This window comes from Sorghum bicolor, chromosome 1, assembly GCF_000003195.3.
Source record: "Sorghum bicolor cultivar BTx623 chromosome 1, Sorghum_bicolor_NCBIv3, whole genome shotgun sequence".
Taxonomy (NCBI): Eukaryota; Viridiplantae; Streptophyta; class Magnoliopsida; order Poales; family Poaceae; genus Sorghum; species Sorghum bicolor.
Window position 1 is genome coordinate 12081917 of NC_012870.2, and position 122314 is coordinate 12204230.

Genomic DNA, 122314 nt, shown 5'->3' on the forward strand with positions numbered 1-122314 from the left:
AGTGGTGAAGATGAGACTGAAGAGGACAAAAGGGAAGATGGTGGCGCTGAAGAGGACAAACGTGAAGATGGTTGGGGACTTGGTTATGATAGTGTTGAAGAAGATGGAGGCGCTGAGGATGGTGGCGCTGAAGATGGTTCAGAGTATTCTGACAGTGTTGAAGAGGGGACAAACAATAGAACAGCTGTAGGTGTGCATCTTGGAGACTGTGGTTGCATAACTGCTGAAGGGGATGGCAGTGAGGAAGTTTTGTCAAAAGAAAGTGATTCGGAAGAAAGCGAATGTGAAGAAGAAATCACTATTGAAGTAGATTTGAGTCAGGAGATCTACACTCCCCCAACGCAAGATATAGGTCCATACAAGAAAAGGTATGATTAAAAACAGAAATCTAGAATACCATATTTTGTTTATTGTCATATTTTAATTTAGTTCATTGTGAAGGAAACGTGCACCTGAAGAACGACACAAGACCAAACTGCAGGAAACCAAGAGTGATGGGAGCTATAGAAAGGGCTATGAGGAAAGATACAACTGTGTAATTACTTGAAAAGTTTTTTGTTTGTGGGTAAACTAAACAAGGACTACGTAAAATGGAGGAGTAGGGGAGAGCGGGGAGAAAATTTGCTGCAGAAGTGGGGTTTCACTGGGCCATCTTTTGGCCCATGAGGAAGGGAGGAGGGGTCCTGGGGGCAATGGCCAAACCAGTGTATCTAAAAAAAGAAATATGAGCTCTTCCACTACCTGAGAGAAGCCAACCTGGCGACAGACGGCTTGGCGGCCGGAGTTTGGGAGCTGAAGGGGAGACAGTGGAGATGGCGGAGGGAGCTTCGACAGTGGAGATGGCGGAGGGAGCTTCCGTCAAAGATTACTAAGAGCATCAATCAAAAATGTGGCACTCGCCGGGGATGGAAGCAAGCAAGAATAAAGGTATGTGAAACTGGTCTGAAGTTCGATCTAGGGTTCTATAAGGTTAGATGCCCAGTGTACTAATGTCTAACATGCTTTGAAACAGCGAGGGGGGAGATGATAGGACAACAACAAGGAGAGGGTGATGGGTTCTTACGCAGTGGAGAATCGTCGATGACCCTATCGAGAAGGAGATTGAGAACTAGTACGGGAACAGCAGGGGGCGCCCATCATTTGCATCACAAATCAGCACAGCGAGGCGAGATTTAGATGTCAAGGTACATAGTGCCTTCTCAGTAGGGGCTGTACACAGAGTTTTCTCAACTTTCCGTGGAGAAAAAAAGTATTGTTGAGTCAATTGGTTTCGCTGGGCTCATGAAGATACACCCGCAGTCGAGGTTCTCCAGGTTGCTGGTGCTCAGGCTAGTTAGGAATATGGATCCAGTTACGGGGGCAATACGGTTGCAGAATGGGGAAGAGCTACCAGTGGATGAAGCAGATGTGGGGATGGTGCTTGGCATTCCAAGGGGATGCAAGAAAATAAGTTGCGGAATGCCAGTATCACAAAGTCACGTGGCTAAAGTAAAAGCTTCACTGATGATCAAGCAAGGGAAAGAGATAACATTGACATATCTTGAGAAAATACTGGTGAAAGACTACGGGCTGAAAATGTCTACCAGGGAGAGAGAGGCTTTCAAAGTAGCAGCTGTGTTATATGCTGATGCTTATTTCCTGGCACCAAAGGGGGCAAAAGCAAAAGTAAACCAAGACTTGTTAATATATGTGTCAGAGCCAGCATTTATAGAAGGATTTAATTGGTGTGGTTATGTGCTTCAAGTGCTAATAGATTCAACAAGAAGAGCACAAGAAGCCTTGCGTGTCGGTGAAACAAAAGTGACACTGGATGGCTACCTATTCTTCTGGCTGGTAGGGTGAATATCTTGTTAGCAATGTTTCTATTTTCAGTGTAGTACTTCGAAATATAAAAAGATAGTAAAGTATTTCAAACTGCAGGTTTACTACATAGACAATGTAGATTTCGAGGGAAAAAATTCTACACAAGAAGTACTTCCAAGAGTAATGGATTTTCCATATACAGTTGTCAAAGAACTAGTGGGAGATGACAAATGCAGAACTGGGCTTGAAGGAGTGGCGAGCTTTGGGCAAAACAAGGTAAGCAAAAAAATGAACACTGTTATGATACTCATAGATAAACATTTGACTAGTTAGATCCATGTATGTTCACAGTTAAGGCCAAGCAATGATGTGATATATAGTAGGAACAAGAAAATCAACTCCAGGGGCGATAAGATAAGGAACATGTTAAAGGTAAAAAAATGACATGAAAAATGATGTCCTGCAATTAAACTTAAAAGGCAATAGTTTGTGTTGTTTACTGACTAAAATTATCTTTCAATTTGGCAATTCAACCATAGCGCCAGAACAAACTGAAGCAGGAAAAGAGTGCAAAATCATAAACATTATAGACAACTGGGCTAAGGATGTGAACAATGCAACTGTTCTTGCACGTGAGGCGATGCTGACATATGTGACTACAGAACATGTGAACCAAAGAAACGTAAAATGTAGCAGAGGTAAGTGTGGAAACTTTATGTGCACGTTTGAAAATTGTGCATTTCAATTTAGGACATGTAAAAACTGTTTACAGATGCAGAAAAAGAATACTAAATATGCATCGTAACCAGGTGAACCAGGTGACAGGAGAGGAGATAGTTCTTTAGGAAGTGCATATGTGGCAGTATCTAGCTTGGGGGAGAGGAATTGTGAAGACTTATGCTCAGATGAAGATATAGAGATAATTGAAGTGAGTACTGGAGAGAGTACACCAAAAAGATTTGCAGGAGCCAGAGGTGTCGAAAGCCAATGTGACAAGGTCATACAAAATAACATACATCCACTGGGTGACAGTACTTGTACTACAATAACAGAACAGATTGAACAGAAAGTTGAAAGCTATCAAGAGGTTTTGATTAGAAGGTTATCTGGGCTAGGTAATTGTATTAATTAAAAAGAAATATAATTGAAATAAAAAATGAGTGGTAATGGGTAGTTCACAAATTTAATGTGCAGGTCTGATCGAGGAGAGTAATGGATCGAATAAAAAAGACATGTCTCCAGAAACTGAAGACAAGCGGGCAACTGCGATGGAACTGACAGCGGTGGGTAAGATACTACATTAGAATAAAGATTATTTTGATTTTCTTTTAAACTAAGGAATGAATATGATTGGGAACTTTAAATGCAGTCAACATGTCTCCAGAAACTGAAAACAAATGGGCAACTGCGATGGAACTGACAGCAGTGGGTAAGATACTACATTAGAATAAAGATTATTTTGATTTGCTTTTAAACTAAGGAATCGATATGATTGGGAACTTTAAATGCAGTCAACGCGGATGATGCTGCTGAGTATCACACACCTCTTTGTGTGGTGAGAAAGGCAGAAACAATAGCTGCAGCTGATGAAATGGAAATAGCTTTGAAAAATAAATTTTTTGTTGATGTTTCTTACATGGAGCCAAACTCGAAATTTGGAATATCACCGTTCACAATTAATTTGACACACAAGGATGCGCCGCTGGAATGTCAATTCAAACTGGAAAAGGAGCTTAAGGCGCAAAATGAAAGAGATAAGAAAAGGTATGAAAATTTAAAATGATAACCAAAGTTTGCCATTGTCGCGTAGTGCATTCAAACTAATTGCCATTGTCGCGTAGTGCATTCAAACTAATTGTAGCTTTTAACAAACAGGACATGGTATAGACACACAAAACAACCACAGGTAGAAATTACAGGTGAGTTGTTGCAACAAATGTTCACTGGCAAATACGACCTAACTCTGCAAGCAATGAACGGGGTTGTCAAGCTGTTTCGGGAAATGGATGATCAAATGTATGCACGCTGGAGAGAGAAAAGATGGAGGCATTTCATGCCTGTGGAGTTCGCAGTGATATCTGTATGACAAACTTCTAAACTTTCAGCCATTCTATGAAATATTATGGACTAGGATTAACAAGGCTTTATGTTTCTTTTCGACAGATTAACGGTTTGGAGATAAACAACCAGGAACAGTTCGCGGAGCTAGCTGAGATGTTTGAAGGATGCAAAGTTCACTACAATGTGGATGAATGCAGACTGGTAAGTGTAGGCTTTTATGCATGACATGTAGATGAAATCAGCAAAAAAAATCATTTCAGGGACAGAATATGACATGTTGTCCACAATTCTATGACAGATATTAGCGCCATTGATGGTTGGTTGGTATTGGTGTTTGTATGTGTGGGATTTCGAAAGGCAAATGATTGTTGTGTTGGATCCACTAAATATGAACCTTGAGAGAAATGTACTGGCTGAAAAGCACAGGAGGTCTCTAACATTGATGCATAGTGCAATGTGTGAGTGCAGCAAAATGTTCTTTGGATAAGGAATAGATTTAGAAGACAATTGGAAAACAGAATTTGTCAGCATGGTAGGAGCAAGCTGTGAGAGGTATATAAAAAGTTATATTAACTACTAAAATAGATGCAAAATAATTTTCCAACATAACAAGGTAGCCACCTTTTCTGTGTTGCAGTTACAACACTGGGATATATGCTATGTTCTATGCTAGGTATTTCGATGGGGAGTTCATCACAAGAGTTCTGACTAAGGCGAGTTTTTAAAACTAATAGCTGATTTGTGCTTTTTTGTAATCTGCATACTGGCAACATAATGTAAAAAACACATGTAATTTAACATTAATTTGTTCTCCAGGGTGCTAGTAGGCTGCAGAAGTTGAACATCATGTACCAAATGCTGACTATGAATGGAAATGAGGGTGATCCTCCTACATGGATTATGGAAAGCCATAGCAAAAGGAGGCCTGCTGTAGAAATGATTGAGGGAGAATACCTGCTCTCAGATGTCTAAGGATGAAGAATTGTATATTTTGAGCATGAGGAATTGTATCTTTTGAGCAGTATGGTATATTTTGCTAGGCAAAGCAACTTGTTATGGGATTTGTAACTTCTCGTAAACGAACAGATTTGTACCTTCTTATGATGACATAGCTAGTTGCTTTTTGTTTTTGAAGCGTATCTGCAAGTGTACATGGGACAACTAACTGTGTGTGTTTGACTGTAGCTAGCAGCTAAATGGATATGAACTGGGACCAAATAATATAGATGAAAAATGTAGGACTCTAATTGAAGGAAAATATAGGAAAAAATTATGTTATAATGAAAATAATTAAAAAAGTTAAAGGACATGTAAAACAAATAAAACATTCGGGAAAATAATTAAAATAGTTAAACGAAATATAAAAACAAAGAAAACATTCAGAAAATAACTGATTTTAAAAAAAACTGATAGTAAAATAAAAGAAGTGTAAAGAATTAACATATAAATAATTAACTTTGAAAAATAGATGTGATGAAAGTGAGATGAATGATAGTAAAAAAAATGAATGGTAGTAAATAGAAAAAAAAGGGATGAAAAGAAAAGGAAACGAACGAACAAGCCGCAGAAAAAAAACGCATCCCTGGATTTCGAACCTGCGTCGCGACACCAGGTGGGATTGAAGCAGACACCAGGGGAGAATGGGCACGCGTGGTGACAAGAATGGGAAAAGCTGGTAGTAAAAGAACAGTGCGAATCTTAAAGCACGGCCGGTAGAAGATAAGACATGCGTCCGCTAGCCGTAGCGGAGATGTTCATTCGGTACCAACACCTTCGTCTTCGCTGGGGACGAGGCCACGGTCACGCTGGAGGACATGGCCGCGCTCGCGGGCCTGCCCATCCTCGGCTTCGCCGTGCACCAGCCTCAGTCTGACGAACTCGAGATGGCAGACGAGCGCGCGCTCGCTGCTGTCCGTGCTGTCCTGCTGATGGATCAGCGCGCGAGGGCACCGGCGCCGGCTGGGCAGAGCACTTTCTTCGTCGGCACCGGCAGCAGCCAAAGGAGGCGCAGGCCGCCGTGGCGGGCGAGCAGGACGGCTCTTTCTGGGTCACGCGGCGTCGGCGCCGGATCACGGTGTTCTTCTCGCTGCTGGGAGCGGTCGTCATGCCTCTCTCCATGACCACCCGGGCATGACGGTGCTCGTAGGCTCAGCGCACCTCGAGGCCTACGACTGGGCCGGCCCCCCATGTCTTTTCTTTGGAGGGGCTTCGGCTCCCGCTCCCGTCGTCGGATGCTAGCAAAGAAGGTGCTGGATCACGACGTCACCATAGCGGTGTCCGGCACCTGGGTGCTGTTCCTGAACCACGGCGGGAACATGCACCGCTTCATGGCCAAGGAGGATACCCACTGCACACGTTCCTCGATGTCCTCACGCTCACGCCGCCCAAGGACCAAAGGCCATGCGCCTATTACCAGGACTTCGAATCCCCCTACGAGCACCGTCATCCTAGCTACAGTCCTCCACAGGAGTTTGTCGCTGTAAATATTCATTGCAACAGACTATCTGTCGCTGAAGATACTATTTGTCACTGAAGATTTTTAGCGACAGCACTTACAGCGTCTGTGAAAGTTGTCGCTGTAACTTTATAGCGTCAGATCGTCCGTCACTGTAGCGGGTTTTAGCGTCAGATTGTCCATCGCTAATCTTGGTGTTGTGGTGTAGTGTTAGGTCTTGTTTAGTTCCTGATTTTTTTTATTTTGACTACTGTAATATTTTCGTTCAACCATATATTAACTAGGTTTAGAGATTTGTCTTGCAAATTACAGATAAATTATACAATTAGTTATTTTTTAATTATATTTAATACTTTATGTATGTGCCGTAAGATTCAATGTGATGAAAAATGTTGAAAATTTTTGAGAACTAGTCTTGTTAGGAAAGAGCAAACGAGTCATCAGCTGGCAGTTGGAGGAGGTCCCCCAGCCTTAGGGAGTAGGGACCTCAGGATTGTTTGCTTATCGTACCGAGGCGCGACGATCTTCTAGGCTCGGCACGATCCGTCTGGCAGATTGCTTCGTGTAACACTCTCTAGCTAGGAGGATTTTGATACATCCAAATCATGTATGTTGACGATCTTCTAGGCTCAATGTTAGCGGCTCCCCATCTCCAGGCCCAGATGCGCGGAGCAGGCCGGTCCAAGGAGGAGTAACAGAAGCCGAAGACCCAACAGGAATTTCACTGGGGAAGATTGGGCGTGAGCGCCTGCGTGCGCGAGTCCAGGCTAAGGCTTGTAAGCGACTATATGAGGGGAAACCTGAGAGAGAGAGAGGCATCGAATAATTGATGTAAACTCAACTCATCTCCTAAGCACTCTTGGTTGCTCCATCCCCCTTGCTGTTCTTCCACTCTCGATCCTCAATTCTCTAATCCTTCCCCAAATTGTTGTATCCTGTTTCTGATGCTAACACTCAACTGCTCATCTGGCATATTACTTGTAACTATCTAGGAGGATTTGATAGACCAAATCATATCTGCCTTGTACTAGGATAGGATTCTATAGCATTAAAAATGATAATGACAACACACTACTACTAAAATAATGTTTGCCTTGTCGACGCTTGTCGTCAGGCTTGAATCCCCTCTATTCAAGTTCTGTCTCAGCCCCGATAACATATGAAATCATCAATGTTAAAACCAACCCTACGTAATGGAGATACAATTCCAGTGTTGCAAGTCTCTCGGAAAGCATCCTGAGTTATTCACAGCCAATCACACGGAAAAGCTAGAAACAAAAATTATAAATCAAAATCAAGCAAAACCAAATCTAGCAATTTAGTTAAAGTATGTACAGTGAGCAAGTTCAGAAAATTAGACGCAGCAAGAAAGTACTGTTGGCTGATTTGTTGTGAGAGAAAAACACTGTTAAATGACTAGCAGATTCGGCTGATAAGCTCAAGCGAACAACCCATCGAAACATTCATTATTAATTGATGACATTCACTATTTAACGAAGATGATAAGCTCGAACAAACCCATTATATTCTAGCCTGCAAACCAAATCACAATTCCCAACCTCAAAATCTCGAACCAAATTCCAAAACGCATTGCCAAATCTCGTTTGGTCAATGGTTTTTGCCGGTTTTCTTCTTAATGCAAAGAAACATAGGGCTTGTTTAGTTCCAAAATATTTTGCAAAATTGACACTGTAGCTCTTTCGTTTGTATTTGACGAATATTGTCCAATTATGGACTAACTAGACTCAAAAGATTCATCTCGTCAATTTCGACCAAACTGTACAATTAGTTTTTATTTTTGTCTATATTTAACACTTCATGTATGTGTCTAAAGATTCGATGTGACAGGGAATCTGAAAAATTTTGCAAATTTTTTTGGAACTAAACAAGGCCCCTGTTTTTTTTATAAAATAATTACATTCAGTCCATCTTATTTAGACCAATCAGAGTTGTAGAACTTATTGGTGTCGAGCTCATTAATGAGTAGGCACTCAGCAACCTAAGCGTAGCTTAGGGCCTGTTTACATCCTAAATTTTTACATCCCAATTTTTTTCTGTAAACTTTACATTTTAAATAGGTGTTTAAATGTTTTTCAAATTTTTTTGTCTGCAACACACAAGTTTTGGGGCTCCAAGATCCTAAATTCTAAATCTTTACAGCCCAAGTTTTACATACCCCTGTTTAGATCAATTCTTCCAAAAAGTGCTTATTTCTCTAAAAGTTTTGGTTGTTTGGCTGCATCTAAACAAGACCTTAGTTAGTTAAGTTCCATTTGTGAAACTTGTTTATTTGGGTTAAAGTTACCGACTCCTAAATTTATTTTATAATTTATCTGGTATAGGGTCTTGTTTAGTTCCAAATTTTTTTACAAAATGAGCACTGTAGCACTTTCGTTTGTATTTGACAAATATTATTTAATTATGGACTAACTAGGCTCAAAAGATTCATCTTGTAAATTACAGTTGAACTGTGAATTAGTTTTTATTTTTATCTATATTTAATATTTCATGTATGCGTCTAAAGATTCAATGTGATGGAGAATGTGAAAGATTTTGCAAAAATTCCTGGGAACTAAACAAGGCCTAGATAGAAGAGGTCAAATAGGTATGGTGCACAAGAAATGAGAAGGGAGATAGATGTACGGGACTCTCGATATTCACGCACGTTTGTATACCCTAGTACAAACTTGAGGGCTTGGACTTCAAGAACACGATCGATACCACCCAACTAGACAGAAATCCTCTCAACTCTCCACGTGGCGCATTTGGTGATCTATAGTAGCAAGGCCCAGTAGATACCAGAGTACGTATGATAGGTCTGCAACATCTGCAAATTTGCTAGCGGATGTTGTGGCATCATCGTGCGGGTTGCCTGCATGATCGCCCACTTGCAACCCAACCCGTAGCAGACGAGCCGGCAACGTGCGGGGAGCCTGTGCTGGCTGCGCGGGGAGGATGCGGGCAACACTCCGGGTGTGTTTGGTTACCATCCTCTTGGAGCCTGGCTAGTTAGATGAAGCCAGGTTACACGGCCGTGTAGCAAGTCAGGTGAGTTTATTTGGTTTATTGTGTATAGTTAGTCTGGTTGAGCTGTATTCTTATTTGGTTGGTTGTTTAAACTTCTGATTGTACTAGTGTAGCCAAATGTTGATGTATTTGGTTTGTTGGAGTAGGCTGGGTGCATTCACCCTTTCTTTGTTTTGGTGGTCTTACCACTGGTGTCCCTTCACCTTCATATTCCTTCTTAAATATGCAGCCACCCGCCCCTCGGTTGTTCACCCCCGTTCGCTCACCCCTGCCACTCGCGCCTCCTCACCTCTCAGTCCTCGACTCCGTCATCCTCCTTCGCTCCTCTCGCCGCCAAGGCCTCCCAACCGTCAATATGAGCGACCACCTCCCCGGCGCCGACTACGTTGAGGTGCGTCGCGCCGTTTCGCCTTGCCCCGGCGGCGAGGGGTGCACGTGCCTCTTGAACCCAGCGACGTGCGTCCACTCCCATGACCCCGGATCTCCGTCAAACACCCGCTCGATGAGCAGCAGTCGCGTCAACTCCGGTGACTCTTCGGAGGACCACGGTAGCGAGGACACGCCACATCCGAGGTAAATCGATTTCCATGCTCCGTCGTGTACACCGTAGGGTAGGGTTTCAGTAGGATTTGGGTAAATCGTGTAGATGTAATTGTAAATGGCTTGATTAACCGTGATTTTTGGTGGATTGCGTTCGGATGGGGGTGTATTTGTGTTAGAAGTTCGATTGAAACCCTAGTTTGTTGTCTGAGTTGTGTTTTGTATATTGCTGTTAGAGCGACTCCATTGTCCCTGATGGAGTCATCGAGACAGATTGGGCGGGGATGGGTACAGTGCGCCTTCACAAATGCAACCATGGCCGCCATGCCATCATCAAGAGGTGCTGGGGTGGGAAGCACAGCGGCAAACGCTTCTTGGACTGCCCACTGAAGGTATTGGTATTAAATTTCATTGGTTTTCACCACTGAAGGTATTGGTATTAAATTTCATTGGTTTTCAATTTGTTCATATGCTTTTCATCCAGATCTCTATCAATTTTGTTATTGATACTACATTTGGTTGAAGCAGGAAGAGGATGAGCAGTGCCAGTTTGTTGAGTGGCAGGATGAACCATGGCCTGAGAGGGTTCAGGATTGCCTGAAGGAGCTGCGAAAGGAGATAAAGACTACTAGGCGGTGTGAGGGTACAACTAATGAGGCACTGATCGATGCAATCTGCTGCAACGATGTGGCGAACAATGCAAGGGTTGAGCTTCAGGAGGAGGTGAACCGCACCAAGCGTGTTGCTCAGCGCATCTCTGAGTCTTATCATCGCAAGGCTGCCATCGCTGCCATCGACAAGTGCAAGCTGATGTACCTCGTCTACTGTCTGATTAGAGTGGTGGTGTTTCTGATCGTGGCCCTCATCGTCAAGAAATGATGGCGCAACATGTTTGTGGTGAAGTGACTAAGTCTTTTGCTCATAGGTTGTTAGAACTGAAGTGCAGTGCTTGCCATGGCTGCCACCTTTTGATTGTGCCCAATGATGTATTGGTGCACCCCTTGATTGTGCCCAATGTTGTATGGGTTGGCTAGATATGTGTGGTGCTAGATCTTTAGACTTGTCGTGAACTTGGTATTTGGTAACCTGTCAGGCTAAGTTCCTGAACTTTTGTAAAAAGTAGTTTAGCTGAACATTTTGGTGGTTGGAATCTGGGAAATGCACTGATGTGCTTTTGTGTTTCGGTTCACTCATTTGTGCTTGTGTTTCAGTTCATTGATTGTGTGTTTTGGTTCACTCCTATTTGTTATGGATTCTCAAGATTCATAATGGCTTACAACTTTGAAATGCAAATGGTCCTCATGAATAAGCTTAGTACAACATCAACAAAAGAAGCCTCACATGTTATACAAGAGGTATGACAAAGCCATAACAGTCACATGAGCAAGCTACATCGGGGCCGCATGGGGTCAACAAAGCATCCACTGTGAGGCTGTAGCGAGCGAGAGAGCGAATTCATTATTCATCAAGGCCTCAAGCCATCAAGCATCAAGCGCCTTTAAGTTCATCGAGAGCCTTCTAGTTCATAATTCTAGTTAGTTAGATTAGAGTAGAGGAGATCTAGTTCTTCATCGGGATCTGGAGCCCCTGGTGTCGATCTGAAGCGCGAGAGTTCAGTAATAAATCTAGTTCTTACTTTATAGTATTTAATTGTATATTAGAGAGACTTTATTCTTAATAGATTCATATGTTCTTAATTGCAATAGTCATTGTCTACTTTTTGATTATATGTCATGGATAGTTGGTTTGATCTTATTGAATTTATGTAACTGCTCGTATAGCGTTTACCTAATTGATCGTTGGGTAGATGGTAGACAATATGTAGACGTGGTGTCTAGATATCTTGTTTATCTGCGAGTGCACCCTGACGTGTCGGGACATGTGGTAGACCGCGTAGGTGACAGCTGTGTTGGATCCTCTGTAGTCCACCCTCCGTACGTAGGACTAGCATGGGCGCGGTCACGAAGGAGGTGACCCTTGTGTCTTAATACCCTCGTTACTTGATGCCTCTTTACATGTAATTATGATATAGGGTTGACTTAACGATAATTTCTAGATATAATTACACTAATTAGAGTTATTTATTGACGTAGTTATAGAATTACCTTAGATCCAACTCCCTAGTTTATCCATTGGCTAACTATGATTATGATTAGTAGATGCTCTGATGATTATCTTTAATTATGATACTTGATGATTATGCTATCACTATTATTTATCTATATTTATCTAGCGACCTCTGCCTGTTATGAGTAGATTACATGACTTGGGTAATATCATTTATTCATCCTATATAGTTTCTTATCAATATAATAGATTATAATTTAACACTTAGCCTTCCCAGTGATATAAATATAAATCGACAACCTGGATACTTACCTAAGTAAAATGCTACATTGGTATAATTATCTGTCCGCTTGTAGAACCTTTTATTCTGTGTCCAGTTGCAATAGAACATGTGAATCTATATTAAATTCCTAGCAATATAATTAGGGATGACAACCTACTTCATGCTTAGGAATGTTAGAGTGATTAGTTGCTATTTGACAAGTTAATGATATACCGTGTATTTTTGGTGTTGTTGCTATGGGTAGAGTTTATCTCTATTTTTAGTAATGACGGTAGTAAATGTTAATAAATATGATGAAATTTTAAGTCCTTTTACTGTCTTTTTAATTTTGTGTGGGTGCGGCTGTACTTATATTGAGCAACGTAGCTCCGTTTTGTAAGTTTATTAGTAATTTACGAGATAAATGAAACAGGACGGTCACTGCACGCCGTACCAGCATATTGTGTGGAGGTGAGACTTTGAGCTAGGAAAAACCCTGTAGCCAAACAACCAACTGACTTGCCATCACGCAACGCTAACCGAGAAAGGGATTTCTTCATCAGTCATCACGAAAGACGACAGGTGGTGTCCGGCGCACGCACGCAAGCGACGGCAAAACTCTAGCGTGCTCGATCTCTCCATGCCTTCACAATTTGAGAACTTCACAACTTGTTCACCGTGCAACTATTCTCTTCCCCTGTAGTTGCATGGCCTCTCTTTTGTTGGGTTCTTCGTAGAGAGCCAAACAAGAGTACAAGACAAGTAATGTATTGTCATGGGTACATTAATCTCATCTCAGTGACTAGTGGAATTAAATTATTTTAACTCTTTTTAAATTTATATATTTGAAAGTTTAATTATCAAAATGGTTAAAATTTAGCTAGATAAAATTTAGCAAGAAAAATCAAACGGGCCCTCAACCTTTGTATTTATTCTATAGTGTGAATTTTCGTTGTCCTTTCTTCATTCTTCGGCATCGGATGGTGTCAATTTTTCACATAAAACGGTAGAAAAATAAAATCACCGTGCAGCAAAAAAAAAACGCCGTGTTTCGGATGGAAGCCAGAACTCTGTCACTGCCCGGTGGGCCCTGGCTCGTTATCTATACAAACCAAAGCTCCAGAGCACACAGGCACACAGCTCGCCTGCGACCTGCGCGCATTCACAGCCGCCGGCGCCACACGTGCCCGCGCGCACGGGCGCCACCTCTCTCCCCCTTCCACCAGCCTTCCTCTCCCGGGCCGGGTGGCGCCCCTACCTCAATGGCTGCCACTGCCACCGTTGCCGTCCACCTCCCGCTGCGGGGCCCCGCGCGGGCTCCGTCCGGGCCATCCGTCGCCGCTGCAACCCGGTTCCGCGGCCGGCAGGAGCGGCGCGGCCTGGCGGCTACAGGCGGGAGGGGACTCGCCCGGTTTCGGGCGGAGGCTTTCTCCGGTGGTGGAGGCGGAGGGCGGAGGGACCCCATGGTACCGCCTTACAATGTCCTCATCACCGGCTCCACCAAAGGTGAGCGAGCAGCTTGGTGCTGGCGAACTTTCGTTTAGGCCCCCATTATTTATTGAGTTTGACATGAAAGTCGGGGAAGGTTCCACATCTCTGTTGCGTGCTTGTGTTGAGACTTGAGACGCAATGTGTGTAATTCGAAGCGAAATGGATAACTAATTAACTACTCATACTGAGATATGAATGCTTCTAGTATCGATCGACCTTTCACTCAGTCAATGGAAGCTTGAGCTTGGAACTTATCGGTTGAGCGCAGGCTCTCTTTGGCGGAACATAAACCTTAAGACACTTGTCCTAGAAACCAAAGAAAAGAGAAAATTACAGGCATATTAAATTTACTTCCTCTTCTAGACTGGCTTCAAACAAAGAAAACGGCACACATATGAGCAAACGATTTGCTGATTTGTATCTTCGACATGGATCCTACTCAACAGTTTTCTGTATTCTTCTGCAGGTATAGGATACGCGTTGGCAAGGAAATTTCTGGAGGCTGGTGATAATGTTATAATCTGCTCGAGATCAGGTATATAAGGAACTGTTCGTTGGTATTAGCATGTTAGGCACTGGAATGCACATTTAATGGTCTAGCATGCTTTTACAGTTTGCAAACTGCTCTGCATAGTAGCCCGCCTCCTCCCTCCCCTTTCCATTTTGATGACAGACTGGTTTATAATTACTTTATGTGGGAGTGGGATGTGATCCATCGATTGCAAAATTTGACATTTCCTGCACTTTTCTGGTTTTATCTCATGAAAGGTTCTCAGTGTTGGTGCTAGCTCTTTTAGATCAATGATCTGTCTGTCAAAGAAGCCATGGATAATTTTAAGTCATTATGACTAACTGAATGTCATTAAGCAACTTATAAAAAGAAAGAGGATGTAAAAGACAACATGCAAAAATTACAATTGATACCAGTTTAGTCTTTTCCTTGACATGCAGTCTATCCTCTACAGCTCAAAAGGTAGAATCTGTGGTCGGTGACTTGAAGAAGGAGTATGGAGTGCAACATGTGTGGGTACCTACCGCTGATCTGCTCGGTTCTTATTTTTTTCATTAATTCGTTTGTTTATGAATTGTGTTTTCTTCTTGGATGTGACATAGAGTTGCACCTTTTGCTTCTTACTGGTGAATTGTTGCTATTTTATTTGTCACAGGGAACTGTCTGTGATGTTAGAGATGGAAAGGATGTAAAGGCACTTGTGGAGTTTGCACGTGACAAACTTAAGCATATTGATTTATGGGTATGCATAGATTCCTTCCCTCACAAAATAACTGCATGTGCATTAATCTCCACAGTTGTTCTTTCTGGTATAGAAACATGGAACCACTTGCAATAAAATGATACTTATGTTTACTGCATAACTTCTGCCAGACTTGAAACTTTCTTAATCAGGTGTATGCGATATGAAACATGACTGTGGCTTGTTTGTGGCATACCTCTGTCCTGGGCACATCTTTCAGTTTCCCTCCTTGATTGTTCTAACTTCATGGCAAAGAATAAAATGAACCCGGCTCCTCTTGGATCAGTTTATGTTAAGTCTGAATGTCAGTAGAAATATGGTCCTTTTTTGATATTTTTGTTTTGTGGTGCAGATCAACAATGCTGGATCAAATGCATATACATACAAACCACTAGTGGAGACCTCTGACGAGGCTCTCATGTAAGTTTTGTCCTATTTGAGGAAGCTTGGCAAATATACTTCTTTTCATTGTGCTTTTAATATCAATGATTAATTGGCCCTCTTTTCTGATTTACTAGGGAAATCATCACCACTAACACCCTTGGATTGATGATATGTTGTCGTGAGGTATTAAACTATTAATCATGCCAAATATTAGCTTTCTTACTTCCATTATGATGACCATGAACAATTATTTACTAAACATCATATGTTTGCCATCTTAGGCAATAAATATGATGAGGAACCAACCTCGAGGTGGTCACATATTCAACCTTGATGGTGCTGGTTCTGATGGAAGGCCAACTCCAAGGTATGTGTTTCCAAATTCCAAATATCTAGTGTAATGTAATGTGGACGCATGCTGAGGAATTTGCTACTACATGATTCTATCTTCCTTTGAATTCACAAATGATACAATTGCTGTGGAGTTTTGTACAGTGCATAATATCCTCTTGATATTAAACGTTGGTAGGATCAAAACTCTTATCATCCCTCTCCATATGGGTGCATATTGTAATTGACACTATTTTGACAGACGTGTGAGCGGATCAGTAGTTTGGATAAGTGAAATTGGTTGTGAACAGAGACAGATAGCAAGCAAGGATGAACAAATTAGATTTTTATGGCTAATACTACTGTGAAATACTGCTATAGAACTCCAGGTTTTTGTTCTCAGATATATGATCTGAATCTTGACTGATAATAACCAGATTTGCTGCATATGGTGCAACAAAGCGAAGTGTTGTGCATCTTACGAAGTCACTTCAGGTAAAAGACAGCCCTTTGTGAGGACCAACCTCAAATTCTTGGTTTTCTTTAGAAATTCCCAGTGACATATTAGGTGATGATGAACATTTGATTTATTGCCTAATAGGACTTTTGATTTCCTTGAGACATGAAGACTATAAACTACACTGCAAATCCATAACAATTATTTTTCAGTGTCCAGAATTATCTGTGATTTATCGAAATCAGTCAGTATAGACTATAGACTAGTTGCTAGAACACCACAGAAGGTTTTCCTTTTTACCTTAAACAAGTAGAGTTGCGAAAGTAGGTGGCTTGAGTACCACTCCTCGGTTCCTGAGGTCGACTCCCCGTGGGAACGAATTTTCAGGCTGGCGTTAAAAAAAAAATCCTCTCGTCCGTCCCATGCCAAAGCATAGGTTTAAGGCCCGAACACCCACACTGGTCATGGTTGTTCTCACATGGGCTATGGTGCTGTTGTGTATGGGTGGGGCCGGGGTTCGGGGGTTTTCTCGACCCCCGTGAGAATTTCTTCTTAATGCAATATCCAGGCTATCTTAAATTCTTAATCCCCCCCTCCCACTGCAGGTCGAGTTTTTTAAACTAGTGTTTTTCTGAGTAGACCCCACCCACCCACCCTAGACATCAACCCCCATATTATTTTCTCATTGTTGACAACAACAGTTAGCTATAGCTAATAAGAAAAATAATTTGGTTTTAATTGCAGGCTGAATTGCAGATGAATGAAGTGAATAATGTGATGGTGCACAATCTATCGGTATGTAACCCCATCATTTCTTCTCATGCCTTGCGTTCAAAAAATTTCTTCTCTTACCATAAATATTCTAGACATCTAAAAATTAGTCTGAACGGCATTTAATAAGCGATATGGCATGGAGGATAGTAGATTTATTATGACTTCTGAGAGTGCAAGGTACATGCATATTAGGCAAGGATGTGGAGGGTTTGGTTTGTACAAGTAGCCATCACCGAATATCCTTGCCTATCACCAATCACCTATCAATCTACCTTGGCGCACATGGTTTAGATGGCCTTCGCAGCGTAGCACCTGTGGGCTAATAGGCCTAGCCACAATAAAGGCCAATCGCCTGTCTAAGAGGCGTTAACGCACTAAAGTAGTTTAACTAGCTATTTTCTATAGGCTTTGGGACATGCATAAATGCATGATTATCGGATGGCATTCTTCCTCAGTAATCTATAAATAATGTTGAGGAAGCAATCATGCAAATTATATGTATATCATGTGCAGCCTGGCATGGTCACAACAGATCTTCTTATGTCTGGTGCAACTACAAAACAAGTAAGGGTCAGCCCCGACTCATTTTCCTTTCGCCATAGTTAAAAGAATTCAGGGTTACTAATTTATGAATTTACTGATACCAGGCAAAATTTTTCATCAATATATTAGCTGAACCTCCTGATGTGGTAAGAGTTTTATCATTATCTTGTATTCTGGTGTATTGTGGTTGGCTCTTATTTTACAGCTTCCGTGCGGCCAAAGTAGCAATGACTCATTAATTGTTGTATGCCTGTATCTGTTTTGTTGTGCGCTTCTGTGGAATGTGCAACCGTCTTATTTGAAAATCGATTTCCTAAGGACTCCGAGACAGTTCATTATTAAATGGATCAACTAGACCATTATCTTTGCTTACATTACAAAAGTTCCAACATGCTAGTGCCTAGTGATAGTGAGTTTAGTCATGCATACATTTATATCTGTTGACCTCTTCCCTAAGGAAATAGTGGACATGTGTATAGCCATCCAGTAGTTCCGATGTGACGATTGAGGACTGGGGATGCAAAATTCTGACAATTATCATACACAATACTACTTACCTTTATCACATAAAAATTATGTTAACACATCACTCAATCCTATGTCATTATAATTATTGATTTTTTATAACATATACTAAGGAATATAATACTCAAAATGAGTTTCGGAGACTCTATTGACTATTGACTGTCTAATGAAGATCTAAATAAAACCAGAGAGAATAAGTTGTCAAAACCAGATTTCCACAGTTCAGTTGAAGTATGTCACAATGTTTCATGGACCATAACATGCATGGCTGGTTATGCAGTTTATGCTACATATGAACTGTAGGTTCATTTTTTTCGCTTGATTTCTCTTGCTATTCAATTTGGGTAAGACCTACAGTTTTTTAAGCTTCTGATTGGTGGAAGACTTCACTGACCTGAGATACTTATTCATGTCTCACACTCACTGCTATAATAGGTTGCAGACTACCTTGTTCCAAACGTCAGAGCAATCCCTACCAATCAATCCATGAAGCCAACCTACATTCGCTTCCTCACAGGCTTGAAAGCCTACTCAAGAATTTTTTCTGTAAGAACTCCCCTGATCATGGGTGCTGTCTTCAATTATTCTTTGACATCCTGACAACACCGATTCTCCTGCATCTGTAATTCACCCTCTATGGTTTCACCTGCAGAGACTTGCTTTTGGTGCTCGAAGAAACAAGTATGTTACTGAGGATTAGTTGTCCGTGCTGCCAGCTTCCAACTGAAGAGATTAGGAACAATTCTTTTCATTAAGCGTCACTTACTTTTCTCAGAAGATAGAATGTATTACAAATGTCATCTCAGAAGAGAATACAGTGATGTACTCTTCTGTACAGTAGTAGCAATTTGATTACCTTAACTAAATTACTGCTGATAATTTATCCTTGTGCACTGTATGACTGTACAAATTTCGAACCATACTTGGACAAGATTGGCTGAAGGTGTATTATGACTGTTCTAGAGCAGATCATGATATATCTATCCACCAGATTGAACATACTCTACCTGGTTACTTACCAGAATCTCTGCAGTCCTTTGCCTACTTACTACCCTTGCAACTGGATGTAATGTCAAAATTATGACCTAACTGTTTGATTGATGTACTATCTTTCTTCTCCAACTGTTTGATTGATGTACTAGCTTTCTTCTCCTTGTTTTTTTGATAAGCATGCAGATAGCAGGACAACAAGATAAGGCACAACTACCTTGATGCATTGTTGGCTTGCTATAACTTCACTCACATCTCTAGGATGCTGCTTGCCTGATAAGTCGACCTCGCATTAATCACAATACCTAAATTATCATTTGTAGTGTTATGTTTCTTCGTTATCTCATCCATTCATGATTTTGATAAATATGAAGCACTTCCACTAATGAATCCCATAAAGGCTGCATGTGCTATAGAAAGAGCACCTCATGACAAGTCTGTATTAACAATGGACAGCCACTCTTCTTGTTTTCTTATCATTTTGAGAAACCTGTACTTCCCTGCCTAACTTTCCTCCTATGGACAGTCACTGTGATGATGGATAAGACGCTACATAGTGAGTGTAGCGTCTATAGTCTCTTATAGGGAGATTTATATAGAGGGGGTGATACGTGATATGCTTCCTCACTCTTTAGTTCTCCCTGGAAGAAATACATCCTCCATACTTTTGCTTCCTAAGTTCTCACTGGAAGAACAGACGGGCTAAAATCCTTTCACTTATCACATAGGTGTAGGTATGATTACTAACGCTTTTTCTCTTCTGCAGCATTTGGCTTCTGTTTAATCTCAGTTTTCCCTTTTGGAAATCTTTCGGTGTCCACTTTTACTCATATATAAAAGTGAGGGCTCGGGTAAAAAAAACTTTTATTCATATACACAAATTGATGGGTTATCTTTTCATTACAAAAGGCAAACTGCTTGGTTTCCTTTATATTTACTGAACATTTGTGTGATTGATTTTCAGAATAATGTCGAACAATGAACCAGCACATAGCAATGATGTTCCTGACATGTCAAGCATGGCGGCTTCTCGCATTATCTGGGCAATGCAACCAACAAGGAGTTTCTTGCGGTGGTCTGATGATCTCCATATGATCTTTGTGAAAGCCGTGGCATATCAAGGCGGACCCCATGGTTTGTCTTCTTGGCATTTGATCATACCTTGATCTGATCGGGCTTTCTTTTTCGTCCCGTCAATCTTTTGCTGTTCTATAAAGCTGATGCTGTGTCATGCAATTGTTGCAACCTGTAGATGCTAAACCGGCTGCCGTGCAGAAGACAATGGAAGCTATGGGGGTCAGAGGCCTCACAATAAAAAAGATCAAGAGTCACCTCCAGGTGCCTCTCCCTGTTTCAGATCATTCATTGGATGCCTATATCATTGCCATTCAACCATGCATGATCTCAATAAATTTTTCTTCTTGCTGTTATTTTTTTTTCGGCAGAGGTACAGGGAGAAGTGTGTTTTAGGACCTGAAGCTCCTGATGATATACCATGCACCACATCATCTATCGCGGCAGCACCTAATCTGTGTGATTCTCCGTTCAAATCAGATTTTGGTATTTCCATGTCATGCTATGTCGTTGCACCTTATGTTTAAGACATGTTTCTGATGTGCAGGGCTTCTCAGATACTGATGGACACTGAGGCAGTTATGCCAGAAATAGAGGTGAAACTTTGTTTTTGTTCCAACTGAAAGTTATTAATTAGTCTCCATTAGACTTAAGATGCAAACGAAACAAATATATTGTCTTATGATTTCAATTGTGTAATGCAGGTAGTGAACAGTTTTCTTATGGATGACACAGAGGTATAGTTCCTTCACATTTCTTGTAAATGTGCTTCGTGTGTGTGGTGATGGTGACAACTTCATGGTGTCTGGTGATGGTGACAACTTCAGATGGTGGATAACAACTTTTCTGTGGACCAGGTACAGGTATAGTCATCTTTTCCTTCATAAAACAAACCTGATATTTGATATTGATTATTGCGGATGCTAATACGTCGATGCTGCTTGTGTACCAAAAATTTTGTGATATAGATGGTGGAGAAGGAGCTGATGAATGAAATACAGGTTGTTCAAAATTTCACGACAACAACGATTGAGCACTACTCGGAGTGTTCACAGACTGCGATTGATGAATACATGGATGATTTGGTCGACTATGCATTCGGCCATTTCGACTACCCAAATTTCAACCTGTGATTCCACTCTCATGGGTGCTCTTTGCCCTGTGCTTTCACGTTCCTATGACTATGAGAGACTTGATACGAGGCTGTTTTCTGACTGAAAGCAAAATGATTGTGATAGTTATTGCATAGATCGTCCCTAATTATAAAGTCGTGGCAGTGCTTGCTTCTTGGAGCATCTAGAATTGTTCTGGATTTGGAAGGGGAAAGATAGATTGTGGCAAGGCTTAGTCGGAGCATACTGGAGCATTTTAAGTAAAATGTCTAGCATACATTCTGCAATATTTTAGATGGTTTGAAGATGCGATTGTACATGTATTGCAGGTTGGTGTTCACTTGTTTGGACTTTGGATCTCGGATGCTTCTGTTCAAGTTTTAGCAATATTGAATTATGTAGTTGAAGTAGTTAGGCCAGTCAATGGATGCTTCTCAGGGTGCTGATATCAACACTTATTTATTCATTTGCGAAAAGAGAGTACTAGTACAGGTTTTGTTTAGATGAAAGTACCTGGGCGTAAGAAAGACTGTTCAAGCATCAAGAAATGTCCTCCGGCGCATGTGGCCTTAGAATGTTATTATCTCATTCGTCCGCGAATGTAAGCACTCATAAGATTTTTAGGTTAAATTAAGCCAAAAGGGCTAGTCCATATCGTGATCATAGTTATTTGAACCAAACTGTCCGACCGGTAAAAGACCGAACCAGGGCCTCGGCCGGTCCAATTCACCTTATAGGACCGGTAAGAAATTGAACCGGTATAAAACCGGTGCACTGGCGGTTTTTTTCATATAAACCGGTATAAAACCGGACAACAAACAGATGAAAACCGACTGGCCTAGAAGTTTGCGTGAGTTATGTTGTCGATTGGTGAGGGAGAGCAGAGAAAATAAGCAAACCTGTGTAAGATGATGAGCAAATGAGAATTGAGCCTAGTCTCCAGGGCTGGAAAGTGAGTTCTCCACTAATGGGCTATATCGCCCGTTGGGTTATACTAGTGTTCCTCATCCTATTTGAACCGGATTAAACCGGCGGTTCAATCGGTTGGACCAATAAAACTGTGAACCGAGGGCTTAAGCGGTTCGATGTCCGATCCGGTTCTAATAACTATAACGTGACTGGTTAGCGGGAGAGGTGAGATAATTTAATGACGGTTTCTTTAATCTATTACTCGCTCTGTCTCAGAATAGATGATGTTATGGGATATGTGTTGATCAAACTTAACTTTTACTAGACTAGTATAATACCCGTGCTAACGCTACGGCTTAATTTTGTGATGCTTCTAAAAACAAAAATTATAGTTTGGAAATTTTTTTTCATGTAACAAGGCATAATAGAGCTATTTGTCGTATTATGAGCATCTATGTTACATTTTGTCTAACTCTTTAATCATATATTGGACATCTTCAGGGATGTTGTCGAAACATTCGTTTGCTTTGCTCGCCAAAATGTCCGCCAAAAATTCCATCCTTAGCGAAGTTGATTGCTGTGCAGGGCAAATGAGGATTAGTTATTATTATTTCTGTAGTGTAAGGCATATATTGTTGTAGGCTATATATGCTTACACTGTTGATTTGTGGCAAATTTTCACCGTCCCACAACTTCATGAAGTTGTATACAAGAAAGCCTTCCAATTTTCTGGACAAGAGCGGTTGTTATTGATGTGCACAATGAATGAAATAACCATTTTAGTGACAAATATGAAATGTATTACAAGTGGTTATCACTGATTAGCTCATGGTAACATCACCAGCACAAGACGAGTTCAAGAAAAGAAAGAATGAATGAACAGCACTGGATTGTGATGATTAGTCAGTTTGCCTTTTCAGGGTTCCTGCGCCCTTCGTCGACGGGACGAACTACGGCTCCATGGTGCTTAATTGATGGGCCGGCGACACAGTCTCGTTCTCTCACCGGTCGTCCGGCACCCGGTACCGGTAGGTCTCGGCGGTGACCTTCGACAGCCACGAGCCGGGGAATAGCATCTGGGGACGCAAGATTTTATGAAATTACAAATGGGGTCCTAGGAACAGGGCAATGGAACGGACAGAGGAGGCCGGAGGGAGCGGGGACGGGACTCACATCGAGCTGCTTCTGCACGGGGCGAGGCCGCAGCCTAGGGCGGCGACGCGGCCGCGCGCCCGTCACGGCGTAGATGTCCTCCTCGATCTCCTCGCTCGTGAGCGTCAAGGAGAACCGCGCCCGGTCTAGGGCTCCGCACAGGCCCGCGACGGCCTCCGCTCGTGCGGTGGCGGCGGCGACATGTTCGCGGACGGCGTCGCCCCCTTGGGCTTGGGGCGCCGCCGGGTGCGTAGCTTCCACGGTGGCAAGGCGGGGGCGGCCTCCTCTGCCGCCGCCACGTTGTACGCGTCGGCGGCGTCCCTTCTCCCTGCTTCCACCTCGCGGAGATGGCTCAGCGCCGCCTTCTCCTCGACCACGGTGAGCTTCCCCGGGGAGCGCATGGCGGTGGCGTCGTAGCGCAGGGCCCAGTGGCTCCCCCACGTCTTGAGCGACGGGAATCAGGAGAACGCGGCGGCCTGGCGGGCGTTCGACGTGGCCGCTGCCGCCACAGCCTCCACCGCCGCGGCGTCGGCGTCGACGCGGTTGACGTGGGCGTAGCGCAGGGCCCGGTGGCTCCCCCACGTCTTGAGCGACAGGAACGAGGAGAACACGGCGGTCTGGTGGGCGTTCGACGTGACCGCTGCCGCCACAGCCTCCACCGCCGCGGCGTCAGCGGCAACGGGATCCGGGGGAGGCGGCGGGGGCGGCTCCGCCGAGATCACCATGGCCGTGGACGACGTGGCTGCGACGCGCTCGGATGCGGGAGCAACCCTTTTGGCGGCGACGTAGAGAGGAGCGTGTGGGACATGGTGGTGAGGGGAAGGGAGGAGGCGAGGAGACGAGACGAGAGGGCGGAGCCGCACGAGTAATTGACGCGAGGCTGAGGGTGTGTAAGATCGTGATCATACTTCTAATTTGGGCCGTTAAATGTGTAGGATATGTGTTGTGGGTCATTGATCTTGCAGGTGGGATTTGCCTGGAGAAGATTTCAATTATAGTAGAGATTTGACGATCTATCTAATGATACTAATTATGTATTATTTTTTATATGTAATTGGTCAAAGTTAAAAAAAAGCTAACTTCTCAGTAAATCTTCCACAAACAACAGCCCAAGAGTTGAGCTGCTTATAAATTCCCGGGGTTAAAAAAAGGGAGGCCTTGCTTGAATTTGAAGAACAGCCATCTGCTCGGAGCGCCGCCGCGCGAGATGGGCCCCATCGCCAGCGAAGCCTCCTCGTCGTCGGCGAACAGTGCCACCTCGTCCTCGGACGCCGACGCCCCGGGCTCCCCCTCGCCGTCGCCGTCCCGGCGGGCGGCGCCCACTCTGCTCCTCCTCGCCTTCCTCGCCGGGCTCCTCATCCTCTCCACCGGCGACGATGCCACGGCGCAGCAGCTCAATGGTACGGTAAACTTTCGTCTTGTTCTGCGATTGCGTTCGTGGGTGTGCGCGCGCGGCGATTGTGTCGGCTAGGGTTTAGGGCTTTGCGTTGGGTCAGGATTTAGGTTGTGGGATGCTGCGATTGTATGCCCTAACTGGTTGGATTTTAGATAATCCGGGCGGGTTAGAGTTTTCAATGATGGGAAGTTGCATCTTCTTTGCTGAAGGAATATTCAATCTTATGCTGCTTTGCTGGGAATCAAAGAATGTTGGATTGGTTCTGTTCGTAACTGTTGCTGTAGTTTAATAACCTGCCATTGGGAATCAAGCTTGGATCTTGTTGGGATTGTTTTCTATATTGTTAACAAAATATTAACATGTCCTAAGTCCTAACAGCTAGACACAATAGCCCTCTTTTATTTTGTTTCTTCTGTTATTGTAGTTTAATAACCTGCCATTGGGAATCAAGCTTGGATCCTGTTGGGATTGTTTTCTATATTATTAACAACATGTTAACATGTCCTAAGTCCTAACAGCTAGACACAATAGCCATCTTTTATTTTGTTTCTCTGTTATTGTAAGCACGGTGTGAGATGTTATACCTGTAGTCCTTTTATGTGCTTGTTGCAGCTTGACGATTGTCTATGCCTGGTGAATGTTGATTTCAAGAAATTCCTGTTGATAACTTAATATTAAAATGTATATTTATTCCTGTATTGTGTTTGGTAGTCATCTGTATGGTGCTGTTTATTAAATTAGTTATTATACTACTACAGGTGTTAGCTTGGAAAGTCCAGAGGTTTCATTTGTTCCCTCCCCTTTGGATGGACAATTTTGTGAGCGAATCCTCCTATCTGGAGTGCCAAGGTTACATCTTGATAGCTATGCAAGCCAAATTCGTGTCAAAATGAATGTCTCTCAATCGATTCCTGAGAAGTTCCATTGGAAAATAGAGGTTTGCTTTCATAGGTAAGTCATGTTTTGACTCTTCCCTACTGTAAATGTAGGCATTCTTAGTGTTTAGAAAACTGAAGCAGTTTACTTTTTGCAGGAATGCCTCCATGGATTTATGCCAGTGCGAGACGGGTGAATGGCAAGGTTTTCAAGATGGGATGTGGACTGCTCTAAATTCTCCATATGGAAACAAATATGTTGATGTGAAATTGGCTGATAAAAAACCTGCTAGGTTCACTCTTTCCATTCAGGAAGGTCAGGATTGTACACGAAATCAATTCCTTTTTTTCTTTTCAGTGATAAACTAAGAGCATCGATTGCTATTCTCTCGAAATCATTTTTTTGTTGTTGTTTCAAATACTTATGCAGAGTTTCAGAAATGGCGTTTGGCTTGCCTTGGTATTGGATTTGTATTGCTATTCCTCTCGCCAATTGTTAGCAAATGGGCTCCCTTTTACTATAGCAGCTCTATGGCTCTTGGGATCCTGCTTGTTGTTCTTATTGTACTTTTTCAGGTATATTTTTTCTCAAAAATATTTATATCTTTCAGTAGTAAGGATTTGTTTCCGTTGAAACTTGCAACTATGACCATTTCATTCTTCATTCTTAAAAAAAATGGAATGTAGTACTTTATTGCCAGAGAGAGATTGTCATAGCAGTGTGTTAGACTGTTAGCTGCTTGAACATGGCTTGTTGTCTTAATAGACTTAGTACCCGCTTGACACTGGATGGAAAGATAAAATAAACATGTTGTGTGTTATTGTTTATCTTTTTTAAAGGAATATTGTTTCTTTTGTGATCCTGATGATATTGACCTGAGCCCTTTGATGCTATCCAGTTTTTTTTCCCCTTGAACAAATACTGTCCAGTTTTTTTAGAAGTCCACTTTGTATGCCCATAATAATCTGAATACATGTGAATCAGATTCATTCTTTCGAATATCATCATTTGGAATAACAACAGTGACCAGACAGTTTCACTGTTTTTTGTTACTAATTGGTACTGAACTTGATATAACCTACATGTCTACAACTTCTTCTCAAGAAATTTGCTGACTGCTAGTTTATACTGATCTTTTAGTGTTAGTCTTTTTATTCATTTATATTTTTTCCCTTAGATAGATTTGGAACATGTAGTGTTCTGGTTGGCTAAACCAATAGTGCCGTATTATTTTCAAATTTTCTGACAAAGAACTGCTAATTTCAATGTACTTCTTTTATTTGTTGATGATGGTCCATGTTTTCTACAACAACAATATTGATGTCTGACCTTTGCCTTCATTTTAGGGGATGAAATTGCTACCAATGGGCAGGAAAAGTTTATTTTACCTTGCAATTTATGGATCTGTGGTAATTACCTTGTACCCACACAATTTTGCAGCTATTTGAATAGGCGCTTCTCACTAATTATTTGTACTCATTCACTTTCATTTTCTTTTTACGTACTTTTAGTTAGGTGTTGGTTCCTATGTTGTACACTACTTCTCAACATTGGTCTCTTCTATTCTCGAAAACTTCGGCTTGAGTGAAGAGTTGTACAACCCCGTAAGTAATTTCTCGCATGTTTTCTAATAATAATTCAACTAACTGTTTTACTCATTTCCCTTTTTTGCTTGCACAATATTATTCACTGTTTTCTTTTGTATTCTGGATTTCGGTTTTCTAATGTTTGTTACATCAAAAATGGAGCACACCAGTTTATTTATTTAGTAGTGCTAATATCTTTACCATTATGTGGCTTTGGAAAGAATAATAGAAACTAGAGCATGTGTATCAAGTTGGAAGGGAGTTTTTGTTGGTTCCGCATTTTATTTTTGGGCCTGATCTCAGTAACTGTTAGCCTGAACCCTGAATTTATTACTTATAGACAATTCAATACACCCAATTGTTCATTATAGCCTTTGGGAGCTAAATTAACTTATATCCTGCTAATGTTTTATGTTTACCAAGATGCACATTACACGTGCCTCAGTTTTTGTTGTTACGATTGGAAGGTAGTCTGCAATGATAACTTGTTTATTTCTGACTTCTGACTTACCAAAGTGAACATTAGACCTGCCTCAGTTTTTGTCATTATGATTGGAATGCAGTCTGCAAAGATAACTTGTGTATTTTTTTACTCCTGACTTTAACCAGTTATTATCTGGATTCTTTGATGTTGTTGTAATTTGTAAGAACTGATGTCAGATAAGTGTAAATAGTATGGAAGTTAATAGTGTATTAAATGCATTACTACATGGCGGTATGGTTACTTCAAAGATCAGAAGTTTTTTCCTTTTAATGAAGTTTGAAACTTTGACTTGTGTAGCTTACAAGAGAATAATCCCAGATCTACTGCCAGTTTATCTATTTGGTGCACTGTGGTAAAAAATAATGGTTGAGTTTTTATTTTTATTTGGTATTTGCCTTCCATATAAAACCTAACTGATGTGCAAAAACATAGTGTGCTGCATATAGAGTTCCATGCTTTTATACAAGACCATGCCTGGTGGGTTATAACTCATAATTGGCACATATTTATTGGACACTGTTATTCATAAAGATGACTTTATGTCTTTATCTGCAATAGCTACATCACCTTAAAGACTGGTTCACCATACATTTTATTTTTATCTTTTGCTTTTGCTTGGAACACTTGGCGTTTCTCTGCAATTCTCTGATATTACAATGGAACACACCATACACAGTTTGTTACACTTTTTGATCTGTGTGGTATAATGGACTATTCATTACTTGTTTAAGTACATCAGTCTGTTACATAGTTTCACCTACTTTTACCTGTTATACAATACACGTCTTTAAGTAACAAAAATTAATGATGAATTACAGGTTTCTATCTTCCTGCTGGTGGCAATTGTCTTCACTGGAGCTGGTTTTGGCTATTGGATGGTCAGGAGATTTATCCTTTCAAAAGATGGAAGTGTAGATGCTGGGATAGCGCAATTTGTGAAGTGGGCTATGCGTGTTATTGCTACATTATTCATTATGCAGGTTTGTTTCTATCTTGTTTTCCCTTACCATGCTAAGTATTCTTCTCAAGAACCTGTCTAGCTCAAGAACCTGTCTAGTTTAGTTTGTATCTTGTCCCATGCTTTGGATATAGGTTGCAGTTAAACTGCTTTGAATTTCGTATCTGACATGCTGTTTATCTTTCCAGAGCACACTTGATCCTCTTCTAGCACTGGTTGCTCTTGCTTTTAGCTGGTGGTTATGCTCTTTGTTGACTGCAAAGAAAGTTCAGAAGACAATGACCCAGTCAGTACCTCAAGTTAGTTGTAATTGATGTTGTCTTTGTACATGTTGAAGTACTGAGTATGCTAGTTCTTCTGCAGGAAACAAAAGCAGTCAAAGGTTCTTTCTCAGCAAATGCTTACTCAAGGATTGCCCAACAGTCCTAAAATCCAGTTCTTAAGTCCATCTAAGATAGGCTTTGGAAGAACCACATCTAGAAGTTCCGCCACACAGTACGGTCGGAGCAATTTGGCTAATGGAGGTAACATAACTAGTATTGTTTGCAACTTGAAAGTGTTCTGTTGGGCCTGTACAGTCAGCATTCTTTATATGATACTGTTATATAACTTCATGTGTTAGAAGTTATGTTTTCATTCATTAGAGCTAACGACAGGACCTTTCCATACAGCTTTTTGATTGAAACTATTTTATTTCAACACATTGTAGTGTTTGACTTGACTAGACACTGGGTTTTGCAGGTCTGATCTGCTCAGCACTTACAAAGCGCGTAGTACCCAACGAAGACGACGAAGATCACTACTCCACCTTCCACAACATCCAGCCACGGAAATATTCCAAGGAGGAATGGGAGGACTTCACCCAGAAATCAACTAGGAAGGCGCTTGCGGAGTGCACAGCAACCCCAGAGTTTGCGCAGTGGGTTGCTGACAATGCTCGTCGTCTGCAAGTAGGGAAAGAGGAAGACAACTTCTCAGAGGAAGAGACAATCGAGGGCTCCAACTCGGAAGAAACTGGGGACGAAGCCGATGGAGCTCCAGGTCTGATCAGGCTGTGGGGCTAAGCATGCTGATTGAACTAAGCATGTTCCTGCCCATTTCACGTGTAAAGAGTAGCAAGCGCCCATTTAAACTAGTTTAGGAGCAGGGTAGGGTGGTAGCAGTGGATTGTTTCCAGTTGTTGCCACGGTAGGTTCGTTCTGTCCGGTGGCAGTAGTTGGCTAGCCATCTCAGGTCAATTGATGCTAGGTTTAGCTAGCTGTTGGTTATCAGTGGATTCGTAGTTCTTTAGAACTGATGATAGGTGAAATGGTTTATAAACAATCTGATTTATGATTGGAATCAGCATTGGTTTGAACTTGGAAGTTGGGTCATTAGGCATTTTTTTTTGTGCTCCATAGACAGCATGTGTGTAGACTGTAGAGTGGATCCCTCGCTGTGCAGATGAGATAAGGTCGGCAAGATGGCATGAGATAGGAGTGTTGCTTGAAGGAACTTTAGAGTTGTCAGCAGATCGAAAGCGTGATGTGCGAAAACAAAATGCGGATTAGATGAGATAGGACTGTTGCTTGGAGGAACTTCTCTTTCGGTTGGATGGGTGGATTCTTTGCGTGTGCCCACATTCATTTGTTACTTGTCCTGTTTAATAGTGGTATAAAGGTATTTGTCGGGTGTGTTTGGTTCGTGTCCTCTATAAGCCTGGCTAGTAAAACCCACATTCATTTGTTACTTGTCCTGTTTAATAGTGGTATAAAGGTATTTGTCGGGTGTGTTTGGTTCGTGTCCTCTATAAGCCTGGCTAGTAAAACCAAGCCAGCCTTTAACAAACTAGGATGGACTTGTTTGGTTGCATGTATCAACTAAGCCTGACCAACAACTAGATGTGTTTGGTTGTCTGATTTGCACTGCATACAATTACCTCTTCTCTATTCTGGTGAGCTCACCCCCTCTTAGACATTTCATCAACATCTGGTCTCCTCTACTGCGACGGAGCTGAAGCTGAGCCTTGCTTGTCGGCGCGCACCTAGGCGAGGATGAGCCACCCCCGCGGCGCTCCGTACGCGACCAGCCTTCCCGCTCGCCATGGCAGACCACCACGCGACCCGCCCCGGAGCTTCGCGTGCTCCTCTGGACCACCACACGACCCACCACTGAGCCGGCGTGCTTACCCGCTCGGCGGCCCACTGCTCGACGATGGCCGGACCGGTGCCCGCGGAGACGGCCGCCGCGACCCCGACGTCCACCACGGGAACACCACCGCGGCCGTGCCCCGCGCCACGCGCACCGCTCGGGAGAGAACCTCGTGGAACCCCGCAAGCCGCCCCGTGACAGCGGGGTGTCGAGGCGGACGTGTGCCGCGACCGCGTCCCTCGTGGCGGCGGGGTCGCTGCCACTGTCACCACCATCGTTGTCCTCCAGACGGTGGAGCAGGCGGCGGAGCGTGAACTGGTGCGCCCGCAGTGGCAGCGGCCCTCGCATGCGCGCCCACCCGCCCGCTACTGAGCTTCGCGAGCGCCTGAGGAGGAGGGTAGCGGAAGCAGAGCACCGAGAGGAGGGCCCAGGCGGCGACGGTGAGGTGGAGGAGGATGCAGACGAGGACGTCGCGGGGAGGACCGGCTCCGCGCGCTCCTCTGGCGGCGGCCGAATCAGAGCTTCGCGTGCTCCTCTGGCGGGTCGCGTGGCTCCGGGGCGGGTTGCGTGGTCCTCTCCTCTGGCGGCGGCCGAATCGGCATCGCCGGAGGAGAGCCTTGCGCGCTTGGTGGCGCTCATCGGAGGAGACCCCCGCCGCCGCGGCGGAGGAGCAGGTGCGGGCTGTGGGCAGGTGTGGAGAACCACCGGGAGGTGAATCGAACAGGACGGAAGGCTGGCCAGAGCCTGGCTCAGTTGGGAAGCTCGATTTTTGGGCTTTCAAAGCTGGCCAGGCTATCCCAGTACGGCCAGCCAAGCCTGGCCATGCCCCAAGCCCTATTCAGCGAACCAAACACTCAATTTCTGGCCCAACTGAGCTATGGCTACATGTGGAATGCAACCAAACACACCCATTACTCCCTCCGGGCAGCTTTCTTAGGCGTACAACAAATCTCACATACCAAGGAGGAGATTAAATGCTCTTGGCTCAATACGGCTGCTATAGAGTCGGATACTCTTTCATTTAATTCATGCATGAAGCCATGCAGGGAAATACGAAGTGATAAGCACTGGTGCCGTAAATTTGTACTTAGGTCATCCTCAATGGCAGTTTCATAGCCCAGTTTCCAACACATCTGTATTTTGGAAACAGTGCATTAGAGTTTTATGGGGATGAAACTCTCTCTACTCCCATGAAACTCTTATCATCTCTCTCTTCATTACTATAGCGCCACATCAGCATATTTAATATGCATGAAACTCTCATGAAACTCCATTGAGACTGGCCTTACTCGAGCGGCAGATTAGAAGCGCGCATATTTTTTCGGCTGTAGAGTAGGCGCGATTTTTTTTCCGGCGGCAGCGGCAAGTTTGTTATGCGGTTTTTTTTTCCAGAACGTAGGCAAGGGAATCACTGAGCACAAAATCTGCTGCCTTTTCGTCGGCCTCCATGCGCACAGATACAACCTCGTCATCGCCTAGGTCCTCGTCGTCGCTTCCGTCGAAGGAGTCTGGCACATAGTCGACACCACGAACTAACACTCGGCCATCTCTTCCATGGCCTTCGGCTGGACCCGTCATGGTGACAGAGAATACACGACCCCAAGAAAGAAGCTAGCAGGAGTTCAAATAGCAGCGTTGTGCACGCACACGTCTCTTCTGCATGCAAACTCTTCGATTCTCGGCTAGCATGCACGCCCAAGGGCACCCACATTGAATGCAGTAGGATTTCCAAAGCATCGTTGCCTCGTTCCTGCTACCGGCGCCCAAGATAGCTGCCTAACCAAAAAATAACGAAACGTCTAAAAAAGCTGCCCGGAGGGAGTATTGGTTTTAGAAGCTGAAGAAGGCTCCGGTCTCGCGCGAAACATGAATGAAGGAACAAACGTGTTCGGTGTTCCTACCGGGTCCAGTCGGAGAGATTTCATCCTTGGCTACTAGGATCAGTTAGATCCCTTATTGCTTCCTTGCCTGGGCCTTGTTTAGTTCCCAAAAAGTTTTGCAAAATTTTTCAGATTTACCGTCACATCGAATCTTTAGACATATGCATGAAGTACTAAATATAGACAAAAATAAAAACTAATTGCACAGTTTGGTCGGAATTGACGACACAAATCTTTTGAGCCTAGTTAGTCCATGATTGGACAATATTTGTCAAATACAAACGAAAAAGCTACAGTGTCCATTTTACAAAATATTTTGGAACTAAACAAGGCCCTGGTTATGGTCACAGTGTTACCACATGAATGTCTGCAATCGTCTAAATATATATGTGGAAAATTCCAACCAAAATATAAATGAACAGATGATGCAATCATGTATATAAATGGAAAATTTGGTCTTGGGGATAAAACAGAGAAATTAACTCATGAGTAAACATCAACTTGAGATTCTTTGATTCTTTAAGATTTTTACAATGACTCATAATTTTATAGACGTTGATACATTTCTTTTTTTTTCTCCTTATAAAGTTTTTCTTGAAACTCAAATTTTAGAAAAACAAAAAAAATCATCCTTTATCAATGGAGTTATATCCATGCACCGTTTAGGGGCTAGGTGCTCAGTCCTGGATTTGCCGTTCTGGACAACAAATACTCCTATGCTTAGATTGGATAGATAATAGTTTAAAGTTTTTTTTATTCCTTTTTATACCAACTACTCTTAAATGAAACCACTACTACTATATGCTTGCAATCAGCTGACCTAGATAAGAGAGGAGCTTTTTGTGCTACACGCCTACACCTACTCCTTTACTTAAAAAAAGAAAGTTATTTCAGATTTAGATTAAGTCAGACTTTCTTAGATTTAATCATTTTTACTAAAAAAATATCAATATTTGTATCTTCAAATATGTTTTGTTATAAGAATATTTTCCATGATTTATTGAATAATAGTTATTACACATTATAAATGTTAATAATTTATATAAATTAAGTTTTTGTTAACTCCTAAATAAAAAATGATAAATGATATTATCTTTTAGACCGAAAGTACATCTGTCGACCGGGACCGGCTCAGCCAAGACCACCTTTGCACTTTGTGCCTGAATAGTATACTTGATGTTTATCTATGATTTTTTATTGTATTGTATTATTGGATAGATTGGTGACCCTAGTTGCCTGTATTTTCGCTTCGTTTTGGAATTCGGATAGCCAATTGCTACGCAGATGCTTGGGTAGAAAGGTGTCCAGTTCCAAGCCGCACAGATATATAGTACTTCATTATTCTCACGTCAAGACATGCCTAAAAGTACGTGTTGTGTCCACAAGGAAAATCGTCTGGTGCACGTAAACGCAATGATTGGTATCCGTTTTCCATTAAAATATAAAGCATGATTTGACTTCGATAGTCTTTACAAAACGAAAATTGTCTTGTACAATAATATTTGTGGCATTAAAATTGCAACCATAAGATAATGTTGTGTAACAAGAATATGAAAAATGTGACTTTATAAATCTTGTAAGATTGATCCTTGAGAACCGAGTGTAGCTAGCTTAATCAATACCGAGTGTCCTCGATTTGAATAAGGATTTGCATTTTAATTTCTAGATTTACTCGATTCATATCTTTCAAATGTGCTCATATAGAGTGTGTGTGCGCGTGTGTGTTTAGTGTCCATCTTCGTCTGAACAAAAAAAAAAGGAAAATTAATCTTTGGTTGAATACTGTTTTCATAGAGATAAATGTGCAGACGTCTTCGTATTTAAAAAAATAAATGGTTGGAAATTACTGCGTCTAAATATTCAAAATATATACGCCTATCTAAAAGGATACGTACGCATGAATTGAAGTATAGAATACGAAACAAATTCGTGCCTAGCTACCCGCTGTGGTCATCTCTCCCGAGTCCCACCAGATTTCATGGAGATTTTCCCTTTTGGGGCTATGACGTCAGAATTTGGCCGGTAGCAAAAACAATAAAGGAAAAAGTCGGCGAACTGTATCCACGAGTATGGCCGAAATAACAATTCCATTTGGAGACAAAAAAAAGAACAAAAAAGTAGGAGTATGATATTGCTGGGGACGCAAAGCATCTCCTTCGTTTACACACGTATTACAGAGCAGCATGGACATGGAGTCATCATGGAATGAAAGGGTAGGATCCCATGATCCATCCCATGACCGGCCAAGCGAATCCTCCAATCAACGGCTCTTCTTCAACAATTATTGGATGCCACGGCTTCCGATAGTTTGTTGCCTTGGCCTTGGGCTCCCTGGACTTCCGCCTTTTATTATCTTCGATTCGACTAACAACTCCTCCCTTCATCCTAAAAATAGAGTTGCTATGAGAATCGTGCTGGTCATTTTTTTTAACTTTATTTAAATTTGTAGAAAATACGTACAATACTTATGTCTCTAAAAAAATTTATTATGAAAGTATATTCAATGATCTATCTAATGGTACTAATTATATATTATAAATATTAATATTTTGCTAAGTATATTTAGTTAAATTTTAAAAGTACTGATTTTTTAGAAACGAGAATGACTCTTTTTTTTTGGACGGTGGGAGTAGCCTAATCATATATAAAAAAATTATAGCACAAAAGTGGTAGCACTAGAACCAAACTTTTATTGCTGTAAATTATATATTACTCCATATAAGAGAAATTAGCAGTCAAAACGTAAAAATCAAATTGTGCCTTCTTTTTTAAGACAAATGGAGTAACAGGACTTGTACATTAAGCTACCATCTGGAATTGGTCTTCCTCTACGATGGTTTCACTTGAAGTAGCATATATCACTCTAGTAATCGGCATTCTCGTGCACCTAAAAGATCTTGCACATCTGGTAATCAGTCGATCGATTGGGTTCATGAATCAATATAAAGACGTCAAAAACGTTTTTTTCTGACTTTTTTTTCGAAAGATCCGTTATCGGTTTTCATTAATCGGAGTGAAATTGAAGTACACCATGATTACATTAAGGGACTTACAGCGGCACAAGCTTCGCCCGCCCTAGCCTAATATTACAGGTAGATTACATACTAGGGGTGGGAGTAAGGATGACAATTTTTATCCGAAACCCGATGGGTAATTACCTCATTAGGGTAAGGGTATGGCTATTTTTTTTACCCATGGGTAAGATAATGGAAAAAAAGCTTTACCCAGCGGGTAAAGCGGGTAAGGGTATGGGACTGCATTGCCCATACCCGTCAACCCATGGGTAAATTAAACTCGATAAATTATACTAGAATCATGGAACTTGTAGATTTTATGACTTGTTATCTAGTAATGATGGATTTATCCATTAGATTATTTGATTGTGTGTTCATGTAGCTTGTATATTTGAAGAGTTTATTAATGATTTATGATATTTTGGCTAAATTTGGGAGCCTGGTACATTAAAACATGTATTTTTTCATAGCAAATATTCTTAAAATCATGGGTAAAGATAACCCATGGGTTACTCATTACCCGTATGGGTAAGGGTATGGGAAAAAAAATTCTTACCCGTACACAGGCATAGGTAAATTAGCGGGTAAAATATTTTCTCGTAGGTAAGGGTACGAGTAACACATACCCAGCAGATAATTACCAATTGTCATCCCTAGGTGGAAGCAACTACAGTACGTACAGCCTGCTGATCAGAACCATCGCTCTGCGTCGCCAGCAATAGTTGCAGGCCTTTGTTCTCGGCGTAAGCTCAATTCCCTGCTTCATCTTGTATGCTGCCGAGGATTTGCTGCACAGATTTTGAGATCGTCCTAAAAACTCTATTATTCCTTTCCCGCCATATCTCCCAAATGACCAGTATGAGCAGAGATTTAACACCTTCCCTGATGGTCGCAGGATGTCTGTCGGACATACTTAGGAGCCAGTCTTGCAAGTCCAATTGTTCGATGCTAGGTTTGGTACTTGGATCCAGTGAGCCAAGCGTCATGCAAATTAGAGACGAACAGCAAGATGTGAAGGATTATCAAAGACGAAGCACTACTGGTCTGCTGCCAATAATATCTCTCGGTAGAACTCGATAATACTCCTATATATTCACATATTATCTGCCACAGGCTACAGCCACACGCCCTATAGGCGTGGAACACGTGAGCAAGATCCGCTCGTCATCGCTGATTCATTCCGGGGCCTTATCATTTTGGTTTCTTATTTTTATATATAAAATGAGTGGCTAATTAGGCCATCTGATTATTGTATAATCCTGTCAAAGTGAACATTTTCCCTTACTTGGTTAGACGACGTGCTGGATGGGAATAGAAGTGTAATTCAAATTTATCAATGTAAGGATCTGTTTCACCAAATGTCTTACCTACCCCCACCTAACAATTAGCTATTAGCTAATTTCTCCTAACTAACCAAACTAATCGTTAGCTTAGTGAATCCAAACAGGGTCTTATATAAAAAATGTTTGTACTTTTTTTTATATAGCTTAAGTCAAAGTTCAAATTAGTTGACTCCTTAAGAAACGAGAATTATATTTCTTTTTATGGATGGAGGAGTACAAGTTTCGCACATATATCGACCCCCACACCCCCACTATTTTTCTGCATAAAAAAATTGTAAAAAAGGTAAATAAGATTCTCGGCGATCAGTTAAGTGCATATGTGATGTTTAGACACATGCATTGAGTATTAAATATAGACTAAAAAATAACTAATTGCACAGATTATGACTACTTTGTGAGACGAATCTTTTAAGACCAAATAATACATGATTTGATAATAAAGTACTACACTAATACATGTACTAATAACATATTAATTAGACTTAATAAATTTGTCTCACGATTTACTGATAGATTCTGTAATTTTTTTATCTAAATACTCCATATGATACTTGTGTGTGATATGTGTCGTGACATCCTAAAACTTTCGGTAATGATACACATCAAGCGACCGGACGAACGGACAGACCTGAATCGACCCGCTCCACCCCAATCCACCTCACCCGTGCTGCACGCTGTCTCCCATACTCCACTTTATCCTTCCTTCACCGCTCACTCTCGCAGCCCTCACGCCCCCACCGCACCGTCTCTGCCGTTGCAGTTGCACACCTCTCTTCCTACTCCATGGCAGCCACTCCCCCACTCTCCATGGTGGTTCGAGCAAGCCTCCTCTCCTCCATGGATCCAGTCACCGTGCCTTCCCTCAAGTCCAATGGCCTCCATGGCGTCCTTTCCGCCCACTGCATGGTGGTCGTGAGCCTTTCCCACCACAACATCCTCCTCCCTACCATGCGGCTCCTTCCCCCACACCGGCAGCTCCCAGCGCCCTCAGATCTAGCGGCCATGGCGTCCCGCATGAGTCTCTTTTCTCCCCCTCTTATGTTGCAATTGTATCTTTCAATTGTTTCAGATGCTGCAGAGGTATGTTGCAGTTGAATCATATGAATGTTGCAAAAGTAGATCGGGGATGTCCGCATATGTTGCAATAGTATGTTTTGATTTGTTTCAGATGTATGTTTCATTTGCGTTTCAGAACACATGTTGCAGTTGTGTTTATCTCGATGTTAGTTTTCAAGTGTGTTTCAGGGGTGCTTTCAAGTGTTTCAACTGCCTTAAGACGTATGTTGCAATCGTTGTATTTGAATGTTTCAAAAATAGATCGAGTGTTGTCTCCTCCTCCCACCTTCTGCTCCATCATCTCTCCCAGAGCCGGTAGGGCATCCATACGAACGAGTGATGGACAATAGGCAAAGGACGAGGGAGTTGTGTGCGTCGGGCACGAGCGAGGGAGCTCTTTACGAACGAACACTGCCTCCGGAGCAGGATGAACGCTAGGTCGAGGGCGTTGTGTAGTTGAGGTTGGAAGCATGGGACGTAGGTGCTTGGTGATATGGGGCACAATGGGCACAGTCTCATGTGTGTGGGGCGTAAATAACTCCATTCTATTTTGATTTGATTTTACAAAAGAAGTTGCCACGGGTTTATGAACGAGAGCCACGTCCATAAAACCTTTTACCTTAGGCCTAGCAACTAAAAACATTAGAGCAACTCCAAGAGTCTAGTTAAAATTAGTAGTCAAATTTTATTGTTTAGTCATTTTGTAAAATAGAAAACTTCTTAAAAAAGAAGAGATCCATAATAGTCTTGCTATTTTACAAAATCATAAAGCTTATGTCAGTGGTTGGCTATATATGACCATTGAAAATTAAGAAATAAATAACTTTCTATTTTACAAAATTAGATAACATATTTATTAGAGTCTACTTTTTTATTATATAAATTCTAAAATAGCTTTCATAACAAAAATAGCCAAGTTGCTCTTATATTTCTATCCCCAGTACCTTAAAGCTTTCAGCTCGAAGAACAGGGAGTTCGGTAGAAGTAAAAACCTCCACGTGTGCCACTATAAAGAAATCTCCCGGTCTGCGCCGTTCTCAGAGCGAGCAACAAGTTTCCAACAGAGACGATACCAGAAGAACGCACGCGAGAGGGAACCGCGAGCCAAGAAAGCCAGAGGGGTTAGCTGCGGCCGCCGTCCGAGCTCTTGCCGTCCCCATCCACCCCTCTCGTCCTCCTCTTCCTCCTCCTCTCTCTCTGTCTTTCGCTCCGTCCAGCCGCCGCGTAATCCGCGGAACCAACCAGATGCACTTATCCGCCCTCTGATCGAATCCGGCGAGAAGATTAAGGCCGGTTCTTTGTCCTGCCGAGCCGGCGATCTTGATGGCATTGGAGGCGGGGAGCAGTGGCGGCGGCGGGAGGGGATGGGGCGGCGGGTTCCGGAGCCTGATGCGGCGGAAGCAGGTGGACTCCGATCGGGTCCGCGCCAAGGGCCAGCCGCAGCTCGCCAAGGAGCTCAACGTGCCGGAGCTGGTCGCCATCGGTGCGGTTTCTTCTCCCTTGTGATTCTGTGCTGTGTTCCGCTTTCCTGCGAATTCGTGGTATTTCGTGTTCATGAAAGGTATGGGCTTTGGTGGTTTTCGAGTACTAATTGTTTTGCGGGGTTTTAGCGAATTCTGGTCAGAACGCCCTCTTTGCTGAGGAATTTGTTAGGCTCGTGGTAATTTCATTGATGTTCTGGGTCAATGGAGCAGCTAGAATTATATGCATTGATTACTAATACTTATTTAGTGCGGTTTACTGCATCACTGCACGAGTTGTCTCTACTTCAGCTTGCAAGTTTTCCTTCGTTCTTCCTTTCAAAACTGGCGTACTCTGCTCTGTGCTCTCTCCCTTCAAGTAAAAAAATGTTGATTTGTTACTCTCCTGTACTTTGGATGGCTGCATTGGTGTCTGACATAACGTTCAGACGCGCGTCACGCGGATGCGGATAGCAGACTTGCCTTCGTTGTGTATGTGTAGTATAACTGCTATTATTGGTAGTTGTTTACTTGGTTTCCTTCGACTTGTTCAGTTTTTTATAGGTTAGTCAATGTTGGCTGCCAGCTGTGGATGGTGGATTTCTCGATCGTCCACTCCAACTGTAGCTTTTTTCCGTTCGACTTTTGTTCACTCCTTGCAATGATAAATTACTCTAGTAAGTTTGTGCAAATCAAAAATTCTACCAAGGCACAGTGATATAGGTTACTTCCAAGCTTGGCTTGTTGTTCTTGAAAGTGAAAACTTTGATGGGCTGAATCAGATTCTTATAGTAATTAAGTTTGTCAGTCATTCTACTTCATGATGAATCTATACGTCAGTTGCTTGATGTTAACGAACTACTATATTTTCTATCAGGGGTTGGTTCCACAGTTGGAGCTGGAGTATACGTTCTCGTGGGAACAGTTGCTAGGGAGCACGCTGGTCCGGCATTGACAATTTCATTTCTGATAGCTGGAATAGCTGCCGCGCTTTCAGCTTTCTGTTATGCTGAGCTTGCTAGTCGTTGCCCCTCTGCTGGAAGTGCCTACCATTATTCATACATCTGTGTTGGAGAAGGGTAAGTTACTAACCCATGAGTAAATATACATTCTTTTATGATTTGAAATACTATCTCTTTCAGATAAGTATGATCTATGATGAACTGTATTGTTTTGTCAATATCAAAATGAAGAAATTTACAGCTTAAGCTTTCTAGCTATAAACAAATGCCTACAATGAACTCACATGGTCGTTCTATTTACCTAGTGTTGCCTGGTTGATTGGCTGGGCTCTTGTGCTGGAATATACTATTGGTGGATCTGCTGTTGCCCGTGGCATATCTCCAAATTTAGTAAGTGTGATGTGTCTTGTATCTAGCTCGTTTCAACTGTATTCAGTCAATGCTTTGAATTATAGGCCTGGTTTGATGAACTTTGTTTATTTTTCCAGGCATTGTTTTTTGGAGGACAAGATAGTCTGCCATGGATTTTAGCACGCCATCAGCTTCCATGGTTTGGTATCATTGTTGACCCCTGCGCAGCTGCTCTTGTTTTTGTTGTGACTGTTTTACTGTGCGTGGGAATTAAAGAGGTTGCCACTTTGATCGATTCGTATAAGTTCTTCCTTTTCTTCACAAATACACAACCACTTATGGCCATTCTATTTGAAATGCTGCAGAGTTCATTTGCACAAGGAGTGGTAACAGTTCTGAATGCTTGTGTAATGATATTTGTTATTGTGGCTGGTAGTTATATTGGCTTTCAAATAGGATGGGTCGGCTACAAGGTTTCTGACGGGTAATGCATAAAGGCTTGGTGCTTCCTTTCTATTGGGGGATTTCATTAGTGGTGTGCTAATAGGTATCTGAACTTTCCAGGTATTTCCCACATGGAGTAAATGGAATGCTTGCTGGATCAGCAACTGTTTTCTTTGCATACATAGGCTTTGATACAGTCGCTAGTACAGCTGAAGAGGTTAGGAAAGTCCCATCTGACAGAAATCTGCGCTTCTTTTACAAGAGTTATTCGTTTTTTACCCCCTTTTGACCCCTGCAGGTAAAGAATCCACAGAGAGATTTGCCATTGGGAATTGGAGCAGCGTTGGCTATTTGTTGTGTGTTGTATATGGCTGTTTCTGTCGTTATTGTTGGGCTGGTACCATATTTCGCCATGGACCCAGATACTCCTATTTCATCTGCCTTCACAGAACATGGAATGCAATGGGCCATGTAAGTCCTGTCTTTTTGTTTACCCCCTTGTGTATACCAGTCATCGGCTTACAGACTTTACCATCTAATTTTAGGTATGTTGTGACAAGTGGTGCTGTTCTTGCACTCTGCTCGACCTTGATGGGTTCACTTCTTCCACAGGTATACACTGCTAAAAGCATACTATGACTTACTCCTGATGACACCCAGTGGCTGAAAATGCAATGGAACTTGCTTCTCATTCTACTGACAGTCACTCTGCGATAAGTTGTGAACCTTGCCTTATAACTGGCCAAAACTGATTGCTCCAGACCCTTATATTGTAAAATATGTTTGTTCTTCAATTAGCACCTTGGATTCCATGTTTGACTCAACATTATCCATCAATAGCATTGACCCCCATTTGTTCATTTTCAGTTAAGTCCCATTCAACTAATGCTGCAATGAACTTTGATTTGCCATGCCACATCTGTGAGTGAAGATGTAGGCATGTAGTACTATGGCGTACCACATCAGCTCTAGATGATATTTTAATACTTTGTGTCATTATGATTTGAATTGTTATTCTCGCAGCCTAGAATACTTATGGCCATGGCACGAGATGGTCTGTTGCCATCCTTCTTCTCTGATGTTAACAAACAAACTCAAGTACCTGTTAAGAGCACAATTGTGACTGGCATTTTTGCAGCTGCTCTGGCTTTTGCAATGGATGTTTCACAGTTAGCAGGAATGGTAAGTAACCAGCTATCTGTGATTGTTTGTATAATCATAGCCTTCTTTACAATGGATTATGGAAGAGAAACTTCCCGCAGGACTGTACATGCATGCAAGCATTACAAATCATGTAAGGTGGAGTGAAATAAAAAATATGTTCTTTTGGTTGCAGGTCAGTGTAGGCACACTTCTTGCATTCACTATAGTTGCTGTCTCAATCTTGATACTCAGATATGTCCCTCCAGATGAGGTCCCTTTGCCACCCTCTATGCAAGAATCATTCCATTTGAACCAGGAATGCGATGAGGAAACGGACAGGGGCCTTCTTGGCGTTGGGAACTGTAACTTGTCTCAGACAAAGAATGTGATTGTGGTAGTAGAATCAGTGAAGGACCCTCTCATTGATAAAAGACTGCATAAAGGTAATACAAATTTGTGTTCGGGTTTTATTCAGTTTTGTTGTTCCACAACAGATACATTTTACTTCAGCTAGCTAACTAGAATGAATTTCCATGTTTATTCTGTAGGCAAGATGGATGAGACTAAACGCCGAAAGATTGCCTCTTTAAGCATAGCGTCTGTGTGTGTAGGGGTTCTGATCCTCACATCTTCAGCCTCTGCCACATGGTTGCCTTTGTGAGTACCATATGACTCTGTCTGAAAGGATAGTAGGCCGGCTCCTTCAATTGGTCACTTTATGATTCATCACATTAACAAACATAGAAAAAGTCCTAACAAAAGTATCTTGCCCTATATCAGTCTCCCGATATGTATTGGCTGCATCATTGGAGTTATGCTCCTTCTGGCTGGCCTCAGCTTGCTCTCCTGGATCGACCAAGATGCTGGCAGGCACTCCTTTGGTCATTCCGGAGGTACTGCTAACAAATTTACATAACCCTGCCTGCCAATATATTTGAACTAAACAATACATATGTGTGATTTGTTTTGCAGGATTCACATGCCCTTTTGTTCCAGTGCTACCAGTTTTGTGTATCCTGATAAATACGTATCTGTTGATAAACCTGGGGTTAGTGTCGAATCTATCATTCTCTTTCGATGGAAATACTAGTTGTAAATGACTGACTTGCCTTCTCTCTTTGTGATTAATCTGAATTGCTCATTCCCCATATGTTCTTCAGTGGTGACACATGGATGAGGGTTGGCATATGGCTGCTGATGGGTGTTCTTGTGTACGTTTTCTATGGACGAACCCACAGCTCCCTAACAGATGTCGTCTACGTTCCGGTAGCACAAGCTGATGAGATATACAGGAGTTCATCAGGATATGTATCATAGAAAAGAACAGCTGCAGTCATGTGACATGATAGATTTACAGAAAGACCGACCGGATGATATATTATTTACTTAAAAGGTGGTTGTTGGCCATCTGTTGTAGATAATTGGTTATCAGCCAGGAAAGACGGGAACTGACTGTTATTTCTTTAATGCTTGGCCAACAAGATCTCGTGGATGCAACTTTGAAAGATATGTTCACGAGGCAGGTCAATTTACACATTGTTGGAGTGTGTGTAGATGTGGTGTATATAAACCCAATTGGGTGGAATATGTGATACATAATTTGTGTAATCCATGTATAGCCCTTTGTACTGAAATGTGAGGGCATTCAGAGGACCTATTGAAACAGAACACGGATGGCAAAAGAAGCCAGCTTTTTTTTTTTATCATGTCATCAACAAACATTCTCTTCAAGATTTTGTTTAGTTGCAGATTTGACCTTGGCCAGTGGGTTAATAGGTGTACTTTTTTTCCCTCGAACAACTGTGTGACTTTTTTAGGGATAAAAAGGCCACTGCACAAGTCATAATTGTGATAGTTTAAATTCACTAACCAGAATTTGCCGTCTATATTTGTGGCCTTCACCTTATTCAGGCCTTGTTTAGTTCCCAAAAAATTTTGCAAAATTTTTCAGATTCCCCGTCATATCGAATCTTTAGACACATGCATGGAGTATTAAATATAGATAAAAATAAAAATTAATTGCACAGTTTGGTCGAAATTGACGAGACGAATCTTTTGAGCCTAGTTAGTCCATGATTGGACAATTTTTATCAAATACAAACGAAACTACTACAGTATCAATTTTGCAAAAAAATTTGAAACTAAACAAGGCCTCAGCTGATGTTCCAAAATATTTTGGGCCAAATGCAAAATTTTTTGCTATTTTGCATTTTGGAAGTAAACATGTCCAAAATATTTTAGTCCTAAACTTTTTGCAAAACATTGGTCTTGTTTAGTTCCAAATTTTTTTTGCAAAATGGACATGGTAGCACTTTCGTTTGTATTTGACAAATATTATCCAATAATGGAATAATTAGACTCAAAATATTCGTCTCGCAAATTTATATATAAACTATGAAATTGCAATTAGTTATTTTTTAATCTATATCTAATGCTCTATACATGTGCCGCAAGATTCGATGTGAAGGGAATCTGAAAAGTTTTGCAAATTTTTTTGGCAAGTGAACACCAAAACCAAAAGATTTTGGTGTTAGAATTTTGGTGGGAGTCTCAAGATTTTGGGTTTTTGACTTTTTTGCAAAATACTTCATGAACTAAACAAGACCCAAGTATATCTCAAAAATCTCGAAGTGTTCTACTTCTATGGCCTTGTTTAGTTCCCAAAAATTTTTGCAAAATTTTTCAGATTCCCCGTCACATCGAATCTTTAGACACATGCATGAAGTACTAAATATAGACAAAAATAAAAACTAATTGCACAGTTTGGTCGGAATTGACGAGACAAATCTTTTGAGCCTAGTTAGTCCATGATTGGACAATATTTGTCAAATACAAACGAAAAAGCTACAGTGTCCATTTTGTAAAAATTTTGGAACTAAACAAGGCCTATGCTAAAATGGATTGGCGCTACTTGTTGCCCTGGAACCCATAGAGCAGAGCAGTTAAGATAACAATCTTTTGTCCTAAAACCTTGTATGTAGGCACGGCCTGCCTGCCTACTACTAGTAGAAAAAAAAAGTATGTACGATAGTATGCGTTCCATCCCTGGATTGAATCTAACTTGGGACTCATTTGGGCGTGGCAGTGACTTCCACCATGAACATAATCTGGTAAACACCTGATATCATTTTTGAACCATGAAAATATCTCTAATCTTCTAAAAATTCTGAAAGAACTCTAGAAATAGTTTGGGACAGTCACAACCAAAAAAATATTTAGAGTTAGTGAGAATAATCTCTAGAAGTTTCTAAATTTTGGATAATCCCAAATCGTCCCAAAAAAATTTAGAGTTGGTGAGACTAAAAACGAAAATAACTAAAAAAATCTGGATAATCCCTAAAACAATCATACGACAAGCATGAATGCATTTGTTACATGCTAGTTGAATTTCATAATTTATTTTATAATTTTGTAGATGTGTTTTGACACTAATTATAATGTTTCAGAAAATACAGAGATTTTTCATATTCCTGGAGCTAAATCTAGCTATTAGAAACTTCTAGACATGTTAATCATGAAATCTAATATTTTATTTGGGTTTATCTTTACCGCTACATTTTCTAAGATTTTCTCATAATTAAAAAAATAGATATTATTGTGGTTTCAAAACATTATTAGGTGTTTGTTGAGGTTTTATTTAAAAAGGATGAAAACTGCCTTAAAAAACACTTATAACCAGCACAGAGAGAATAGTTGTGCAAGTTGAGGATGCAGTTCGTCCGGCTTTAGAATGTGAGAAAGAAACGCCTAGACTCCAGTGATAATTCAACAGGCAAAAACAATACATATATTTTTGTTTTATTTATCACCAAAGCGGATGTCTGGCCCAAGCCTGTTAGACATCCTAGTTGTTACAAACTTGGGCTTTTATGTCCAAGCCGTCTGAGACCTTGTTTAGTTCTGATTCTTTTTAGTTTTACGTGCTGTAAGCACTGCACTGCTCAAAAAAATTATTTGGCCTTGTTTAGTTCACCCAAAAACTCAAAAAGTTTTCAAGATTCCTCGTCATATCGAATCTTGTGGCACATGCATGAAATATAGATAAAAATAATAACTAATTACACAGTTTGTCTGTAATTTGTGAGACCAATCTTTTGAGCCTAGTTAGCCTATAATTGAATAATGTTTGCCACAAACAAACGAAAGTGCTACAATGTCCAAAAAGCTTTCATTTTGCCAACTGAACAAGGTCTATGTAATTAATTTTTATTTACGTCTATATTTAATGTTTCATGCATATGCCGTAAGATTTGTTGTAATAGAAAATTTTGAAAAGTTTTTGCTCGAACAAGACATGAAGATATCATCAGCCCACGGGCATAGCCCAGATCTCTCGAACCGAAAGCACGTCAGTCCAGTCCACTCAAAAAAAAAAAAAAAACGCCAGTCCAGTCCACGTTCCTTCTCGCCAACATCACCCGACGCAGGCACGACCGAGGAAAACCGAAACCCGTCCCAAATCGTCGTCTCCTTCCCCTCCCCAGTCTCCACCACTCTTCCCCCTTTGCTTGCCCCACCAAATCGTAAACCCTAGCCGCGCCTGAGCGTGAGGCCAACCCCGTCGCAGCCATGGGCGCCAGCCGGAAGCTGCAGGGCGAGATCGACCGCGTCCTCAAGAAGGTCCAGGAGGGCGTCGACGTCTTCGACAGCATCTGGAACAAGGTACGCCCCCCCCCAGCGCCCTCCTTGCATTCACCCTGCCCCTGCGGGAAAATTTTCTCGCTAACTTTGTTGATGGCTTTTGTTTGAGGGCAGGTCTACGACACTGAGAATGCCAACCAGAAGGAGAAGTTCGAGGCGGACCTCAAGAAGGAGATCAAGAAGCTGCAGCGGTACAGGGACCAGATCAAGACATGGATCCAGTCCAGCGAGATCAAGGACAAGAAGGTGAGGATTACCTCGAGTCCTGCCCCCTCCCCTGGCAAGCCTCTATGTCTGCACGTGGAGGGGCATGCTTGTTTGCGATGCAATGCTGCTTCTGCTGTTTGCTGACATTAGGCTGTGATCAATGTACCGTTATTTTGTCCTCTTTAATGGAGTGCTAGGTAGAAGGGTGTCTTGATCAAGTTATGCTTTGTGGTGCAACACGGGTGGTGATCAGTGAGGGTAGGGACTTCGAATGGAGAATGGTTCCATTGTTGTACTTGTATATCATCTACTATAGGTGATGATTCGGGTGATAAAGTGTAGGCATAACTGGTGATGTGATCAGTTTCATACGTGTCCTGTCAGGGTCAGAGGTGCAAGGCGTTTGATGTTACTATTAATACGGCTGCCCATTCTTGTGTGCTTGTTTTGGTGTTGCTAGCTGTTCTGTTATCTAGATTTTCCTGTAATAAAGATGCTAGACGGTTTGGTTAACATGCTGAGGATGTGGATTTTGGTGTTATCACTCTTTTCCATCACCATGATTGTCTGCGGTCCATGGGCTACATTGTTCCCACTAGATGCCTCTCGCAATGCAAAGTTGTTGGGATGCAATATGTAATATTTAGGCAGTTTAATTTGTGAAAGTAGATGATATTTAGCAATATAGCTTTGAGATTACTCTTTCAAGTCCACTCAGTCCATTTTTTCTCTGCGCTTGGTACATATTGATACCTGATGTTTAATGCACTATGTGTATGCCTTCTGCTTCTTGAATTTGCAAGAGTAGTCCATCCGGATAGTTCATAACAAAAAATCTGGATGTCATATGCTCCGTCAGGCTAGGCTAGCTGGTCTATTTAGAATTTGTTTAATGAGCTACACATTGACTTCGTTGCATTCTTATTGAAATATGGAAACATACCTGTGCTTGAACTGAGTTTGCAAATAGTGTCATTTATTTTTTAAAAAAAACGTAAGAGTAATAGTGAATAGTTAGTTTTTAGCGACATTTATGAAGTATGAAGTGCTGCTGATATTAAGAACTTTGTGATTAAAGATCTAGTAGATGGTCTTAATTGGGAGACCCCGTGCTTTAAAATCTTGGAGTCCTGACAAACGCAGAAACATAATTGAGCTTTGTTAGTATGGAGTAAGTATTGTTGTCTACAGATTATGATCCCAGGCTTCTTGTTTATCTCTCTCCTTGTGATTGTCAAAGGCTATGGCTAGATTGAGGTGTAGTCACTTGAGATGCCATTTGAAGTTTGATGAAGGCACCCCCTTCACTTGGGCCGCTGTTCTTTTTTTTGTACGTTTCACTCAGCCTTCACAAATCGTCAGTAGAGTTCTGGAGTTTGTAAGGTCCTTATTCCTTATGCTTCTCTGCTAACTTTCAAGATAACAAGCTTTTAGAGTTTTTTGCTTCATATTGTACTTGGTACTTGGTATTCTATTTTAATCATCCAAAATATCAAATATATATTACTAGTGACCCAAATAAAAATGTTACTATGTTGCTGAAGAATTGTGGTATGATTCCTAATTTTAGTATTGACAATAGTTGTTTGCATATCTCAGTGGCTTTTCTTGTTGAAGTAATGTTTTTCTTCATGTGATATGTTATTTGTTTGCCAAATGCAGATAACTTTTAAGTTACATGCCTTACTGTTCTGGTTTTAATTGATTGTGATATATGTTGACATAGGTTAGTGCCTCTTATGAGCAGGCTCTGATGGATGCCCGAAAGCAGATTGAACGAGAGATGGAACGATTTAAAGTTTGTGAGAAGGAAACAAAAACTAAGGCCTTCTCAAAAGAAGGGTTAGGTCAGCAACCAAAAACAGTAAGCACTTGGACTTCTTTTTTTGTGCTATCATACTTTCCTAGCTTCATGTACATGTTTCGAGTTGTTTATATAACATCCTCGTCCTAAGAATGAGGATGCTGTTTCAAAATTATTTTGTGCTATTTTTTTGTAGCCTTTAAGAGTATGTTTCTTAAATCTTGTATGATCTGGCACATTTCTTCCTGGAGTAGTTAAACTTGTAAATACATTGCCAATAACACAGGGCAGTCTTGTGTAGTACTATTTATCTTGAGTTGCTGTGGACCTCATTATCTTGCAGCTTCTGTTTCGTGACTAATAATTAGTTCTTATTTGGTGCAGGATCCCAAAGAAAAGGCCAAAGCTGAAACAAGAGACTGGCTTAATAATGTGGTATGTTGGAATCCTGAATTGCTACTCTTGTGCTCTTATGTTTTCATATCTGTTGTTCTGTATACTAACCGAACCACATAGGCACAACATATTATATATGTATGCTATTCTGTTTGAGAATACCTTGGGTCTTTAATTCATTTCTGAGGACATGGTTTTTGTCCCTTTGGCTTCATTTCAGTTCGATTTCCAGATATTATTTGTAGATCAAAATACAATAGAATCATCTTGTGATGATACAATTCAGAATGGTTGCGGTTGTAACTAGTTTCTTTGATCTTTGATCCAATTGCTTTGAAACTATCACGTGGATGTTTAGGGCATGCTTGTATGATAGATTCAGTTCTGTTTCTATCTAGAATTGACAGAACCCATGCCAAATCAACATAGCTGGAAATGTTTCCATGAGAATCAGAGAAATGTTTTGGTGTTTTGACCTACAAGAGGAAATGACATCTTAGGTGTTTCGCTTATTCGCCTGGTTCTGGTTCTGGCTCGATTCCAGCCAGCTAACCAACTGCTTCCACGAAATGATTTTTATTCACCAAAGAAATGTCTTGAGAGAGAATCTGGATCCGAATTGTTTCTATGAGAATCTGGGACAATACCGAATGTGATGTTGTTTGTGATTACTGAATAACGTACCTTGAGTTCTGTCCCTTCATCGATTCTCTTGTTGTGCTGGTAGTGGTAGACAATCCAGAATGGATGTAACTACTTTCTTTAATCTGATTGCTCTGAAAATATCTCTTTGATGTTTGTATGGTTCTTCTAATTTTACTAGTTATTACTGATGGCTCCTGCTATGATGATTATTTGCTTTATTGTTGTAAGTGCTCACAATATCTAATGTACCTCTTGGACCATGTTATTTTTTACAGGTTAGTGATTTGGAAAGCCAGATTGATAACTTTGAAGCAGAGGTTGAAGGGCTTTCAATTAAAAAGGGAAAGCAAAGACCGCCTCGACTGGTAAGAACAGCTGTATTTATTCTATACTAATCTTACTTTTACTATTTATTTATGGAACTTGTTTTTCTATAATTTGTAATGTATAAGATGTGATTTTGCATGATTAGGTACATTTAGAGAAGTCTATTACCAGACATAAAGCTCATATAAAGAAATTGGAGTCAATCTTGAGACTTTTGGATAATGATGAGTTGAGTCCTGAGCAAGTCAATGATGTTAAAGATTTCCTTGATGACTATGTTGAACGTAATCAGGTATGTCTGCCTTCATATTTGACTCATACTCTCTCCATTCCCATATTATAGGTCATCTAAAATGACCTCTAATTTGGGATGGAGTGATATCCTTTTTTGTATTGTTGAGTGCTAATTGTGAATTGTGATAATGTACAGGCAAATGATCGACCTTTTATTTGTTATTTTTTGTTTTCTTCGTTCATGTTTAGGAAGACTTCGATGAATTCAGTGATGTTGAGGACCTCTATAGCACATTGCCTATGGAGAAGGTTGAAGCACTTGAAGACATGGTTTCACTTGCTCCTTCTAGTCTTGTGAAGGTAAGCTATAAATGTTGGCTGATTTGTTTTTATTCTTATGACTGAATGGAAACAACTAGCAGAAAATCAACAGTTTTACAGTGGCCTGGTGTGGGAGTTGGAGTCTGACAGGGGTGCGGGTGTAAGATTTAGCAAGATCAGAAAATAAGTATCAGGGGATTGTTTGCATATATATTTTTTATTGTACTCCATCCATTCCAAATTATACTCCTGTCCCATAAAGAGTCATTCTCGCTTCCCAAAAAGTCAAACCAAATAGATTTGATGAAATATTAATATTTATGGTACATAATTAGTATCATTGGATAGATCTTTGAACATATTTTCATAATAAACTTATTTGGAGATACAAATGTTGCTAATATTTTCCACAAATCTAGTCAAACTTAAGAAAGTTTGACCAGCAGGAGTCCTATAGCGACTCTTTTTTAGGGACGGAGGGAGTAAGTCAGCCTGGCTTTTCTAGATTAGACAGCATAAATCTAGGTGCATGGCAAAAGCTGTGTCTAGAAAAGCCATTAAACATATAATTGGAATGAACAGAGTATATTAGTTATATTTATGATAGATAAATAATCCTTTTGTCATTCTTTTGCTTAGCTATTAGAGTCATACAATAGGTCTGGTCAGCTGAAAATTAACAGTTTTTATATGGCTGCTGCAAACATTGTTATCAATAGCAGAGGTCCTTTTTTATGTACATTTAGTCTTTTTCTTCTGTGTTTAGGCAGTTCCTCTGCCTTGTATTTACATTTTGTTTTGCTCCCGTCCCCCACCCCCACAATGTAGTTATATGTTTCAGCCTTGTTTCATAATTGGCAGGGTGCTGCTTCTGTTTCGACTACTGCAGTTTTGAGCACAAAGAGTTCAGTTGCATCTTCGCCTACTCAGGTTCATGCTGTTATTATTTATTTTGATGGTTTGTAGTACAGATGAAATGTAATATAATATTTTTATATTAATATGCATTTGATTTCTCATATTTGATAAATAAATGCCAGCTGTGCTTCTGTAATTTTGAAAGTGCTAGTGCTGAATCTGTTGATATATGTCCATTCCCATCAGTGTCACCACTTGAATTTCTATTGGTTTTGCTACAATATTTGTACAATAAGAACATAATCTAATAACAAATTAGAGAATTGTGTTTTCAGGAATGTAATATAATATTTTTATATTAATATGCATTTGATTTCTCATATTTGATAAATAAATGCCAGCTGTGCTTCTGTAATTTTGAAAGTGCTAGTGCTGAATCTGTTGATATATGTCCATTCCCATCAGTGTCACCACTTGAATTTCTATTGGTTTTGCTACAATATTGGTACAATAAGAACACAATCTAATAACAAATTAGAGAATTGTGTTTTCAGGTCAATCCTCATGTCATTTCAATTATTAACTGTCTGTTGTCTTACCAACTGTTTCATCTTTTTTTTTCAGCCTACCATATCAACAACTCCTTCACAAAGTACATCACAAGATCAAACAGAGGAGACAGCTTCACAAGAAAGCAATCCTGAATCTGCGCCACAAACACCACCTCCAAAAGGTGGAAATCCTGGACCTTCAGTACCAGCTGTGCCCATTGCTGTCAGTACTGGTAGTGCAGCTGTTTCTGTACCTCCAGAAACAATTAGTTCCCCTGTGCGACCAACTGTTCCCACCACAGCGGCTGCAATACTTTCTTCTGCTATTCCACGAAGTGTTCCTGAGAATACGCCTGCTATTACCTCAATTCCTGCAAACTTATCTACCACCTTGAAGGATGATGAAAGCATGAGTTTTCCTCCACGACGACCATCTCCTGCTATTACTGAAATTGGAATTGGCAGGGGCATAGCTCGAGGAATAACTAGTAGTCAGGGATTAGGTACAGCTCCCATAACTATTGGTCCAGTCCCAGGAAATGGATCGGTTAGTGCACTTCCTGCAATAAATGACTTGTCCAAAAGAAATATATTGAACACTGACGAGAAGATTAATAGTGGTGGTCTTTCTCAGCAGTTGGTTACGCCTCTTGGTAGTAAAGTTCAACCCCAGCAGGTTCCCAGGACTAATGATGCAATTAGCTCTGATTCTGCTAATCCAAATGAAAATCCTATTCTTGGTGGAAGAGTATTTTCTCCTCCAGTTGTTTCTGGGGTTCAATGGAGACCTCAAGCTGCTGCTACATTTCAAAATCAAAGTGAAACTGTATGTACCTCTTCTGTTAATTTTATTTTTATTATATAGTCAAATTGCCCTTGGTCACTTGACCAGATTTCTTAATAGCAACTGCTCCATCCAGCCAACTTTAAGTGATGTTCTGGAATATTTGGTTTAAATTATAGGGTGTATAAGGAGGGATGGGAACAATAACTAAAGGTGTGAAATCAAGTGAATGAGAGAATAAGAATTACCAAGCTACCCCTATTCAAGTACACTGGAGACATAAGAGAGAATAGTTAGTGAGTGCATGCACATTTTTGTGATAAATGGAAGCAATCATGCTAAAACATCAATAAATCTCTTGTGCACCTTAATATTTAGCCAATATAAAAAGAAAGGACAATATCGATTTAGTTTTCAAGTCAATTTTGTCCAAAATACCGGAGAGGGTTGTTCAAATTATGTATAAGTTATTCTGAGTTTGTTCTTGGTTTTGTTTGTGAAATGTTAATGTTTTTTCCTGTTCAACCTGTTTGTATGCATCCAAATAACTGATGCTTTTGTACTGAAAAGAACTTTTTTATTTTGAACTTTGATTTGATAATTCCTCATTAGGCTGACAAATGCTTGCCTATATGCCATTTTCTCTCTGTATTTCCAGAGTCAATTTCGTGGAAGGCCTGAGATTTCTGCTGATCACAGGGAGAAGTACATACAAAGACTGCAGCAAGTACAGCAGCAAGGTGGCAGCCTTCTGAATGTTTCTCATATAACTGGCATAAATCAGAAGCAATTTCCAACACAGCAACCAAATCCCCTTCTACAACAGGTTCTACTGCTGCTACTACAATATTAAAATTTGCAGCAAATACAACTTGGCTTAGCACATCCATATTCTACTTCTCTGTTTTGTTTCTTGATGTTTATTCTCTGTCACTGTTGTAAATCCTTCTATATCTTAGTCACCATTTGGAATGGAGGAAAAATGAAGGAATTTTGAAGGATTAAATTTCTAGAGGAATTTTTTCTATGAGAACCTTTGGAACAAAGGATTAAATCCTACAAATTCCTTTTGGAGAAAAATAAGCACGAGGTCCAACCTCTTGTTTTTGTTTTCCTTTGTGTCTTAGGATTCCTGTGTACCGTCCAAATGCTTCATTCTTAACTTTCCTGTATTCTAGTTTCCTATAGGATTTCCATTGCATGGCCATTTCAATCCTGTGTTTTTCCTATTCCTATATTTTGAGAATGCTGCATTTCAAGAAATCAGTTGCACTTAGATATACACAATGTCTAGATGCATAGTAAAAGGAATGTATCTAGAAAAGCCAAAATGTCTTATAATTTGGCCGTTTGTTTCATAAGACTACATTCCCATTGTCATTTCATGTCACAGAACTTCTCTCCTAGCAATTTGTATAACGAACTACAAAAAAAGTTTTATCATTCTATAATGCAAACTCCACTTTGAAAAGTTTAGGTTTGTGAAATGGGTAATATAAGTATAGTTTTGAATATAAATTCTGTAAAAGGTATGATTTTGATATAAAATGATAATGGAAGTAGTTTAGATAATTTGAAATATAATTGTGATACAGAAGGCCAAAAAGGTGTAGTTCTGTGAAATAAGTTTCCAAATTGTATGTTTGTGGTAGTTTTCAGCTTTTTGCCATTTGTAGAATAATTTTGTAAAAAAATGCTCTTTTTCCCTGCCAAATGTCTTCATTTTTTTCCTTGCTTCTACTTATAACCTGTTTTTTTCACACGGATTGTTTTATTTATGCAGTTCAATTCACAGAGTTCCTCTATATCTTCCCAAGTGAATCTTGGGCTTGGAGTTCAAGGATCAGGTATTACCTCATCTACCATGTCAGAATTCATAAGCGCCCAGTTCTGCAGAAAAACACTGGATTATTTTTTACTTTCAGTTGGGCAAAGAAATTGCAATGTTTGTAGTTGTTTGACATGCATTGAGAATTTACCCATCTGTGCAGATGCTGGCCATATAAAAAGTGAAGAACAGCAACAAATTTTGGCTGAAGATGTTGGTGTGGAATCTTCCGCAACAACGGGAGCAAATAAACAAACAAGTGAAGATGACACAAAGATTCCATATTCGGTATATCAAGCTTTTGCACATGTCCTCGAACCTTCCTTTTTTTCTTTTGCAAATGTCTGTTAATGAAATCAGTTTTGGCTGTGTGTTCAGTTTGTTTCTTCCAACTGCATTAGATGTTCGAGTTTAACTAATTAGAAAACTAATATGGAAAGCTGAAATTACCAAGTACTCCCTCCGTTCCAAATTATAAGTAGCTTTGACCTTTTTGGTAGTACATCCATTTTGCTAAGCATCTAGACATATAGTTACAAAATCAGTTCAGTTGTTACTTTGTTAGGAATTCTACTCGTATGTCCCAGAAAACTAATGTGTGGTTGCTAACATGTTATTGCATTACTTCGCCTTTTGCATATCTGTCTTGCTCTACAAGGTCTCAAGCTTTTTATTCTTAATTATCATCAAACTGTATCATGGCTGTTATCCGTATGGTCCAAACAAACTGCTTGGACTCACTGTCCCATACTCTTTTAAATGAAAAGTCCAACCAATCTGAACATAGTAAATATCTTTCTGTCCTCGAGACACATGGAATTTATCTTGCTTTTCTCTGTGCTTAGCTTCTTGTTACATCTCAGACTATTTTCTGGCAGAATCCTTCAGCACCTGCGGCAGAAAGCACTCAGCTGCCTAGGGATACTGATCTATCACCTGGGCAGCCTTTGCAACCTGGAATGTCATCATCTGGTGTTGGTGTTATCGGCCGAAGAAGTGTATCTGATCTTGGTGCAATCGGAGATAACCTTACCGGAACTTCTGCTAGTTCAGGTCATGATCAGCTTTATAATATGCAAATGCTCGAAGCTGCATTCCACAGGCTTCCACAACCCAAGGACTCTGAGCGTGCTAAAACTTACATTCCGGTATGGGTTTTTGAAAGACATGGGTGCCACTTCCTGCTACAAAGTTTCTAGCGCATTGTTCTTATTTTCTTACCTGCCTTCATTTTCAGCGGCACCCTGCAGTTACCCCTGCTAGCTACCCCCAAATTCAGGCACCAATCGTATCACATCCCACCTTTTGGGAAAGAATTGGTAGCGACACATTAGCTACTGACATGCTGTTCTTTGCATTCTACTACCAACAGGTCAATTTTCCTTGCCCTTTCCAAATTATATTTGTTTCCTGCACTATCAGCGATTTTTTATCAGTTCTTAGTTTTTACTCCTAATAATGTTCTTCTGTTGCAGAACACATACCAACAATACTTGGCTGCTAGAGAACTGAAGAAGCAATCATGGAGATTTCACCGGAGGTACAATACCTGGTTCCAGCGGCATGTGGAGCCACAGGTCACGACTGATGAGTATGAGCGGGGATCATATGTATACTTTGATTTCCATGTCACCGAGGATGGCTCAGGATGGTATGTAGGCCTTTCCTTCCTTCGAGCAATGTTATTGTAATGTGTTCTTTTTTTTTTGTCCTGTTCTTTTGTGCATCGTGGACTGGTGGTGATAGCTAACCTGTTGCTAACACTGCTTGCAGGTGCCAAAGAATCAAGAATGACTTCACATTTGAGTACAACTACCTTGAGGATGAGCTATCAGTACAAACAAACTAGAGTGCCATGGCAGTAGGTCTAATTAAACCATTGTGTCCAATGTGAATTTTGTAGTTTTCATAAGGTGACTGGCTGTTATAACCTGGACTCTTGAAAAAAATTCTCCAGCTGTAAACTAATGGGGTGATTGTTTCAAAAAAAAAAAAACCTAAGAGTTGCCCTGTGCATTCCTTGTAGGTTCTGATGCACCGAACATGCTGCAATTAGAATCGTGTTATGCCGGCCTATCAAACTGTTTGACTCAGCTGTACATGCCTACATGGTCGTTCTGATCTGCATGCACGATAGTCGATAGTTTAATGGGTGCCTGATAAAAAAAAGAGTGGTTTGTTTCCGTCTCATCTACGAGAGACTACGCGGGAATCGTCACCGGAAATGAAGTCCAAATTGGCGGTAAAATGTGATGTTCACCGCAACTCTTGCTATACAGTACGTGCTTGAATTGGAAAGAAGGTACGTGCGGGGCGTGCGCGCATTGTTACTTAAGCAAAATTCAGAGTTGTGATGCTGTGCGGATGATCATGCAGGTAGAGCGATGGGTCGTTTTGATAAGCCAAAGTAGAACATGCAGGTAGAAGACTAGAACGATGGTTCATTTCGATAATCCAAAGTACTTGACGTAAGATTCGGTTTATCGAGGAGAGAGTAATTCGAACATCAAAACCGTCGTTTCAGTGCATCTTGAGGCCCGGATCAATCCAGACATGACGACCGTATTAATTAACTATATTTGGGATTTCGAGCAGCGTGCTAATTTTGATTATGTTACAATCTTCTTGCAGTACTTGCGAGCCGTTGAGAAAGATTGAGATAGATGCATCACGTATGCATGTTGTGTTGTCGATCGTCTGTCACGTACGGGCGCGTGCGTTCACTGTTGAGGCCGTACGGCACTTGCATATACTGGGAAACAGTACTGTAATACAGACACAAAATCATGGGCTTAATTAGCCTGCAAATATCATTTGAGTTAGTAGTAGTAGTATATATATATATAGGACCATGTGCCCACAAGGAACAAATTAACGGCACGCACGCACAGCCTGCAAATGCGAGGGGTCGACCGTCGAAGCAGTGGGGGGTTTTTTTTTCGACGACAGTGGGTTATTGCAGGCTGCAGCACATGAACCGGGACGGGAAGAGTGTTGTGTTTCAGTGCTCGTGTACGTACGTGTCAGAGTGTTGTTTACGTTAACGCCAGCGCGCCATTATGCATGCATGCAGCGCGACAGCTTGCTGCGTGCGTGCGTGCGTGCATGCGTGCGTCTCCGATACCGACACTCTCCACGGCTAGCTAGCCTTTTTACTTGCTCTGATGATCTGATCCACGTCAAAATAATAATGATCATCACGTACGGGCAGCACGGCACTGATCCAATGTTTTAGCAGATAGCACAGGTCAATTGTGTCATGAAAGGGTCCAAATTAAGAATAATCCTGATGATTAATAAGGCGCCGGGCTGTACTTCATATAGGGCATGAGGCCACGAGCACAATTAATTCCTCTGCGTGCTACTGCAGCTTGAGCTCACCGTTTTTTCCAAGAAACATAAGGTCGTCTCGCATCGCATATGTCTGCTTCGTCTCGCCTTGTGCCGTGTCATCTGCCATCGTTCCATACTTCCATGATGACGCATTGAACAAAGGTTCCCTTCGTTCCTCGTACATGTCATACTCGTACGTTACTACGTATAGTATGGTGTGTGGTCAGCGGTGAAGCTAAAGCAAATTAGAGTGAGGTGCACTTAGTTTGTGGACGCATAGATATCTTTTGTAGGCTGTATATATGATAAAATTTTAAATCTAATTATTATTTTTATAATTTTTAAAGGTGTATTTGCACCTCTAATTAACATGTGGCTTCGCCAAGATGGTTGTCACGGGTAACTGCACACAGCACACTGACTTCATTCGCATAGGGTCGTGGTGTCTCTATGAAATATAATCCGTATGATTGAGGGGGTTATACTTACATGGGCCGGGGTGCTACCTCTTGCTCTAAATTCTCCTATAATTCTAAGTAACCAAACGAGTAGTTAAACATAACTAGATACTAATAAAGATATGATAAGAATCGTTTTCCTATTTACGCTGCGACGAGTTGAGAGTAAAAACTTTGAACATTCGAACGTTAGTTGCGAGTAGCGACACGGCCCCCGCGACCGTACGGGCGGAGGAGTGCAGTGGGGCCGTGCTGACGTTGCAAAGGTGGAGCACCGCTGCAGAGGTAGCTAGCCGCCACCGACCACGCTGCGAGCTTGCCGGCCGCGCGCGGGCTCGGCCGGTGAAACGGGCGGGGTGGAGAGGCTGCTGCATGCGCCGCAAATGAATTTGTTTATTACTACACCTCCGCGTCTAGGTGTAGCAATGCAATGCGACCGTTTGGTGATCGGCGGCGACGCACGCTCATACAGGCACGCACCCTGCGTAAGTGGCTCCATGCATGCATGGCATCCATCGTCCACTAGAGCCTGTCTCACGCTCCCACGCGCGCGTCTTCACATCAGCTCCGTCGAACCGCGATAGCTGTGGCCTGGTGTCGCTCCATCCTGACCATCGTCCACTAGTAGAGATGAGAATTGTTGAATTTACACAATTTTTAGACTTGTTTGGCACAGTTCAACAGTGAAGTTGTTTTTTTTAGAAAATAGCTTCATAAACAACTTTATAGATGAAGCTAAACTATTTTGAAAAAAGTGTTTTTTAAATAGCTTCAACAACTACTTTATGCATAGATGAAAGAGAGAAATGGGGAAGAGAGCTGCAATAAACTACTTTTTTCAGCCCAACTCATATTTTTGTGAGAGAAACTGTTTTAGAAATAGGTGTTTGGCAAGAAAAAAACAGCTCACAATAGCCAAACAGACCCTTTGTTAAAACATCACTTGTATGCCCAATTTTGTTAAAAGTAGTTTTTTTTTACTTGGCTCTATTTTCTTTCTTCCAAAATGCCCAACGAGTCAAAATGAAGCAACAACACTGGCACTGACAGAGTGAGCCCAGCAGCACCGACTGCGACTCCTACAGCACGCGCGGCGCAACATCCCCCCGAAAAGGATCTGGACGCAAAACACGCCACACGACACAGGACACAGGGCTCCCGGTCCCGGTCCCGGCGAGCGCGAGCGCGAGGCCGTGCACGCACGCAGCCCGGGGGCGCGGGATTTCCGCCGCCGCTGCTCGTGGCCCGTGTCCCGTCGCGTCAATGCCGTTGCCGTTAAACGTCTCTGTCCACTGTCCTGTCGCGCTGCCTCGCCGCACGCAGTCCCTCTCCCTCCCGACCCGACCCCCTCCCGTCCCGTTCGCGTCCACGTCCAGTCCAGGCATCTACCGCCCGCTACGGGACAAGTCTCCGTGCCCGCAGGCACACGTGGCTCCCACCACCGTCCGACGTGGCACCCGGCCCGCCCCACCTCCCCCCGCCCGTTGCCTTCCCCTTTTAAACCCCGCACCGCCCGCCTACGCCCCTCCCCTCTCAAGTCCACTCTACTCCTGCCCTACCCCCGCTCTTCCTCCCTCTCCAACGGTCATATTTCTCTCTCTCTCTCTCTCTCTCTCTCTCTCTCTCCTCTCTCCCATCAAGCCTCAGAGCTCACGCACACGGAAGAAGAAGCTTCCAAGGATCGGATCCCCAATCGATTAGCCTTTTCTTCCCCTCCAGCGGTGCGGCGCCGCGATGGTGGCGGAGGGCGCGCGGCGGCGGGTGGTGGTGGAGGTGTGCAACGCGCGGAATCTGATGCCCAAGGACGGGCAGGGCACGGCGTGCGCCTACGCCGTCGTCGACTTCGACGGCCAGCGCCGGCGCACCGCCACGCGCCCGCGGGACCTCAACCCGCAGTGGGGGGAGCGCCTCGAGTTCCTCGTCCACGACCCGGACGCCATGGCCTCCGAGACGCTCGAGCTCAACCTCTACAACGACAAGAAGGCCATCGCCGCCGCCGGCAGCGGACGCCGCGGGGGCACTTTCCTCGGCAAGGTCAAGGTGGCCAGCGCGTCCTTCGCTAAGGCCGGGGACGAGGCGCTCGTCTACTACCCGCTCGAGAAGCGGAGCGTCTTCTCGCAGATCAAGGGGGAGATCGGGCTCAAGATCTGGTTCGTCGATGACCCGCCTCCGCCTCCGCCGCCGGCTGCGGCGGAAGAGAAGGGCGCCGAAGCGGCAGCGGCGGACAAGAAGGAAGAGGCGGCCGCGCCGGCGGCCGACGGGAAGGATGACAAGGATAAGGCTTCAGATGCCGCCGCCGCCGCACCGGCGGCTGAGGAGAAGAAGCCGGAGGCGGCGCTAGCCGAGGAGAAGAAGACAGCGGAGGCTAAAGCAGAGGAGAAGAAACCCGAGTCCGCGGAGAAGAAGGACGACAAGGGCGGCAAGAAGAAGTCGCCGGAGAAGGGGAAGAAGGACGGTGATAAGCCTAAGGAGGAAGGCAAGGCTAAGGAGGAAGACAAGAAGGACGCGGCGGCCGCGCCGCCACCCTCTCCATCCAAGCTGCCGCCGCCGCCTTCGCCGTCCAAGAAGGACCTGGCGATCGCCGGGGTGGCCGGCGACCTGGAGATCCGGCCCCAGAGCGCCGCCGAGAAGAGCATGGCCGCGTCGGGCGCCAGCGCGTCGTACGACCTGGTGGATCGCGTGCCGTACCTGTTCGTCCGCCTCCTCAAGGCCAAGCGCCACGGAGGCGGCGACGGCCAGCCACTGTACGCGCAGCTGTCCCTCGGCACCCACGCCGTGCGCACGCGCGCCGCCACTGCCGCCGGCGAGTGGGACCTGGTGTTCGCCTTCCACAAGGACAGCCTCACAGACACCTCGCTCGAGGTCACCGTCCACGAGGAGGCCAAGAAGCCGGCCAAGGAGGGGGACCCCGTTCCGCCGGACGCCAACCTGGGCTTCGTCTCCTTCGACCTCCAGGAGGTCCCGAAGCGGTCGCCTCCGGACAGCGCGCTAGCGCCGCAATGGTATACCCTCGACGGCCACGGCTCCGAGGACGGCGCCGCGGTCTGCGACGTCATGCTCGCCGTGTGGGTCGGCACGCAGGTCGACGAGGCGTTCCAGGAGGCGTGGCAGTCGGACTCCGGCGGGTATCTCGTGCACACCCGCTCCAAGGCCTACCTCTCCCCGAAGCTCTGGTACCTCCGCCTCAGCGTCATCCAGGCGCAGGACCTGCGTTTGCCGTCCCCGCCGGACGCCAAGGCGAAGCAGTGCGGCCCCATCTTCCCGGAGCTCTACGTCAAGGCGCAGCTCGGCGCCCAGGTGTTCAAGACCGGCCGCGTCCCGCTCGGCAGCGCGGCGGCCGGGACGGCCAACCCAAGCTGGAACGAGGACCTGCTGTTCGTCGCCGCGGAGCCGTTCGACCCCTTCCTGACCGTTGTCGTGGAAGACGTGTTCTCCGGGCAGACGGTGGGCCAAGCGCGCGTGCCCCTGTCCACGGTGCACAGGCGATCCGACGACCGGGTGGAGCCACCGTCCCGGTGGCTGAACCTGTGCGGCGACGAGGCCCGGCCGTACGCCGGGCGGGTGCACGTGCGCGTGTGCCTGGAGGGCGGGTACCACGTGCTGGACGAGGCGGCGAACGTGGCGAGCGACGTCCGCGCGGCGTCGAAGCAGCTGTCGAAGCCGCCGGTGGGGATGCTGGAGGTGGGCGTCCGCGGCGCCGCCAACCTGGTGCCGATGAAGATCGCCAAGGACGGCGCGAGCGGGTCGACGGACGCGTACGTGGTGCTCAAGTACGGGCCCAAGTGGGCGCGCACCCGCACCATCCTGGACCAGTTCAACCCGCGGTGGAACGAGCAGTACGCGTGGGACGTGTTCGACCCCTGCACCGTGCTCACCATCGCCGTCTTCGACAACGCCCGGTACAAGGCCGCCGGCGATGACCCCGGGAAGGTGCCCAGGGACACCCGCATCGGGAAGCTCCGCATCCGGCTGTCCACGCTGGACACCAACCGGGTGTACGCCAACACCTTCGCGCTGACGGCGGTGCACCCGGTGGGCGTGCGCAAGATGGGGGAGCTGGAGCTGGCGATCCGCTTCACCTGCCCGTCGTGGCTGACGCTGATGCAGGCGTACGGCAGCCCGCTGCTGCCCCGGATGCACTACGTGAAGCCGCTGGGCGCCGCGCAGCAGGACGTGCTGCGCCACACGGCGATGCGCATCGTGTCGGGGCGGCTGGCGCGGTCGGAGCCGCCGCTGGGGCCGGAGGTGGTGCAGTACCTGCTGGACACGGACACGCACTCGTGGAGCATGCGGCGGAGCAAGGCCAACTGGTTCCGCGTCGTCGGGTGCCTGTCCCACGTGGCGACGGCGGTGCGGTGGGCGCACCGGGTCCGGACCTGGGCGCACCCGCCGACGACCGTGCTGGTGCACGCGCTGCTGGTGGCCGTGGTGCTGTGCCCGGAGATGATCCTGCCCACCGTGTGCCTGTACCTGTTCCTGGTGCTGCTGTGGCGGTACCGCGCGCGGCCGCGGCAGCCGACGGGGATGGACCCGCGGCTGTCGCACGTGGACAGCGTGAGCCCCGACGAGCTGGACGAGGAGTTCGACGGCCTCCCCTCGGCGCGCCCCGCCGACGTGGTGCGGATGCGGTACGACCGGCTGCGCGCCGTGGCCGGGCGCGCGCAGACGCTGCTGGGCGACGTGGCGGCGCAGGGGGAGCGCGTGGAGGCGCTGCTGTCGTGGCGGGACCCGCGCGCGACGGCGGTGTTCGCGGTGGTGTGCCTGCTGGCGGCGCTGGTGCTGTACGCGGTGCCCTTCAAGGTGCTGCTGCTGGGGATGGGGTTCTACTACCTCCGCCACCCCAGGTTCCGGGGCGACATGCCCTCCGCCGGCTTCAACTTCTTCCGCCGCCTGCCGTCGCTCTCCGACCGGGTCCTCTAGACTCAGAGAGCATGCTCAAATTGCTCTCTACCTCTGCTACTTGCTGATCGCTGATCAGTCTAGTTCGTTTTCTTGATCGTTTCACCATCTTTCCCTTCTCCGTGTAATCTGCTCGTGTCAGATTGCCTTGTTTTTTATCGGTTGTTGCAGTCAGCAGCAAGCCTCGGCTGATGAGGCTTCCTGGTCGATGTTGGCAACATCAATCAATAACAATAATAATAATAATGTCTATTGTATTCATTCGTTCATTCATATGATCAGGCGTCGTCTCCGTTTTTGCGTTTTGGGGTTCATGCGGTGGTGATCGTCGTTGTAGGGTGAAAAATTGACCGTTGTATCGCACCAGTCAAGAACACTGCTGCATTGAATTCCAATCAGAAAAAATTCTTGCTCTACCAACAATAGTACTTCGTTTGGTACAGTACTACGCAACTGATTTTGTTACATTCTTTCGTCTCCAGTCATGAATTCATGTTGAGGATAGCACATGGATGGTCCCAACTTGTACAGCAGGATGTTTTCCCAATAGGATCAGAAATTAGATGCTACAGCTCCCGATCTGGACCAAAGGGAAGGAGCATAAATGAAAAATGCAATTTCAACGGAACTGCCAGAGCATCTGAGGCCTTGTTTAGTTCCCAAAAAATTTTGCAAAATTTTTTCAGATTCCCCGTCACATCAAATCTTTAGACCGAGACGAATCTTTTGAGTTTAGTTAGTACATGATTGGATAATATTTGTCAAATACAAACGAAAGTGGTACTATTCCTATTTTGCAAAAAATTTTGGAACTAAACAAGGCCTGAGATTTTCAGTAGAACATTTGAGGCTTTTCGGTTTGGTATTGGAAGGGTGATTTTCTCCACAGGAAATCCAACAGTTTCCCGTGATATCCACACGTTAGAATTGAACAGCAAATGCCCTTTGTTAAGCTAGTACTATAGGAATGCACCGAAATAGGCCAAAGGATCTGGACAGGACATCCAGCAGAATCTCTGAATCTGCATGAGCATCACATCGAACAAAGGCCACTGGTTCTGAGTCCTCACCAGTCAGCACATGCATAATCAGAGCGTGCACTTTCTGAACCCACCATGCTCACGACATAACCTAAACACAATACTGCAGGAGTATATACACATAAAAAACTGCAAGACGCAGATCAATTCAGCTGATCAGAACGGGCGCAAGCCACTTACCGCGCACTCGCATCGACCTGCGTGGCCGAGCCGAGAGCGAGGCGCCGTGATCGTGTCGTGTGCGCGTCTCTGCAAAAAGCTCGCGAGCTTTTTGTCAGGAGCCGAGTGCTCCATCGCGGTTCTAGTCGGCAACGAGAGGGTCCGGGAGAGCTCATGTGATCATGTGCCCTGTGACTGTGGGTGAGTCATCACAATTCATAGGGGCTGCCAAGACATGTCCATTTTCTACTGCCAAAGTGCCAACACAAACACCATCACTTCATCAGGTAATATATATATATACTGTATGTTGCTCACATGGCATCATCATCGATGTGGAACACAAGGTAATACTTAGTAGTGGTCCGCCTTGCTCGTCATCAAAGATCTAAAGCGTGGTGACTGACTGGTGAGGCGGCCATCGCCGGTTGAAAACCGAGTGGAGGTCAGATGGCAGCAGCTGGTGATGGGCCTGAAAATCCAACAGAGAAAAAAAGATGCTTTGCTGAAAAATAATCTACTGCTGCTACAACAATTGTTGGTGTACTAGCCTAGCGATCAGATTTCAGATCTGCCGTACGGGTGCGCATTGTACGCATACGGGAAAAGGCACAAGGCAGCTGCTTCACGTGAGCGAGCCTTTTGCTTCATATGGCAGACAGGATTTCAGAACAAGGAGATGATAAGAATACAGATATGGTGGACTGTTATATATGTCATCCTGGTATTATCGTTTCGGGACCGTGGGGAGTCATCACTCTCTGGTCGTTTCGTTTCGTGTGAGACAGTCACCAGAGTGCTGAGAGTACGTGCACGCACTGAAAATGATGGCAAAGGCACTACCACTGCCCCACTGGCGGCCCGCCTGAAGGATCCTGGACCTGGAGACATGACACGGATCACGATTGGGCCCCCAGCGTGCAACGGGGGGGCTGAGCGGCAGCGGCCTTGCCTTGCTCGTCTGCTTTTCTGCTCTTTTTATGACTGGGGTCACGAAGGACGAACGTGCGTGGATTGTTTCTGGAGCACAACTCATCTGCTGCATCAATGGCAACGCAGTGGCGGCGTGACGGCTGTGCTCTGCAAATGGTCCAGCCGTCCAGGCCTCCAACTCCAAACCCAAGTGTCCGCTGACCATGCATCAGCCATATGAAGGCATGAAGCAATGGCCAATATGCAACTGGCTCTTGCTTTATCGGATGATTGTGATTTGATAGGAGTAAAATCCATATCTGGTTCTTCACCTTGTTTCACTGTGTTGTACCGGTCCATGATCTTTTAAAATATATCATCAGAGTGCTAATTGACTGTTAAGATCTCAGTTACGTATCCGAAACGGGTCTTTTGGTATCCTCAAGAATGATTGTAAGTCCATCTTCTAAGGTTTTCTTTGGTAATAACCAGTAAAACTTCAAGCTTTGGGTCTTTTGGCCTAACTGTTCCACAGTCATCAAACCACAAAGGCAACAAAGTATCTTGCATCTAAATGATCATATCAGTTGACCTTCTCGTTTGCGTACACTCTAAGATGATCAAAATCAACAAAAACCCCCCATTGTAAACCTCAACAGTGACCTCCAATTTCCTACATTTTTCACAACAAAATTAGCTGCTAAAGTATCGCAAAACCCTAACCAAAATAATCCTAATCGAAAATCCGTCATGGCACTTTGATAGTCTGTACTCTGTAGATTCATTAAAATGAATGGTCACTTTGATAGTTCAAGGATGAAATTTAGTCCAAAAGTTAAATTTTAAGGACCGAAGTGACTATTTTGAGCTTATCAACCGAATCTGCCAGCCATTCAGTATTATTTTTCTCTCACAATAAATCAACGAATAGTACTTTCATTCATAACTTTTGTGCCAAGCAAACAGACTCAACATCGAGAGATGAAAACGCCATGACACTGGATTGGAGTTTTTTTGGATATAGAACATTATGAAAACTAGACTTCGAAGATATGTCATCCCACAAAAGGGCTTCGACAGCCTGCCATTATGAAACGCGACACAATCGCTAGAATGTCATCGGATGGATTTTGGAGCCTTTTATCCCTCTTCTGCGCTGCTTTTGTCTCTTTTCTTTCAATGGCTCCCTACTCGGACGGAACGGAGTCGCTAGAAACAATTCAAGGAGGACCGACCAAGGGAGCTGTCTCGGGCGAGGAGCTCCGCACGGCAAGTGCCCCCCGTCCCCCCCCCCCCCACACCCCCTCGACAAGCCACTCGGCGAGTGCCCCTCCACACCCCGTTCCGGTCAACTCCCTGACGGTGCCATCCCTTCTATCGATGTTGTGACCTTCCCCATGGACCGCAGATGGGGTGATATTATTCGGTATGATTTCTCTTTCTTTTAATGTTTGTATTCCTCTAACTCAATTTGGGAAGCCAATACAGTGATCTCGTCCAATAGGTTTCTAACACAGTATAGTTACTCTTTCTAATTTCTTCAGGCTCGATCCAGAGCCCGAGGATAGTGTAGAGGCAGTAGAAAATTGGAGATGTTGGTAGCAATGATAAGCTTGTAGAACATGTTGTAGAAAGAGGTAGCATGTGATGTACTGGGTAGTTCACAAGAAGCATGTGGTTTCCTTGTCAGGTCACCTGCAAGCTCCTCCTCAATCACATGGGAGGCCGCAGGGCGTGTGGGAGCGGGCGGCTGTGGGTGAGTGGATGGGCGTTGGAAGGGCAACGAGCGTGCAAAGGCCGGCGGGCGGGAGTGTGGGAATTGGCGGTGGGGAGCGGGTGCGGAGGGCTAGCTCGGCGACAGAGAAGAAGGAGCTCAGCTCGATCCACTTCTTGTCACGCTCACGCTCTCCATTCCGTCGGAGCAGGGACCAGTGGAACAAATAAACAAGGCAAGGGCAGATGGGAGATAAAAAGGCTTCAAAATTCATCAAATGGCATTCTAGCGATGTGTCGCGCTCATGGAAAAAAATAGTCTGCTATTTTTGTCGCTATAACCCGAAATAACTTGAAAAATTATGCCGCTATTTGCGTTCATGCACAATTTTACCGCTAAAGTACGCTAATTATGGTTTATAAAATGCTAAATACCTTGGTCTTAGCTCGCTATTTAAAACATGTATCGCGTTTCATAATAGCAGCCTGGCGAAGCCCCATTGCTGGACGATATATCTTTGAAGCCCAGTTTTCATAATGGTTTATAGCCGAAAAGCTCCACTCGATCATATTGTTTGTTCGACTTCACGTCCATCTGGATGATGGCTGCATGCGACGCAGGCCACCCTTCTACGCTCTGGGTCTTATTTACTTCCAAAAGATTTTACAAAATAGAAATAATACCACTTTTATTTGTATTTGACAAATATTGTTTAATTATAGACTAACTAGTTTTAAAAGATTCGTCTCGTAAATTATAAATAAACTATGTAATTAGTTATTTTTTATTTATATTTAATGCTTTATGCATGTGGCCCAAGATTCTATGACGAAGAATGTGAAAAAATTTACAAAATTTTTTGGAAACGTGCTGCAACCAGCCAGCGCAATCCAACTCCACAGCACGTCACCAAGGATGGTACGTACGAGTGCTCCGTCGCTTTTCCCGGCGTTGCCCATCACTTGGGACGCGCTGGAATCACCTCGCCTCGCCGGAATCACCATTCACCTCCGGATCTAGAGCCATCGATCACGTGTTTATTTTTTCATGGCATGGTGATCCGATACATTAGAATAAATGCATCATAATATATAAATGAGCTATAAAGTTGCGGTCATGCTTGTAGTTTTTCTTCCTGGTCTTTTAGGGATGGTGCTTGTACCAATTTTGGTGCCTCACCCAAACTAATATATGCATTACTTTTTATATATTAATTCTACATCATTTTCTAACTCCATCAGTGTTCCCATATTAAAATCATGAAATGGATCTCTTGGATGGAAAGTGGGCTGAGCAACCAAAACCAATTTATTTGCTTCATCTTTTTCATAAATATTAATTATCAAACATCAGAGAAAGAAAAAAAGTCTAATCCTAGAATCTAGACAAACTAGTAAAGAAAGAACCACAAAATTGAAGATAATTAGGATGCTCATACTGACCAAAATTGGAAGAATAGAGAACCTTAGAAGTTGCTTACTTTAACTTTTGAAGGATGAACATAATAGAGAAGATCACAGTTAGGGCAACAGAGCGGAATATGATGTGCTCTTGGTGCCCTTGACCCTAAGGCTACATGCTTAGCCAGCGCACAACAATGTCCATGACCGATCGGCCACGGTCGATGACCAATGACAATAGGTCACCATCCACCGGAGTTCGCGCTGTCACCAAGGGGAGGTGATGCGTCGACAGTTTCATGTGAGTCGAAGTGACTGCGAGTTGCCGATGATTCCATGCGGACGGGAGCCTCGCTGATATTGGGCTATGTGTTGGAGAGTTGTGGGTTGTTGTGACCTCTCTTGGTCGACTCAGCAGAGTTGTGGGTGCAGACGTTTAGATTCAGAAGTACGAATGTCGTAGAAACATACATACTATAGCGTATTTCGTATTTTGGTCTGGGTGGTCTGGGTGCGGCCGCACCAGTACCTCCTACATGGATCCGCCCATGTCTCTGATGGCGACGCGGAGATGGCTCGGCTCGGCAGCGCCAGCGCGACGGGAGGAGCAGAGCGTCACCTTTGCCGAAGTGCGCGCGGCGGGGGAGCTGCAGCAAGTCGTAGGCGAACGAATCGCTGCTGCAGCCTGTCTGCAGGGGTAAAACAGACCATTCCCCATGGGTGATGGTATTCTCTCTTGCATGCCGGCGCCGCCTGTTTCTCTCACGCAGAGTCGCAGAGGAGCCGCATTGTTGCTTGCTTCCTCGTCGTCTTCCATCTCTCTCGCGCGCGCCCCCTGTGTTCCCGTCCTTCATTCCTTCCCTCCCTCTCCTGCTGCTCCTCACCCTCGGATCGATCGAGCGCTATCATGGCCCTCTTGTGGATCAGCTGCTACCGCACATGACCCTGGGGGGCAGGGGGGTGCTGTGCTGTGCTGCGCGCCGGCGAACGACTACATGGCCTTTCTCGTTGTCGTTGATTCCTTCTTGTTTTCCGCCCTCTGTTCTGCCTCGCCTCGCCTCTTTCCGACCGCCTCTGCGTCCTAGCGGCGGCTATGGCAAGTACAGCGCTGAAGAAGCTCGCCACCGGACCGCATGACGCCAGAAGAGAGGAGATCATCCGCCTCTGCTCCACTGGCCGCGTCAAGGAGGCTCTCCACGGCCGGTTCCGCGAGTACCTGTGGTCAGAGCCTGGCCTCTTCTCCCACATCTTCCGGGCGTGCCGCGCCCTCCCGCTCCTCCGCCAGCTCCACGCCTTCGCCGCCACGTCCGGCGCCGCCGCCGACCGGTTCACGGCGAACCACCTCCTCCTCGGCTACGCCGACCTGGGCGACTTCCCCGCCGCGCGCGCTCTGTTCGACAGAATCCCTAAGCGGAACGTCATGTCCTGGAACATTCTCATCGGCGGGTACATCAAGAACGGTGACCTGGAGACTGCGCGGAAGCTGTTCGACGAAATGCCCGCGAGGAACGTGGCTACGTGGAATGCCATGATCGCTGGACTCACCGACTCAGGACTCAATGAGGAGAGCCTGGGGTTCTTCCTTGCCATGCGGAGGGAGGGAATGCAGCCTGATGAGTTTGGTCTTGGGAGCTTGTTTCGGTGCTGTTCCGGGCTCAGGGACGTTGTGTCTGGGCGGCAGGTCCACGCGTATGTTGTGCGGTCTGGACTGGACAGGGACATGTGCGTTGGGAGCTCCTTGGCACACATGTATATGCGGTGTGGTTTTCTCCGAGAAGGGGAGGCTGCTCTCCAAGCATTGCCTCTGCTCAACACTGTGTCGTGCAATACCATAATCGCTGGAAGAACACAGAATGGAGACTCAGAGGGAGCACTAGAGTATTTCTGCATGATGAGAGGTGCTGGTGTGGAAGCAAATGCAGTCACGTTTGTCAGCGCCATTAGTTCTTGCTCGGACTTGGCAGCCCTTGCGCAAGGTCAGCAGGTTCATGCACAGGTTATCAGAGCTGGAGTTGACGAGGTTGTGCCAGTCATGACTTCTCTTGTGCATATGTACTCTCGATGCGGGTGCTTAGGTGACTCAGAAAGGGTTTGCCTTGGGTACAGTGGTACAGATCTTGTCCTTTGCAGTGCGATGATCTCAGCTTATGGATTCCATGGGCATGGACAGAAGGCAGTTAGTCTGTTCAAACAGATGATAGCTGGAGGGGCAGAACCCAATGAGGTTACTTTCTTGACCTTGCTATATGCATGCAGCCATAGTGGTCTTAAAGATGAAGGCATGAGTTGTTTTGAGCTTATGACTAATACTTATGGACTAAAGCCAAGTGTTAAGCACTACACTTGTATTGTGGATCTTCTTGGACGTTCAGGTTGCCTAAATGAGGCGGAAGACCTTATCCTGTCAATGCCTGTGCAACCTGATGGGGTCATATGGAAGACACTACTGTCTGCATGTAAGATTCAGAAAAATTTCGACATGGCCGAGAGGATAGCAGAACGTGTCATTGAATTGGACCCTCATGATTCTGCATCTTATGTTCTTCTATCAAATATTCGAGCTACCTGCAGCAGATGGGAGGATGTTAGAAAGGTAAGAAAAACCATGAGGGAACAGAACGTGAGGAAAGAGCCTGGAGTTAGCTGGGTGGAGCTTAAGGGCCAGATTCACCAATTCTGCACCGGAGATAAATCCCATTCAAGGCAAAGGGAGATTGATGAATGCTTGGAAGAAATGATGACCAAAATCAAGCAATGCGGGTATGCACCGGACATGAGCACGGTTTTCCATGACATGGAGGATGAGGAGAAAGAAGTTAGTTTGGCTCACCACAGTGAGAAGTTGGCTTTAGCATTTGCTTTTCTGAGCTTACCTGAAGGAGTTCCTATTCGGGTTATGAAGAATCTACGTGTATGTGATGATTGCCATGTAGCTATTAAGTTGATGTCTAAAGTGACTGGAAGGGAGATTGTGGTCCGAGATGTAAGCCGCTTTCACCATTTCAAAGATGGAAAATGCTCTTGTGGAGATTATTGGTGACAGGAGTAGAGTGCCATGGAAATACTTTTTTTGCCTTAGTTGAGGGAACAAGACTTCTAGCTCTAACAGGTACATTTCTTTATATATATTTGGTCAAATTTGAGAAAAATGATAATGACATTCCTTTTAGTGTAAAGGGAGTATAGAATGATGCCTTGAATGCCATTGAAAATCATAACAATCTCTTATGTGCCACTAGAAATTATGACTTCCCTTCGGAAGCTGAGGGAGGATACAACATGTAGTAAAGAGCAGATTACTGATATGATGAGAGGAATATCAGAAGAGAAAATTGATACTTGACACGATATTCAACTGAACCTCTCAGTATCACCTCATCGCCTTCTCTTTGTCTGCGCATTTGAAGCTGAGGCAGAGTCCTGATCGGTGACGATCTTTATAAGATCAACAAGGGACCACAGCCTGTCCAGCACCAACCATACAGAGTCTCCACGAGCAACTCCTGGAATTCAAAGCCATGCTGAGACAGGAACTGCAAAAATGATAAGCAGCTGAATATCAGACCAGCAAGAACCAAGTAACCATGCAAATCAGACTACTTGTATCAAGGGGAAGATGTAGACCTGGATAGGTTTTGGGATCGCATTTTTAATATATGGCTAGAATCTATCATCTACAACAGAATCCACAAGGCAGCAAGCTCGCAAGCCTTTTACACCATCAAATCTACCAAATCCACTGTCTTTAACATCACCGAATGGCAAAGACTTAGCCAGAAACACAAGTAAGCGTTGCATTGCCAGTGTAACACAGAATGTAAAAACACAGGATAGGCATGATGTGATATTGTAACGAAAAAAAATGCTAGACGCTACAGGATACGTGTTTCGGTGTTTACCTGTTAATAGGACAGGTAGAGCATGAATTATACACTTACCTGACACATGTAACTTGAATCAAAATCATTGATTGCTACTACTTCAGTGTAATTGGGATGCTATTCTGATGGCACGCTTCTGGTTGCGAGAAAAACCAGCCCAACCAATACCATACTTTGAGATTTGAGTCGTTTCCAAGTTTGATAGCCTCTTCATCAGAACTGAATTTCATGATTTGTAGAATTGGTACAATGTCGATCAAATCCAGCTTACCTCTTCTTGCATAATTTTCACTATGTGATTAACATTTACCATGACAGTTGGAGGGAAAAACTGATCAACTGCATCTTCACCAAGATTGCCAAAGCTCAATCTGACGGCAATTTCGGCACCTTTGTCTAAAGCATCATTAACAAGATTCTGAAGTTTCTCAAAGTGTTCTATCGTACAGATTGCACCCAATCACCCATGAGTAGTACTGCATTGACATGAGTAGTATAGCAAAAGTACAAGTGTTAACAAGACAATTGAAAACTAATGCATCGGCATCTAAAGATGTTTGATACGTCCATGGAGTTATCCACTGAAACTATTTAGGGTCACCTATTAAATTAAGATAAGCTTTAACTAGCAATTTTCATGTGAAACTTGGAAACAACACAATATGGAATAAGAGGTTAGAAATGTGAAAAGTACACAGTCCCATGCGTTAATTCACAGATTTGCATTTGTTTGTGTTTGACAGAAATTACAGCACAAGGTTGTAATCCTGTAATCAGTACAATACTCAGATTTGCAGGCGGTTATCAATTGTTTTTCCCCCATTGCCTTTTGTCATCAAAACGAACATAGAGTCCTTGTGTACAAAATTCCTTTTCCCCTAAAACGATAAATATTATGTTTCTCTAAAAGAATAAACAAAAATCTTTTATGGGAGTACGTTTACGAGTAAGAAACAAGATGAAATAATTTGATTGTCGTTTACCATTTTTCTGCTTTGACGATACATTCACAACTCCTCTCATGAACTTAATTGTTAGAACATAATTATCTTATTTGCTTGTGGCAACTTAAGTATTTAAAATAATAGTTATGTCGTTTCCTAGTTATAGGTTCCCAAATGTTACCGACACGTTTCCGATTGAATGGCTGATATCCAATACCATTTTTGGTTGTTGGCTTTCTAACTTTCAAATTTATTTCACTTAGGTTAAAATATGCATGTAAAAGTGAAAGTAGGAAGGGCAAAGGCAACATTTGTTGCTCAACTCAACCTTAAACTGAGGCCAGTGAACACTTGATATTTGCTATGGGAAGCTGCATAATGGTTATGGTTTATAAAAGCTGCAACTTGAATCAATAGAAAATAAAGTACTACTAACTTTATTTTGTCAACCCTGAAGCACCAGGAAGCAAAGAACAGAAAAAATATATTTTTTGTTCACTATGGACGACCCTTTATTCTATTGCTCACTTATCACAATTTTCCGACAGACCATTTTCATCCCTACATTTTCCCAGTGGATGACGCCTCGCAGAATATTGCTAGTGTCTTAAGCCAATTTTCAGTAGCCCCTGCTGTCCATGTCCTGCAGTGCAAATGGCCGGCACACATATCTAGTAGTCCAATCATTTGGCTATGTACACCGCCGAGAGCCCGAGAGCACCGATCCGGTGATCCTGAGATACCGCAGTCCAATCATTTCCAAACTCTATTGGGCGACGGATGCACCCAGACTTTGTCTATCAGAAGTGAGTGTCGTTCCGTGTTAGGTTTTTTGTTGGCTTCACGTGAAGCTAAAGTTGTTTTACAAGCGCATGTTTGTTTGATTTTTATTTTCATTCCATCTCATTTTATGATAGAAGAGTTCACAACAGGCCCTTGTTTGGTGGCTTACTCAAGCGAGCTTGCCCGGCTAGGCAGCAATCCAGGCCATAGATTTTGAGTGCATGGTGACTAGAATCTATTGCCTCGCAGGGGCAGCATCCAAACAGGCCAAGTAGCTAAGTAAGTGTCGAGTAGGTGCCAAGTAAAATTTGTGCTGTATTATGTGCAAAAAGCCAATCCTAAATGATCGTTTATACCTATAGCTATAGTTATCTTGTCAATTCGGGCTGGGTACCTGCTCCATGCGCTTCCCCAAACAATAATAAAGACAAAGGCGACTGGCTATCTATGTGCATATGTAACAATACGTAAAATCTTGCCTCTCAACTATCTAATCTATCAGTAACAACAACAACAATTTGGGTGAGTATCCCACCGAGTTTCTTTGCTTGTTTCAAAAAAAGGTTTCTTCGCAGTAGCACAAACTCGCCTAATTGCACAAGCTAGCTTGCTAGCTAGCATGATAGGATGTACTTGCATGGATCAGTTATCGTCACTACCTTCACCTCAACTCGTTATTATATATACTACTACTGCACCATGATCTCAACCCCATTAAGCCATCGAGCTGTTGTGAGCATTCCACAACACCACCAATAGTAAGGCCTTGTTTAGTTCGCTCCGAAATCCAAAAAGTTTTTAAGATTCTCCGTCACATCGAATCTTGCGGCACATGCATGAAGCATTAAATATAGACGAAAATAAAAATTAATTACACAGTTTGTCTGTAAATTACGAAACGAATCTTTTGATCCTAGTTAGTTTATGATTGGACAATATTTGTCAAATAAAAACGAAAGTGCTACAGTAGCAAAATCCGAAATTTTTCGGAACTAAACAAGGCCTAAAGCTAGAGCAAATTATAGAGAAGTGCACTTACTTTGTGGGTAGATAGGCTTGTGTTAAAATGGGTGCATATACAACGGTGAAATTTGAGTTAAAACCACTAGTTTTCCAAAAAAGGGGGAAGGGGCTTAAAAAAATAGGAGAAGGGGCATTTGTACAACACAGTGTAGCTTCACTCGGGTGCAACCCTATCAAGCCCCTCTCCTCATGTTACATTATCACATCATGATCACAGATATGAGCCCAGTCCCCTCATTTGGCGACAAGACGATGTGGGCATGGTCAGTCACAGTTGTCGCCTTGCTCGCCAAGGCTCTAGGAATACTATCCCTCACCCCTGATGCAAGGTTGCATCGTACCTCATCCTCAATTTGATCCGCATGCAATCTTTACCTTCCTCTTTATAGATTAGTTAATTTTAATTTAACACAACCTTGGTACTTATATACATAGTTTGTTGGAGCCATCATTGACCACCTGGCAGGACTTTGGGCCTCCACATCACCGATCACGCATAGCGTGGGAGCATGTGCCCCCATAGCCCGTGAGCCCGACACGCTTGTACCTTTCTCCTCCATCGTCGTTGTCAAAGACGAACTCACTGGCATAGGTTTTTGGGATTAGAGTCTTATATTTCTAGGGGCTCCATGGTCGGCGACCTTAGAAGGGGAAGGGGGCTAGCGGTCGTGGCTGAACCTATGGTGGTGGTGGTTAGTGAGCTCGGCAGCAGAGGCACTGCTGGACAGCAGTTGGCTTGGATAACCGATAGGGCGACGAGTTAGGGCTTGTCCTTCGATAGGGATTAGTGGAGGGCAGGGTGGGTTCGGCTGACGGAGAGGGAGTCGATGGCTAGGGGAGGCGGGCGAGGAATACAGGAGTTGAGCAAGAGAAGCGTGGGGCGAGGAAGACGATGGGGCTGAGCGCAAGGAAGACAAGGGGTCGGGCATAGAGCGTGACGGGTCACACGTTAACGCACTCCTTGTCATTCGGGGATTAATGCTAGGCGAAATTAAGCTTCTTGCACGTTTTAACCTAACTCATCCAATCACTGTTAATTAAATCACATATCAGTAATCTTGACAACGCATGCATTGCCGGAGAAGCCTAGGCTCAAAACCTATATAGCATGGACGGAGCCAGCGGTAGGGCTAGAGGGGCTCCAGCCCCCCTCCCCCTACCGCTGCTGAGTCAGTGGAGTTTCTAGTGATTTACTTCCAATTTTAAACACAAATGTATAAGATAGGGTGGGCTGAGATCTTTATTTTTTATGATATATTTTGTGAATCTCATCCTTCATTGATATTTTCAATATAAAACTACTTCAAATTATTATATGTTTTTTTCTATTGTGAAAGGTTATAGTAAAACTAAATCCATGTAGTATTTTTGTTGAGCCCCTCCTATTTTTTTTCCTGGCTTCGTCCCTCCGAACAAAACTTCGAGGCCATGACCATGATGCATATATATCGCGTCAAAACAACCAATGGACCGGAATGGCCTGTATTTATGCATTTACGTGCTAATAATACTCCCAAACTGACAAATTAAGCACGGGAGTTACTTCAAATTAACCACTCGATCATCATCACTCACACACACATGTAACATTAACGGACAAATTAGGCTCTGTTTGCTAGATCTCAGGCCTTGACTTCTTGGTGCACTCTGTTTTTTTTTAAATCTCTTCACTATTTTTCCTTTCACCAGCTCCGACTCCTTGTTAAACGGGACCTTAGTATAATCACGGCAACAATACACCAGCCAGTAGCAAGGTCAACCTGCAGATTATGACCATGCATGTGGTGTGGACACACGTAGACATAGTAGTAGTAGGGGATTACTGTTTACTCGATCGATCAGGTAGATGCAACTGAATGGGTGGCCGGCCGGGGCAATCCATCTTGTCTTGTGGTGTGCCAGTGCCTAGGACGGCAGCTGCTCCACGGCCACCTCCTCCATCTTCTGGTGCGCCCGGGCCTCCATCTCGCAGCAGAGGCAGGGCCGGCTGAGCACGGCGCCGTGCGCGTGCGCGTGCGCGTGCCCCACCCCGGCGGCGGCGACGGCGACGGCGTGCGCGTCGACGGGCGGGACAGGCTTGCGCGCGATGATGACGGAGTTGATCACCTCCCCTTCCGGGTGGTGCACGGCGAGCACGTCGAAGCCGCCGCGGCGGATCTCCTCGGGGTCCACGACGGGGTACAGGAAGCCGCGCGCGCCGTGCGCGCTCCGCACCACCAGCGCGGCGCCGGGCGCCATGTGCCTCCCGAGGTGCTCCACCACGCGGGCCTTCTCCTCGGCGGCCATGCCCACGAGCGCCGCCAGGAAGACGACGTCGTACCCGGCCAGGTCCCTGGTGACGTCGGCCACGTCGGAGGTGCGGAACGCCATGCGCGCGGCGAGCGCCGCGTCGGCGCGCACGAGGCGGCGCGCGCGGTCGTTGGCGTCCCCGCAGATGTCGTAGTTGTCGAAGGCCGCGGCCGGGAGGTGGCGCGCCGCGAGCACGAGGGAGCTGAGCGGGAGCGGGCCGGAGCCGACGAAGGCGACGCGCGCCGGCGGCGGTCCCGGGACGTGGCGCGCCAGCAGGCCGTGCTCCAGCTCGCTCAGCAGCAGGTAGTTGCTGAAGTAGGGGAAGAGCGTGAGGTGGTCCAGCGGGTTGTCGAAGCCCGCCAGCAGGTCGGAGTAGTGCGCCTCCAGCAGTGCCTCGGCGTCGGCGCAGAGGCGGATGAGCCCCGCGCGCATGGCCTGCAGCTCAGGGCCCAGGCGCTCCACGTCCACCGTGCTGCGCGGGATGCACGCCGTCACGAGGGCGGTGAAGAGCGCGTTCACCTCCGGCGACGGGCTCAGCGACGGCAGCTTCGCGATGGCCGCGGCCAGGCCGGAGATCTTCTGCACCAGCGCCTCCTCGTCCGCCGTCATGTCCGGCTCGACGACGACTCGTGCTTCTTCTTGGACCTCCTCCTCCTTCAGCTGCTGCTGCTGGTGGTGCTTCTCCTCCTCCTTGCCCATGACGACCATGGTGGCCGCGTGCAGTGTACTGTGATCACAGTGTGGGTCTAGCTAGCTAGGCGATTGCTAGCTGCTTCGATCGCTTTGGAGTGGGAGAGGCATACTACAGTGTATATATACTGGTGGCAAGGAATAATGGCGTCCCTGTCCCGTAGCTCGCCATGTGATCGTGGAAGACCCGTGCCCGCCACAAGCCTCGGCGTATTTTTCTCCACACACGCAACGGCGATCGAGCGTCACGTCCTTGTCGCAGTGGCGACAACACACGCGCGTACAACAACTTGGGCGAGTGAGGATCCATTTCATTATTTCTTCTTCTATCATGATCGAGATATATATTGCTGTGGAATGGATGGAACAGTAGCTATACGATCGATACCCCCACAAAACAATAATTCAAGTTCCATGTCGTTGCCTTATCTTTTCTTTACTTCATACCATTCCCCAAGAATATATATATATCTCTTTCTTTACTTTACGCTATTCCCCGAGAATATATACGTCGTCCTGCGCTCAATTTTCATCCATGCTACCAAGAGTGCGTGTCTTCATCTCCATTTTTTTTTGCTATCAACGCGCTACGCGCCCTATTGATCGCCGAAAGTTTGATCATGGGGTGCACATCCATATATAGGGAATATACTCCTCCGTTTTTCTAAATATATATAAATCAATTCATAGAGTTATCTTAAATAAATTATTTTGATGAAAAGTTATCTTAAATAAATCATTTTTAATGAACGGAATCTATAGAAAAAACACCAATATTTATAACACTAAATCATATGTTCATTTGATGTTATGAATATTTGTGTTGTTTTCTATAAAGTTAGTAAAAAAATATAAGATAATTGACTTAAAATAAGTCTACAAATTGATTTATTGGGGAACGGAAGAGGGCGTGTGCCGTTGCGTCTGTATCTATTTATTGAAAAGTTCCATTCGTGATGCTGCCTCGTGTTGGTGAGGGATGAATAGGATCTATCGAACCAACGGCTGCGACAAGTTGCCCATTTCTGTTGCTCAGACTTTTTCTTTGGTTGCACAGGAAGTCAAGAGGCTGGAATGGTACCCACGTATGCCTTTTGTTCCTTACCTTTTCATATTTGCTTGGGCTCTTTTTGGCTTCCAATGACTCCCAAGGGCCGGCTAACATGCATGTCCATGATCCACACGCATTTTCGATGGCTCTCATCACCTTACAGTGGGTACATAATCATCGATCTCCAATAAAAATCTTCATGTGCAGTCATATCAAATTATTCATAACATAATTTCTTGATTACATCATGCTAAAAGGTACGAGTTCTGAGAACTCTTAAATACTATAATACATTTCAGATGAAACGTGCCATCCTCCTAGCATTCCTTTGTTACAAAGTATTCAAAGAATCCTCCTCTAGTCTAGGATATCATGTAGCCATCCAGTCAACCTTTGTTTTTTTTAATGATAGAAACAAAGTTTCGACTTCATACGTTCCTCTAGGAAGAAAAATCAAACCAATTATTACAAATTCACACTAAAGATAAAACCAGGGAACCATTTCTAATATCCAAGACAATAAGAGAAACTCCACCTATGAGAAGCAAATAGAAACATATCACTAGACTCTCAAAGCCTGCATGCCTCCACAATAGAAGTCTTATGCTCATCCGAGCATTGTAATTGAGTCTAGAATCGGAGCCAATATGTTTCCTGAAATAGTACCTGCTAAAAGTTTATTTTTGACTTTCATTAAAAATGAAACCATTTCTTGTGAACCAGATTGCCCAACACAAGGTTGATGTTCCTGCCAAAACAAGCAAAGTGTGTTTGCGATGACCCAATTTTGACCATCCCCAAACAAGTGAGATGCTTGTTGGAGGGACAATACCAAAGACCCAATGAACCACACAACACAGAAAATGAGCATAATGACAATAAAGAAAAGATGTTGGATGGTTTTAAGTTTAATAAAAAGACAACAACAAACTTTACTACCATTCTAATTTCTTCTTGCTAAATTATCTTTTGTTAAAAAAAATTCAAGAACCACATGAATTTGTTTTTTAAGGTATTTTCATTTGCTATATCTCATGCGAGATGTTGAAACCATTGCTGATAAGAAACTTATACATAAAATTCACGGAAAAGAGCTCATTTTTCTGTAAACCCCAAACAAACCTATCTGGCATATTGTTGAGTGTAACCTGTATAAATACTAGCAACTAGGCTATGTCATTCTATTAGTTTTGTACCCATCAACGCCCTGTAGAAGCAGTACATTTAGAGAATCAGTGTTTAGAGAACCTCGGCTACCGTTGCCTGCTTTTTACGCACCACATTGTATAGGTTCTGGATATCAGGTTTTAAAAGGATGATGTCCCAAACATTTGTCTTCCCAAAACCTGATTTGAGTTCCATTATTTAATCTAAACCAACTTAGGTTTATGAAATGATCTTTGACACCAATAAGCCTTGCCCCAAAATAGTAATTCTCTGCTTTCTTTCCAACATAGCTCAACGTTTTATTTTGCAGGTATTCATTTTTAATCAAATCCTGCCAAATGTCTTTTCACTATATAACTTAAACAACCATTTACTTAGTGGACACCTGTTTTGCAGCTCTAAGTTCATAATTCTCATTCCACCTTGGTCTTTTGCCCGGCAGAGAATAGGACATTTGGCTAACCTATACTTTTTTTTCCTGGTCATATTGCCAAAAAAAAAATCTAGATCTGAAATATTCATTCCTTTTTAGAACTCTCCTATGGATCTCAAAAAAGGCATCATAAACATTGGTAGACTACATAAAACAGAATTTATCTAGACTAAACGCCCCCCCCCCCCCCCCCCCCCCTTCAACAAAAATGTACCCTTCTAGCTGCTTAGTTTTCCTTGATTCTGTCTCCTATCACTTTCTAGTATTTACTTCATAGTCTTCTAACATGCATTGGGATGCCTAAGTACTTACAAGGAAGTTGTTCTATTTTGCAAGCAAAGAGTTGTGAGTATTGTTCCTCGCACTCTCTGGCCTGTGCCCGAAGCTGAAGATGTCACTTTTGTGACAATTAATTTTTAGACCAGATAATTGTTCAAAGATACAAAGTAACAATTTCATATTCTTTGCTAAGTCGATGTCATGGCCTAAGAAAAAATAACTGTATTTTCAGGATACTGCAAAATTGACAGTCCATCCTCTATTAGATGTGGGATTATATAAATCTCCACCACCGGTGTGTCGTTTACGTACCAAGTCTTTACACAGGTCAGGTGTGGCGTCGATGAGCACGCACGTAGGCACACAAACTAGTCAGCGGAATCTCGTATACATATCGAACAAATTAAAGCTAGATATAGATCGCGCTGTAGGATGCAGGACGCAGCTGCAACTGCAAGCGTACGTACTAAGCTAGCTGGGATCCCATATCCTTGTGCCACTTACTGGCATCATGCATATCGATCGGTCGGTAGTTTTAAGTGAGAATCAGGCTGCTACAAGCTAGGACCATATATTCACGCAGTGGCCCTCCTCAGTTTGGCCTCAAATTGCACCCAAGATCAACTACAGACTTTCTCGGATTATATTCCTAGCATTCTATCTGGATTCTTTTTAAGCACGGTATAGACACTGACATCGATTGTCTTTATGGAAGCGTGTGGGTAACTACAACCTGCGTGACATGTGCATAAGTATTTCCACAGGAATGGGTGTACGTGTACGTAAGTGCGTTTAACAATGTGTATATATGTTTGTTTCTATACACGTGAGCACCTTTGAAATATGGTACGGTACGGTGGATCCATTCACGTATATATCGTGGTTGACAACATCGATGTCAATAGGAATGGTGATTTTGATTGATTGATTGATGCCTAGTAATAAGGAATGAATAACCGTCATCTTTTTTTTTTAGAAATCAAAAGGCTAGCCATGAGCAACCATGCTTTTAAATTTCATATAGAATGACAATACAATAAGTTTCATTCTCATGGGCTGTTTAGATATAAATAACAGACAAACATAGGCACTATTACACTGAAACAGTATATGTTGGCCGAAACTAGTCAGGCCCAAAAGACGCATGGGGGATATACAGCCAACCTAATCACAGCCCGTAGAGAAATTTGCATTAGCCAAGAACAAGGTAAGGTGAAAGTGTGCCACAGCCACATTCCACCCCTCTCTGTAGGCATGGGCTCATGGGCTTTGATTGTTCTCAATGCATGGGCCAGCACGAGTTTTTCCATATGGCAGCCAGGAAGAATTAGATTTCGGAAGATGGAAACAGTACATATATCCTTGGACTGTTATGACATTCATGTAACAGTTTTTTTAAAAGAAAAAAAAGCTTATTTTACCTTCCTGAACTTTTATCTCTGAACTTGAAACTAGGTAAACCATCTCCCTCAACTTTTTTTATTTTATCTCCTTGATCCGGTTATAGTTGATTTTCAAAGGCAGTTTATCTTTTTCTTTTCTATTTATTTTGTCTAAATCTTTAAAAAATCATAGTAAATCATAAAAAATCATAAAATTTAATTTTATTAGACTCCACATGAGTAGATCTATACTATATAAACATATAATATGGTATTCTTTAGTAAAAAGTTTTTGTTGTAGCTTTAGATCTATGCTTTTATGTAATTAATTCATAATCATAGTGATAAAATTTATATGATAATCTAATTATTGTATGCTTTAACAGTAATAAAGTTTTCATGCTTAATTTTATTTTTACACAATTTTAACTATTTAAAAACTATTTAACAAGCATAAAATAAAAAAATTTATAACTCAGTTATACATGATCCAATGAGCATACAATTTTTATTAGAATTCAATCATACAATAAGTAGGCCACCATAAAATATTTACCATAATTTGACTATAGAAATTATAGCTATAAATTAATTAAAGAAATTATAGATCTAATATTACAACAAAAACTTTGTAGTAAACCATACCATATTATATATTCATTATGTAGATCTACTCATATAGAGTTCAATAAAATTGAATTTTCTATTTTATAATTTTCTAGTGATTTAATATATTTTTTTCAAAAAACAGCCAAAATAAATTAAAAAGAAAAAAAACTAAACTGCCTTTGAAAGCCACCTAAAACTGGGTTACGGAGGTAAATTAAACGGTATGAAAAGTTGAAGGAGGCCATTTACCTAATTTTCAAGTTCAGAGAGGAACTAAATTTTGAGGATATTTTAGGGGGGGGGGGGTTGGTAAATAGACTTTTTCCTTTTTTTTAAAAAAAAAGTTGTTTTAGGGCCATGCATGATGCATGGGATGGGAACAGGTGAACAACCCTTGCAAAAGTGTGTGTCGACAATGAAGGTGTCCCTGCTGCTGCTGCTGCTAGCAAGCTTCCTTGCACGGTTACACTGGTAGAGTGGCACGTGATAATGAAGGTGTCGTTGCTGCTGCTGCTAGTAAATGTCGTAGAGTTCTTCAGCCTACACTGTCGTCGTGGAAAGGAGGTCTGTGTGTGTTTGCGAATTATTTCGATGTGCCTTGTATGCTTATATCACACAGTTTTTTGACATATATGATCTCTCTTTCTTTGCGAATGACATTTTTTTATTATGGTGTGTTTAGGATTGTTCTGCTCCACGTATTTCAACTCTGCTCCATGTTTTTTTTAGTAAAATGGCTTTATCTCTACGCACTCTGTTCGAGAAAAAAAATGTGAAGTTATAAGATACTCTACAAACTCTGGTTTTTTATGGAGTTGTTTCACGGTGAAATTTGTGGGTCAATCCTAAAAAATCCCCTTGGTAAACTTGTAGTGCTAAAGCAAATGAATTAAAATGTTGATTTTGGGGATGTTCGTATAAAAACAAGGAAAAAAAAAGGTTGTTGTATGTTTTCGAATTTTGAGTCTGATATAGGTGTTATTAATGCAGGGAGAGGTGTCGGTTGACGATGAATGCATCCTTCTCAAGGAGATGGACTAGGCTTCGGCCTTCGGTTGACGATGCTTCTAGTATTATATCTTTTAATTCATGTGATGCCATACATAATTATAATTGAGTAGTATTTTAACACTAAAATGTAATCATACCAATTTTGTTTTATATACTGTAACAAGTACATAATGCTAGAGTAATTGTTGGTTAAAACTTGTGTTCTAGAGCATCTCCAAGGGACTTTGCAGATAAATTTTGCATTTGATGTTGTTTGCAAAGTCTCAAACTCATTTGCAAAGTCTAAAAATAGTCCAACTCCAAGGGACTTTGCATTTAGACTTGGCAAACCCAAAGTATGGATCCCACCCCTGAATTTTTTTTCACCGATCGCGCCTGCGCGTTTTTTCCCTTCGCGCCATTTTGACGTACGTCGTGCGTGCCAGTCGCCGCCCAGGCCAGGTTGCCGCCAGTTGCCGCCCAGCCCAGGTCTTCGCGCCAGTCACCGCCCAGTCCAGGCCGCATTCGTCGTTCGTCGCCGTCGTCGTTCGCGTCAGTTCGGTTCCGTCCACCTCAGTCAGGGCGGGCGCGCGTGGCAGGGAGGGCGGACGGGCGTAGAGAAATCGCGCGGGGTGGGGAGTCGGGGGGACGGAGTCCGACGTGGAAGGTCGAAATTGTAGATGCAAAGTGGTGGGAAGGTTTGCATATATGCAAAGCCTGAACCTCTATTTGTAAAGTTAACCAAATTGCAAACCTTATTTGCAAAACCATTAGAGGGGTATTTTCTACTCTTTTTTGCAAATAAGGCAATGCAAAGTTTGTTTGCAAAGCCCTTAGAGATGCTCTAATGAAATGAGATGAGGAAGGGTACCAATGAGATCCAGCATTCCGTGCCTTCCGGCCCTCTTTGTGGTCATGGGCTTATTGGCTTTTGACTGTTCTCCACGGGCCAGCAGCGAGTAAAGCAGGCAGCAATCACATTTCCTTTCCGCTGGGTTGTTTATCCATCCTGCTGCGTTCCTTTACAAAAGCCCGGCAAAGTTGCCAAGCAGGCCCACCCCACTCACAGCAACCTTTTTTCTAGTCTTTTGCTTTCCTTCTGATGTCTCAACATGTGCCTGCCTCTTGCTTTGGCCTTGTTTAGTTTCCAAAATTTTTAAGATATACATAGAGTGTTAAATATAAATAAAAAATAATTATATAGTTTATTTGTAATTTATGAGATGGTTTTTTTGAATCTAGTCAGTCTATGATTATTAGATAATAATTACTAAATACAAACAAAAGTGCGTAGCCAAATCTAAAAAATTTCATGAACTAAAACAAGGCCTTTTTTGGTCGCTCCATGTCTTTGGATTTCTATCCCTACGTTTCTTTCCTTTTGCAATACGTATATTAGACCAAAAAAACTTCTCTCGCTTCCGTATACAATTTAAACGCAAACGCTCACATACATTGCATATATACTTTGTATGGTCACATATGAGAGATAGAGACCGGGCTTGCATATATCTTCAAAGTTAGTTCAAACAACATATGCATCACACGCATGTAACTTCGCTACCAATAATGGCCATATTATTATCCTAAAAAATGGCCATATTTTCTACCATAACTAGTTAAAAAAGTGTAGGCATCCAATGTGAGTACTAGGAGATTGGAATAGATAGACATGTTTCACCACAGGTGCATATATAGCTGACCTAACAAATAATGGACAGTCTTTTTTTTCCATGCCGTGGATTCCATGGATGCCGTGCTTATTGGGCTACCTATCCATAGCCATATCTATCCCGGGCCACTATCACTGGGAAAGGACGACGTTAATCATTGGAAGTTTGGAACGGAACCATAGATTCGTGTCCACCGTGACTAGTGTGGTCGCATGAATTTATCAAGCTGTGTGTACTCCCTCCGCGGAGTACAACTCTACAAGTGCATGGATTTACATGCTAATGCGTGATATACATACGAGATATGGCATGATGGTCAAGTAAAATTACTGGAAAGTCGAGAGCGAATTTAGACCTATGTGTGTAAAGTTATGGTAATTAACGCTGAAGAAAATCTGTATCATGAAATAGAGTTTATTCTAATGGCCTTAATGAAGCTAGATCCGACCCTTGAAGGATTAGTGTTTGGAGGTTATATTTATTTCTTACATTATTTTAAGTAAAATCATTACTATTTGATATAGTATATACAAGCATTTAAAAATTGTACCTGAATATAAGAGATTCTAGAGATAGAAAATAGCTAGTTTTATACTAAATATTTGCTATTTATCAACCAATCATCATTAATCATATTGATGATAACATCTAATTTGGAAATAAAATAAGGGTCATGCTTATTTTGTGTTCTCTAAAAAGTTGGTAGTTTTATGATCTGAACCATTAAAAGCAACATCAAATCATGCTTGTGAGAGAAGATACATTGACTGCATACCATATCCATTTTCGGGTGCAAAATGATTTCCATCTCATTCTATCAACAGAGGTAATTTTGATACCAATGGGTTTCCTTTCTTTTTTTAAAAAAAAAAAAACTGCAGCAGTGTCTATAAGGAGGCAGACACTTTGGAAGCCGAACACGCTGACGTGTAATCGGTGCAACGGCCTCCACCAAACGTCCAAACCCACCACCAAGTCACGAACTCCGCCGGCCCCTTTTGCCCCGTCACCGTTACAGTCACCGCACCCACCATACAGGGGGGTAGGCTCACCGCCTCAACCTCCCCGCCTGCGACTGCGAGCTCGAAGCAGCCCGACAAGGCAAGAGAAGAAGCCAACAACACAGCACAGCGCGAAGAAGAGGCAACCAACGACTTACCGGACGGTGCCCGCACACACCCCCACGAACCCCACTTCCTCCTCTTCCTCTCGGTCCTGTCCTGTGGCGATATCCATCAGACAGGGACGAAGCAGAGCAGGCGAAGCAAGCGAAAGCCACGACCGCCGCGCGAAAGCGAAAGGCGGAGGAGCACAGGGAGGAGATGAGGAGACGAGACCACTAGGCTAGACTAAAGCAAAGCCGCGGACACTAGAGACAGAGAGACACGCACAGGGAAAAGGCGCGTGGGGCGGCCGGATGGCGAGGCAGGGCGGCGCCGGCGGCGAGATCACGGCGGCTTTCTCAGGCGGCGGTGGCATTGCCGGGACTTCCACGGCCCGCACGACGCCGGTGGCGAGCCCGTACCAGGTGACGGACGCGCTCCATCTTCTCCCCCTTCCCTCCACTTCTTCCTCTGCCTGTGTGCAACTGAAACTGACGGTGGTAACTGAAATTGTACGCGGTGAGGTGGGTGAAACAGAAATTCACCACTCAAGTGGTTGGGGGTTGGGTGGCATGTTTGAGATTGCAACGATGCGACCCCGTGGCTTCGTTGGGCTTCCACGTAGTTACAATTTTGGGTCGAATTGAATCATTTGGTGACAGGCGCACTTGGTACGGTAGCGCAGACACGGCTAGCTGTTTGGCGTTTGGGTAGAAATTTTGAAACCACCAGGTAGGATTGCAGTTGGTTAAGCCTTTAATGGTGCATGGTTGTTGAGTGACCGTGCAGTAGCGTGCATGTATAGCTGGCCATTCAGTGCTTGTAGTGCAATTAGGGGGGAGCATGAGATACCTCCATGCAGTTGAAGTTGAAATACTGCTGCAGTGCTGCAAGCCGTTTTAATGCTGATTGTCATCATCAAGCAGTAGTTCAGTAATGGAAGGATATTAGATAGTAGTCCAATTGTGGAAACATGGGAGACTCCAAGATAATTGAAGTCAAACAGTCTGTGTTGTAATGGTAATATATATTTTAATACATCTAAAAATACATGTTAGTTTTGGTTGTTATTGTTCCTGTTATTCCCTTCGGATGTGCATGCTATTGCCTAATCGCCCATCATGACCATTGCATGTTTATGCAGTGTTACTGTGATAGAATTGCTTATATCCTCATAATGCAATGACTCGTGGTACTTGCTAATCTACCTTCAAATTGCAGCCTGAACGACTAAATGTATTTTAACCCAACAAACAGTGTTTTACCATCCCATTCTAGTTAGCTTAACCGACCTGTGGTGGCTTCAATGTACGACAAATTAAAAATAGCATCCGAGCAATTTCATTTTTTTGACAACTATGAGCAATTTCAGTTGTGTTCGTATTGGGAATTAGTAATTGTTGCTTATGTTTTTAAAAGAATATTGTATGACTGTATTTTAAGGGGAAATATTGTGGACATTTCACTGATAGAATGGAAGTTCCCCCCTAGGCATTGCTCCAATATGAAGCCTTCGTTAAGGTTCATTGGCTTTTCCAAAGCAGGTAAACTGATGAAAATGCTTGCCTTCAGGTGAAATTAGTTAATTTTCTGTTTATCCGATATGCAATAAGACTAACTTTGCCCCACTCCCCCTCCCTCAATAATCTTTTTTACATTAAGCACTATCTTCTGTTCTTCACTAACATAACACACGTATGACATTGCTCGATTTTTTTATATACCTTGTGGGTATTGACAAGTCATTGCTTTGGGCATGAGTTTTCTGTTTCATAGTTCACATCCATTTATTATATTTGTGTTATGGCTTTAAGCACAGTATAATGCTACAGTAGCACTCTTATATGTCTTAAATTGAACAAAAGCTAACAACTAATGATGTAGTTTAGATGTTACTGAGTTTGCTTAGTTAAAGGACTCAGAATTCTATTGCTTTGCCTATTGACTTGAGCTTGTCAGAAATGAAAGAGCACATTTCCTGTTACTGATTTTTCGTGTTTTCTGATTGAATTGGCTTCACTTTACTAACATTCCAAATCTTCCTCAGGCGGCGGTTGAAATTGAAGAGCAAATTTATTCTCCAGCATTTGGCAACATTGAGGTCCAGGATAGTCGTGGTTGCTGCAGTGGTTTCACAGGCAGAGTAACAAAGTTGCTGTTCATCTTTCATCTGCTTGCTTTCATTGCCCTCACAGCATTCCTAGGCGTCCAGGCCTCTTCCCACCAGAACCCTGCCTACAAGCCCTTCTCCAACTTCATTCCTCTGGTATCCTCTGTCATAGTATCCACAATTGCTGCCTGCTTCTGGGTTATCCTTGCTGTCACAAACCCTCCAAAAGCCATCAAGACCTCTCTCTGGGCTGCCCCTGTTTCTGCACTTGCTTGTGATGTAGTCATACTTCTAGTTGGTAATACTGCTGCACTTGGTATAGGAGCGCTCGTAGTTGTATTTGCAATCGCAGCAGGATTATACAGTTGTTGGGCCACTGGTCCACGTCTTAAGCATGCCTCTGATATGCTTTCTGTTTCTGTCATCGGAGCACATTTACCGCCTACTACTTCATGCCTTGTTGTCTATGTCCTTCTTGCAACGTTTGGGTATATGGCCTTCTGGACAGTTGCCATCAGCTGCATTGCTGCTGCAGAAGGGCACTTCATGAACTACCGGATGGCTTATGTGGCAGCACTTCTAGTGAGCATGGCATGGACCATGCAGGTACTGCGCTACATTGTCTATGTGGCAGTGGCAAAACTGGCACATGGACGTCTCATCTATGGGATTCGCATCCCGGGTGGTGCTGTGGATGCATTGTGTGACACGATATTTGGACCAGCCTTTGGGGACATATGCATGGGTGCAATGGCTGTGCCGGTGAACTCAGCAGTGCGGGGATTTGCTCGAGCAATGAAAACGGCAACTGGGGGCAATGACGAGTTCATTTTCTCAGGACAGGGCTGCTGCTTTACTGTATCAGAGAAGATGCTGGGACGTGCTAACCGTTGGGGTTTTGTGCACGTGGGGGCGCGGGGGAAAGCATTCTGTGTGGCTTCGCGGGATGTGTGGTCACTTTTTGTTCTCCGTGGTGTAGCAGAGCTTGTTGATTCAGACCTCACTGGTTCATTCTGCTTCCTTTCTTCGGTTACATCAGGCGCATTGGCCTCACTGGTTTCTGGATCATGGGCACTAGCCATGGATAAAGATCAGAAGAAACTAGCTTTGCCCATATCCATCTATGCATTCCTAGTCGGTTATTATATGGTATTGCACTCAATCTTACTTCCATTTTTCTCTGTGTTTATCAGTACTAGTGCAACCCGATTGAACTAGCTATGTACTTTTGTCTAAAAGCAGCATATATCTGCTTATTTCAACATTTGTATGCCACACCATGATTTTAATAAGTTTTAGTTGATACCATCCTAAGGCTTGCATATTATAGTGTGCATGGGAAACTATAAATTAGTAACCAACAAGCAACCTCCTAGAAATTTTGAATTTTATATTGCTTTAGGGTCTCCACCCTATTGTTCTAGATTCTTCTGCTATGAGGCAATCAGGGTTACATGAAAATGATATATCATTATCTTCCACACACAAAAAAGTCGAATAGATACTGTTATCTATGCACTTGCTTTCATAGATTACCCAGTGTAGATGTTGTTTTGCTGTTTGTACACCCTTTGTTTCTGATTTTGTTTTCTTCCTTTTTGTGGCAGTGCCGGATGATGATCGCGTGGCCACAAGCATGTGTGGCTGCATACCATGTCGCGTATGCAGAGAACCCGCAGAACCCTCAGCTGGGCACGCTGATACCAGAACATCTGCACGAGCTCGAAGCAATGGCGGCAGATCAAGATCGTCCCAGAGTTATCCATTCTTCTGACGACATCGACAATTCATAGATTCTTCCATTCTTTCAGTCATTTCCCCCCTGGTCCCTAGAGGGTAGACACCTCGGCTGCAGACAGATGCATGCTGATGGTTGAGGACTGCTGCTAGGCTGCTGGCTGGTGCAGATGATAGTGTGTGCTTAGTTCTGTAGATATTGGTCAAGTGGACAACTGGGGAAAAAAAGTGGTTAGAATCCAGACAAAAAGCTCATAGAAGTACAGAGTTTAGTAAATCAAACAAAAATGCAGAATTAGATCATTGTTTCAGATTCTCCCGGAGGCGCGCGTGTTCTTGTCGTCGCACTGACACTGAGGTCCCTGTGCTTGTGCCTTTTGCTCTGACGGAGGTGGCTCTGGTATGGCCAGGAAATGGAAAACCATTCTGTGCTTGGTAATAAAAAAAAAAAGTGGGAAAGCAAAAGAAAAAAAAATTCCGTTGCCGGGACTCGAACCCGGGTCTCTCGGGTGAGAGCCGAGTATCCTAACCAGCTAGACTACAACGGAAGTTGCCCAAGGATCGATACTAAAATTTAAATCAGATGCAGAAAGATTTTAGCAGAATCTGCATCCGTACATCTCATTGTTTGGGCGAGTTTGTCGGGGCTCCGGCTTAACCTACGTCCTGTACTGTAGCAGCGCTGTTTATAGAAATTAGAAAATTGATTTTGGTCTTGTTTAGTTCCCAAAAGATTTTGCAAATTTTTGAGATTTCCCGTTACATCGAATCTTTAGACACATGCATGAAGTATTAAATATAGACAAAAATAAAAACTAATTACACAATTTGGTCGAAATTGACGAGACGAATCTTTTGAGCCTAGTTAGTCCATGATTGAACAATATTTGTCAAATACAAACGAAAAAGCTATAGTGTCGATTTTGCAAAATATTTTGGAACTAAACAAGGCCTTTCTCTCTCTCTGAGAAAAATAATCTTGGAACTAAAACAAATCATAATTTATAGCTTCATTCTCTGGTAGCGAGAAGCCTGAGCCTAAGAAGCCTGCCAAACACGCACTTAACCGCGCACTCATACGGTTGGATGCGGCCAGGCCGAACCCAACACCAGCGCACAAATGCAAGAACCACCGGCAAAAGGCCCTATGACCCTTTTTCCCGTACGGCAGATCCACCGTGTGGGACCCTTTGAAACCTTCTATCCTACTACTAGTAGATATACAGTGGGCAATTTAAATATTTGCCCCCTTACGGATGACTCCTCTTTACTTGTCCCTTTTATAAGTGCAATTAAAGATTTGCCTCAGGAATCTCTTCGGTTCTATAGATTTGTCCATTTTACCTACGTGGCAGTCTCACTCATCACGTCAGGTTGGATTGGCTACAGGAAAAGACTACATTACCCCTCCCCTTATCTGTATGGTGCGCGTGCTAAACCATGGCCTGCGGCTGTTTGCATATATATAGCTCTGACCACTGAGACTGATGAGTTCATTGCGGGCTGCAGCATCTATGAAAGTTTTTAAATCGAATATAGTTTCTGAATTCACTCCACTAAATAATACCACATCTCAAATAATTTAGACTCATTCTGCAAATTTGTTTATTTATTTGGCATACATGGTTTGCTAGAAACTTAGTGCCAGAACACACTACGCCCTGAGTCAAAGTGTTATTCTTAATTTCAGAGAGGTCAGGCACTTTTATATTTTTTCAGATATATATTAAAAATATTAATATTTATGATACATAATTAATATCATTAGATAAATTATTTAATATATTTTTATAATACAACTTATTTAGAAATATGAATGTTACTAATATATTTTTTACAAACCATGGCCGGTGAGTTCAGAACCATGGTGCGTCGGCGGCCGGTGCTCATGCTCGCGAGCCCGACCCCAACCATGGCCACGCAGGAGCTCTAGCCAGGCCCTCTCCCTGACGTCGACGCCTGACGCGCAGCCGTTTGCGCCTCGCCACTGCTTCTGCTCGCGAGCCCGGCCGCCAGCTGCAGACCTTCGCGCTCGCCAGCCGAGCCTCCTGCCATGGCTGTGCAGAAGCTCCGGCCAGGCCTCTCCTCGATGCTAGCAGGTCGCCCACGGCCACTCGTGCATTGCCACCGGAGCAGCTGCTCCTGCTCGCGAGCTCGGTCGCCTGCTGCAGCTGCTCGCGTTCGCAAGTTGCTCACAGGTGCACGACCATGGAGCTCCCGCACGCGCAGCCTCCTGCAAGCCGCTTGCACGCGCACGGCCATGAACCTCCCGCACGCGTGGCTCCTGCAAGCTGCTTGCACATGCACGGCCATGGAGCTCCCGCACGCGGCAACCTGCACACCGGAGGGACACGGCCAGAGACATGGCTGGCGTTGGGGAGCTAGGAGCTGCTATGTCTCTAGGAGAGAGCAAAAACAGAGGGAGGGGTACTGCAAGTCTTTTCCTATACCCCATCTAAGCTAACATGCTGATTTGGACTGCTAAAGAGGTAAAATGGGTAAATATATAACACTGAGTAGATACTTGGGGCAAATCTTTAATTGCATTTATAAGAGGGGCAAGTGAAGAGGAGCCATCCGTAAGAGGGGCAAATATTTAAATTGCCCATATACAGATCATCTGACACTGACATTTCAGGCCCAACCACTGATCCTTCACCCTGCGTTTCACGGCATTAATGCTCGAGATCGTGAGTCGTGACGCCGTGAGCCCTGGAAGCTTCGACATTTTCCGAAAAAAAAGAGGACCCAACCCGGTGACCCCTCAACCCCTTCAATCCGGAAAAGCAAGCAACGGCTCAATTGCTCGGGTCCCCCAAAACCCTCGAGATCTCCGTTGGTGGTGTGGTGGTGTCCCCTTCCCCTTCGCCTTCGAAGCATCGATCTGAACCCCTCGCCTGCTCGCGGCAGCGGCGTGTCCGAGATGCGCCCCAACATCATCACAGAGGTGCGATTTCTATTCTTAGTTCCGATTGTCGAGTGGGGTTTCCGGCGGCTTACTTTGGAAGTTTGGATCTGAGGCGCATTCACTTCAAGTCTGCGGAAATGGTTTTCAATCCCCTCTGTGAGACAGGAGAGATCCGTGTAGAGGCGCTCTGCTAAGGTTGGCGAAATCCGTCTCGATTGGCAGGGTTTGAGCTGGTCGCTGCGGCCTGCAGGGATTGGGGGTGCAGTTCAAGGCGTGGGGCGGTGTTTTGATTATGGGGTTTATTTGTGACTTGAGGGGATTGGCTATGTAAATTGAGCTAGGGATGGGGCGGTTTACATGCTTTGAAACAGGCTTCTGCTGTGACATGCGCGCAGATGGTTCGGGCCCCCTGCTGTTGGGTATTAGGTTGTCACGAAATTGTTTGGACTAGACACTTGAATGGGGCTTATTGTGGTGTACTGGTGTATGTATCCGATAGCACGGAATGGGGCTTATTGTGGTATGTATCTAGATGAGCATGGGGTTTGTTTTGACACACTATTTAACTTATGGTTATGATGACGTTTTCCATGGATGCAGGCTGGGATTCCAACTAGGTTGAATCAGTGGTGGAGCAGCATTCCATTCGTTACTTCTGGTGTTGTCTTGATATGTGGAGTGATTTATCTGCTGTGCTTGTTGATTGGCTATGACTCCTATGCGGAGATATGCTTCTTGCCGTCTGCGGTAGCATCACATTTTCAAGGTCTGTCTCCTTCTCACACTTCTCCTGGTAACATCACATGTTTCTTCAACATTTTAGAAGGTAGCAAAAGGAATTTTCCTTTTTCATTGTTTAATATGGCCTTTTGAGACCTTACTTGCACTCTTGTTCTGTGGCAAACTTCAATCGTGTTAAATCCAAGTTATACTTGCACCTCTTGATGTTGTGAATAGTCGGTTATCTGCTATTGTCTGGTGTGATATCCTGAGAAATGACGACAAGTTTTTTCCTAATATAAAATCTTCACCACTCTAATATTCTGAGCACTGAAGAAGCTCCAAAACTGCTTATACATTTTCCGAACAAACTATTTGATGTACACATGCTTTAGCCATAGTTACTTCCTATCCGTTCAAATTATCCCAGACTTGCCCTTTTTCTTTGGTATATTTAATTGTCTACCTTGAGCCCCTGACATACTTCATAATTTTTCTTCAGTGTACAGGTTCTACACATCTGTTCTCTTTCATGGTTCTTTGCTTCATGTGCTATTCAACATGCTTGCCTTGGTACCCTTGGGCACTGAGTTGGAGAGGATTATGGGATCAGTCCGCCTCTTATTCTTGATGTTCCTTCTTGCAACAACAAATGCAATTCTCCATCTCACGATTGCTTTCTTGGTGGCTTACAATCCTCTGTTTCCTGTTCCAAATCTTGTGAATGAATGCTCCATTGGCTTTTCTGGAGTTATATTCTCAATGATTGTTATTGAAACAAGTCTGAGTGGTGTGCAATCGCGAAGGTGCGTTTCCTTCTATGGTGATCATATTTGATGACCTATAAAGCTTTTCGCAGATATACGAATGTCTCACAAGAACTTAATATAAACATTTTTTTGTGTAAAAGTAAAATTTCGTGTACTCAAATTGGCTGTGCTGATTGCTGAGGGATGCTAGGAATTCTTTTGTAATATCGTATGTTTACACATTCAAATAGTCTATACACAGCTTGAGTATTGTTTATTATTATTTTATCTATTCCAAGTGGTTACTGAAATCGGAACATTTGCACTATTATAAGGGCACACATCTAGTGGTATTTCATATGTGCTGAAGTTATGCAGTTATGGGACAATTTAGTGGGTCTAGAGAAGATGAGAATCCAAAGAGGATTCTCCTACATGCGACTATGAGAGGGAGCCATTCAGAAAGTTTTCCATTTAATCCTGGTATCGATGCATGCTAACCCTGTGATTCATGTGGGAAGTTATCATGACTACACCTGAACATGAGTTTGCGTTAGATATCTTTCCCCACAATAATTGCCAACAAGACCTGTTAGTTCTTGTTATTTTCCAACCTGTATGCTTGATGTATAGTAGCAAGAGCTGATAGTGCCAACAATAAAAAGAACTATCTAGAATGGTCCAATTTATTTTTTCTCTATTTAGAAAGATTTTTTCCAACTTTCTAAATGATATTAATTGTGTTTCAGTTTTGTGATATTAATTTTATATAGTTTGACACCCTTTCTCGTTTTCCAGTGTCTTCGGCCTCTTCAATGTTCCTGCAAAATGGTACTCATTTTTTGCATGTGTTGATGTTATTCACTGCTGGTTACTAGATAGTATTGGAGACCCACATCTTATGTAAAAAAACTTAAATGTATACATTGTCAGGTACGCATGGATTTTGCTGGTGCTATTTCAGTTTCTTGCAAGCAATGTTTCATTGCTGGGGCACCTGTGTGGCATCTTGTCAGGATTTGCATGTTTGTCCCTTGTATCCTTCTTATTTGTTAAGTCTTCACGAGCTAGATTATGTTTTTTTAATCATATTCCTTGCTGAGCTTATTTATTTGGCACCAGACACTTATGGGCTGTTCAACTACTTGCTTCCTGGGCCATCATTTTACTCTAAAATCGAAGGCTTGTCAGCACTTGTAAGTTTTGCTTAAATGCTAAGTTATCCTGACCATACGATCCATCTTCTGTATGAGATGCTTCTTATATATGTATTTATTGTCTGATGTATTGGATGTCAGTCTGTTTGTGTGAGGCGTCCTGGCTTTATTATGTGCACTGGAGGCACTACTTATGGTCAGCTTCCTACATACTCTAACACGTCTGCTGCACCGAGGTATTGTTTTCAAATTGATTCTTTTTGATGTAATGCTCATAGAAGTAATATGTTATTCTTTAATTTACAGTGCTCTCATAAATGGAAATTTCTTGAGAAATATATCTTCATGGATGCCTAGCAGACACACAGCAACTGCTCAGGTATTGAAAAGATGGCAATGCCACATACTCAAATATGCTCATACTTGCAATAATTTTCTGTTGGTGATGTTCATCCTCTGCTTAGGGTTTAAGCAACCATGGTAGAAATTTACTGTAACCTGGAAGGCTTTTGGGGCTTCTCCAATCTGATTTGTTTTTCACCTATACTGTGGTGGCCTAAGTATCTAGCCATGGCTTATGATAGGAGTTCTAGACATGCATGCTAAAAGTTTTGATCTACTGAGAAATCATTAGATATAGCTCTTGGATTCACGTAGATTTTCCTGGAAGCTGTTGGTTAAAGCTTCTGAGGAACCTGGATCAAAACAGAATCCTTCCATGGAAGAATACAACTGTTGATTAGCAATTTTTTACGTGACTTTTGTGCAATTTGATCATCCAATTGATAGAAATTTATTCCAAACATTTGTCTAAATTAAACAAAAGGTTATCCTTTCCCAGTACTTGCATTTAAAAGAGTTTATTTAACACCTTACCAAAAGCTTCATGAACAGAAAGTTATGTTGGACAGTTACACAGTAAAACCTACGCCCTGCTAGATTCCTGGTTATGGCAGTTAATTTCAAGATTAATACCACATGATATGTGTTAGGTCACAGTATTGACCCTCTGTGCCGATCAGTACATTACAAATTCATAAACTATTTTTCTGAAATATGCGTTACCTAACTATCTTGCTTGGAGCTAAAGGTTTTGTTGTCATTAGCTACTTTCTACAGTACCCCTATGTCCAAAAAGAATCTCATTCTAGTTTTGTCCTAAGTCAAACTATTTTTGTAGTGTACCTATTTGGTATTATAAATGTTGATTATCTTCTTTATAAACTTGGTCAAACCTAAGATAGTTTGACTTGCCAAACTAAATCTGCATTCTTTTCCAAACAGAGTGGTAGTGTGAGCTTATGAATTTGCTGATTTTCTTCTTTAGGAAGGAGAAGACCCAAGGTTTCCTGGGAGAGCGCGAACACTTGGTTCTGCAGGAACTGAACCCACTGCAAGGGAGGCAAGTGCACATTTGCATGCTAGGTTGTTGGATAACACAACTCCAAGTGACCCACTAACGAATACACAGTAATGCATTTTCTACTTGACATTGCTTTAATGTATTACACATCTTGTGTTGCCACGTATGCTTTGAAATCAGAAAATCACATGAAGCAACGGCAACTTGGAAGAGATCAGATGATCTCTTCTAAGTTCTTTTTTTTTCGCAAACACTAGGACTCATGTTTTGTTCTTCTATTCTAATCAGATACTTATCCTCAATAAATAATTAGGTCAAAACTATTTTTTAGCACTTCCTTCTCTTTTGTTCTTTTATTTGCACTGTGTATGTCAAATCCTCCCCTGAAAAGCTGTCATAGCCCTTATGAAATAATTCATATCTGTAATAAGTTTCCTTTTATTGACAAATTGATAATAAGTTTCTGTTTGACAAATTTTGTGAAATCACTTTTGTAAAGACTATGATCTGAAGTAAAACCCTGTGTTTTATCAAGGGATCGTGGTGGAACTTTGTTTGGTTTTGTTTCGCACTTGTAGGCTTGCCTTTTGGTGAGCAAGTTTAGCTCAATGTGCTTGAGCCAGTTTGAGCATAATTCAGATGCACACATGGTTGATATGGTAACTTAGCGAATCAATTATATTTGCATCTCATGTGAAAATTCTTGCTCCAGTGAAGTTGTACTAAATTGAAACATAGATAATATAATAGTATGTGATACACAGAGAAGGAAGTGGTAGTTTATGTTGGATCACGTTCACAGCATTGCTGTTCCCAGACCCGACTTTTTACCAATTATGGAAGCATGCATACTGAAGCAATAACTGAAATGAAAAATAAATAACACAGGTTTCCATTATCTAGCTTTGTAAATGGACAATGTTGTTGACAACACTACAGCAGTGAACTTTTATTGTATGGTTACTGCTGGTAACCTGAATTCTTGCGGGTGCTGAGAATGATGCAACCTGCGTCTGGAATCTCTAATCTTGAATTTTAGTTTTAGTGGACAACCACATGCTATGAGCTAATTGTAAGGCAAGCAAACAAAGCTCCTAATGCTTGTTCTTTCTTTCTATATATCTAATATAAAAATTGTTCCTTAAAAGTGTTTCATTTTGTTGTTATCAACATATGTGTGAATCAGTACTCTAATATGAGGTTCATATCAACAGGCATACTGCTGTGAACACAGTCAGAGCTGCTGCAACGGTGGCAGCTGAGCAGGTTCCGTGTTCTGTACCTTATTTTGATTTTTATTCATTTTCTATTGGTTTAGTAACAGTTCTTGGTTGCATCCTTACTGCAGGTTGATACATTTGATGAAGAACTTAAGAAGCTGGTTGGGATGGGCTTTGAAAAGGTATTTCAAGTCTTGTCCTGAATGTCAATTGCTTCACTGCATTTAGTACATTTCCCATTTATCCTATTATGTACTGTTTGATCATGTCCTGGCCTGTATCTAAGCCACCTATATTAAGATTCGCAATGAAGTGCTTCAACAAAACCAAAAATTGCCTATTTCCACTGTTGGTTATCTCTGTTTGCCTGTTTTGATGAATTTTTCAGAGGTTTTAGGTAAGTGCATGTTTTTTAAGAGCCCACAATCGTTTCAGTTTTCATCCATATTCTGGTTATGCTTATGTTGTACTTATATGCTATGGCTGTCAACTACCTCACTGATGAATTGATCATATTGCTGCAGACTCAAGCTGAAGTCGCTCTTGCTGCAGCTGATGGAGATCCAAATGTTGCCATTGAGATTCTGATGAGTCAGCAGGTTTGTGTAGTTCTATGTGAGCTAATTAATTGTTGATAACACCTCTCCATGAAAACAGTTGACATTCTGACCAGAATCTGCTCCACTAATTGAATTTTGTTCCTCTTGATATTAATTTGTTTTTTTCCCATTCCTATCAATTCTAGGGTTGAAGTTTGACCATAAAGAACAAATTCAAAGGAAGCAAGATGTCGAGCCAATTGTTTTCTTACAAAGGTTTAAAAAAGTAGGCTGTGATTTGGGAGTGGAGCATGGTGTAGATTGTGTGCCAAGGTGGGTCTGAAAAAGGAATGGCTGCAATCTTGGTTATGCCCTGGGATGCAGAAACAACAATGTGCAGCCCTAGTTGCATTTCTCAAGGCTGCCGACTCTAGAATTTATGTAAAGTAGAAATTAACGTTGGATGTTCTGTCAAGACTTTGAAATACGAACAATCAGAAAATGCTGAATTTAATCTGAAAATAGCTAGTGTGTTTGTTTTAGCTTGCAGATTATTAGAAGCCAGGGGAAATTAGGTTATTGGGCTCGAACAATCAGAATTTGACATATGGACTGCTTCCCCTTTGAGATGTGTGAATCTGTCCTGCGTTGAGACCCTTTTAGGTTGGCCTGTGTATTTTCACATGGGAACAACCTGCAAAAATTATCCATAATCTGCAAAGCTAAAATAAATTGGCGTATCATACATTTTTTTGTGAACATCGGGATGAAGATTCTTTTCAAGAACCAAAGGTGTTACTGTGTTAGTTGTAGAAAGCTGCAGTGATTCCTTATATTGAGAAAGATGGCATGAACATATCAATAGTGGTAGAGATGTCTGTAAATGGGACTCTAAAATGACAATGTTGTCAGATGCAAATAAAAAAAAATAGTGCTATTATATTGATTTGCTCGGATCTTACAAATGAAGATTTCTTCGACCCGTTTTAGCTAGTAGAAGTAAATAAATGACTCTTTCAGAGTGGGCATGACCTCGAAGATACTCCCAGACATTCTAAGAAATATAATTACTACAAACTGAAAAGTTAATTTATCTATGAGATTTTTTAAGCTCATGTGTAGCACGCTTTGTATTTAGGAGAAGACGAAAGGTTCAAGCTCAGTATAGTTACAAAACGACATGTTTTGTATTAAGGGGGAGAAGAAAGGTTCAAGCTCAGTACGGATTACAAAACAGCCACAAGCCCACAAATCCTCGCTAAATAAAGGGAACAACCAACTCAATCTTACAGACATCCAACCTAGCCATTCTGAATCAAATCCGCTGGAAATTCTGAGTCAAATCCGATATACTCATCGATGCCTGCTCTACTCGATTGTTCCATCTCATCCAATACCCATGATAGCTTGCTCCAGAGCAGAGGACAGCAACAAGAATTGCTGTGTCAAGGTTGCTGATTGCTCTGTTCAATCACAGCATTATCAAATTGAAATACGCAAAATCAAAATTCAGCTTGCTGATGGCTCGTTCAATCTTTTTGCAGATTTTATCATTATGTTTAACCATGCTGCATTGTACAAATGGCGCAGAGTTTTAATATTCTAACAATTTTGATATACAGGCAGCAGATTATTCTTTGTTCAGCACTCTTGGCACTTTGATATATGGATCATCATAACTTGGAATGGCCTCCACTATGGCATCTCTGCATTGACAAAAAAAGCAAAAAACGAAAAAGAAGACACTCAGGCTTTCCTTGCAAAGCATGTAGTGCTTTAGTGAAAATCATGGAAGAGCCATTGCCCTGCTCACCTGTTATCGAATGTTTCAGGTTTATCTTCTCTCAAAGAACTATCAGCTGTTGTACCTGTGGATGAAATAGTGGAACATGAAAAATGGTAATCTGCTGAAATAAACATACAGAAACGGACCAACAGTTAATAAGAATTGTGTAGCGGGCTGCTAGGAACTCTTTAATCTTAACAGCTCTAGGAACTCTTTTGGGGTTTTGGGGGTAGGGAATCAAATAAAATATTTGGTTTTTGGATGAAAGCATTAGAATTCAGAACTAATTGTTTAAAATATAATTAACTGATGACATTATAATCCTTCTCTTGTACTAGAAGCCTTCCATCGTGTCAAAACCAATTGGGATAGGGAACTTAGTATTAGTAAATCAAGTTTTCATGCTTACTGGAGTGGGAAAGACTTTATGCTTTCCAAATTCTAGCAAATCAAGAGATTCTAATAAACAATAATCAATCACCAAGATGCATACCAGCTCTAAGTGAAGGCTCAATGGACTCAAGATCTACTGCCTGAAGTTGCCCAAACCTGTAAAGAAAATAGAAACGAAGAGCAGCTAAGTTCTACCCCAAAATAACCAGTCAAGCTTTGATTTTATCACCAGTGCATACAAATAGAAATCAAAACCCAACACCCCCATAGTGTGAAAAATTCATGGTCTTCCCATTTTGTGTTTAAGAATCACATAGCTACACAAAATCAGCCTAATATCAATTTTAGCTTGAAAACTACAAGATCAAATCTAAAACATACCCATTAAATTAATTGTGACGGAGCTTGTGACATTTGTGGTGTTCTGCCACAGGAAACTAAATGTGATCTTTAAGATGTTCATATTGCATTGTTCCCTAGAAAAATTGACGCTGCCATATTCATCTTTTAAAAACAGTGTCCCATTCATCCTAGAAAGGTGCCTTCATTGGTGCATGGGTGTTGACTGAGGATGGTGATCTGGTTGATCTCCCACCGCTTTCAACCTTTAATGAGTTTTCTACTACTCAACATCTTCTACAACAATTGGCAGCTATGTTGTCTTCATGGTGAAGTTGTGAGAACAATGTGTATATTTGGATGACTTTAGGGATGAGTCTCCCCTCTTAACTTAAGTGAGAGGGACTTGAATCGCTGACTTTAGAGGGATCATAGTGTGACTTGAATCCTTAACTTAAGTTGTGAGAATGATATATTTACACTCTGCAAAAGGCACTAGCATTGCTTCAGTATTTCCAGTCTGAAATTGGCAATGCACTACGGCATGTGTTCATTGGTTCCCCAATTTAAAACACCCAGACTACGGAATTATCTAAACCCACGGCAGAACATTCTTAGTAGAGAGGCTCCACCGTGTCGCAGAATTTTCATGAGCTGCAATCTGCAAGCACTACAAACCGACCCTTGGATTATCCACCTGCGCAAACAGAAGAGAATAGGTAGCAAAAACCTACCAATCCACGACCTGCCGAATCTTGGGCTCGAAGTCCTCGGCCTGGCGAGCGAGCACACAGAGAAGACAAGCAAATCATCGTGAGCATCTCATGTGAACATATAGTATCAGATGTTGGCATCCAGAGAAAGAAAGCAGGACGGCGACTGACCTCCTGCGGGGAGAGCGAGATGCGCGCGGCGTTGGCTAAGCGGGTGAGGTCCGGCGGCTCCAGCTCCCCCGCCCCCGCCGCCGCGGGCGTTACGTGGCTAGAGGAGGAGAGCGGCCGCGGCCAGTAAGTCCTAGCCGCCGGCCGCCTCAGCTGCGGCCGCGTCGCGAAGCGGAGCTTGGGTATGACGGCGGCGGCGGCGGCGGCGGAGAGCATGGCCGGCGTCGCTGCTGCCTCCGGTCCGGGGCGGGCGGGCGGGCGGGCGTCCGGCTAAGATTGGAATTGGACCGTCGTCACCGACGACGCCTCATCGACTCATCCCATCCCATCTCATCGTTTCGCGTGGTGCGGCCCGGCCCACTCAAAAAGCGGCCACTGCCCAGTGCCCAGAGCTGAGACTGAGAGCCCGGCCGGCGTCGTCGGTTTGGGCCTCTCCGCCACTTTCACCGGCGGGCACTGTCCGTGACTTTTGTGTGTGTGCCCCTATGACCGAAGCGTTTGGTGCCGTGGCCAACCCTACACTACACAGACAGAAGAATCACTCATGATCTCCGAGCCGTGTGCAGGATCTGAATCGAATGTTTGGTGTTGCTGCGTGAATCTGGCCGTGGCTGGAAGAAGCTCTGCCGTTAATTAACGCTAGCTCTAGAGTGGCGCCTAGCGTAATAGTAGCGTCAAAAGCATGTCCTGCCCCGCGCCGTCCATCCATTCATCGCTGGCCGCTGCCGCTGCCGCTGCTGCCCTGGTAATCATCATGGCGCTCGTGCCGTTGCTGGCCCGCCGCTTTGACCATCGCCAGGTGAAAAAAAGCACAGCATCCGGGCGCGGCACGCAGACAGGTGGACCCAGGGCGCCCCTGACCCGTCCAGAGTGCCCCCGCTGGCCGCCGCCGTGAAAGCCTGTCTACTCTATCGCTACGCTACACCTGGCCATGGCCTGGGCGGGTCCTCCTCCTCCTCCTCCTCCTCCTCCACGGCTGCTGCTGCTGCCACAGAGCACACAGGCACACCGCACACGCAGGAAGGAATTCTTGGAGGAGGAGGAGGAGGAAAAGGCCAAGACCAACAACACATCTGACGCCGCACTGTCACTTGCGGTTGGGCCCGGTGCAGCCGACCGTCCGGCTTGTGGGGCCCGTCCAAGGTGGACAAACGGGAAACCCGTGGCGTCAACGACCCACCCACCCACCCCTCTTTTAATTGCTGCGCAGGTCGCAACTGAACGGAACCGGGAAGGCGGCCACAAGCCAGCAGCGAGAGAGGCCAGCGCGAGCCGCGAGCATATCTCTCCCGCGTTTGATTTCCGCCCAAGCAATCCGCCGCCGCCGCCGTCGACGCTGCCGCACGCCCGCCGGTCTCTGCACGAGCGGCGAGCGGCGAGCACCGGCGATCCTGATCCCCGTCCTGCCGCGCTCCGGCGCCGGCGGTCCGTGCAGGTAACTGCGGCATGGGGCCGCAATGGCTTCTCCGTGCCCTACTGCTGCTTCCGTCCGATTCTGTTCCTTCTCTAACGCGCCATGCATTTTGTCGGCGCGGCCGCCGTGATCGTTTACGCGGTTCCGCGGACTTTCTGTTGTGCTGGCTTAGACAGACGAGATTTGGGATTTTGGGAGTGGTCCGAGCGAATTTGAACTCTTATTCCCGATTCCAAACCCCCGGAGTTTCAAACCTCTCCTGTCTCTTCGTCCTCAGCGGATTCGATTCTTAGGAATACCAAAAAAAAAAAGCGCTACGTCATGTCTTTGTTGTCGTTTCTTTTTCGTCTGTCTCTGCGTGCTCTTCTCCTCCCTCCTATTCTGTTTCCTTCCTCGGATTCAACCAACTCAGTTCAGTTGCAATGTCAACAATAATTAATACTATAGGGCGCGTTTGGATTGAGGCCATCTGGAGCCGAGCCAATATTTTGTCGTTGACTGGATGGCTGCCGATATTCGGCTGGACACTTTACAAAAGCAGATTCTTGCGCCAAATCGAGTTCATTTTTCAACCAATTCCAGGTCAATTCGGGGCGGCCAATTCTTGCGCCAGAATTTGGCCGGCCAGCTGGTTTTGGCCAGCAGGCCAATTCCAGACGCACCCTATGTGTTTTTCTTCTTTACTGGGCTTTATCAGTCAATATATGGGATTCAGCCATGTTCTTATCCACTGGTCCATTGCACGTCATGTTTCTACAAAAAGTTTTTTTTTATTGGTACCGAGCAATTTCATTTCTTTTTCTCGAAACAACTTGTCATTGTCAATATATATGTTTATGATGCATGTTTGGGTTTAAAGTTATGCCATCTCTGAGGAAATTCCAAATGCTACATTCAGTTAGTTTCAGTACCACGTTGCTGGTGCAATGATGTTGACGTTCTTGTACAATTTGGCACTGATGTTATTTATAATATATCTTTGGATCGATCAGATCATATCTTTTCCTTTAAGGTTCAAAAGTCAGCGACCGCATTGTTCTGCACGATTATAATATTGGCCCATTTGGTGCAGAAATCATTAGGTTCTTTTCTTTTTTATGAAATTTCTAAGTATGCAGTTTCAGTCATAGAGAAAGTTGAATTCACCTATGTTTAAATTCCTAAAATATATAGAAGATATTCTTATAGAACCTTGTAAATTTAAAGTTTTGTCTTCTACTGAAATTAGAAGGAGGGGCAAGACTGTATAATCACAGCAGCACAAACTGCAACTGATGAAAGATCAATAGTTAGGATCACTATGCCTGGCAACGATGTTCTGGCTACTGGCTGGTATGCAGCAGGAGTTATAATTCCATATTCTGGCTACCAATTTTACATTTTTATGGTCCATAAAAAAGGATATAGAACTATAGCTAAATCAGTTCGCTTTGCCTCTCCTTTCATTGTGTAGTACTATTTTATTGGATAATTTTTTATCCATTACAATTTAGATTTTACGCCATGTATCCTTTTGCAGAATACAGTTATCTGTATCAGTTAATTCATGCATGCAAAGCTCATTTTGATCAAAATTAAATTATTCCCAAAGAAAGTGCATTTGCATGTTAAAAACCATCTCTTCTCCTGTGAAATTTTGATTGCGCGATGACAGATTAAAAGTTACAGCTGAAAATATTCCTTGATCAATCTTGGATATAATACTGTGAACAATGTGCTCATTAGTTGTCATAATGCATTGAGTGTCTGCTAATTTATTTCGTTGTTACAATTCATGATGGAGTGCCTAATCTCCTCAACATTGCATGGCTATAGTTCATTATCATTTTCTTTTTCCAGTAGACAAGATGAAGTTCGGCGCCACATATGAGGAGTATCTCCGGGCAGAGCAGGACAAATTCCTAGGACAATGCTCCCATGTAGAATATAAACGCCTCAAGAAGGTATTGAAGAAATGTCGAGTTGGTCGCTCACTGCAAGCAGATGGCACAAATGGTGATGAGCAGCAGGAGGGGAGTGACGAATCTTCAAACATTTGTGAATGCAACTCATGCACATGTATGCCCATAGTCTACTATTGCAGACATTGCTCCTCCATCTTGATGCGCGTGTTTTGTTCTTATGATATGGAAGCAAAATAATGTATTATCAGCATAGTTAAAAATCATTCCCTATGCACTTTCCATTTAGTTTGCTACTTTGAACCACATGTGATTTTATTACAATTCGCAACTCCAGAATTTTGAGGAAATAGTCATATTTTTATGATAGAATAGAAAATTGACTAATTTGGCAACAACTTGATGAAGTGAGATTTAAAAACCAGAGAAAGATGACAACGGTCATTATTCTCTTCCATGAAAGAATAATAGTCATTTCATTTTGTACAACTGTTCATTTTCTACAACTGGGCTCCTTGCTTTGAAAATATTGTTAGTTTTAGATGGGCGAGTATTCATGTCTGTTTGACGTAACTGTAGACTATTCCTGGTTCGTAGCTGGAAACCTAGAACTAGATAGCCTGACTAGAATAGTTTACTTAAGGTCATTAACTTTACATTTTGCTACTCCTTTTTCATCTTGTTATGCTTGTCTTACATCTTATACTACTGTGATCTTAACTTTTAGTATCTTTCTTCTTTAGTGTGTGATGAGATGTTCTTTACAGAACTCAACAAGGAGGCATCAGAAATTGCAGGTTGTTTCAGATCTAGAGTACAACGTCTCCTCCATCTTCATGTCCCTTCAGGACTACAACGCTGTATATGGCGTTTTAGGCAGTGTTTCATAGATGATCAGCAAATAATGGTTCAAGAAGGCAGAATGCTTCTCAATTATGTGACCATGAATGCTATTGCTATTCGCAAAATTCTCAAGAAATATGACAAGGTAAGTGTTGATCTACTGATTGTCAGCAGATATATTCAATGTATCTTTGTGTATTTATATAATATGTATAATCCTGCAGATACATGGTTCTGTGAGTGGCAGAGATTTCAAGAGCAAGATGCAAACTGAGCATATTGAACTGTTGCAGTCACCTTGGCTGATAGAGCTTGGTGCGTTCCATCTCAACTGTGATGATTCAGATGCTGATGAACCTGGAGCTGGAGGGTTCTTCAAGAATGGATTCTTCAAGAATTTTTCCTGTGATCTGAGTGGAGCACAGCCACTACTGACAATGACCATTTCTGAAACTCTAAAGTATGAGTACAGCCTAACTTGTCCGATTTGCTTGGTGAGATATTCTTTAACTTCCGTTTTCTTTGGCTCATAAATATCATAGAACTAAAAGGGTAGCCCTTGTTGGTAGGGAAATTTGCTGTGGAAACTTTGCATGTTGTCCCTGCAGGGTATCTTTTTCCCCTCTTGAGTTTGCTTGAACATGTGTGTGCTGATTTTAGCATCCATTTGTGATGATTTTTTTTTTCACTTACAATGTCTACAGGACACTTTGTTCAACCCTTACGCACTTAGCTGTGGGCATCTGTTCTGCAAATCCTGTGCATGTGGCGCTGCTTCTGTCTACATCTTCCAGGGTGTCAAGTCGGCACCTCCGGAGGCCAAGTGCCCGGTATGCCGAGCGGTATGTGAGCAATCCTACTTGCTGCCAGACATCAATCTTGTTCAGTCTCCTTGTTGCCGTGAAACGTATCTTCTATTAGTGGTATCTTCCATTTGTGACATGTTTTCTTTTATCACCTTTGCTACATCACCCATAAATCGTCGAGACAAATATAGTTTCTGTTTTCTTCTTAATACAAAGCCTTGTAGTTCGTCCTAGGTTGGTTTAGTTTTTTCTTTTACATCACCATAAATTACCTTGGCATTCATGCTACGTTCTAAACAATGAATTGTCCCATAAATACATGACGCACACTGTTTCATCTTCCATGGTGATGATTTGGATTTGACGATCTTCAGGTTGGTGTGTTTGGTCGCGCCCTGCATATGACTGAACTCGAATTACTCCTCAAGAGAAGGTATTGGAATCTAACCTGCACCTCTTGTGAGAAAGAATTATGTGTGTTCTAGATCTAACTTGCATCTCTTGTCTAACCAGGGACAAAGATTACTTTGCGCAGAGACTGCGCGAAGAGCGAAGTGTGATGGTGAAGCAGGCCAAAGAATACTGGGACTCACAGGCAATGCTATCGATGGGGATTTGAAAGCTACAATGTTCTTACTATGTAGCACTAATGTTATCAATAGTCACCAAGATGAGCATCAAAGCTGAAGGTTCTCTGGCTAATTACATCTGAAGGTTCTCTGGCTAATTACACCTGTTAATTCCTGGCAAGCGTCAATCATTTAAGTTAACTGTGCTGATATAACAGAAATTGACATAGCAGAAGCCGAGTCCATCGAAGAAGCGAGCAAAATCAGTTGCATTCTATCATTCTCCACCTGGTTCAGATTTCGAGGATTTAACTAATTCCTTTGTTCCTTCCATTCTACTAGTTTGATGGAATTGTTATATATACCAATGGTGTCAGCTATTGTATTTAACTATTTACTGATTATTGGTGTGTTTTTTGCCTGTAAGAGTGAAGTCAAATGCTGTGCTGCCCTGAACTCCTTTTTAAGTACCAGAACCATGTAACAAACAGCACTTTAACTCGGATACATGCGGGTTTGCTGACATATTATCATCCGAAATTCCAAATGGTTGCTGCCTCACACGAAAGAACCGTCAGACGTGAACAAGCGGAGTAGTGCAACGTTAAATTGCTTACCTGTACTAAGATGTCTGGATCTGTTATTCACAGGCAATTTCAGTACTACTCCTATATAACTGCCTCAAACTTTCAAGCGTCAAACATCTAGATGAGGAATTTCACAAAGTCAGAAATTTCAACCAACAGATCCCTACGTGTACATATACTCAAATTGTTGCAAGGGAATCAAGTTGTACAGGTTGCATAGGTTCTGCAAGAATTTTTTTTCCCCGGCTAAAATACCCAGCTACCTATATCAGATTTCAGTCAGAAGTTGAGCTTAAAGACAAGTGCCATGCAAACAGCGTACCTATATTGGTTCCACCTGCCAAATCAAGGCTTGATTGGATACATCAGTATCCACACACATTGAGGTGGATAGAACGTATCAAAAGTCCAAACACACCCTCAGTAGTCACTAGTCAGTACCCTCAGTATAGTTGCTGATATTTTAGAGCAGCTGCTGTTCAGATCAGGAATTTTACACGAATTTCCAATTAAACAGATTGGACAGTCCAACAAACCTGAACATATACAAGCATAATCAGACTTAGTTTGGATACAACATTTTTTCACAAAAGTTAGGAGTTTGGACCTGTAAGCTCATCAATCTGGAAGCAAGCAAAACCACCACCACAGTGTATTACAACCGACTATACATGCATTGCAGCTCTTGCTGGTGAGAAAGAAGCAAAAGCGTTTTTGTAACTTGAACAATTGCAAGACCAATGCATAATATCCTCATCACCAAATATGTGAAATCAGAAAATCATCAACTAAAGAATCAAAAGAACTCTGGCTCCACCCAACATTAACAAAAAAAAAATGCAATCTGATGCAAACTTCCCAACTGACAGCTATTTATTTACATTGTACAGCTGCTGCTGCTGCTTCTTTCGGCAGGTTTTACTTTGTTCTCGTGAGGGTTTTCTGGATCCGTGGGCACTTATCCAAGAGTAGGAGCAAACCAACATTATTACTTGATAAGCCAAAAGTATACCTATCAACCAAGTAGGAAAGTAGTCAATATCACCGTGCTTTACAGATAAAATAAGTATATAGCATGAACTGAATTCCAATTGAAGTCTCTCCTACCTGCTTTGAGATAGCTTCTTTTTCTTGCCAAATAAAGTGAGGACCCACTGCAAAAGATAACAGCAAATACTTAGGTCTGGGAAAAGACTACTTGGTTATAGTTATGAACATGAAAGGCCGTGTAAGCACAAAAACATTTAACATTATGTAGAGGTGTAATATAGCAATCTAATTAAGCGCTTCTGGAATAGTGCTTACAGCCAGTTTTTATTTTATTTATTTATTTTTATTTTACTCAACTTTTATGTTAGGTAGATATTCATGTGTTAGTGCCTTATTAATGGTGTGTTGGCCACATAGTTAAGAAGTGTAACTGCTCAAGAAGAAAACAATATCTCACCCCACAAATAGGCAACCCCTTAGTACAAACAAAAAACCAGGAGAGTGAAAGTACACAGGGAGCTAGGCAGCTTGCCATTTATTGTCTGACAATCCACAATTGACCAGCAAGCCATTGCCACAAGCACTACAACTATACGATAAACATCAATATTGGCAGGATTTAATCCCCGAGCCTAAACACATACACAAACACCCTCTAAGTTTCACTCATGCAGAATAGCTTTTCCTAACAGATGTTCAAGGGTGAGCAGAACTGGATTAACAAATTACAAACAGAACTCTGAAAGTGCAATCCTCCAGCCTTATTTTTTTTTAAAAAAAATGTATCTGGAATAAATCATGTCAAAGCAATAAGCAACATTAATTTCAATCAAGCAAGTCAGTCAGCAAGAACTATGCAGACTGATATTCCAAATTTATCTCTTCATATCAGCAATGTTTTTTTAGGCACTAGGCATTTTCAAGGCCGTGATCCATCGCCTAGCGCCCAGGCGTGCCTAGGCGTTTTGCCCTTTTTGTATGTTAGCATATATATAGCTGAATAAAATATAAATTATATAAATAATTAAATATAGTAGCCGAGTGGATTGTATAAAAAGAGATAAGGTTCAATGGAAGGCGGCGACGAGGACCTCTGGATTCAGTGACTCCCTCCCCTGGTGGGCTCGAGTTTTGGACTCGCCTCCACCCTTCCCTGCAACGACCTCAGCGGGACTCGTTGGCGCTATGGGCGGCGGCCAGCAGGAGAGATGAAGACCGCCAACAGAAAGCAGTGAGGATCTCTCTCTCCCCCCCCCCCCTCTCTCTCTCTCTCTAGGCACCGGTGCTCTGCTCTTTTCCTTCCTGCGCAGCCCCCCCCCCCCCCCTCGCGCTCGCTCCCACCCAGCCGCCGCCTCGTACGTCTACTCACTGCCATGGAGGCATTGCGGAACGCAGCGGAGGCGCATGGCCTCCGCCCAGCGCCTAGGCGAGCACGGATCTTGCCTTGGTGAACATTGCATATCAGTACCAAAGAATGAATGAGCTCAAATGTGTTGCATTTAATAAAGCACAGAACCACCCTAGCTTGAATTCGTACTGTGTACAGCAAATAATAGTTCCCAACTTAATTTGGCCCCTAGTAAAAGAAACTAGGAAAACAGTTGCAAATAGATAATCATATTAAGCATAATTCATTTGTTACCAAAAAAAATGCTACTTTAGGGCCAACTAGAAAAATCATTTGAATTTTAGAGTTGGACCGACTATTAAAATGAACAGCTACACACTGCATTACAGCAACAGCAATATTCTGCATTCTAAAACAATAATAATTCCAAAATATGCTCAAATCTCTGCTAGAGTGCTCATAGATATTAGATAGCAGATAGCAGCATCCTACTAGATCAAAAGAATGAATCTAAAAGTGATTTGTATACTAAATCAGCACACAAACATCATAACTTAGATCTTAATAAACCACACAGTATTAATAATCTACTAAATGAAAGCAATCTCCAGCAAAATCTTGCAATGTTTTGCACAGCCAGTATCCTATCAGTAAAACAAGCAGCATACCTTAAACAAGGCAACCATGGAATATGTCTTGACAAGTGCCGCCTTCTTGTCCTCCGTGAATCTCCTTTCTAAAATCCCAACTGCGTGTTTTCTAGGCGAAGAGTGTACACCTGGCCCTGCCCCGGCTCCTGACCCTACTGGAACTCCATCCTTGGCAAGCTGCTGCGCAATCTCACGAAGAAGCACAAGTTGTGCCTTCTCTGTGCGCATTGCCACAAGGGCCTGCCTCATCGACTCCCGATCGGCCTCCAGCGCCTCCAGCCTCATGTAAAGCTTCTTAATGTCTGGCTCCACTGCCTCGCCCTGGTACTTATCCATGACCCTTGCAATAGGCACCGTTGCACCTTGATGCACCTTGTCAATGGTGTAGACCCTATCGCTGCCACTGCCACTTACACTGTCAACACCATCAGCCTCGCTTGCTTCCTCCCCATCAGCACTTCCAGCAGTAGGAGACTCCGGCAGCTCTTCATCATCATTGTGGAGGTTGCTCCTTGCTTCCACTTCCACATCCTCCTCAGATAACACCACATCAGCATAGAGGCCACTCCGTTCATGCCCAGACAAGTTCGGCAATGCCTCATCTGTGTAGAGGTGGGTACCTTCCTCTTCCTCTTCCTCAACCTCAAGGGGTGGCTCAAGCAGGCGAGTTTCCTGATCGTGCTCGAGGCGGCAGATCCGGCGCTCCAGATCGAGGGCAACCGCATCCTCTTCCTCCTGCCCGTCCTCGTAGTAGTACTCCCCGTCGTTGCAGCGGAGCTCAGGGTAGTACCCGCCACCATCGCCATCGACGTAGCCGTCCTCGCCCTCGAGTAGCAGGAGGTCCTCTTCCTCCTCGGCGGCGTTCTGCGCGAGCAGGTCCTCGCCCTCGCCCTCGGGAAGCGGGATGCCGAGGTGGATGAACTGCAGCCTGTACTCGCGGAGCCTCGCGCGCAGGCGCACCAGCCTGCGCGCGCGCTGCGCCAGGAGCGCGCGGAGCTGGTCGATGTCGGCGGCGTCGAGCGCCATCTTCTCGTCGGCGAAGCGGCGGAACTGGCGGAGCTCCATCTGCACCTCGGCCTTCTCCCGCTGCAGGCGGAGCATCATGGCCATGGCCTCGCTGGCGGCGCTGGCCGCGGCGAGGCGCTCCTCCTCGACCTCGCCCCGCAGCGCCGACGCCGCGGACTGCGCCGCCGCAACGGCCTCCCGCAGCGCCGCGCACTCGTCCTCCGCCTCGACCCGCGCCGCGGGGCCCGCCTCGTCGTCGTCCCCGCCCTTCTCCGCGCCCAGCTTCCGCTTCACGGACCGCCGCCACGGCACTGCCGGCAAGGAGGAGGAGGAGGAGCAGCACGGGCACCGCTCCCCGGCGGCCGCCGGTGACGACGCGTCGGGGTCCTGGTCGTGGTCGTCGTCCATGGCAGCGGCGGCGGGAGGCGAGAGGATTCGGGGGGCGCGAGCGCAATCAAACCGCAGACGCGGAGCCTTTTCTGTCCACGTTTGGATTTGGGAGCAAGTTGGGAGTCGGGAATTGGTGCGGGGAGTTGGGATGAGCGTTTCGTCGTCCTCTTCTTCTTTTCGGCTTTTCCCCTTCGTTTGGTGGGCCCCTCCCGCCTCCGGCTCGGAGTGGGGTCCAGGAGGAGACAACAAAGTAGGCAGCGGCAGCGGCAGCGGCTATGTACTGGAAATCATCATCCGAATTTTAGATATTTTTTTGGTCACCGGATTTTAATTTTCTTTTTGACAATTCGGATTTTAGACATTTGGCTTTCATACACAATTCTGCTCACCTTATTTTGCTCCCAGGCCGTGTATACTTCCTCAACTGAAAAATTTCGCGACACTAGCGCTTTCGTTTGTTTGTGGTAATTATTATCTAACTATAGACTAAATAGGCTCAAAAGATTCGTCTTGTAAATTTCGACCAAATTATGTAATTAGTTTTTATTTTCGTCTATATTTAATATTTCATGCATGCGTCTAAAGATTTGATGTGATGGGAAATTTTAAAAAGTTTTGGGTTTTTGGTGGAAGTAAACAAGGCCCCAGTTTGGAACATCACAAATCTTCTCATCCATTGTTAGTATGACTGATTGCTAGCCGGCTAGGCCCTGTTTAGATTGTAAATGAAAAAATTTTAGGTGTCACATCGGATATGTCGAAAGAATGTCAGGAGAGATTTGTATAGAAACTAATAAAAAACAAATTATATAACTCGTCTGGAAACTACAAGACAAATCTAATAAGCATAATTAATCTGTCATTAGCACATATGGGTTATTGTACCACTTAAGGCTAATCATGGACTAATTAGGCTTAAAAGATTCGTCTCGTGATTTTCAACCAAACTGTATAATTAGTTTACTTTTTTATTTACATTTAATGTTTCATATATGTGTTCAAAGATTCTATGGGATGGATGAAAAAAATTTGGGTGAAGAGGCCTAAAAGGTTTGAGTCTTGGACGGCGTGGCGCCTCTGTATTGTGAATTTGTCTCGACGGTATGGCGTGTACTATGAATTTGTCCATTCCAATGTCGCCCAATTTTCTCAGCGAACATTAGTAGACGGTGTCCACTTTTTGCCCCTCTCCAGATTGTACATGTGATGCTCTTGAGATATTTCTGCAGGCAAAAGGAGCCGTATTTTTGAAAGTCGATGCGGTGTTTGTGTATTGGATCGTAGCACAGGACGTGGACGTGTTGCAAGAATTCGGAGCGAGTCAAGAAAACGGCAACTCCAAATGGACAGCGCGCGGGCTTGATTATTGTTCCACGCAGATTTTATCTGCAGACTACCGTTTCAACATTTATCCACCGAATCAAAATAAGTAATGGTGGCGATCAAATCAAATCAATTAGGAAAAGAGCATTGCTATTATTGTTGTTATTGTTAGGCTGAATCTCCTCCTCCAATCGCAGGAAGAAAAGATAAATAGTCCAGCAAGCACGAGAGCTGTCAGATTTGATTTGATAATACTAATAATATATTTTTGTGATGAAAACCGTTAAGCCCAGCACGATGGAGCCAGCAGTCAGTTATTGTTATTACGGGGTCGGGAACGATAACAGGAGATCACGAGGTGGGCCCACCGTGTCCTTCTGTTCCTTTCTCGTGCATGTCTTGTTTAGTTCGTGAAGATTTTTAGGTTTCGTTACTGTAACATTTTCGTTTTTATTTAATAAATATTATGTAATCATGAACTAACTAGACTTAAAAGATTCGTCACGTAAATTATAAGTAAACTGTGTAATTAGTTATCTTTTTTTATCTATATTTAATGCTCCATACATATATCGTAAAATTTGATATGACGGAGATTTTTGAAAAATTTTGAGAACTAAACAAGGCCCTGCTTCTTGACCTCCAAGCTCCAAATTTACAAGTTTACGAGAGGATCAGAGGAGTACAGCACGGACGCTAGTCGCTAGATGCTGCTGTCCTGCTCATGTCCACAGGACGGCTAATCGCGTGAATCGTGCACCCTTTTAATGTAACCGTGGACGATATAATCCGGAGGCACGACGATGGTTTTCTTTAAGTGCTGCCTTGTACACGTGCTTGCTTGCTTGCCTGATTAAATCCTTGCAAAGTTGCAACTTGCTTTGCAAGCAAGTACGCTTCTCTGCTTCCGCTGGCACTGAGATATAAATCCGGCTGGCCGATGCCAACCGTTCTTATCCTAATGCCGATAATTCCTAGTTTGTATATGAAAATTATATCTCGACGAAAGCTACAAAATCCTTGTTTTGAGTTTTATCGTTTGAGATTAGTTATATACTCAAAAAAATAATTTGAATTTTCAACAGCATGTTAACCGCATATACAAGCTCGTCGCCTTAAAAAAAATTATATTTTTCTTGTGTGGTGTCAAATAAAAATACTTTGTAAATGAAAATCGTAGCTCTTGTTGACATCTATAAATTCATAGTTTTGAGTTTTATTATTTGAGGTTGTTAAGATGGCCTAGACGAGACCCGTTACAACTTTAAGAAGCAAGAAAAATGTAAATGTATTTTGAGCCTTTGAGACTTACTGCTCCATCTTATAAAAAAACGCTATAGAACTCGTGCTAGCCAAACCTTGTTAAGTTTAATCATGTTTATAAAAAATAACAAAAATATTCATATCTTCAAATAAGTTTGTTATGAAAATATATTTAATGAACTATCCAATGATGCCAATTATGTACCATAAATATTAATATTTTATTTTATATATTTGGTTAAAGTTAAAATTTTTAACTGTTTGGAAAACGAGAACAGCACTTTTTATGGAACAGTAGAGTAGAACAACTTCAGACAACTTTAAGGGCTATTAGTGAATTTTACTCACACAAAAAACATGCCATTCATTTAAGCAAAAATGTTGTAATTAGCAAAATTTTTACATGCTAGTGTTAGCACATATTTGATTTAGGAAAATTTTACATTGGTTAGAGAAAATATAGATAGGTAAGATTCGACGGTGCAAAAATAGAAGATACCTACATAAAATACAAAGTAACTATTCTTGACTCCTTATAAAAGATATATATATTCTGGACTTCGTCTCGCTTTATATGTCTAAAAGATCTTGTCTGGTGGATGACCTTTTTTTTACAATTATTGTAAAAGTTCTCAATTGAATTTCTAAAACAGTTCTAGGTATATCATTTAAAAACGTTGATTGTTTTACCGACATTGTCCCATATTGTATCGTTTTTGTTTGTTATTCTTGTATGATGATCGGCCGTGTGCCCGTGTTTGTCTTATAGATTAGGCTTCCTCTCGTATAATTTTTGTTTACCTTTTAGTTTTTGAATAACATTAACGGACGTGCATTCTGCTGCTAGAGTTTGAAGACAAATAAACCAGCGGGAGACCAGCACGGTAAACATCGATCAGATGGCGCACCACCTAAAAAATGCAGCCGTAGATTCAGAAAGGAACTGGGCGCAGTGTTTTCTGACTTATGGTTCTGTTTTTCTTTGCTATAGGCACGTCAGACTTCTATTGGGCTCTTGGTGCCATGAACAATGGCGACAGCCCAAAAGATGCCCTAATTTGACCGGTGCAGCCATTTGAGATTGTGCGGAGCTATGCTACAGAAAATTTCTAGCTGGGGCTTGGTCAACCGAAATTTGAGTCTCGAATGGAATGCGGGCCATATTTTTAGACACGGTAAAATTTAGGGTATGCTCGATTGCAAGCTAATTTTTGCCAAGCCAAAACATACGATCCAATATGCAATTGGTTTGTTGCCAAAACATTGGTAGTTGTCACACCCCAAAATTTTCAATTTTGGGTTGTGCATAGAAATTACTAAATAAATATAAAATAAATTTAAAATTTCTATAAGATTTGCCAAGTTTAGTTGACTTAGTGCAAATTAGTTATAGAAAAAAAAGTAAATTTCCAAATTGTTCTCAATTAACTTGACAGACTTTTGCTTGATGTGAGGTGATGCTTGCTTATTGCTTGACTTTGTGTTGTGAGTGGGTAATGTCTTGGAGAGCGTTTAGTAAGCCGTTGATCTGCATCCGGCGTGTCTCTATGTTTTTTTATCAAGTCTCCTCCCTCTGGGTCTTAAACTTTTATTTGGAGTTTTTCATATCATCATATTCTACGCTAAATTATTCCTTGAGTTCATCTTTCATCAGGCCGACCTATTAGAACTTCTCGGGATTTTTTTTTCTACCTTTTTTTTTGGAATTCTTTCTCGCCTTTCTATGAGCATAATCTATTTTTTTATATGTTCTAAAATATCTTCCATGAGCTTATTTTATTAAGCTTCCTCGGTGTTCAATCTATCTATAAAAATTATCCCAAATTTCTTTTGAGGCATCACAGTATTTTTCTCATGGCTTAAATACTAATTCTTGATTTTTCTAGGATTATTTTTAGACATGATCAAGGTTTACCATTTTCTCTCTATCGTTGACACTTATCATTCTTTTTCTTTTATTTATTTCTCCTTTTTGTTCCTTAGGCAAATGTGCTTTGATGTGATGACAATTTAGGAAGCCAGTAACCAGGCCAATTCCATCTCCCTGCATTCACGAGTCCAACTCGTAATCAGTCTTGCTGCCTGGCCCCTTTCCTTTGTTATCTGCTCGCCAGGCCCCAAGGTTACCTCTTGTTTATTACCTTGTGGCCTGCAAGGAAACTTGAACCCACGTTAAGCCCTAACTGACATACACATCCGCCGCCGCCGCGGCTAGCCTCCATGCTCGGCTCCTACGCCAACGCAACCATCGCCCGATCTCGCTGAAACCATGAAGGCCGGAGGAATCGTCCAGTTGACCATGTCCTGCCAATGCAACCTAGATGTAGTTGACCACAATTATCGATCGCATATACACGCATGGCGCCGACGTGAAGCAGCTCGGAGGTTTATCCCGGCTTGCCTCCGTGATCCCGGTGGCGTGTGCTGTTCGTCTCCATCCAGGCCATGCAAAATCCACTTTTCAATCTCTACTAAGCACCACGACGCCTGTATCTACTGAAGCAAGCTGCCAGGTCTTCCGTACAACCTTTGTCAATGTTCGATCTTCCTTGCTGGGAATATGTGAGCCACTTAGCATCCTATGAAGGTACATGTCTTATGTATCTGACTCGAATTGCTCTTTCTTGCCTATTGTATCTCCTTCCTGCTAGTTCTCACGTGCCTTTGATTCAGTTCTTCCCATCAGGAAAAACTAGCATCTGTGCATGTTGCCTGACCAAGCTGCTGGCCTGCTCTCAAAACAATAGCACTTTGGCTGCCATCAACCTTGTGGTGTCAAGAGCTCTCTGATACTTTGCTGTAAGACAAATCTACAAAGGCCATCACTCGTCACGTGCTAAGGTTTCTTCTGTTTCATCATCTTAAATCCTTTCAAGTACATTGAGGTTGGGTGATGTAATTAACGTGTTTTTGCCGTCGATCATGTGATATGTTTGTAAATTTTATAAACAATATATTTAATTTAATTAATATTTGCATGCATCTGGCTTAAGAATTAAAAACAATATAACTTTAGAGTCCACCTTTTATATGTCAAGTGTTAACTTGGTTAATGAAAAAAATAATATGTATTTAATTTGTAACCTGCTTAGTCTAAACACGTTTCAAACATAAAACTAGTTCCCTAATTAAAAGCCCTATAGGTATATACTTCGCTATTTTATTATGCTTTTAAACTATGAGTTTGCTTAGTTGAGACACGTATATTAAATTCATGCAGAAGCTCATATGTTAATGTATTCTTTTGCTAAATGAAGTTTAACTTGCTTAAAGTATACCAATAATGTTTATAAATAAAACATGATGAATAATTTTAAGCCTGACCTCCAATTTAATATATGATTACTGGTCTGGATTAATATTATTCACATGATTTTGGTACTTAAAATAAATTAAGCATGTAGGCTTTTATAATATAAACTCTCGGTAGTCGTTTTAGTGTTTCATGTGTTCTCATGACCATGTCTTCTCTTGGGTGGTGTATTGTTCTTAGTTGCTTTTATTTGTTGTTTGTATGTTTGCCTTTGTGTGGTGCTTGCTACGAGTAGACGAGATCCGTTTATGGGTGCTGAAGACAGAAGGTGATGGACAAAAGCTGATGATGTGAGAATTGAGCAAGTGTTTAAGACAAGTATAGCATTTGGATTTTATTTCTGTGACCATGATCGTGTGACTAGATTAATGTTAAGTAATAAATGATAAAAATGACTTTTTAGCCACTTGATGATTTATCTGTAAGTGATAACCGGGACAACAGTGCAACCATGAGGGCTATAATGGCTCTGGCTTTAGCTCAGTATGAAGACCTTTTCTAGCTTGTTAGAGGTTACCCGAAAGGGCGGAGGGGCTGAACCGTTTTGGGTATAGTGTGGCCTCTGTCTGTATGTGTATAGGCTGCGAGTCATTGTGCCATCGGAAAGGGGGCTCTATATCTGCGCGCAAAGGAAACCTTGCGGTCCTAACTTGTTAGACAAACTTTTGAAAGGCTTCACGGTGATCCCTGCCGACCTTCCTTGGAAGTGGGTTATGAGGCTGATCACCTCGGGCGAAAGGGTAAATCATGACTCATGGGTAAAGATGTACAACCTCTGCAGAGTGTAAAACTGGTATACTAGCCGTGCTCACGGTTATGAGCGGCCTTGGGGGTTCTTGCTGCGCCGACGATGAGCTTATTAAGTTGTTATGTTCATTTGATTATCGTTTATGCTATGGATTAATTATGCTTACACTTGATCATGGGATTAATGGATTATTTATGCTACCTTGACAATTGCTATTTAATTATGAATATGCTATCCACTATTAAAGCTAATTGCAGTCAAACCAGTGTCAGCTATTTGAGCCTCATGACCCCTGGTTATACTTGTTGAGTACGATATGTGCTCACTCTTGCTATTTCCCACCACTCCAGTCCACTAGAAAGAGTTGATTAGAAGGATGGAGTCATGAAGGATGTTCTCAGGATACAAGAAGTGCTAGGCATATGTTACCCCAGTCAACCGTCCCTGTGCAGATTGAGCCTGAAGATTAGTTATCTTTCCGCGATACTCTGATGTAAGTGTTAATTATAAGTATATATGTTTTCGCTATATAACATTGTTTCTGATATTATTGCTTCTGTTGTTGTATGTGTGGATTTCCTGGGCACACATATGACTAGCTTGGTTTTGTTCTTTAAAACCGGGTGTGACAGAGTGGACTCTCGCGGTTTCACGGGCGCGTGTGTCGCAGTTGCGCAGGCATGGTGTGCATGGCTGGTGTGGATCCGGAGTGGTCACACAGCATGGCATATGCGCTGGCACTGGATGCACGGACGTGGCCAAGAGGGGACGTTCCTGGCTTGGGGTTGATCGACGAGGACGTCGATCTCTTAAGGGGGTGAGGATGTAACACCCGACCCAATGCTTAATAGGATTAATAGGAGACTCATACCAACAAGTTGCAACTTCTTTTCCGGAAGCCCATCTCCAAAGAACTCTAAAGTTAAGCATGCTTGGCCTAGAGAAATTTAGTGATGGGTGACCGACCGGGAAGTACTTTCCGGGTGCGCACGAGTGAGGACAAAGTGTGCAGAAAAGACTAGTGTTGGTTTGTGGGGGCTGACTATGTCCTAGAAAAGCTGCCAGATATAAGCGGGCCTGGCCTCGTGGAGGCGGGACGTTACAGTAGTTACTTCTAAAATTTTGACAAGACAAGACAAGATATACAATCTAGCTCGCAACACTACTTCAACAGTATTTTTTAGCGAACATATAATATTTATCTCTCACAACAAATCAGTATAAGTATAAGCATAAGTTAACCTTAGGTTCCTTAATATTGGTAGACCCACTTTTGGTCTGTTTTAATGGCAAAGATTGGTGTTCAACCAAGCATACTCTTAGTTTCACTTGTTAGGGCAGCTGCAACCGTGACTTAGGACAATTCACGGTGACATAGGAGCATATGACACTTTTTTTTTTGTCCTCGCAAAAAAAAAAGACACTTTTTTAAAACATAAATAAACGAGGTGGTTTTTATTTCTATTGAAAAAGAACAAGTGTACAGAGCAGTCTCTCTGGAATACCGTACCTCCGACTTCGTTTGAGTTTTGATTTGGTCAATATATCAACACGCTGGCGCACCCTGCTCACCCTGATTTGGTCATTAGTAGGGAAAAAAAAGACCCTGTTGACCTGGTTCATTCGTTGGCGTGGACATTGAAATTGGACCAAGATTCCCAAGGTTTCCTTCTCCCTCTATAGTCTATACTAGAGTCTGTGTACACCTGCTCACCAAACCTACACTAATATATGAAGACGGTATGTGCATGTACGTTCTGATTTCTGAATAAAGGAGCTAGTAGTCTCAAACCGTTGCATTTCGCCTTTGGATGCATGGTGGGTTGGCTTAACGCGCGCGGCGCGGCACCGCGTTTTTTATTTTGATTAGATAGACGAGGAACTGATGGATCGAGTTACTATCGAATCATCTCTCAGCCCATAGGTTTAGACAAAGTACTCCATATATATATATATATGTACAAGTAACAAGTACTCCCTCCATCAAATTATAAGACATTCTAAGAATCTTAGAAAGTCAAAACATGTTTGACTAAACTTATATGATAAAATAATAACATTTATAATGTCAACTAAGTATTATTAATTTTTTATTAATTGTATTTTCATAGAATGCTTATTTGATGTTATAAATATTTATAATTTTCTCTTTAATTTTTTGA

The 122314-nt window shown here is 43.0% G+C and overlaps 13 protein-coding genes and 1 non-coding gene across 30 annotated transcripts; 10 read left to right on the forward strand and 4 right to left on the reverse strand.

Moving 5' to 3' along the window:
* Positions 13331–18996, forward strand: LOC8056782 (chlorophyll(ide) b reductase NOL, chloroplastic). 3 transcript variants are annotated; one of them, XM_021450624.1, is made up of 13 exons: positions 13336–13721; positions 14173–14241; positions 14639–14733; positions 14873–14959; positions 15312–15379; positions 15478–15526; positions 15625–15710; positions 16111–16168; positions 16875–16925; positions 17418–17468; positions 17552–17593; positions 18408–18518; positions 18625–18996. In XM_021450624.1, exons 1-13 carry the CDS (start codon positions 13478–13480, stop codon positions 18670–18672), a joined length of 1059 nt encoding a protein of 352 aa, XP_021306299.1. In that variant the 5' UTR covers positions 13336–13477; the 3' UTR covers positions 18673–18996. The 3 variants fall into 3 exon arrangements, 2 of the variants coding, with proteins under 2 accessions (XP_021306299.1, XP_021306305.1); XM_021450630.1 differs by having other exon boundaries at positions 13338–13721; positions 14672–14733; XR_002448969.1 differs by lacking the exons at positions 17418–17468; positions 17552–17593 and having other exon boundaries at positions 13331–13721; positions 18415–18518; positions 18625–18971.
* LOC110431541 (protein PHR1-LIKE 3-like) lies at positions 19207–21558 on the forward strand. Of its 6 annotated transcripts, none has more exons than XM_021450644.1 (8): positions 19207–19813; positions 19927–20096; positions 20215–20300; positions 20408–20493; positions 20584–20632; positions 20741–20773; positions 20864–20899; positions 21005–21558. In XM_021450644.1, the coding sequence occupies exons 2-8, from the start codon at positions 19931–19933 to the stop codon at positions 21167–21169; spliced, it is 621 nt and encodes a 206-aa protein (XP_021306319.1). In that variant the 5' UTR covers positions 19207–19813; positions 19927–19930; the 3' UTR covers positions 21170–21558. The 6 variants fall into 6 exon arrangements, with proteins under 6 accessions (XP_021306319.1, XP_021306328.1, XP_021306334.1 ...); XM_021450653.1 differs by having other exon boundaries at positions 20864–20893; XM_021450659.1 differs by having other exon boundaries at positions 20894–20899.
* LOC8057219 lies at positions 24350–29889 on the forward strand. Its single transcript, XM_002464102.2, has 10 exons — positions 24350–24609; positions 25364–25556; positions 25639–25796; positions 25911–26056; positions 26828–26890; positions 26993–27085; positions 28370–28531; positions 28698–28795; positions 28873–29033; positions 29251–29889. The coding sequence occupies exons 1-10, from the start codon at positions 24417–24419 to the stop codon at positions 29571–29573; spliced, it is 1590 nt and encodes a 529-aa protein (XP_002464147.1). The 5' UTR covers positions 24350–24416; the 3' UTR covers positions 29574–29889.
* Positions 38952–44034, forward strand: LOC8056784 (cationic amino acid transporter 2, vacuolar). Of its 2 annotated transcripts, XM_002464103.2 has the most exons (14): positions 38952–39415; positions 40270–40471; positions 40660–40744; positions 40843–40983; positions 41071–41189; positions 41270–41366; positions 41448–41620; positions 41695–41761; positions 42173–42331; positions 42486–42735; positions 42841–42949; positions 43073–43185; positions 43265–43340; positions 43453–44034. In XM_002464103.2, exons 1-14 carry the CDS (start codon positions 39256–39258, stop codon positions 43607–43609), a joined length of 1908 nt encoding a protein of 635 aa, XP_002464148.1. In that variant the 5' UTR covers positions 38952–39255; the 3' UTR covers positions 43610–44034. The 2 variants fall into 2 exon arrangements, with proteins under 2 accessions (XP_002464148.1, XP_021306473.1); XM_021450798.1 differs by having other exon boundaries at positions 40843–41189; positions 43453–44011.
* On the forward strand, positions 46719–56981 carry LOC110430397 (general negative regulator of transcription subunit 3). 4 transcript variants are annotated; one of them, XM_021448077.1, is made up of 17 exons: positions 46719–46954; positions 47048–47179; positions 48867–49004; positions 49329–49379; positions 50261–50350; positions 50458–50604; positions 50796–50906; positions 51729–51797; positions 52350–52823; positions 52911–53102; positions 53719–53886; positions 54844–54907; positions 55052–55176; positions 55767–56036; positions 56126–56260; positions 56364–56539; positions 56662–56981. In XM_021448077.1, the coding sequence occupies exons 1-17, from the start codon at positions 46862–46864 to the stop codon at positions 56735–56737; spliced, it is 2511 nt and encodes an 836-aa protein (XP_021303752.1). In that variant the 5' UTR covers positions 46719–46861; the 3' UTR covers positions 56738–56981. The 4 variants fall into 4 exon arrangements, with proteins under 4 accessions (XP_021303752.1, XP_021303741.1, XP_021303758.1 ...); XM_021448083.1 differs by having other exon boundaries at positions 46720–46954; positions 52914–53102; XM_021448066.1 differs by having other exon boundaries at positions 52350–53102.
* LOC8056785 (protein QUIRKY) lies at positions 60215–63851 on the forward strand. Its single transcript, XM_002464104.2, has one exon. It carries the CDS (start codon positions 60414–60416, stop codon positions 63597–63599), a length of 3186 nt encoding a protein of 1061 aa, XP_002464149.1. The 5' UTR covers positions 60215–60413; the 3' UTR covers positions 63600–63851.
* Positions 69449–72666, forward strand: LOC8056786 (pentatricopeptide repeat-containing protein At2g41080). Its single transcript, XM_021459595.1, has 2 exons — positions 69449–71912; positions 72043–72666. The coding sequence occupies exon 1, from the start codon at positions 69897–69899 to the stop codon at positions 71841–71843; it is 1947 nt and encodes a 648-aa protein (XP_021315270.1). The 5' UTR covers positions 69449–69896; the 3' UTR covers positions 71844–71912; positions 72043–72666.
* LOC8057220 (nicotianamine synthase 3) lies at positions 76888–78729 on the reverse strand. Its single transcript, XM_002466689.2, has one exon. It carries the CDS (start codon positions 78429–78431, stop codon positions 77340–77342), a length of 1092 nt encoding a protein of 363 aa, XP_002466734.1. The 5' UTR covers positions 78432–78729; the 3' UTR covers positions 76888–77339.
* LOC8057221 (protein PNS1) lies at positions 87355–91322 on the forward strand. Its single transcript, XM_002464106.2, has 3 exons — positions 87355–87525; positions 89148–90359; positions 90818–91322. Exons 1-3 carry the CDS (start codon positions 87415–87417, stop codon positions 91001–91003), a joined length of 1509 nt encoding a protein of 502 aa, XP_002464151.1. The 5' UTR covers positions 87355–87414; the 3' UTR covers positions 91004–91322.
* TRNAE-CUC lies at positions 91423–91495 on the reverse strand. The gene has a single exon. It is a non-coding gene; the product is annotated as a tRNA-Glu (tRNA).
* LOC8062189 (rhomboid-like protein 15) lies at positions 93637–100232 on the forward strand. 3 transcript variants are annotated; one of them, XM_002464107.2, is made up of 13 exons: positions 93638–93894; positions 94456–94621; positions 95078–95381; positions 96123–96155; positions 96258–96349; positions 96447–96520; positions 96623–96717; positions 96788–96860; positions 97809–97951; positions 99059–99110; positions 99193–99246; positions 99589–99663; positions 99810–100232. In XM_002464107.2, exons 1-13 carry the CDS (start codon positions 93871–93873, stop codon positions 99813–99815), a joined length of 1191 nt encoding a protein of 396 aa, XP_002464152.1. In that variant the 5' UTR covers positions 93638–93870; the 3' UTR covers positions 99816–100232. The 3 variants fall into 3 exon arrangements, 2 of the variants coding, with proteins under 2 accessions (XP_002464152.1, XP_021306882.1); XM_021451207.1 differs by having other exon boundaries at positions 97809–97906; XR_002449184.1 differs by lacking the exon at positions 99810–100232 and having other exon boundaries at positions 93637–93894; positions 97809–97883; positions 99589–99668.
* On the reverse strand, positions 100769–103298 carry LOC8062190 (glutamyl-tRNA(Gln) amidotransferase subunit C, chloroplastic/mitochondrial). Its single transcript, XM_002466690.2, has 5 exons — positions 103006–103298; positions 102856–102896; positions 101883–101938; positions 101417–101471; positions 100769–101309 (listed from the first exon to the last, which is right to left on the reverse strand). Exons 1-5 carry the CDS (start codon positions 103216–103218, stop codon positions 101234–101236), a joined length of 441 nt encoding a protein of 146 aa, XP_002466735.1. The 5' UTR covers positions 103219–103298; the 3' UTR covers positions 100769–101233.
* LOC8057222 (probable E3 ubiquitin-protein ligase BAH1-like 1) lies at positions 104216–109082 on the forward strand. 4 transcript variants are annotated; one of them, XM_021451208.1, is made up of 7 exons: positions 104216–104437; positions 106256–106474; positions 107061–107305; positions 107385–107654; positions 107865–108002; positions 108341–108399; positions 108480–109082. In XM_021451208.1, the coding sequence occupies exons 2-7, from the start codon at positions 106264–106266 to the stop codon at positions 108583–108585; spliced, it is 1029 nt and encodes a 342-aa protein (XP_021306883.1). In that variant the 5' UTR covers positions 104216–104437; positions 106256–106263; the 3' UTR covers positions 108586–109082. The 4 variants fall into 4 exon arrangements, 3 of the variants coding, with proteins under 3 accessions (XP_021306883.1, XP_021306884.1, XP_021306885.1); XM_021451209.1 differs by having other exon boundaries at positions 106259–106474; XR_002449185.1 differs by lacking the exons at positions 104216–104437; positions 108480–109082 and adding an exon at positions 107730–107769 and having other exon boundaries at positions 106264–106474.
* Positions 109641–113729, reverse strand: LOC8062191 (myosin-binding protein 7). The gene is made up of 3 exons (XM_021451206.1): positions 112129–113729; positions 110230–110276; positions 109641–110134 (listed from the first exon to the last, which is right to left on the reverse strand). The coding sequence occupies exons 1-3, from the start codon at positions 113521–113523 to the stop codon at positions 110041–110043; spliced, it is 1536 nt and encodes a 511-aa protein (XP_021306881.1). The 5' UTR covers positions 113524–113729; the 3' UTR covers positions 109641–110040.

Excerpts from the sequence above, each read along its gene's own strand:
- LOC8056782 (XM_021450624.1), top strand. The coding sequence starts at position 13,478 with ATGGCTGCCACTGCCACCGTTGCCGTCCACCTCCCGCTGCGGGGCCCC. Across the intron at positions 14,960-15,311 it reads TTAAGCATATTGATTTATGG|ATCAACAATGCTGGATCAAA; the intron begins GTATGCATAGAT and ends TTTGTGGTGCAG. Across the intron at positions 16,169-16,874 it reads ATCTTACGAAGTCACTTCAG|GCTGAATTGCAGATGAATGA; the intron begins GTAAAAGACAGC and ends TTTTAATTGCAG.
- LOC110431541 (XM_021450644.1), top strand. The coding sequence starts at position 19,931 with ATGTCGAACAATGAACCAGCACATAGCAATGATGTTCCTGACATGTCA. Across the intron at positions 20,097-20,214 it reads ATATCAAGGCGGACCCCATG|ATGCTAAACCGGCTGCCGTG; the intron begins GTTTGTCTTCTT and ends TGCAACCTGTAG. Across the intron at positions 20,900-21,004 it reads TTTCTGTGGACCAGGTACAG|ATGGTGGAGAAGGAGCTGAT; the intron begins GTATAGTCATCT and ends TTTGTGATATAG.
- LOC8057219 (XM_002464102.2), top strand. The coding sequence starts at position 24,417 with ATGGGCCCCATCGCCAGCGAAGCCTCCTCGTCGTCGGCGAACAGTGCC. Across the intron at positions 27,086-28,369 it reads GTGAAGAGTTGTACAACCCC|GTTTCTATCTTCCTGCTGGT; the intron begins GTAAGTAATTTC and ends GATGAATTACAG. Across the intron at positions 28,532-28,697 it reads CTACATTATTCATTATGCAG|AGCACACTTGATCCTCTTCT; the intron begins GTTTGTTTCTAT and ends TTATCTTTCCAG.
- LOC8056784 (XM_021450798.1), top strand. The coding sequence starts at position 39,256 with ATGGCATTGGAGGCGGGGAGCAGTGGCGGCGGCGGGAGGGGATGGGGC. Across the intron at positions 41,367-41,447 it reads TCGCTAGTACAGCTGAAGAG|GTAAAGAATCCACAGAGAGA; the intron begins GTTAGGAAAGTC and ends TGACCCCTGCAG. Across the intron at positions 42,950-43,072 it reads TCTGCCACATGGTTGCCTTT|TCTCCCGATATGTATTGGCT; the intron begins GTGAGTACCATA and ends GCCCTATATCAG.
- LOC110430397 (XM_021448066.1), top strand. The coding sequence starts at position 46,862 with ATGGGCGCCAGCCGGAAGCTGCAGGGCGAGATCGACCGCGTCCTCAAG. Across the intron at positions 50,351-50,457 it reads AGCAAAGACCGCCTCGACTG|GTACATTTAGAGAAGTCTAT; the intron begins GTAAGAACAGCT and ends TTGCATGATTAG. Across the intron at positions 56,037-56,125 it reads GTGCTAAAACTTACATTCCG|CGGCACCCTGCAGTTACCCC; the intron begins GTATGGGTTTTT and ends CTTCATTTTCAG.
- LOC8056785 (XM_002464104.2), top strand. The coding sequence starts at position 60,414 with ATGGTGGCGGAGGGCGCGCGGCGGCGGGTGGTGGTGGAGGTGTGCAAC.
- LOC8056786 (XM_021459595.1), top strand. The coding sequence starts at position 69,897 with ATGGCAAGTACAGCGCTGAAGAAGCTCGCCACCGGACCGCATGACGCC.
- LOC8057220 (XM_002466689.2), bottom strand. The coding sequence starts at position 78,431 with ATGGTCGTCATGGGCAAGGAGGAGGAGAAGCACCACCAGCAGCAGCAG.
- LOC8057221 (XM_002464106.2), top strand. The coding sequence starts at position 87,415 with ATGGCGAGGCAGGGCGGCGCCGGCGGCGAGATCACGGCGGCTTTCTCA. Across the intron at positions 87,526-89,147 it reads CGGTGGCGAGCCCGTACCAG|GCGGCGGTTGAAATTGAAGA; the intron begins GTGACGGACGCG and ends AATCTTCCTCAG. Across the intron at positions 90,360-90,817 it reads TCCTAGTCGGTTATTATATG|TGCCGGATGATGATCGCGTG; the intron begins GTATTGCACTCA and ends TTTTTGTGGCAG.
- LOC8062189 (XM_002464107.2), top strand. The coding sequence starts at position 93,871 with ATGCGCCCCAACATCATCACAGAG. Across the intron at positions 96,350-96,446 it reads CATCTTGTCAGGATTTGCAT|ACACTTATGGGCTGTTCAAC; the intron begins GTTTGTCCCTTG and ends ATTTGGCACCAG. Across the intron at positions 97,952-99,058 it reads GACCCACTAACGAATACACA|GCATACTGCTGTGAACACAG; the intron begins GTAATGCATTTT and ends TCATATCAACAG.
- LOC8062190 (XM_002466690.2), bottom strand. The coding sequence starts at position 103,218 with ATGCTCTCCGCCGCCGCCGCCGCCGCCGTCATACCCAAGCTCCGCTTC. Across the intron at positions 101,472-101,882 it reads TGAGCCTTCACTTAGAGCTG|GTACAACAGCTGATAGTTCT; the intron begins GTATGCATCTTG and ends TTTCATCCACAG. Across the intron at positions 101,310-101,416 it reads CCTGAAACATTCGATAACAG|AGATGCCATAGTGGAGGCCA; the intron begins GTGAGCAGGGCA and ends TTGTCAATGCAG.
- LOC8057222 (XM_021451208.1), top strand. The coding sequence starts at position 106,264 with ATGAAGTTCGGCGCCACATATGAGGAGTATCTCCGGGCAGAGCAGGAC. Across the intron at positions 107,306-107,384 it reads TTCTCAAGAAATATGACAAG|ATACATGGTTCTGTGAGTGG; the intron begins GTAAGTGTTGAT and ends ATAATCCTGCAG. Across the intron at positions 108,400-108,479 it reads GAATTACTCCTCAAGAGAAG|GGACAAAGATTACTTTGCGC; the intron begins GTATTGGAATCT and ends TTGTCTAACCAG.
- LOC8062191 (XM_021451206.1), bottom strand. The coding sequence starts at position 113,523 with ATGGACGACGACCACGACCAGGACCCCGACGCGTCGTCACCGGCGGCC. Across the intron at positions 110,277-112,128 it reads CCATGGTTGCCTTGTTTAAG|TGGGTCCTCACTTTATTTGG; the intron begins GTATGCTGCTTG and ends TATCTTTTGCAG. Across the intron at positions 110,135-110,229 it reads AAGAAGCTATCTCAAAGCAG|GTATACTTTTGGCTTATCAA; the intron begins GTAGGAGAGACT and ends CTTGGTTGATAG.